Raw genomic sequence first — 133,765 nt, 5'->3', positions numbered from 1 at the left:
CCTGTGCCGTCTCTTTGTCCAGGTGGTGATCCAGGCAGGCACCGATGTACAGAGTATCTCCTCCTGGATGTTGGGAGGTGGAGCCAGGAGAAAACCTTTTAAACCGATATTCCGAATTTTCTGTGGACTGTATGTTGCATGACCCTGTCGTAACTGCAAACCGTGGCTCACTGTGACTAAAAGTGAACTAAAATACACAAAATAAATTAAAAAGTGGCATCTACATGGGGAGCTCCGGGCAGCTGCATCTGCGAACGTCGCCATGATAGTGTGTGTGCGTTTGTCCCCCCTTGAAGGTCAAGTAAATTTTATTTAAATTTATTTTCTATATAGCGCTAGATTACAGCAGAAGTTATTTAAGGCTACCTTTCCTATAGAACAGGTCTATACATTGTCCTTTTATTAAACAAACTAAATAGCCTTATGTTATTTATCTGATTTGCACAACATTTTTGTCTCTACACGGTCACGTTTACAATTCTCCTCTGCTCTCTGTATCACGCATGGCGGAGTTCCGCCCTGATGCACACACACAGACACGTGTGCGCACACACACACAGGTGAACAGAGAGCGCGTGTTGGAAAATATGTCACATCAACCACTTTATAAGCAGACTAAAATATATGTTTTTTTTTTATTATTAATTTGCAGCTCAAGACAAACATCCACAATAGGCTCCAAGGAGACCATCTTGCAGCCTGCATGCGGATCTCAGTAAATGGGCCAGACGTTAAGAGGCTTTAGAAATGTTCTTCCAGAAGCCCAGAAAGATGCACTGCAGTGACAAAAGCTGCACACTTTGTGGGTAACTGTCATAAAAAGAAATGTTGATGATGTTTAGTTCAGCCTCTTGTTATATTGACTGTTGTCATTGAAAGACTGTTGTCATTAAAAGAACACCATGAATTCTGTTGGTGTCCATCTGCCCCCCCCCCCCCCCCCCCAAACTCTGTATGTTATTTTAGTTTGACTTGTACAGATGACACACTTTCTGTGACACAAAAAAGTGTGACAAAACACAAAAATGTAACTATCTATCTATATATTATGTATATTAATACATATGAAAACAATAATAATAAAATGAATCAGCAGTCCTCCTGACCTTTTCAGCTAGTTTTTTATACATACTCTGTATGTAGCAGTAGACATTCCTCCTCCCCCACTAACATGTCAGGACCAGTTCGTACCAACCCTGATGTCACCAGCCATTCAAGATTCTACGGCTGTTACGCACTGAGTACTACTTCAGTACAAAAGACAAATAGCCAATTGGTACAAACCAGTTAGCTCACATAATAACATAAGAAATTATGTATTAACATTTTTACCTCATGGAAACTGCAAGTAAAATATGTAAATGCAAAGTAAGTGTGTCCATGTAAATATTCAATCATTTATTTAAGGCTAATGCAGAAGTCTTGTGGAGCCCATACCTTGATGAGTCACACCTGCTTGGGAGGCACAATATTACACAATATTAGCCAAAAGGTTTTAACCCTTTGAAGCCTGTCCATTTTGAGTGTTTTTATCCCTTTGATTTCAGGCATATTACATGGCATGTATATGAGTTACCCACATATGCTGTATATGTTTGTTTTCTGGACATTCTGGGCTGCTCAGATCTCTCAGTTTATTAAGGCACAAGTACATTTACTGGTTTGCACAGGGAAGCTTGGCCATATTTTTAGATGACTTTTTCGCATTTTTTGCTGCTACCAGTGTCCACTCCATTGTTGCCATCAGTGCATGCAGTTCAGCATCATGCCTCCTAAAGTCCTCTAATGTGTCCTCATCAATGTCCAACAGGAATCCGTCACACATGGCAATGTTATGCAACATACAACATGCCACAAATAATGCCACGACCTTCTGCTGGCTGTATTGTAATGGTCCACCTCACTTAACTAAATATGTGAAAAGCATATTCAGCAATCCAAATGTCCTTTCAATTACAGTATGTGCTTAATTGTGGTAATGATTGATTTTTTTATTATATGGTTTGTTACTTAATATATGAATATTTTTCTTTAGATGCTTCATTAAACAGTATGAAAGAAACAGTTGTATTCTATAATAAATTGCATATAAATGAAATAAAAGAACAAAATACCATTAGTGCACTTCCAGCACGTATCTGTGTCAATTACAAGCATCATGCTCCCGCACATTTATAAAACGCGCCGCCTAAATACCGTGTAACAATATGCCACTGACTTTGGACGTGATTTCTGTTGCCTCAAGTCTCCCCCATGGTTGGATGAGTGTGGAGTCTGCATGTTCTCCCCATGTCATCGTAGGGTTTCCTCCAAGTACTCCGGTTTCCCCCCCACAGTCCAAAAACACGATGAGGTTAATTGGAGTTACCATATTGTGGTGTGTTGGTGTGCTTGCGTGTGTGTGAATGGTGTGTGAGAATCAATTAATTCATAGTTTAGGTTATAGAAAGTTAGGTCGAGCTGTTATATGATTGTGCCTTACTGAATGAATGTAGGTCTATATCATAAGAACATTACATAGCAGTAAAATATTATGGGTATGAAGCATGTAATTTAAGATTATTTGTAATCATATATAAGGATAAAAATGAAAGGAATGCTTGATATTAACCATTACAAGCTAACATGAAATATACGTAGTTTGATATCCAAATTCAGCTTTGTAGTGTTTCTGTGGGGGGTGGCACGGTGGGTAACACTGTCAGCTCATACTGTGGGGACCCGGGTTCAAGTCTCCCCCAGGATTCCCTGTGTGTGGAGTCTGCATGCCCTCCCTGTGTCGTCATGGGCTTTCCTCTGGGTATTCCAGTCTCCCCGCACAATCATGCAGTGGTGAACTGGAGTCACCAAACTGTGCATTGTTGTAAATGGTGTATGAATGTGCCCCCTTATCCTTGTACAGGAGAAGCAGGAACAGACAATGGATAGAAAGTAGATGGTGCCTCATTTTATTTGAGTATAAGCCATTGGATCCTTTTTCAGTGCACATTCAGTTTGGTTAGTTCTGTTTAATACAAACAAGAAGATAAATGTTACTCAAGACCATGTGGATTCCAGCTGTGATTCCATTGTTGGAAGATATGAGAGCAACGTGACAATGGTGAAGTGGCCTGCATCTTTGAAGGCAGCAAACGGGAGTGGGAGCTTGTCAGTGGTGAAACAGAAACCCTGATATCTGTCCAGCATCGAGTGACACTGTCAGGCTACGAATGGGAGACCTTGGATTATATTGTTATGCTGAAACAGAGCAACGTGACAATGGGGAAGTGGCCTGCATCTTTGAAGGCAGCAAACGGGAGTGGGAGCTTGTCAGTGGTGAAACAGAAACCCTGATATCTGTCCAGCATCGAGTGACACTGTCAGGTTACGAATGGGAGACCTTGGATTATATTGTTATGCTGAAACAGAGCAACGTGACAATGGGGAAGTGGCCTGCATCTTTGAAGGCAGCAAACGGGAGTGGGAGCTTGTCAGTGGTGAAACAGAAACCCTGATATCTGTCCAGCATCGAGTGACACTGTCAGGCTACGAATGGGAGACCTTGGATTATATTGTTATGCTGAAACAGAGCAACGAGTCCGACAGTCACTCGAGTTTTACTGAAACAGAAACTGAATACAAAAAATAAGCAAAACAAAGACAATGATAAGGTGCAGCACTAAAGACTAAAGCTATTTTCAAGTAAACAAATTTGGATACTAGTGCCATAATGAAGATCCTTTATCTGAGATGTAGGTGCAGTAGATAATATACCATCTAATGTACCCACATCATTCTCGTTTGGCTCTCAACGGAGGCGGTCGCACTTCTTACCCTCTCCCTCCCCTTATCTTCCCTGCTTCGCTCCTCTCGTCTCGTCTAGTCTACTGTCTTATACTGTGTCTGTGAAGAGACTCTCTCAGCCCTGCTCTCCAAACCACGAAAAATTATGGATTTGATCAGCTGGTCTCTCAACGCAATTGACACCATCTTCTCGACGAGAAGCCTAGGGTCGGGGGAACCTGACTGTCCTGCAGGAACGTACGCAGCTGGCTACACGATGGACGGATGGGAGCGGTGGAGGGTCGTGTGCCTGGCAGCTCTTTCCGTGGAGGACATTGAAGACATCTACTTATTCGGAACCATGATTACAGGTATTATGCTGATTGGCTTAGGCATTGCCCTGGTTTATCAAAGATTGAAGAAGACGGTGACAGCCGCTCAAAGCCCCACTAGGCTGGCCGGAATGATTGATGGAGTGGGCAGAGCTGTTAGCACTCAGACTTTGCAGACTAAATGGATCGCAAACTGGATAACATCATGGAGAAGCTAACAGCTTTGCAAAAATTATTGGATGGCGGAGATCAGCGTGGACATTAGAGGAGCTGGAAATTTCAGCTCCTCGCATGGAAACCCAAACAACCTTATTCTATCAAGTATTTGGCTCCCCCATATCAGCACTGGCCTTGGCCAAGGCTGCTGCTGGAACTAACAACTCCCCCAGAAGAACAAGGCAGTGAGACTCTCTTGCATTCCTCTCCCCCAATCCCAAGGACTTACCCTCCCCCCATCCCACGCCTTCGCCGCTTCATACCCCCAGCGTGAACAGGCGGGTCTGTGACCAGCGCCGTCTCTATGGCAGCAGGACCGGATGGCTGTCTGTCTCTGCTGGGTCACCTCCACACCCCCTTTCCCCTACCCGTTGCAAGTCGTGTCATTTTTATGTAAGGTGTAGTGCCCATGTGCTTATGTTGCTGAGGTGTTTTTTTTCGGTTCCCACAATGTACTCCCTACTGGAGTGCAATCTGGGGGGTGTTTTTTTATTCTCCTCCTCTCCCACCATGTTATCTTGTTTCTATTCTTCTCACTTCCCCTGTCTCCCGGCCGGTCTTCCCCCTACTGTGATGTCTGTGTATATGTAAGGTCGGTTGATGGCCTGCTCTTCACCGGTACTTGTGACTGGTGCCATGGTATATTGCATCAGCAATAAAGGGCTTTTCCATTCCATTCCATTCCATTCCATATATGGCATTGGTGGAGAGGTTGCGTCAGGTTTACATCTGGAGTTTCACTGCGGTACACAAAAAGAAGTCGTTCATATTGTGTTTTTTATTATTGTCTTCCTACATTCATACATATATTCCATTTTCATCCATCCATCCATATAATCGAATAAAACTGGATGCTGTAATACTTGTATGGATTTTTCCTATGATTAATCAAAGATCAACAGTGTCTTACTAAAGAAACCAACCTCCATAGAAGATTATTGTATTTGATCAAAATAAACATTTATGTACTGAGTTTTAAAGAACAATGCATTCCCTAAACTGTTAAAAAGAAGGAAGTGACCGAGAATAAATATGAGTAATACAATTATATTAACAATTCCAAAATGACATTGAAGATTATAAAGAACTATACTGGGATTATAGATAAAACTTCAATCCTGCTGGGATCCCAAACACAATCTTCCTCCAAACCACTGGGAACCATTCCGCAGTTGGGGGGCACCCAGGCTGTGTCATACCCATGCTGATGCCAGGATTTTTGGAGGGGGTGTCCCTGCCGGTCGATCTTCTTTACTTTTCCTACGCGAACCCTCAGCTTGAGTACAGCTCACCTCTCGTTGTAGGGTAGATTTTTTGGGTAGACTCTGGCCTTCTGAAAGCTCCGACTGACATAGACTCCAGGTCCAAGCATGCCGCCACTGGACCGCTGAAATCCGTGATTTTGAATATTATATGCAGCTGTCAGGGTGGTACCATGGTACATGATGTACCTCCTCCTACCTCTCCTTATGTCACGCTCCAAATGGGATTCAAATGGTGCACCAAAGTCATCATTAAAGTTTGCCATACTTTCTTCTGCCAACTAGTCCCTTTGCTTCTGGAGTAATACACTGATGTTTTCTGTACCAGACCTACAAAATAGTTACAATTAACAGTGCTGGTACATGACATGATAATAAATATAATTATATGATCTTGCTATACATTTATTTAAATGATTTTTTTGTCATACTGATGCTCACCTTATGGTGTATTATAATCAAATAAAGAGAGAATTATATTTTGGGGTTTCACACTTACCTCTTCGACTGAAAATCCACTTAAGTCAGTTCCTTCAGAGCGATGAATTAAGTGTTCCCTGTACTTTAATTTTCATTAAAAGATAAATGTAGATACACTGGTATTGTCACGCCCATATTGTGTTACAGTAAAGAATTTCTTCCTCCTCAACACAAACCAATACACTAAAAATAAAATATAAAACCAGTTTGCCTTCATAACAATATATTTTTGTGTTCATTATTCTGAAGCAAGCTAGAAACTCGGATTTGATTTTGTGCGCTCTTGCTAAAAGTAAGGCATACATACATAATGTAAATCATTAAAATCTGCAAAGTAAGTTTTGCATGGAGTTTCGCTTTTCATGTTACAGAGAACATGAGTCACAGAAAAACTGTAAAAGAAAAAGATAAAAATATAACCACATGAGAGGGGTGCTGTTATGAACCACGGGTGAAGACGGGCAGGTAGGCAGGCGGGAGGGAGGAGTGAGGAGCGGTGGTCGGACTGTCCGGGACCTCCTCGGGGACTAGGGCAGGAAAGACTGGAGCTGGGTCAGGGACAGGAGTGGGGCCAGGAACAAGAGCCCCTTGAGGGTCACTTGAGGCGGAGGGAGCACCTTGGGTGTGGGCGCGGGAGCTGAGGCAGAGGGAGTGCCTGCTCGGGAGCTGAGGCAGAAGGAGCGCCTCCTTGGGCTGCGCTGGCGACAGCGGAGGCGGCGGCTCGGACTGCGCTGGAGCCATGGGCAAAGGAGCTGGAGCTGCGCTGGAGCCGCAGCAGCGGACGGAGGCAGAGGGAACGCCTCGAGCGTGGCTCCTTTACGAGTCCGAGGAACATGTGGAATATTGTCCAACACAGCCCTGGCCCCTTTAAGGGCCAGGCGCGTTCCCCAGAAGGGGAAAGCTGCATGCGCAGGCAGCTTAGCGGCGGTGGTGGCAACATCCAGGGTGATCGGGGATCTTCCCCGGTTACCGTTAGCGAGCGAAGTCGGGGAGAGGGAAGCAGCTCCCAGGACGCGCGTCGGGACTGGCGCCGGCTTTCTCTTCTTCCTCCTCTTGCTCGCGGTCGCTGCAGGAGGCTGCTCCAGGTCTGACGGCGGGGAAACAGCCTCTGGGGCGTGCGGCATGGCCAGCACGAACCTCCGCTCTGTTATGCACTGGGTCAGCCGCCGGAGATTTTCGGGATGTCCCGAAAAGGATTTCCCGGCTCTGGCTTGCCAGGTTCCACGCCTGGGGATCTTCTCGGACGTCGGGCTGGGTGATCCAGTACAGCACCTCTTCGACGAGACCGAGGTAACATTCCTCGGTCACGGGGGATGCTTTCGTTGTCAGGTCAGTCATTCTGTTATGAACCGCAGGTGAAGACGGGCAGGTAGGCAGGCTGGAGGTAGGGAAGGACGACGCAGGCAGGCAAAAGACGGGGAAAACCGGGGATTTATTGGGGAAACAACAAGGGAACATGGTAACAGGAACACAACGTCAATGACCGACCAGAAACCAGGGTAAGACACAGACTGAAATAGACAAGACTGGGCGAAAATAATAGGACACAGCTGGGCAAGATCGGGAAAGCACACGTGGATAATCAGGGGGCGTGGCACACACGAGGATCAGACGAGCCGGGCGTGACAGGTGCAGTGATTAGCACTGTTGCCTCACACCTCTGGGACCAGGTTTTGAGTTTCTAATAGGATTCCATGTGGGTGGAGTTTGTATCTCCTACCTGTGTTGTTCTGGGGTTTCCTCTAGGTACTCCAGTTTCCTCCCCCAGTCCAAAAACATGGTGAGGCTAACCAAATTGCCCGTAGGAGGAAGTGTGCCCTGCAATGGTTGGCCCCATCCTGGGTTGTTCCCTGCGTTGCACCTGCAGCCTCCACAATAGGCTCTGGCCCCCCCTGCAACCCTGACTAGGACAAGGAGTTTCAGGAAATGTATGGATAGACAGATAACCATAAGAGAGAACAGAGTCAAGGCTGGTTTACTATGGACACAAAAGGGCACAAAAACCATCACATCTGTCTTCAGTATTTTGCAGGATCATCCTTCTCACGGTTGTTTGGTACAAACCCTCAACCCTGACGGTGTGAGGTGACAGAATGCACCCCCCCCAAGAGTTATGGTACAAACAGATTCTTGAAAATCATTCAAATTAATCAAACAATTCAATCTGAATTCATTTAGTAGGTACTTTTATCTAAATTGAGTTGCATGTTTGATAAAACAGGGTCAGACATTCCCTGGAATGATTAGGAGGGTAAGTGTATGGCCCAGGAGCCCAACAGGGATAGATTTGAACCGGTGACTTTCCACAGAGACACATCATTCTAACCCATTTATCCACACTTCACAGCTCCAATTCAAACTAGAGATAGGGTAATAAAAATGAAATCTTTACTGATACCTGTGGAGAAGAATTTCTATTGTACTGTACTGTACCACAGATGCGGGACATGAAGCTGGCAAGGAAATGAGGGTGACAATCCACTGAACGTTCCCAGACAAATGGGATTTATTAACATAACTGAATACAACCAGGAATAACTACAAAATAAAGAGACCACGAGGGGTGAGAACAAACAGAAAAAATAAAGGACAAAGTAAAACCATTAGGGAAACCAGACAATACAGGGAGCAGGACTAGGAAACAAGGCAAACTATGACATACAGTAATAAAAATTCAATGACTCACTGAGGAACTGAACACAGGCACTTAAATATGGAGAAACACCGGGGCAAACAGGGAAGAGGTGCAAAGTATAATCAAAGTAACAAATCAAAAAGGACTCGGGACAACAAGGAACAGGTGGGGCAGATTACAGTGAAACAAGCATGAAACTAACAAAGCTTAACATAAACCAAAACCATAAACTAGGAGGCATAACACCGAGTGCTGAGTGCACTAGACAAAAGCCAAACTGAAACAGGGCACATGCACTGCAAACCAAACAGGGAAGAGGTGCAAAGTATAATCAAAGTAACAAATCAAAAAGGACTCGGGACAACAAGGAACAGGTGGGGCAGATTACACTGAAACAAGCATGAAACTAACAAAGCTTAACATAAACCAAAACCATAAACTAGGAGGCATAACACCGAGTGCTGAGTGCACTAGACAAAAGCCAAACTGAAACAGGGCACATGCACGGCAAACCAAACAGGGAAGGACAATAACGGCAACAAACACTTTTACAACAAAAGCTAATATTTAAACAAAACAGGTGAGGCTGCTTCCAGAGAAATGCTTGTTAGAGAATTATGTACTTTTTTATTGTCATTTTGCTAGATGCCATTTCTTAGAAATAACACCCTGCAGCAGCATGATCTTAATTTAGCAATAACACGTCTTAAGAACTGTCGCTTGAATATCTCCACCCCATACATGGTGATAAACAATGTTGAATGTTATTTGCATATCCTGTTTGTGTACCTCAATAAAAGACACTGCGAGGGGAGTTCCTCCTTCGAAGTTGGCTGTGTCAGGCTGAGAGGCTGACACCTCAAGGTCAGGACCGGGCTTCCGTTGCAGCAAGTAAAAAGTCATCACAGCTGTCTGTGTTGTTCTGTGTTCAGAGACTGGTTGGTTTCCAGCGTATCTTCAGAAGAAGAAAACCCTAACAATGGTGGAGAAGAGGATGGCCAGCAGGTGGATGACGTGCAACACCTGCTAGCCAAGTAGGGAGGAGACACAAAGGGCAGCGCAGGACGGGCCTTGACACTTACATACGCTATTACAGCTATATGGCTGCTTTTGAGAATTTGTAAATTTGGCTTGTGCCTCCAGACTAACTAGTTAATTATTTTTCTATGCTTTTCTGTATTTCTCATTGTTTTTGACCGTATATAGGCCTGTCACTATTTTATGAATGTTAGGAATTCAGTTTATCAGGCCCTGATGCAACCCATGTACTATGCTCTGTAGGGTATAGGGCTTAGAAGTCAAGAGCGCTACGATATGAAATAGAAATGATAAAGATGCATTAATCTTCTATTTGAACATACATGTCTCATTTTAAAGAAGAAAAAAATAAGCTATTTCCTCTTACCCGCTGTCTTGCATTGTGCTAGGGATGATGGATGCATCTTAATTCTTTGCCACCTTTACTCTCAGGGGCCTTAATCCTCTTTGTGGACAGATAGCCCGTCGTTATTTATCGACCAAAGGACGATGCAGTCTGGGACAACAGTAATAATGTTTAATTATACATATAAAGCACAGTGTGTGTGTATTTGTGAATTAGTGCAGTTAATGTGTAATTTAGAAATCACTGCAAATGTGGAAAAAAATACAACTTCCTTTGTGTTTTGTTTAGTAATTATGTAATGAAGGCATGCATTAAGAAATGCTGTAATGTACTCTGTTGACAAACCAACATGTTTTTAGGTTTACACTGTTCAAGGAAATGCATGTACAAACTGCAATTTCCTAAGTGTTAATTTAATGCCTTACTTTGTTCATAAGTAAGCAGATTAATATTCATTTTAAAATTAGCACCGCATTGAATTTTAACAACATCACTAGTAGTATCAGACGGATAGTATAATTTACCGCAGCCACTAGCTGTACCTTTAGCCACTTCCACCTTCAACTGGCCATCAGGGCACAAGTCCCTTCCAAGACTCTGGTCAGCACACCGCCACTGTACATTCCTCTCTGAAAACCCACGTCTCGTCCCAAAATGAGTGTATAACACCAATGCAATTTCAGCACATGATCCTTCATTTCTGATTTTGTCCAGAATAAAAAATTGAACTTGTGCAAAAACAGGTTGTTCGGCTCCCCATTAGACTGCTAACTTCTGCGCCATTGGTCTGTGAAGCAAAACTGGAGTACCTGGTGGAAACCCCACAACAAAGTTGGGAGATCATGCAAACTCCACACACATGGGACACTGGTGGAAACTCAAACCCGGATCCTAGCGGTAGGTTATGATAAGTGATAACCATTGCACCACTATGCCGCCCCTTTACTATCGTACTACTGTAAGATTTTCACAATCTTATCATCAAATCAAAAAACAGGTTGTTTCCCGATTCTGGTTTTTCTACTATAAAATAAAATTCCATTGGCCATCATATACACAGACCAACGGTTATGGCCAAAAGTTTTGGCAGTGACACAAATGATGTGTTTTGCAAACTCTTGCGTCCAGTTGCACGAGCAGGAAGCGGGGAAGCAGATTCAGGAGACGAGGATTACAAAAGCGGGGTTTGTTGACAAAGCGGGGAGCAGCACAGGACAAACGTTAATGACTGATCTGGGGAAACAGACTAGCACACAGCCTAAATACACAAAGCTGAGGGAGGGAAAAGCAGAACAACTGAAAAGGATCAGCAATTCACACGAGGTTGCTGAGGGGCGTGGCACACAGGAGGTTGCTGAGGGGCGTGGCACACAGGAGGGTGCTGAGGGGCGTGGCACACAGGAGGGTGCTGAGGGGCGTGGCACACAGGAGGGTGCTGAGGGGCGTGGCACACAGGAGGTTGCTGAGGGGCGTGGCACACAGGAGGTTGCTGAGGGGGCGTGGCAGACAGGAGGGTGCTGAGGGGCGTGGCACACAGGAGCACCGTACCAGCAGGTCATGACACGAACTTTGCTGCTTCCGCATTTTTAGTTTTTTTTGTAACACTGCTGTGCTCTTTGCTGCACAGCACTATCAGTCTCAAATGTCTCTCTTTGTACTCTTCTTCTACTCTTCTGCATACCTGTCATTAATGCATTCTTGCTACCTACTTGTTAATGAATAGAACACAAGATTTTCCCTTCACATAATCAGAGTATCAATTATAAGAATGCGGTGGACAACAGGACAGCAGTTCTATAGAACCGATCATTAGAAATACTGCATAACTTTAGCATACACTCGAAAGATCAACAGTAGTATGCACCATATCCTTTGTTACTAGAAATGTACATGGAATAGCAAATAGAGCATTTTATACTCAACAGTATCACAAGTAAAATAAGAATTGAAATGCAAGAGTAAAAGCTCAACCATCTGAAATATCAGTAACCAATCAACAATGAACATTTCACAGGCTAACACTCTTTAAGTATGTGTAATGGGTATAAACACCTGTAGTCCTTTATTAAAATCTGTTATTAATCTTTGGGCTCAGTGGATTTTGTTGTCATGTATAGCCAATGAGTAGCCTTGGTGGGCGGGTCTTAGTTTGGGAGACGTTACGTTGACATCAGAGCGGCGCCTAAAGAAGATGGTTGGATAATGGCAGACGGGTGAAATGGTTGTAGGGAGCCGCCCACTGGCCCAATGCCGCAGCCGAAGGCTGTGAATGCGTGTTGGTCCTTCCGAGCCTCCTGGGAATTACTTACCCTTTTTAATATACAAAATATTCTTTTAGACACATATCTGACTCCATTTTATTAATGATCTTATTTCAGTATATTGTAGTCATGACGTCTATGTTGTTCAGATTACTTCGAGACTCTCCTTTAGATTACCAACTCTAGTTTACCCCTGACGAAGGAGTCCGCCAGATTCGCCTCGGCTGATAGGACGATCCGCGGGCTTGTTCCACAGGGTTTGTCTTAGAGGCACGGAAATCGCCACCATTTAAGACAATGTCAGCCTCTGGTTATTCGGGTCCCTCCACCTATATAATTCCCCAAAGGCTCAGTGTCTGCCAATTACTGAGCATGTGGGTGCCTCGGAGATTAAGCCGATGTTTACCCAAACCTCACGTACGTCCACCTCAGAGGCTCAGCCGGGGGCAGCCCATATCATAACATGTGTCAACCTCAGCGGCTGTGACGGCGCACCTTTTGTTGCGGTAGTTTGTACGAGGCTTACTTTGGGCTCGTCTCAGGGACTCCGCCGATGCCGCCCATTGTCTTACCATGTGAGCGTCTCAGGGACTATGCCCGGTGCCTAGGAACATAGTGTGTACGCCCCTCAGAGGGTAGACCGGTACCTTTCATCAGCGTGTGTTGACCTCAGAGGTTAAGTCGGCCCGTAACTGAGCGTGTGCGAACTCCAGAGGTGTAGTTTTGGTATCCACCTAACTTAACTTGGGCAGTCGAGTTTGGGACCCGGATAAAGGGGATTTAACCCAGAGGCTGCAAGATAGTATTTACCACTTTAGTCCTAATCAGGATCGAAGCCCAATCTGGAAAGTTTATAAAAGGTTAGCAAATCAGACAGTCATGAAGTAATCAAGACAACATTTATTAAACATATTACAATATACAATTATTGACATGTGGCCACATACTTGTAAATACATTTGGACAAATACAATATTAAACAATCACATTCCTCAGCTGAGAGTGCACAAGTATCTGACTACAGATGGACTTTCGCACAGTTCTCTGTGGGAGCTCTGATTACAGAGTGACTCCCCTACTTCTTCTGAGGCCCTTCCTTAAGTATCCAACCCAGGTGATAGCATGTCTCTGAAGACTGACCAATTTCGGTCAATGGTTAATTTTAGGGGCATTGTTGGCCTTGGTTCTCAGGTCCCCAGCCAATCAGATCACTTTAGGAGGTGGTCAAAGTTCTCTTGTTCTACCATGTGAGAGGCACTCTCAGTTTGGTAGGTTTAGCCAAAGTTTCTATATTTCTCTTAGGGAAAGTTATACTGCCTTAAATCTGAGAGTGTAATACTCGCCGTCTCATGCCTATTCAAACAAGACCAAACACGCGTGTATTTGTCCCTAACATCTATGTGTGGTGAGTTATCCTGTTTATAGTGGAAAATGTGTCAGTGTATGGAGACTGACAGCTGTTGTTCTGTGGATTGACTGTGGAACTCCGGCCACTCCAGGGGTGAAAGGTCTTGCTTTTCCTGTGTTTCTCCAGTTATTCCTATCCAGTGACAGCCGCTCAAAGCCCCACTAGGCTGGCCAGAATGATTGATGGAGTGGGCAGAGCTGTTAGCACTCAGACTGTGAAACTGGATAACATCATGGAGAAGCTCACAGCTTTGCAAAAATTATTGGATGGCGGAGACCAGCGTGGACATTAGTGGAGCTGGAAATTACAGCTTTTCGCACGGAAACCCAAACAACCCTATTCTATCAGGTTTTGGCTCCCCCCAATCAGCACTGGCCTCGGCCAAGGCCGCTGCTGCACTAACAACCCCCCCAGGAGAACAAGGCAGTGAGACTCTCTTGCATTCCTCTCCCCCAATCCCAAGGACTGCCCGCACCCTCCTCCCATCCCACGCCTTCGCCGCTTCATACCCCCAGCGTGAACAGGCGGGTCTGTGACCAGCGCCTCCATGGCTGCAGGACCGGATGGCTGTTTTTCTCTGCTGGACTACCTCCACCACCCCTTTCCCCCACCCGTTGGAAGTCGTGTCATTTTTATATTGTAAGGCGTAGTGACCATGTGCTTATGTTGCTGAGGTGTTTTTTTCGGTTCCCACAATGTCCTCCCCACTGGAGTACAGTCTGGGGGCTGTTTTTTTATTCTCCTCCTCTCTCCTCATGTTACTCTGTTTCTTTTCTTCTCTCCTCCCCTGTCTCCCGACCAGTCTACCCCCTACTGTGATGTTTGTGTATATGTATGGTCGGTTGATGGCCTGTTTTTCGCTGGTACTCGTGACTAGTGACATGGTATATTGCAACAGCAATAAAGGGTTTTCATCATCATCATCATACTGGCCTCTGCCTGGAAGTGTTTACATTACAGCATTTAAGGCCTTTGCTCCATGAATTGTGGGCCATGCATCAAAAGAAATCACATCAGTTTTATATGGAATACAGAAATGAACATAATAAAATGTATATAATAAAACATTTCAGTACAATGGTATATTGCGTCTAAGGATAAACATTTTTGTTCATTAGTAGAATTATAAGCTACAGAGACGGACACATAATTCAGAATTGTGTTTCTCAGAGTTTGCGTTTCTCTGTCTCTCTCTCTTTTTTTTAATAAAGTACACACAAACTATTACTGAAAATGCCCAGATATGTACTTTCCTCAAAGTGGTAACAAGTCAATCCAATTATTATTAATCGAAAGCCAAATGAAGTTCTGAAGGTAAGTCTCGGTAAATGAGTCAGGCGCCATCACGTCATTGCATTCGGCTGCGCAGCATTTAAGGTGGACCGGAAAATATATTTTTTTAAGCCGGTAGCCATGGAGAGGTCCCATATTCTCCGGTTGGTTGGTAATGAAACTGACTACTCGCTCAGGCTCACTATAATTTCTCCGACGGTATAACAGCACATTTCTGATCCTCCTTCTCAAATGACGAACACTAAGGCCACTTAAAGAAAAAATTGGTTCTTGTCCCCGCCTGACCCACCGAAATGCCTCCGACCCGAATTTTTTTAAATTTTTAATTTAGTAAAAATCGCATGGAAAATGCCCAAGAATGATGAAATTTGAATTTCCTGCGCATTCCACATCGACGATTGATCCACATTGTGTAATCCTAGTCTTGGAATGGTTTCATGAACCTAAATTTGTCTCTACCTGAGATGGGCTGGTGCAAAGATTTAAATCTGGGGAAGTGATGTGGTACATGTTCTTAAGTACTTGTTTGTAGAGTTGCATTTCCTTGTTCAACCATTTAGGTTCCTGTATTTTGTAAATTCCTCGTGTTTTAACATGTTTAAATACACTTTCTTTCTAGATATATATTTTAAAATCTTGGTTGTTCATTTAGAATGGGAATAACAAACAGAATATTAGTTTCAAATAGTATCATTTTTATATTCACGAATGAAACATCAGCATAAAGTATCCAAATCTATAGTTGGGAAGGCATTTATGAGATACACATGGATCAAGGAATTTACATTATTGTATTTTCTTACATTTAATATATTTGAAATGCAACAAACGAAGAACTGAGGAGGCGTACTAAGTAGGTCTGCTCTCTTCGGTATGTATTTTCAAATATGTATTTTCTTACATATTTGAAAGTCCAAACAGTCAATCAAAATTTGTAAAAAAATAAAAAATAATTTTAAAAAAATCCCGCCCGCCCGACCCACCCCCTCCAAAAAAAAGGACGAGAACCAAGGACAAGGTTGTGGTCAAGCAAACCTATATTTTGTGCATGATAATTAACTACCTGTACATACTACTGAGCCAATATCTGTATAATAATGCATAATCAATCCATACCATCCATCCATTTTCCAACCCGCTTATCCTACTGGGTCGTGGGGGGGGGTCCGGAGCCTATCCTGGAAGCAATGGGCACGAAGCAGGGAACAACCCAGGATGGGGGGCCAGCCCGTCGCAGATAATGCATAATATGTCTCCCATTTCATCTTTGTCTTATTCTACTAGACCTGCCACATGTACACATAACGTTTCAGACAATTCTGTAGCAGAAATGAGGCGGGAAATACACTATTGTCATTCCAACAGCGTCTAGGTCTATGTAAAAGTGTTGATTATTAGATATTGTATTTTTATGTGTTTATTTACCTTTCATGTTTACAGAGACCTCGGCAAGAATCATCTGCTCTGGATCAGCAACAAAATGGAGGAACCTCCTTCGGAAATGAGCCCCTCTATGGAGCGTAAAACAAAGGGGACTGAGAGGTAGCAGTGTTACAGCCCATTAGCATGCATGGCTCTGTGGGTCTATAGTCAGGCCATAGTTTCCCTTTCCTCCAACATCAGCCAGTTCTTCTATTCTAGAGGCAACCATCACATCATCCCTCCTGCCCAAAACAACCACATATTGTAAGGTGGTAGAGAACAAATAGCGCGTCAACGCGAATTCATTATAACGTGACTAACTTTTTTGATGCCATTAACGCGTGTTGAGTCAGATGGCAGCTCGGGAAAAATAATGAAGAGAGAAAAAGGTATTTTGAATGGCAGGTTCAGCTTCAAAACTATGTCAGATGGGTCCATCGACAAGACCAAAGTTATTTGCAGTCACTGTAGATGTGAAATGAGTTACCACCAAAGTACATCTGGTCTTAAATACCATACCAGGTTGCGACTCTTCTCAGAATGATAGACACATTCGCATTTTCATGTCTTACCATATTATGATAATACTTTCATAAATATAAATAATTTATTCATGGGTTAATGTTATTTTTTATTTAGGTATTTATTTAGCTATATATGAGTGAGGCACTCTGTCGCGCGCTTCTGTGACGTCTTAACTGCCTAATTCATCTTCCTCAAAGTCATTCTCCACGAGAGTATGTCTCTGGTCAAATGATGTGGTTTCCGGAGTTTTCCTCAGTGTCCAAGAGTGGATGTAGGCTTATTAAGTTTATTGGGATTCCTAATTCTTCCTAATAATATACTTTTTGTAGTAAATCGCATTCGGAGTGCTGAGGACATTTTGCATTGTTCAGTCAGCACAGTTATAAGTAGGGAAGTGGAGAGTGAAAGGCAGACAACTGCAGAGCCAAACCAACTTGGCTGAGGGTTAATCTTTGGTCAGACATTTAGGATAAAATCGCTTTTCGCTTTAAAAAGCTTGCTATCTCTGATCTATACTTAGTTATATGACTAAGTAATATGTAATATTTACTAGGTCAATGTGCCGATCTGTTGTTGGGTTTTTCTTAAGTGATGAAGTGTCTCTGATGACCTTTGGCCAATTTTGTTGTTGCTTATTGTTGGTAATTGATTTCCAATAATACATGTATACATTTGCATAACGCAATCATGCCTTACCAACTATAATATTGATAAGAATATTAACACCTGAAAAAATCCCTTTACGGTAAATGTTAAATAAATTCATGATTTAATTTGTGATTAATTTGTGATTAATTTGTGATTATCTATGGACAGTTGTGCAATTAATCACGATTAAATATTGTAATCTATTGATAGCCCTAAAATATACAAACAAAAAAACTGGAAAAAAGCAACAGCAGCCAAGTCTAGTAACAGAGGCTGTAATTGTCACATCTGTGTTCTGGGCGAGTGAGCAAGGAGTCAGGATTAGGCAGCAGAGGTGCAGGAAACGGGGTTTATTCAGGACAAACAGGCAGACAAAATAAAACATGGTGAAGACTTCAATGACGGAACTGGGGATACAGACTCTGACGTGAACTTATACACAGGACAAGTCGAAATAACAGGAGACAACTGATAACAATTAGGAATTCACACGAGGTTAATGAGGGGGCGTGGCACATGAGAGGATCGAACGAGCAGGTCATGACAGAACCCCCCCCAAGTGACGGACGAGACGGGGTCAGGGATACGGGACCTGGAAAACAAAAGCAAAACTATCAACGAGACACTGGAAACAGGACGGACACAAAGAACAGACACAACGGCAGAAGTCAGGATAATACCTGACACAAGCGCACGATAAAAGGACACACCAGGGAAACACTGACCAGAGGAACCCAGGGACCAAGGGGGAACACCGGAGACACAAGAGGATGAGGAACAGACACAGGAGGCACAAAACAAGGAGGCAGGACGGCAGAGGATGGCGGAAAATGGGGAGTCCAAGGGAACAGCAGCGGGCGAGGGTTTGTAGCCGAAGGGGCCGCAGGCGACCATAAGGCCGGAGCCGAAGGGGACCCTGCAAGGGGAGAGGAGATAGGCGAAGGGACAGGCGGAAAGGTGAGGAGGAAGTCAGAGTGGGGCACCAGGGGAGGCGAGGAGGGAGATAGAGGGGACCACGGGGCAGGCAAGGAGGCGAAGGCGCCATCCACCAACGAGCTGGAGTGGTGGGAACCACAGGCGACCGAGGAGTCGATGCAGGGGAACCCACCGGCGACCAACAAGGTTCGAAGGCGGAACCAAAGGCTGCCGACAAGTCTTTGGAGGGAGACCCGCAGGCGACCGCTAAACAGGAACCAGAGCACCCGTTGACGCCGCCTGAGCCCCAGACAAGACGAGTGAGGGCGAGTCAGGGGCAGGGTGGGCGTGTCCTCTTCCCTTTCGGGACACTGAAAGATGGAGAACTGGCCGGGATCCACCGCGCTGGGGTGATGGTGAAGGAGTCGTTCCCCTGGAGGGGTTCATTGGGGCCATCAAGAAAATCCCCAAGCGGTTCCATTCGAGCTCCTCCTCTCCCGCCATCAAGGAAGAAGGAGCGATGGTCAGGCAGCCTGGGACCTCTTTGGGGACAGGGACTGGAGTCCTAGGAGCTGGTGGTGCCGGAGCTGGGTCAGGAACTGGGGAGACTGGAGCAGGAGGTACAATGGGTGGATCAGGCACGAGTGGAGCAAGGACGTCAGCTACTGGGGCCGGAGCCTCTATGGGAGGCGTGTCAGCAGGCGGGCCGGAGCCTCTGTGGGAGGCGTGTCAGTAGGCGGGGCCGGAGCCTCTGTGGGAGGCGTGTCAGCTACCGGGGCCGGAGCCTCTGTGGGAGGCGTGTCAGCTACTGGGGCCGGAGCCTCTATGGGAGGCGTGTCAGCTACTGGGGCCGGAGCCTCTGTGGCAGGCGTGTCAGCAGGCGGGGCCGGAGCCTCTGTGGGAGGCGTGTCAGCCGCCGGGGCCGGAGCCTCTGTGGGAGGCGTGTCAGCCGGCGGGGCCGGAGCCTCTGTGGGAGGCGTGTCAGCAGGCGGGGCCGGAGCCTCTGTGGGCGGCGTGTCAGCCGGAGGGGCCGGAGCCTCTGTGGGAGGCGTGTCAGCAGGCGGGGCCGGAGCCTCTGTGGGAGGCGTGTCAGTAGGCGGGGCCGGAGCCTCTGTGGGAGGCGTATCAGCTGCCGGGGCCGGAGCTTCGGTGGGAGGCGTGTCAGCCAGCGAGGCCGGAGCCTCTGTGGGCGGGGCATCAGCTGCTGGGACTGGAGCCTCTGTGGGCAGGTCAGGCAGGCTAGGAACCGCGGGGGGCAGAAAGTTGGCCACCAGGACTGGAACTCCGTCGGATGGCGCAGCATGGGCCTCTGAGAGTACCGTTGCAGCAGCTGTGACTGGAACTCCGTTGGGGCGGCGCTTAAGCTGCCGGGGTTGAAGCCTCACTGGGTGGTGTGTTAGCCGCCAGGCCTAGCAGGTCAGGAACTTTAGAAACTGGTAGGACAGGCAGGTCAGGAACGGATTGAACAGGCAAGTCACACAGAAAATTTGCCAGTGTTAAATTGACACTCTATGGTGTCAATTGAACACTATAAGAGCTAATAAAACTTAACACTATACAACAACACTCATTCCACTCTGTAAAATGTTAAATATAACACTGATTTGGTGAGAATGATATAAACACCATGCAGTGTTAATTTAACACTGGAAAACTTGTTGTGCTGGGACATCAACTATTGCCTCCAGAGTTGGCGCCGTAAGAGTAGGTGCTGCCCCTTTTAGAGCCATCGGGACATGCAGGATAGTGTCCCATACTGCCCCGGCCCCCTAATTAGCCAGGCCTGCCTCCCGGAAGTGGTAAGCTGCTAGCGGCGGCAGCTCTGTGAGGGCGATGCGGGCTTTGGGCACCTGCAGGATAGTATCCCATACTGCCCCAGCCCCCTAATTAGCCAGGCCTGCCTCCCGGAAGTGGTAAGCTGCTAGCGGCGGCAGCTCTGTGAGGGCGATGCAGGCTTTGGGCACCTGCAGGATAGTATCCCATACTGCCCTGGCCCCCTAATTAGCCAGGCCTGCCTCCCGGAAGTGGTAAGCTGCTAGCGGCGGCAGCTCTGTGAGGGCGATGTGGGCTTTGGGCACCTGCAGGATAGTATCCCATACTGCCCCAGCCCTCTAATTAGCCAGACGTACCTCCCGGAAGTGGTAAGCTGCTAGCGGCGGCAGGTCTGTGAGGGCGATGCAGGCTTTGGGCACCTGCAGGATAGTATCCCATACTGCCCTGGCCCCCTAATTAACCAGGCCTGCCTCCCGGAAGTGTTAAGCTGCTAGCGGCGGCAGCTCTGTGAGGGCGATGCAGGCTTTGGGCACCTGCAGGATAGTATCCCATACTGCCCCGGCCCCCTAATTAGCCAGGCCTGCCTCCCGGAAGTGGTAAGCTGCTAGCGGCGGCAGCTCTGTGAGGGCGATGCAGGCTTTGGGCACCTGCAGGATAGTATCCCATACTGCCCTGGCCCCCTAATTAGCCAGGTCTGCCTCCCGGAAGTGGTAAGCTGCTAGCGGCAGCAGTTCTGAGGGCGATGCAGGCTTTGGGCACCTGCAGGAGCGCAGCGACGGTGATGTCCGGGGTGAACCCAGCCGGGTTCCGGATTGGGAGGGGTACCTTCTGATATCCGGCGGGGAGAGAAGCTGCGGAGACAGAGGCAGCTCCCAGGAAGATGATCGGTTCTTCCGCCAGTCTCTTCTCCTTTGGCTTCTTTTTCTTCTTCCTCCGGTGGCTGTCGGCAGGGGTTGGACCGTCTCCAGGAGGACGGACAGCGTCTCGGCAGCTTCTGCCTTGTGTAGCGTGATAATCAAACCTTTCATACAGGAATCTTAATTTTATGTCGCACAGTTTATTTCACAAGAAATCTAACTGTAAACAAGCCTGTTTGCATGAAGAGCTTCATGGCAGGTTAAGTAGAAGACTGATCAACTGAAGGTTTAATGTGATGCTGCTCACAGTATATGAATTATATTTATATAATGAAGGTTTGTTTCCTCTCGCTGTCCACAGTGTCCTGATGAAGAGAGCAGACTCCCCTGTACCCAGCTGTCTTTCCATGAAGAGTGACAGGTCAATGGAGCCCCCACTCGACTTCAGAGAGGGACCTTTTGCTCCAGATCAAATGTAAATGTGTGTTTTAACAAACATTGTTTAAAACACCCAGACTCTCACTTAAAAGGCACACAGGCACATTCAAGCTATGATAAAAACAATTTTAACTTTTACAAATCCTATTATCTTTGAGAATTTAAGGTTAGTCTGTATTCTATACAGTATATAAAGTACATCAGAGGTAAAAGGAAGAGGATTACTGTAAAGACTGACTTCCTTTGAGCCAGAATTGAAAATTGGATTAAAAATTTAAATTCTCAGTATAAAGTTTCAAAAATCAGACTGACCTGCACAATGCTGGATGTACATTAAGAAAGACTAGACAATAAATCCTCTTCTTCTGGGGGGGGGGTGTTTTTGTTTTAGTTGTTCAGTTTAGTTGTTTACGTGTGACAGTTACACATGGTCCTGACATATCTGTATAATTAATATTACACTCATTAATCATTGGAGACTGATTTCAGTTGTGCCAGTTGATTTTTATAGTACAGTATTTCCTTCTCATTTAGATGTGATTACTACAGTTAGTCAATATGCTGGGCAAACTCAAACATGCTGTTGTAATCAGTTACCTAAGAGTTTTTAATTGGAATATTTTTACATTGAATCCATAATTTAACTATGGATAGAAGATAAACACTATTGCCTCCTTTCCACCAACGTGGTGCCGGTTCCGGACTTTTTACTGATCCAGAATTTGTTCCGAATTTGGACCCGTAATATCAGTGAAAGTGGGCAGACTATCATGTCCAAACCTGCCTCATTCCCAGAACATTCAGCCCATAACTGGTATAGTTTTGTCTAACATCAGCAGAGCCGGAGTTGTGCACAACAGCAGCAGTGAAACATGCTGTCAGCTTATTAGCAGAACAGCGTTACATCTTTTTTTATTTTGTGAAAAACAAAAGATGGATCTGCTGGCCAGATTTAATAACAAATTATAAACATTTTGCAGGTCTAATACATAAGATATTGTGCTGCTTGACTGGCGAAGAGATAATGACAGTGGCAGTTCTAGACCGGGGGCCAGACTAGTGCCAGTTGTTCTGTTAGGGGGGGCAGATGCATTTGACCATAATGTCCTTCAGGAACTACTTACACTAGATTACCAGCATTTAGAAGCAAAAGACGATCTCAATAACCGAGGTTATTTATGCAGTGCTTTGCAGTCACATTTTACGTTATTTATAAATATGTAACTCGTTTTGATTTCTTAGACTGTCTTGCTTCAATGAACCTGATTATTTTGTCAGTTTTTAACTTTGCTTTTCACCACCTGAAGCGTCTCGCCCCCCCCAGCATACCCACGTTAGGAGGCCATCAAAAAATGCTTACATTTGTGTTATACCTGTTCCCAGCACACAGAGGTTTAACCTACATATTTAAAGGTAAATAATAATAATAATAATAATAATAATAATAATACAGAATAAAACAGAAACTCGTGGAAACACTGGCAGGTTCTCATAAAGCACCAAGCCAGAACCAGCCCTGCACTGGTCTCAGCATCGACTCCCTGTTGGTGGAAACGAGAGCTGTGTACCTCAGTGTCAAAATGTGTTTCTGAAACTGCTGATGTTGAGCTTCCTGTCAAAGACCATCGTAAATTCTTAGGCTGTTTACAGAGTTTGTTAACTATGGATAGTGAATCAAATGCTGTTAGTTAGCTCTGCTAATTAAGCTGAATTCTGTTTCAAAATTAAGTTAATCTGTCTAAATGTCACTTGGTCAAAAGGGCTGAATAGCAAACTGTCTGTCCTGCCTGCTGTGTGTCTCTCCGTGATGGAGCAGGATGTCACTGGTTCTCTTCTGCTGTTAGGAGAAGGTTGATATTCTGAAGCCGCCTTAATGAATAAAGCTTAAAATGGCATCTTACATCTTTACACATTAAAATATACAACTAGGTTATTCTTTGTCGGCAGCAAGAGCACTTTTAATGGGGACCATTACAGACTTTCTGTTATATTTGTGTAGATGATTTGAGGTTTTAGTATTTTTCTGCCTTATTGACAGAGAGCAAATGGATGAATGCAGATCAGATCTACAGGATAAATCGGGTTTATCATCCATATTGAAGGTTTGTATTTATTGCTGATATATATTTTCTTAAGTATCATGTGAATTGGCTTACATTTTATACAGTTGTACAAGAGGAAACTAATTCAAATGAAACTGAAAAGGTTTGGTGTAACGAGCAGTAGTTAACTGTGACTGTGGATTTTAGTCAGTAGAGGAAAATGCTGTGAAGTTCCTGAAGGATGAGCTGAAGAAGATCATGAGGTACCTAGATCAGAATTACCCAGAATTCTCTGGGCCTCAGCTGGAGGAGGACAATGACCTGGACAGTGATGGTCAGATGCAGAAGACCTGTGGTAGAGAGGGAGCTCTGAAGATCACACTGTACATCCTGAGGACCATGAAGCAAAATGATCTCGCTGACATGCTGGACAAGAGTAAGAGCTGTATCTCATTCTGTGTGTGTTTGTTTTGCCACAGAAAAATAGTCTATAATAAAAACATGCAATAAACTTCAGTTTATCATTTAACCTCATTTTATTTAGTTTCGCTTATCTGAGTAAAAAATGTGTTTTTTGAAAACTCTGTGCATTTACGTTACTTTAATTTAATTTCAGGGCATCTTCTGTCGCAATGTCAGCGCAGAATCAAATGCAACTTGACGAAGCAATTTGAGTGTGTATTTGAAGGGAAAGCTAAGGAAGGACAGCCAATACTTCTCAGGGAGATTTACACAGAACTCTACATAACTGAAGGTGGGACTGGAGCAGTCAATGAGGAACATGAAGTGAGACAGATTGAAACAGCATCCAAGAAAAGGCGAACAGAAGATACTACAGTCAAGTGCAATGATATATTTAAACCCTTATGTGGGCGTGAGACACCTATCAGAACTGTACTCACTAAAGGGGTGGCAGGTATCGGGAAAACAGTCTCTGTGCAGAAATTTATTCTCGAATGGGCAGAAGGAAAAGCAAACCAGGATGTTCACTTCATATTTGCTCTTCCTTTCCGGGACCTGAATTTGATTAAGGGTGAATACAGTCTGATTGAACTGCTTCACCACTTTGTCCCAGAACTGAAATTATTTCAATCCACTGAGCTGTTTAGGTACAAAGTCTTGTTCATCTTTGATGGCCTGGATGAGTGTCGCCTTCCTCTGGATTTTCAGAACAATGAGAGCTGGTTTGATGTAACAAAGAAAACATCACTGGATGGGCTGTTGACTAACCTCATCAAGGGGAATCTGCTGCCATCCGCTCTCCTCTGGATAACCTCCCGGCCAGCAGCAGCCAATCAGATACCTGCTAAGTGTGTCCACCAGGTGACAGAGATACGAGGGTTCAGTGATGCCCAGAAGGAGGAGTATTTCAAGAAGAGATTTAATGATCAGAGCCTGGCCAGCAGGATTATCACACATGTGAAATCATCAAGGAGCCTCTTCACCATGTGCCACATACCTGTGTTCTGCTGGATTTCAGCCACTGTGCTTAAGAGGCTTTTTACTGAGAATGACAGGGGAGAAATTCCAAGGACTCTGACTGAAATGTACACACACTTCCTGATCTTTCAGACAAGTTTAAAAAATGACAAGAATATGAAAAAACATGAAACTAAGCTTAAGCAAAACAGCAAGCAATTCCTTTTAAAACTTGGTAAACTTGCTTTTGACAACCTTGAGAAAGGCCATCTCATATTTTATGAGCAAGATCTGACAGAGAATGACATTGATGTCGCTGAAACTTCAGTTTACTCTGGAGTCTGCACAGAAGTCTTTAAAGAGGAGTATGGGTTGTACCAGGAGAAGGTGTACTGCTTTGTGCATCTGAGCATCCAGGAGTATCTCGCTGCTTTATATGTGTTTCTGTCAAACTCATCAACTGACCTGCTGAAGACTGCAGTAGATCAGGCATTAGAGAGCAAGAATGGACACTTGGACCTCTACCTCCGCTTCCTCCTGGGCCTCTCAACAGACTCCAGTAAGACTCTGTTACAAAAACTACTGGGGCCGACAGAAACCAGCTCACATACCATTATGGAAACAGTCCAATACATCCATCCATCCATTTGCCAAACCGCTTATCCGTCAGGGTTGCGGGGAGTCTGGAGCCTATTCCGGAAGCAATGGGCACAAGGCAGGGAACAACCCAGGACGGGAGGCCAGTCCATCATAGTAGCCCAATACATCAAGGAGAAAATACAGGAGAATTTATCTCCAGAAAGGACCATCAACCTGTTCCACTGTCTGACTGAACTGGGTGACAATTCTCTAGTAGAGGAAGTACAAAGATACCTGAATTCAGGAAACATTTCAGCAGATGACCTCTCACCTGCACAGTACTCAGCTCTGGCCTTTGTGATGCTGATGTCAGATGAGGAGCTGGATGTGTTTGACCTGAAGAAATACATCAGACGAGATAAACAGCACTGCAGGCTGCTGCCTGTGGTCAAGAACTCCAGGACGGCTCTGTAAGTGACGTGGGGATGGGAAATCATGTCTGGTCTGGCAGTAATACATGAATATTGTTTGAAATGTGTAATATATATTATATATTTCTCCTCATGGATTAATAGGTGGGTTTTATTTTGATAATCACAGCTATAGCTGTTTGTATAGCAGTAGCTAATCTTGACCACAGACTTTATAATGACTGAAGGTAGTGATGTCACTTTTTGTTTGTTACTACGTTTCCATTCCCATCCAGTCTGCCTTCTGATCACAGGCACAGCATCCTAACCTGCTATAGAAACAGTGAGGGCTCTTTATCCACAGGGTGTATCAGTGGTATGTGAGTGTTATTGTCAGCAGGCGTGTTCATGTGATGGAGCCCAGAGCTGGGAGCTTCTGTATGACTGCTGTCTCTGGCTGCTCACTGGCGCCCTCTGCTGGCCTCAGTTGCACCTGGCTGAGGATGTGACGACACATCTAGTCCAGCAGAAATAAATATACATTGTTTAAAATATAAAATGAATATGTATATATGTAGGGGCAGCATGATGGTGCAGTGGTTAGCTCTGTTGCCTCACACCTCTGGGACCCTGGTTCGAGTCTCCACCTGGGTCACATGTGTGCGGAGTTTGCATGTTCTCCCCCTGTCATCGTGGGGTTTCCTCCGGGTACTCCAGTTTCCCCCCACAGTCCAAAAACATGCTGAGGCTAATTGGAGCTACTAAATTGCCCGTAGGTGTGTGAGTGAATGGTGTGTGAGTGTGCCCTGCGATGGACTGGCCCCCCATCCTGGGTTGTTCCCTGCCTCGTACCTATTGCTTCTGGGATAGGCTCCGGACCCCCCGCGACCCAGTAGGATAAGCGGTTTGGAAAATGGATGAATGAATGTATATATGTAATTTATTTCCCCTCTTTTATCAACAAGGTTCCATTTTAATCTAGTTTATATTAACTGAAGGTAGTGATGTAGTAAAAACAAAAAAGACAAGATTTCCACGACCTTCCTTTGTGTAACAAATAACCAAAGATACAGCATCATACAGAATGGTCCAGTTTTCATTAATAGTGGGAAAACCACTCATATTTGTTTCAGTTCTGGATGCTGTAGGAAGCATTTCTGTAAATACTGGGTCTGGTACATGACTCTTTGCGTTCAGACTCTGTGTCCATGAGCTGGCTCAGATCTCCTGGCCGGCAGAGTGATGTCATCGCTAAGCTCTTGAGGTGCAGGGGTGCTGGATGCTGACTGATCCTGCGCTGCGACCCCCAAACTTCCTCTCACCTGTATATGTGTCGCGTGTCTCTTGGAGAGCAAGATGGGAGGGGCAAAAAGATAATTTCCCCATGGGGATGAATCATTATTCATAAATCATTCAAACAAACAATTTTCCTAAAACCCTATTTCACAGGACTGATAGCTCTCCGATTAGTGTATTGTTGATTAGGGCTGGGTGATAAGTAAAAAAAATGTGTATGTGTCATTTAGTTTAAAAAATATCTAAATTAATAATCATTTTGAGCACCCCCCCCCCCCAAAACACTGAATGCAATTTCAGTTCAGTTCAGTTTTATTTGTATAGTGTGTTTTCACAACATTACATCATCTCAAAGCACTTTACAGCATCCCTGCCCAAAGCCCCCAGTGAGCAAGTCAGAGGGGACAGTGGCAAGGAAAAACTCCCTAGACGGAAGAATCCTTGGGAGGAATCATAGTCAAAGGGGGAGCCCATCCTCCAGGGGGCAGCAGAGGAAGCCCTAACCCTAACCAGACTGAAAGGGGGAGCCCATCCTCCAGGTGGCAGCAGAGGAAGCCCTAACCCTAACCAGACTCAAAGGGGATCCCATCCTCCAGGGGGCAGCAGCAGGCCAGAAGGATGTCACAGGTAGTGGAGACGTCGCAGGCAGCAGGGTAGGCAGGACATCTTGAAAATTTGGGGTCTCCAGGCAGCACAGCCCAGGGGGAGTAGGGGAAATAAAATGTGCAGTTAGCCAAAGTAGGGGAGACTAGAGGCAGTGCAAACAGTTAGGTGAGTGCAGTATGTAAGCTCCGGCAGATATGACTATGGCAGCATAAGTAGGAGGGAGAGGCAGGTGGGAACGCAGACATGGGGAGTCCCTGAATGTCAGCACTCCAATTCCACAAGGGGGTGTGAAGCTAAAGTGACAGACTGACAGTTCAGTTTATCCAAAGCCAATGGCACCGATCCCCACCCAGCTCTACACCTCACACTATAGGTCTGACTGGGAGTGAGCAGTTAGCTAGAGCTAGAACTAGAGTCCCTATAAGCTAAACTAAACAGGTGTGTTCTTAGTCTAGATTTGAATATTGAGAGTCAGCCTGAATCCCGCTCATCCACTGGAAAACCATTCCCCAGCTGAAGAGCTCTATAAGAGAAAGCTCTGCAGCCTGCCGTAGCTCTTTCTACCCTGGGTACTAACAGATATCCTGCTCCTTGAGATCGAAGAAAGTGAGGAAGGTTGTCTAAGGCCAGCAGGTTACTAAGGTATTCTGGTGCAAAGCCATTCAGTGTTTTGATAAGTCAATAGCAGTATTTTATAGTTAATCCGAGACTTAACTGGAAGCCAATGAAGGGAGCATAGAACAGGGCTAATATAATCACATTTATTAGTGTTTGTAAGAACTCTGGCTGCTGCATTTTTTTTCAGCTGAAGTTTATGTGAGGATCCAGATTTGCACCCAGAAAGGAAGGCATTACAGTATCCAGCCTGGAAGTTATAAAGGTGTTAGTGTTTCCGCTTCATGAAAGGAGAGCATCTTCCGAAGCTTGGCGAGGTTCCGTACATGATAGAACACAGCTTTAGTGATGCTTTTTATATGAGCATCGAAACAGAAATCTGAATCAACCAGAAGACCAAGATCTCTGACCACTGTGTTAGGTTGGGTAGGAAGACCACCAAGGTTGAGGTTGTCAAACTTATTTCGAGTCGCCTTCGGACCAGTTAACAGTACTTCTGTTTTTCTGTGTTTAACACAAAGAAATTATTTGCCATCCAGCACCGGATATCTAGTCGACAGTCTTCTAACCGAGAGCTGTGATGCATCATCCAGCTTAACAGATATATATATATATAACTGTGTATCATCAGTAAAACAATGAAACCCAATACCATGATTTCTGATAATGTGACCAATATATACAGTGTACAGTAGCGGGCCAGCACTGATCCCTGTGGGACACCATTGTAGGAATATTTAGCTCAGGTAAATTTTAATATCTCCACTAATATGTTTTGAAATTAATTACCATTTTAATTAATTATTATTTAATTATGTTTATTACCTAATTGTTATGCCGAATGGTTGGTTCCTCCAAACTCAATTGCGAATCCCCATGAGTCGGTTAATGTGAGACTTGTTAGACAGATGTACCCGCTTGAATTTTCCCCTCCCAGCCGGCTGCCTGCCGGTTGCCTGCCAAAAGCCAGCCAAAGGGACTGACCCCCCTCCTTCTGGGGGTGAGCCTAAATTCTTGTCTAAACCCGCCCATTTATTCACTTGCAGGGTGTTACCATGAGATGGCGCTTTCTTTACAAAAACACATTTTAGTTGTGGTCACAAGTTTACATACAACAGGTATCAACCAGAATCTTTTGGTAGCCATTAGCAAGCCTCTGGCATAATTCTGGCTGAATATTTGACCACTCTTCTTTGCAGAATTTCTAGTTCATTTAAACTAGTTGGGTTCCAGGCAAAGACCTGGCTTTTCAGCATAACCCACAACTGTTTTGAAGCTTGGCATCCTGATCAGGAGTGACAATTTATATAAAAACATAAGAAGATAAGAAATTTATAAACGAGAGGAGGCCATTCAGCCCATCAAGCTCATTTGAGGAGAATTGTAATAGCTCAGCAACTAATAGCTAACTAATTTGTTGTTCTAATATTCATTTATTGTATTGTATTATTCCTGTAATATAATGTGATTGCACATTTTATACTTCAACGTTTAATCTGTTGCATGTTATAAACTGTGAAAAGGCTAGTATTGTGTGTTTTCTTACAGTTTTTTTTAATTGCTAAGACAGTAGCATAGATTCTACTCTGTCTCTACTCTGATCCATCCTTGGCACTGCCCTGGAGAAATATCTTGGCATACAGCATTCATTGTTTGATCATGTGTCAATTAACATAATTTGTTTATTTTATGTGTTTTTTACCATCTATTTTAGAAAGGGTCTTGATAGTAATTTAGTAAAATGATATATTTCATTTTGACTGTCTTACTGGCAGTTTTAGGGTCAGTATGTACTTATGTGCAAAATGGCCTCTGATAAATTAATTGAAGAATAAATTTTGAAGAATTTAGTTATTGATTGCATTTTGTATGAAAGCAAAGCAAAATGCTTAACAGTTTAGCTCACATGAGCTAATGTTGTGGTGACTGTATGAAAAGTTTTGAGAAAGCAACTTCAGTATTGCAGTATCTGTCTTAGCAATTGAAAAAAACTGTAAAATTCACACTGCCTTTCCAAACTGATTGGTGTGAGGAGCAGTGACAGACATTCCAGACTGATGGGCCATTGACAGTATGCAAAGGTCTGGTGACTCCAAAGTCAGTTCAAAGTTGTAAGACTTTAGTAATCAAACCTCATACAATTCTTTGAATGTCTCATTCACCTTTGTGTAACCAGCCCCTATGTCTATAAGCTTCAGAGCTCAAACGTCTTGGCTAGAAATGTTTATAATGTGATTTTTTTTTTACAATTTCTCAGCACCACTGAAAATAGGTTTTTGAAAAGTTTATGTTGAACTAGAACCAAGGCTGCACAAATTTGCACAGGCCTTCAGCTCCATTGTCCTCCTGCCTCTGTTGGTGCAAACACACTGTGAACCCTGGCACATTTGCATTTACTCAGACTGTTAGCTCAAATCCAAGGCAGCCGAAACCTATGTTTGTGACATGGAAACCTTCACAAAAGCCTGCCATATACAGTACTGTGCAAAAGTTTTAGACAGGCAAAGAAAATGATGTTTAGATTATCCTCCTGTTGGTGTAAAACTATGATATGATGCCTGTCAAAGTGTGTCAGCTTCGCCATTTCAGAACCTCTGCTAAAATCATCCTGGTATTTGCAGCAACCGTCTAGTGCAGCCATGTATTTTTTGACTTGGCCACTAGCAGACCTCATACAGCTAGTCAGTCTGTCACTGACTTTTTAAACCAATATATTTAATTGTTTAATTGAGCTGTTGGTGAAATTTAACAAAATCATGGAACGGCTGAGGTGCCACTGAGGAGAAATTATCTTATCTAATAATGTTCTTGCATGTAGGCATATTGTCTTCCTTTAGAAAATCTTACCAAATATAACTATCTTATTGCACTGGCAGATTATTTTACTAGTTTTAAGCCATCTTTGGGATTTTGTCTAAATATAAGAAAATTATTCTTGCTTAGATTTTCATTTTGTGCAGTGGAGTTACAATACCTGATTTCAGGTATCTCACCTGATTTCACCAGGTAAATAGGAGCTGAATTTCGACGTCAAGGTACAAATGGGTCACAAAGAGGATTCTTTCTTTCCGTGAATCTGGCTTGGCAGTTGCACAACATTTTACTGTAATACGCCTCTCATTTGTTTATTTTTTGGCTTTGTTCTTTACAGTAACTTTTCTGGAGTACTGAATACGGCAAACATGACTGATAACTAATAAGTAACAACTGAAGGCAGCTAGGCCCTGTGCTAAACTTTTTCAGCCTGAGAAATGGGAACAAACTAGAACATAGGCAGGAAATAGAGGGGGGGGGGGGCGCTGGGCCGCCTCATAATGCCAGTAAATTTCGAAAAGCCGAAGGTACACGGATAGGGTCAGGGTGACATTAAGCTGATGCTGCGGAATTCCAGCATAACAAGATAAGAGAAAAGGAAGGGAGTGGGGACTAACGGCAGAATTCTCAAAACAATAGTTGTATGTTATGTCAACTGGAACGGTACCAACAAGGAGGGCAGATGCCCTGTTTGGGTTATAAAAACAGACACTGACCATAGAGAGAGAGCTTCCCTTGGTGTGTACTTTTGTGCATCTGAGAGTGGCTCCCGGATCGATCTGTACAACAAATAAAGAGAGCTGACGTGCAACTATCCTTCGCCTCCAGAGTGCATCTTTTTCTCATCAACGGACTCGGTGGAGTCCAACTCCAACACAACTGTACAGTATATAAATGTTTTTGGTAGACGACCATACTTTTTTTTTATTATAGTCTTACAGTTTCTACTTTGCATGCCAACAACTATTTTGAGTGGTAGTGTTTTCATTTCTTTGTGAGTTTAGCTAAAATTTTAGGGTTTGTGCTTAGTGGATTGATTAAAGGACAGGAGATTTTAGGAAATGTTTTAGCAATTCAGAAAAACTGTAAAACGTTAAGGCATGTCAGACTACTTTGAAAGTAGGTGAGAGGCCTCAGACTCCAAATTGTTACAGTAAATATTTATTATGCTATGTTTCTTTTATGTTCCTCTTTTTGTGTCTGGTACTATGACCAAAATCCCAATCTATCTATCCAGTGCTACTTTATCATTCCATCCTCTTTGTGCAATGTAGTGATGTAAAGTGCTGTCAGCAAAACAGCATGATACTACTGTTCCACCACCCTGCTTGACCATTGGTTCAGTGTTCTTAGGTTAAGAAAGCAACCTCACCTTGATCCCCTGCAAACATATCTCTTTTCATTGTGGCCAAGCAGAGAAGTTAATGACACATTCACACGTCATTGTGACTGCCCCCCACCCCCACCCCGTGAATATGCAGCCATCAGCAGCCTTTGCGACTGTTAGCCAGACAGAACACACTAAGGAATGTGTCTGTTTTATTCAAGCACAGTACAGAACCATATGTTTTTTCATTTTTCATTTTCCACTCTGTCCACCTTTATTCTCCACAATCAACCATATTACTTTGTTTATCCCTGTAATTAGTCTGTTACACACATCTTGGGTCACTCTCCTCTCCCAAAATAACTCTATTGCTTGGACACGCTGCTGCTTTGTATCTGGCTTGGCCTCCTTGCAGATGACGTATTTCATCATGTGCCAAACAAGCTCAATGGGCTTCAAATCTGATTAATTTTCATATACCACACTGTCCCTCATTGCTTGACAATATCAATCTTATTACTTTGTTTAGGTCTGTAATTATTATACTGCACACATCATGGGTCCACCTCATCTCCAAAAGGTGAAATAAAATACAAAATTCTAATTTCATCAGTAAACTGACTAAAAAAACATATTGCTAGTTTTAGGCCATCTTTGCCTCACAACAGAAACAATTTCTTAAATCTCACAGGCCATTAATTGCAGTGTAGTCAGTTTATTAATGAAATTGGAATTTTATCTAAATATAAGAAAATTAAACTTGCTTAGATTTTCATTTTTTTGTAATGAAGGTAAGATACCTGAAATCAGGTGTTCTACCTGATTTCAGGTAAGTCACTTCAGCTTTCATAATCACTGCTCCCCCTGGTGGATGGATAAATCATTGCAAGTACTTTACACACAGAGTGGTAAGGGGCGGATCATGCCGGCCCACTTGTTCATTACATCATTGTGGGGAATCTCATTACAGCCAAGGACCAGCCAAGGTCCCATCATGGAAACTGGGTAAAATTCAAGCGGCTACATCTGTATATGGGATTCACTAGTTACCAGTATCGCTTAATAACCTGGGTTAGAAGGCTCGTCCAGCGAGCTGCATCACCAGGTAATGTAAACGATCGGTAGCGAAGCTCCCCTCACGGCCAATGAGAGAGAGTCTCGTGATATTTCAGGCGAGTTTGACATTACACTTAACATAAACAACAAACACAAAATAACGGAATAGAACCAAACAGAATGTAACATGAAAATGCAGTGACCAGATTTTAAATGGGTTACCTTAAAAGGGAAATACTGTTCTGTAAAGCAAGCACAGTTTGTGGAAACACGACCCTAAAGTCATAAAGCAGGCTAACAGAACTGCTTAGGTTGTTAGAATGAAAGGAAGCTGGTTTACTTGTTAGCAGAGTGGAGGGGGTCTTGGCAGTAGGTCGCAGAGGTGATGAGCTGAGGGAATGGTAGCACCCAAGAAGGCGCGGCGTTTGGAGCGGTTGTTGGAGTGGAGCCCCTTGGATTCTCTCTCCTTGTGAAGCTTTAAGGTGAAAGGCTCTGTCTTGGTTGCAGTTCTCTGTTGGGTAGCAGGCCTTCACCAGCAGGCTTCAGGAGGGCTTCTCACGGGCTGCTCTTCTCCCGGGGCTTCTCTTCTCCTCCCTCTGCGGGGCTGATGTTCTCCTCTGCTCCTCTCTCTTCTTCCCCCTGCTTTGTTCTGAGGTGCCATGTTTTATGGTCTAATGTTCATGAATAGGGATGACCAGGAATTCGACACCTGAAGCAATGGCTGATCATCTAGTTGACAGGTTTTCAGTCCTTTTGGTATTTATGACTAGACTGGTATCACTTTACCGATGATTTTCATTAAACTGCTGTAACTTTTGATACATACAGTTTCATAGTAACCACTGAGCGTATTTGGAATCAGGAGTGATTTTCCATCAGATTAACACCAAACATGCCATAACAGCCTGGCGGGTCACACCTCATACCATCTGTATTAATTGATTAACTATTTCTGATATTATGCATGTTAATAAATCCCATCCAAATACATCAACAGAGGTTGCTACTTTGGATCATTTGTACAGACATTACATTACATATTCACATTTAAATAGCACATCTTACCCTTAGATAGGCGTGACCATTAGTTTGTGGTAATACCAATTTAAATTGCACATGTGGGAACAACATATTTTGGTCGGTGTGGCTTATCCTAATTATCTGCTCTCCAGAATTGATAATATACACATTAATTCAGTCTTTTACTGCAGAATAGTAGAGGACAAAGAAGTGCTAACGGACCACAAAGATCAGATAAGGGCCACAGAGGAATGTGGAAAAGGGGGGGTTGTTAAACAAAGAAAGAAAGAACCTCTGATAGTTAGGAGCCACACTAAGATACCTGGTTACATTATTTAAGTTTCAAGATTCCTCTGGGATAATCATGAGAGCATGTATGCAGGGGTAGCTAAACACTAAGACTGTCTAAGGACTCACACAAACAAAACCTATCTGGATATCGAGACTAGTAGCCATGAGTAAATCAATATATAGGGAATACAAAGGCTGAACCTTCAATAGAAACTTTCTTTAGGGTGTTGGGTGAATCTGTGGTATGTAAGGCAGGATGTATGGGGAGGGGGTTGCGTGCCAAGTCGAGGGGCCCCTGTCCTTGAGGTCCACTCTGCTGTCTGTAGGTCCCTAAATCTTTGGGCAATAAAAGATGGAATGCTGGCCTCCCTTGTAATCTCTGTGTATCTGTGTGTGTGTGTATCTGTGTGCGTGTGTGGGGTCACTGACCCCCCTTTTGTGCCTAGGCCAGCGAGTACCTCTCATACCAAACTAGGCCTTGTCTCAGGCAGCCTGGAATCTCAGCCCTGTCGTATGTGCGTCTGTGATACTACACCATATTTGACTTTAGTGATCTTGGAAGATTCATTGTTAATGTGGACAAACTGATAATGATCAGTTAAATAGGAGCCAAACCAAGAGAGGGCTGTCTCCTTAATGCCAACCACAGATTCTAGCCGCTCCAAGAGGATATTATGGTCCACAGTATCGAATGCTGCAGTTAAGTCTAGTAATACCAACACAGATATACAGCCACTGTCAGAAGCCATAAGTAAATCATTCACTACTTTGACTGAAGCTGTTTCTGTGCTGTGGTTTGGTCTAAAGCCAGACTAATATAATTCATCAGCATTATTTTTCTGTAGGAAAGAAGACAGCTGGCGAGCAACAGCTTTTCCAGGATCTTTGGAATGAATGGAGATTGGCCTATAATTTCCTAAATCACTAGGTTCAAGATTTTAAAGGTTTCTTTACAACTGGTCTAATGGCTAATTTAAAAGGTTTTGGATCATATCCAAGCCTAAGAGACGAGTCTAACACATTTAACAGGATGGTGCTAATCAGTGGTCGAATTTCCTTCAGGAATTTTGTAGGAATTGGGTCTACGAGGCTAGTAGAGGATTTGCAGGAGGAAACTAATAGCAAAATCAGTAATCATTTCATTTATTAGTAGCACCTTAGGAGCCAGTGATCTTACATTCAAAGGTCCAAGTTTTAGCCTTCCATTACACCTATTATCTAATAATGGATTTGGTTTAAATATTATTAAGTTATTATGACATCCACTACGGTGGAATTGAGCTCCTTGATTAAAAGTGCGGGGAACAGACACAGTCCCAGTAACATGAACCCTAGGTGACGACTCTAAGCGACTAGCAGGCGGTCGGTTATGCCGGTTTGCCTGCCGCCTGGACTTGGCTCTGGCTAGTCAGCGATTTGCCTGTAGACTATGAGCTATGCTTTTGGACAGGAGATCGGCACCAGCCCACGAGGGGTGAATACCGTCCCTCTTCAAAAGCCCAGGCCTACCCCCAAACATTTGCCAATTGTCTGTATAACCCACAGCATTTTTTGGGCACCATTACGACAGCCAGCGATGCAGCGACGATAATCTGCTGTATATTTCATCAGCACGTCTAGCAGGGATGGGGCCAGAGCGCGTTACTGACACACACATCTTCTTCACAAGGCTGCACACCTCTATGAAATTTGTTTATGTAACTACTGACTATGAATTGCAGAATCATGCACAGACAATAGTTATAGCTCTACATTCATTTTATCATTATTTTCTTTTTTTAAGATGTGAACAGAATGCGCAACTGTGTTGGGGTGTAACGTCGGTTCCCTGACTATGAAACTTGATAGGGGGGGTGACCTATAATATATTTTGCCGAGCTCAGGGGTAGGAACGGACAACGGACAAGCTTTTAAAACTAATTAATAGTCAGGCGGAGTTCATTTAAAAGCTATTAATGATTCTTTACATTTTATCTCAAGTTTTGATCGTAATGGAAGGATCTGCAAAGAAGGGATTCATAGCTGGGTTATCAAGGCTCTCTGCAATTTTCTTACTTTGTACAGAAATTAAAATTCGTAAGTGCTTGTCTTGCTCGTCCCTCCAGATGAGTTATGGGGTCTTCTGTCATATGCTGGCTGGGGAAAAGTAATACCTGCTTTTGTTTCGAGTAGAATAGATTACTGTAATGCCCTCTTGTCTGGTCGGCCTAAGAAATCTATTTCACATCTACAACAGACTCAGAATGACGCTGGTGGAGTGTTAGCTTGCAACAGTAACAGGGATCACGTCTACAACGGACCCAGAATGCCGCTGGCAGAGTGTTAACACGCACCAGTCACAGGGATCACATCTACAACGGGCCCAGAATGCCGCTGGAGGAGTGTTAACACGCACCAGGCACAGGGATCACATCTACAACGGGCCCAGAATGCCGCTGGCGGAGTGTTAACACGCTCCAATCAGAGGGATCACATCTACAACGGACCCAGAATGCCGCTGGAGGAGTGTTAACACGCACCAGGCACAGGGATCACATCTACAACGGGCCCAGAATGCCGCTGGCGGAGTGTTAACACGCTCCAATCAGAGGGATCACATCTACAACGGGCCCAGAATGCCGCTGGCGGATTGTTAACATGCTCCAATCACAGGGATCACATCTACAACGGGCCCAGAATGCCGCCTGGCGGAGTGTTAACACGCACCAGTCACAGGGATCACATCTACAACGGGCCCAAAATGCCTCTGGCGGAGTGTTAACACGCACCAGTCACAGGGACCACATCTACAACGGGCCCAGAATGCCGCTGGCGGAGTGTTAACACGCACCAGTCACAGGGATCACATCTACAACGGGCCCAGAATGCCGCTGGCGGAGTGTTAACACGCACCAGGCACAGGGATCACATCTACAACGGTCCCAGAATGCCGCTGGCGGAGTGTTAACACGCACCAGTCACAGGGATCACATCTACAACGGGCCCAGAATGCCTCTGGCGGAGTGTTAACACGCACCAGTCACAGGGATCACATCTACGACGGGCCCAGAATGCCGCTGGCGGAGTGTTAACACGCACCAGTCACAGGGATCACATCTACAACGGGCCCAGAATGCCGCTGGCGGAGTGTTAACACGCACCAGTCACAGGGATCAGATCTACAACGGGCCCAGAATGCCGCTGGCGGAGTGTTAACACGCACCAGTCACAGGGATCACATCTACAACGGGCCCAGAATGCCGCTGGCGGAGTGTTAACACGCACCAGGCACAGGGATCACATCTACAACGGGCCCAGAATGCCGCTGGCGGAGTGTTAACACGCACCAGTCACAGGGATCACATCTACAACGGGCCCAGAATGCCGCTGGCGGAGTGTTAGCTTGCAACAGTAACAGGGATCACATCTACAACGGACCCAGAATGCCGCTGGCGGAATGTTAACACGCACCAGGCACAGGGATCACATCTACAACGGGCCCAGAATGCCGCTGGCGGAATGTTAACACGCACCAGGCACAGGGATCACATCTACAACGGGCCTAGAATGCCGCTGGCGGAGTGTTAACACGCACCAGTCACAGGGATCACATCTACAACGGGCCTAGAATGCCGCTGGCGGAGTGTTAACACGCACCAGTCACAGGGATCACATCTACAACGGGCCCAGAATGGCGCTGGTGGAGTGTTAACACGCACCAGTCACAGGGATCACATCTACAACGGGCCCAGAATGCCTCTGGCGGAGTGTTAACACGCACCAGGCACAGGGATCACATCTACAACGGGCCCAGAATGCCGCTGGCGGAGTGTTAACACGCACCAGGCACAGGGATCACATCTACAACGGTCCCAGAATGCCGCTGGCGGAGTGTTAACACGCACCAGTCACAGGGATCACATCTACGACGGGCCCAGAATGCCTCTGGCGGAGTGTTAACACGCACCAGTCACAGGGATCACATCTACGACGGGCCCAGAATGCCGCTGGCGGAGTGTTAACACGCACCAGTCACAGGGATCACATCTACGACGGGCCCAGAATGCCGCTGGCGGAGTGTTAACACGCACCAGTCACAGGGATCAGATCTACAACGGGCCCAGAATGCCGCTGGCGGAGTGTTAACACGCACCAGTCACAGGGATCACATCTACAACGGGCCCAGAATGCCGCTGGCGGAGTGTTAACACGCACCAGTCACAGGGATCAGATCTACAACGGGCCCAGAATGCCGCTGGCGGAGTGTTAGCTTGCAACAGTAACAGGGATCACATCTACAACGGACCCAGAATGCCGCTGGCGGAATGTTAACACGCACCAGGCACAGGGATCACATCTACAACGGGCCCAGAATGCCGCTGGCGGAATGTTAACACGCACCAGGCACAGGGATCACATCTACAACGGGCCTAGAATGCCGCTGGCGGAGTGTTAACACGCACCAGTCACAGGGATCACATCTACAACGGGCCTAGAATGCCGCTGGCGGAGTGTTAACACGCACCAGGCACAGGGATCACATCTACAACGGGCCTAGAATGCCGCTGGCGGAGTGTTAACACGCACCAGTCACAGGGATCAGATCTACAACGGGCCCAGAATGCCGCTGGCGGAGTGTTAGCTTGCAACAGTAACAGGGATCACATCTACAACGGACCCAGAATGCCGCTGGCGGAATGTTAACACGCACCAGGCACAGGGATCACATCTACAACGGGCCCAGAATGCCGCTGGCGGAGTGATAGCTTGCAACAGTAACAGGGATCACATCTACAACGGACCCAGAATGCCGCTGGCGGAATGTTAACACGCACCAGTCACAGGGATCACATCTACAACGGGCCCAGAATGCCACTGGCGGAGTGTTAACACGCACCAGTCACAGGGATCACATCTACAACGGGCCCAGAATGCCGCTGGCGGAGTGTTAACACGCACCAGGCACAGGGATCACATCTACAACGGGCCCAGAATGCCGCTGGCGGAGTGTTAACACGCACCAGTCACAGGGATCACATCTACGACGGGCCCATAATGCCGCTGGCGGAGTGTTAACACGCACCAGTCACAGGGATCACATCTACAACGGGCCCAGAATGCCGCTGGCGGAGTGTTAACACGCACCAGTCACAGGGATCAGATCTACAACGGGCCCAGAATGCCGCTGGCGGAGTGTTAGCTTGCAACAGTAACAGGGATCACATCTACAACGGGCCTAGAATGCCGCTGGCGGAGTGTTAACACGCACCAGGCACAGGGATCACATCTACAACGGGCCCAGAATGCCTCTGGCGGATTGTTAACATGCTCCAATCACAGGGATCACATCTACAACGGGCCTAGAATGCCGCTGGCGGAGTGTTAACACGCACCAGGCACAGGGATCACATCTACAACGGTCCCAGAATGCCGCTGGCGGAGTGTTAACACGCACCAGTCACAGGGATCACATCTACAACGGGCCCAGAATGCCACTGGCGGAGTGTTAACACGCACCAGTCACAGGGATCACATCTACAACGGGCCCAGAATGCCGCTGGCGGAGTGTTAACACGCACCAGGCACAGGGATCACATCTACAACGGGCCCAGAATGCCGCTGGCGGAGTGTTAACACGCACCAGTCACAGGGATCACATCTACGACGGGCCCATAATGCCGCTGGCGGAGTGTTAACACGCACCAGTCACAGGGATCACATCTACAACGGGCCCAGAATGCCGCTGGCGGAGTGTTAACACGCACCAGTCACAGGGATCAGATCTACAACGGGCCCAGAATGCCGCTGGCGGAGTGTTAGCTTGCAACAGTAACAGGGATCACATCTACAACGGGCCTAGAATGCCGCTGGCGGAGTGTTAACACGCACCAGGCACAGGGATCACATCTACAACGGGCCCAGAATGCCTCTGGCGGATTGTTAACATGCTCCAATCACAGGGATCACATCTACAACGGGCCTAGAATGCCGCTGGCGGAGTGTTAACACGCACCAGTCACAGGGATCACATGTACAACGGACCCAGAATGCCGCTGGCGGAGTGTTAACACGCACCAGTCACAGGGATCACATGTACAACGGACCCAGAATGCCGCTGGCGGAGTGTTAACACGCTCCAATCACAGGGATCACATCTACAACGGGCCTAGAATGCCGCTGGCGGAGTGTTAACACGCACCAGGCACAGGGATCACATCTACAACGGGCCTAGAATGCCGCTGGCGGAGTGTTAACACGCTCCAATCAGAGGGATCACATCTACAACGGACCCAGAATGCCGCTGGAGGAGTGTTAACAAGCACCAGGCACAGGGATCACATCTACAACGGGCCCAGAATGCCGCTAGCGGAGTGTTAACACGCACCAGGCACAGGGATCACATGTACAACGGACCCAGAATGCCGCTGGCGGAGTGTTAACACGCTCCAATCACAGGGATCACATCTACAACGGGCCCAGAATGCCGCTGGCGGAGTGTTAACACGCACCAGTCACAGGGATCACATCTACAACGGGCCCAGAATGCCGCTGGCGGAGTGTTAGCTTGCAACAGTCACAGGGATCAGATCTACAACGGGCCTAGAATGCCGCTGGCGGAGTGTTAACACGCACCAGTCACAGGGATCACATCTACAACGGGCCCAGAATGCCGCTGGCGGAGTGTTAACACGCACCAGGCACAGGGATCACATCTACAACGGGCCTAGAATGCCGCTGGCGGAGTGTTAACACGCCCCAGTCACAGGGATCACATCTACAACGGGCCTAGAATGCCGCTGGCGGAGTGTTAACACGCACCAGTCACAGGGATCACATCTACAACGGGCCTAGAATGCCGCTGGCGGAGTGTTAACACGCACCAGGCACAGGGATCACATCTACAACGGGACCAGAATGCCGCTGGCGGAATGTTAACACGCACCAGGCACAGGGATCACTTCTACAACGGGCCCAGAATGCCGCTGGCGGAGTGTTAGCTTGCAACAGTAACAGGGATCACATCTACAACGGACCCAGAATGCCGCTGGCGGAATGTTAACACGCACCAGGCACAGGGATCACATCTACAACGGGCCCAGAATGCCACTGGCGGAGTGTTAACACGCACCAGTCAGAGGGATCACATCTACAACGGACCCAGAATGCCGCTGGCGGAGTGTTAACACGCACCAGGCACAGGGATCACATCTACAACGGGCCCAGAATGCCACTAGCGGAGTGTTAGCTTGCAACAGTCACAGGGATCACATCTACAACGGGCCTAGAATGCCGCTGGCGGAGTGTTAACACGCACCAGTCACAGGGATCACATCTACAACGGGCCCAGAATACCGCTGGCGGAGTGTTAACACGCACCAGTCACAGGGATCTCATCTACAACGGGCCCAGAATGCCGCTGGCGGAGTGTTAACACGCACCAGGCACAGGGATCACATCTACAACGGGCCCAGAATGCCGCTGGCGGAGTGTTAGCTTGCAACAGTCACAGGGATCACATCTACAACGGGCCCAGAATGCCACTGGCGGAGTGTTAGCTTGCAACAGTCACAGGGATCACATCTACAACGGGCCTAGAATGCCGCTGGCGGAGTGTTAACACGCACCAGGCACAGGGATCACATCTACAACGGGCCTAGAATGCCGCTGGCGGAGTGTTAACACGCACCAGTCACAGGGATCACATCTACAACGGGCCTAGAATGCCGCTGGCGGAGTGTTAACATGCACCAGTCACAGGGATCACATCTACAACGGGCCCAGAATACCGCTGGCGGAGTGTTAACACGCACCAGTCACAGGGATCACATCTACAACGGGCCCAGAATGCCGCTGGCGGAGTGTTAACACGCACCAGGCACAGGGATCACATCTACAACGGGCCTAGAATGCCGCTGGCGGAGTGTTAACACGCACCGGTCACAGGGATCACATCTACAACGGGCCCAGAATGGCGCTGGTGGAGTGTTAACACGCACCAGTCACAGGAATCACATCTACAACGGGCCCAGAATGCCGCTGGCGGAGTGTTAACACGCACCAGTCACAGGGATCACATCTACAACGGGCCCAGAATGGCGCTGGTGGAGTGTTAACACGCACCAGTCACAGGGATCACATCTACAACGGACCCAGAATGCCGCTGGCAGAGTGTTAACACGCACCAGTTACAGGGATCACATCTACAACGGACCCAGAATGCCGCTGGCAGAGTGTTAACACGCACCAGTCACAGGGATCACATCTACAACGGGCCCAGAATGCCGCTGGTGGAGTGTTAACACGCACCAGTCACAGGGATCACATCTACAACGGGTCCAGAATGCCGCTGTCGGAGTGTTAACACGCACCGGTCACAGGGATCACATCTACAACGGCCCCAGAATGCCACCGGCGGAGTGTTAACACGCACCAGTCACAGGGATCACATCTACAACGGCCCCAGAATGCCGCCGGCGGAGTGTTAACACGCACCAGTCACAGGGATCACATCTACAACGGGCCTAGAATGCCGCTGGCGGAGTGTTAACACGCACCAGTCACAGGGATCACATCTACAACGGGCCTAGAATGCCGCTGGCGGAGTGTTAACACGCACCAGGCACAGGGATCACATCTACAACGGGCCTAGAATGCCGCTGGCGGAGTGTTAACACGCACCAGTCACAGGGATCAGATCTACAACGGGCCCAGAATGCCGCTGGCGGAGTGTTAGCTTGCAACAGTAACAGGGATCACATCTACAACGGACCCAGAATGCCGCTGGCGGAATGTTAACACGCACCAGGCACAGGGATCACATCTACAACGGGCCCAGAATGCCGCTGGCGGAGTGATAGCTTGCAACAGTAACAGGGATCACATCTACAACGGACCCAGAATGCCGCTGGCGGAATGTTAACACGCACCAGTCACAGGGATCACATCTACAACGGGCCCAGAATGCCACTGGCGGAGTGTTAACACGCACCAGTCACAGGGATCACATCTACAACGGGCCCAGAATGCCGCTGGCGGAGTGTTAACACGCACCAGGCACAGGGATCACATCTACAACGGGCCCAGAATGCCGCTGGCGGAGTGTTAACACGCACCAGTCACAGGGATCACATCTACGACGGGCCCATAATGCCGCTGGCGGAGTGTTAACACGCACCAGTCACAGGGATCACATCTACAACGGGCCCAGAATGCCGCTGGCGGAGTGTTAACACGCACCAGTCACAGGGATCAGATCTACAACGGGCCCAGAATGCCGCTGGCGGAGTGTTAGCTTGCAACAGTAACAGGGATCACATCTACAACGGGCCTAGAATGCCGCTGGCGGAGTGTTAACACGCACCAGGCACAGGGATCACATCTACAACGGGCCCAGAATGCCGCTGGCGGAGTGTTAACACGCACCAGGCACAGGGATCACATCTACAACGGGCCCAGAATGCCTCTGGCGGAGTGTTAACACGCACCAGTCACAGGGATCACATGTACAACGGACCCAGAATGCCGCTGGCGGAGTGTTAACACGCACCAGTCACAGGGATCACATGTACAACGGACCCAGAATGCCGCTGGCGGAGTGTTAACACGCTCCAATCACAGGGATCACATCTACAACGGGCCTAGAATGCCGCTGGCGGAGTGTTAACACGCACCAGGCACAGGGATCACATCTACAACGGGCCTAGAATGCCGCTGGCGGAGTGTTAACACGCTCCAATCAGAGGGATCACATCTACAACGGACCCAGAATGCCGCTGGAGGAGTGTTAACAAGCACCAGGCACAGGGATCACATCTACAACGGGCCCAGAATGCCGCTAGCGGAGTGTTAACACGCACCAGGCACAGGGATCACATGTACAACGGACCCAGAATGCCGCTGGCGGAGTGTTAACACGCTCCAATCACAGGGATCACATCTACAACGGGCCCAGAATGCCGCTGGCGGAGTGTTAACACGCACCAGTCACAGGGATCACATCTACAACGGGCCCAGAATGCCGCTGGCGGAGTGTTAGCTTGCAACAGTCACAGGGATCAGATCTACAACGGGCCTAGAATGCCGCTGGCGGAGTGTTAACACGCACCAGTCACAGGGATCACATCTACAACGGGCCCAGAATGCCGCTGGCGGAGTGTTAACACGCACCAGGCACAGGGATCACATCTACAACGGGCCTAGAATGCCGCTGGCGGAGTGTTAACACGCCCCAGTCACAGGGATCACATCTACAACGGGCCTAGAATGCCGCTGGCGGAGTGTTAACACGCACCAGTCACAGGGATCACATCTACAACGGGCCTAGAATGCCGCTGGCGGAGTGTTAACACGCACCAGGCACAGGGATCACATCTACAACGGGACCAGAATGCCGCTGGCGGAATGTTAACACGCACCAGGCACAGGGATCACTTCTACAACGGGCCCAGAATGCCGCTGGCGGAGTGTTAGCTTGCAACAGTAACAGGGATCACATCTACAACGGACCCAGAATGCCGCTGGCGGAATGTTAACACGCACCAGGCACAGGGATCACATCTACAACGGGCCCAGAATGCCACTGGCGGAGTGTTAACACGCACCAGTCAGAGGGATCACATCTACAACGGACCCAGAATGCCGCTGGCGGAGTGTTAACACGCACCAGGCACAGGGATCACATCTACAACGGGCCCAGAATGCCACTGGCGGAGTGTTAGCTTGCAACAGTCACAGGGATCACATCTACAACGGGCCTAGAATGCCGCTGGCGGAGTGTTAACACGCACCAGTCACAGGGATCACATCTACAACGGGCCCAGAATACCGCTGGCGGAGTGTTAACACGCACCAGTCACAGGGATCTCATCTACAACGGGCCCAGAATGCCGCTGGCGGAGTGTTAACACGCACCAGGCACAGGGATCACATCTACAACGGGCCCAGAATGCCGCTGGCGGAGTGTTAGCTTGCAACAGTCACAGGGATCACATCTACAACGGGCCCAGAATGCCACTGGCGGAGTGTTAGCTTGCAACAGTCACAGGGATCACATCTACAACGGGCCTAGAATGCCGCTGGCGGAGTGTTAACACGCACCAGGCACAGGGATCACATCTACAACGGGCCTAGAATGCCGCTGGCGGAGTGTTAACACGCACCAGTCGCAGGGATCACATCTACAACGGGCCTAGAATGCCGCTGGCGGAGTGTTAACACGCACCAGTCACAGGGATCACATCTACAACGGGCCCAGAATACCGCTGGCGGAGTGTTAACACGCACCAGTCACAGGGATCACATCTACAACGGGCCCAGAATGCCGCTGGCGGAGTGTTAACACGCACCAGGCACAGGGATCACATCTACAACGGGCCTAGAATGCCGCTGGCGGAGTGTTAACACGCACCGGTCACAGGGATCACATCTACAACGGGCCCAGAATGGCGCTGGTGGAGTGTTAACACGCACCAGTCACAGGAATCACATCTACAACGGGCCCAGAATGCCGCTGGCGGAGTGTTAACACGCACCAGTCACAGGGATCACATCTACAACGGTCCCAGAATGGCGCTGGTGGAGTGTTAACACGCACCAGTCACAGGGATCACATCTACAACGGACCCAGAATGCCGCTGGCAGAGTGTTAACACGCACCAGTTACAGGGATCACATCTACAACGGACCCAGAATGCCGCTGGCAGAGTGTTAACACGCACCAATCACAGGGATCACATCTACAACGGGCCCAGAATGCCGCTGGTGGAGTGTTAACACGCACCAGTCACAGGGATCACATCTACAACGGGTCCAGAATGCCGCTGTCGGAGTGTTAACACGCACCGGTCACAGGGATCACATCTACAACGGCCCCAGAATGCCACCGGCGGAGTGTTAACACGCACCAGTCACAGGGATCACATCTACAACGGCCCCAGAATGCCGCCGGCGGAGTGTTAACACGCACCAGTCACAGGGATCACATCTACAACGGGCCCAGAATGCCGCTGGCGGAGTGTTAACACGCACCAGTCACAGGGATGCCGCTGTCGGAGTGTTAACACGCAAAATGTTTGAAAAACATTTTATAAACGCTTTGGTTAAAACACGCTTTATAAATAATGATGGATTGATTGATTGATTCAGGGGGCGGCTTGATGGTGCAGTGGTTAGCACTGTTACCTCATACCTCTGGGACCTGGGTTCGAGTCACATGTGTCTGGAGTTTGCATGTTCTCCTCATGTCGTCGTGGGGTTTCCTCTGGGTACTCCAGTTTCCCCCAACAGCCCAAAGACATGCTGAGACTAATTGGAGTTACTAAATTGCCCGTACAGTAGGAGTGAATGCGTGAGTGACTGGCGTGTGAGTGTGCCCTGCGATGGGCTGGCCCCCCATCCTGGGTTGTTCCCTGCCTCATGCCCATTGCTTCCGGGGTAGGCTCCGGACCCCCCATGACCCAGTAGAATAAGCGGTTTGGAAAATAGATAGATGGATGGATGATTGATTCAGATAGATAGGTAAGATTGAGAGAGAGAGAGAGAGAGAGAGAGAGAGAGAGTTGAGAAGCTCAAAATTCCCACCAGAAAGCTATACTTGAATGGCTGACATTCTGGCTGGTGACTCAAAGAGTTGGTGATGTGACAATACTGAACTTACAAGAATGGCAAACGCATGGTTACTGCAAGGAACAATGCTTGTGAAATTCTGTGCAATGTTTCTTTTTAACTGCTTCAGAATCTTAGGCTAGAAAGCTGAACTGAAAGCAAATCATGAATCCTTTGTATGTAGCCTAAGCGCGTTTCCCCAGCAGAGACGATAATCGCCGGTTAGTCACTGTCAGATATCGGCACCGGGATACTTGTCTGATTACGCTCATTACCGATAATATCGTCATATCACCCAGATGTAATTGGTGATTTGACATGTTCCCAGGTATAACAATACAGGGAGAAAAAGGATTTTACTCATGGGATCAGGAATCCAAGTGCCAGTTGCTGCTGCATTAGCTGCTGGGAATGTTCACATCTCCTCCTTTCAGTGATACGTGTCGAGTGTAGGGACACCTGGCAGAAAGATGGCTAAGGACTGCACTGGAAGCACTGGCCTGACTGTTATGGGAGGTTCACGTCCATCATGCTGTTGATGTGTTCCTATATATTCCTGTATATTCTGTGATTTTTGACTGTAGCTTGTACTTAATGTTTTTACCTGTAGCTTTGAGCAAAGATGCACTGACTCACAATTAATGATCATATGACTGCAGCAGATTGTCAGGACGCACAGAACACTCTGCAGACTATAATTCATTTTGAAGTGTAAGCTGTGCTGCTAATTATACTGAAAACAAATGCTTATTGTAATGCTTTGTATTTTACTAATGTGTAGGATGTGTATATGTCTGTGTCTTAAAGTGTTTTCTGTTTCAGGCTGAACAGCTGTGATCTCATAGATAAACACTGTGAAGTGCTGACTTCAGCTCTAAGATCAAACTCTTCCCCCCTGAGAGAGCTGGACCTGAGTGACAATAACCTGGAGGATTCAGGAGTGAAGCTGCTCTCTGCTGCACTGGAGGATTTACACTGCATACTGGAGATACTGAGGTCAGTATTACTGGGTATTCCACACTGTAAACTAGGGCTAATGTGGTCAGTATTACTGGGTATTCCACACTGTAAACTGGGGGTAATGTGGTCAGTATTACTGGCTATTCCACACTGTAAACTAGGGGTAATGCAGTAAGTATTGCTGGGTATTCCACACTGTAAACTGGGATACTGTGGTAGGTATTACTGGGCATTCCACACTGTAAACTGGGGGTAATGAGGTCAGTATTGCTGGGTATTCCACACTGTAAACTAGGGGTACTGAGGGCAGTATTACTGGGTATTCCACACTGTAAACTGGGGGTACTGAGGTCAGTATTACTGGGTATTCCACACTGTAAACTGGGGATACTGAGGCCAGTATTGCTGGGTATTCCACACCGAAAACTGGGGGTACTGAGGTCAGTATTACTGGGTATTCCACACTGTAAACTGGAGATACTGAGGTCAGTATTACTGTGTATTCCACACTATAAAGAGGAGATAGTGAGAAATTAGCTAAGGGAAAGGAAGGAGGCGAGCTTGCCTTGTCTTAGACACTAAACTGTAATTCTTGAATTATTTATTAGAGCATCACGTTTATTTAATAATTATAATGGTGAGGTGATATTATTTATTGGGGAGTTTCTGTCTTTCTCTGCAGGCTGTCAGGCTGTAGAGTCACAGAAGAAGGCTGTTCTTCCCTGGCTTCAGCTCTGAGGTCAAACCCCTCACACCTGAGAGAGCTGGACCTGAGCTACAATCACCCAGGAGACTCAGGAGTGAAGCTACTCTCTGCTCTACTGGTGGATCCCAGCTGTAAACTGGAGAAGTTGCAGTGAGTACAGAATATGCATTTTACAGAAAAGTAACTGGACACCAAGAAAACCCACAATGCCTTTCAGCAGTTACATAATAAACAAACACAAACATCTTCTGTTTTCTTCTCCTACTTCCTTATATCCCACAATCTTATCTGCCCTCGATCCATGATAGAAATAATTAAGCAGTGAAGCAGGAAACATCCATTCAACCATATACTGTAATCCATGCAAAACATTTGTGTTGGTTAGCAAAGTTAAGAGCACTGTTACAGTTAAACATGCCGACATAACGTGTTATGAACAAAAAAATAATGGACACCAAGCAGAATTGGGATGATTGTTCAATGATTTTTAGTAATTTCATTGTTTTCTGAAAATCCATTATATCATGGTCCCTAATCTCCTCATTTGAATACAGTGCTGCAGTGTAAAAAGTGGATTTAAAAGTGTTTAATTTTCTTAAGGGTGTGCTGGTGTGAACTCACAGAGAAATGCTGTGAGGCACTGGCTTCAGCTCTCAGATCAAACTCCTCACCCCTGAGAGAGCTGGACCTGAGTGACAATGACCTGCAGGACTCAGGAGTGAAGCTGCTCTCTGCTGGACTGGGGGACTTACACTGTAAACTGGAGATACTGAGGTCAGTCTGACTGGGTATTCCACACTGTAAACTGTGTGTAGTGGAGTATTGCTGGGTATTTAACACTGTATGCTGGAGATACTAAGGTAGAAAATAACTAATGATTTCAAAATAAAGCAGGAGTATCTAAGTCTACAGGTTGACTTAAAAAATAACATTTGACTCACTAAGTGGAATGTCGAAAGGAAGATTGCATTGGAGGCTAAAGATGACATTAAAAGTTTCTTCCAATATTTTAACTCCAAAAGAGCTCTAAAAGCTGAAATCACTCATCTGCAGGATAGTAAGGGCCTTATAATCGAAAATGAAAATTGATATAGTAAATGAGCTTAATGATTATTTTACACGGGTGTTCACAGTAGAGGACATGATTAACTTACCACCATTTAGTACAAATACAGCGTCGTATATAAACAATATACAGTCCCTCCACAATTATTGGCCCCCCTTGTAAAGATTTGTAAAAAGGGTTAGAAAAAAATCCACCTTTTGGCGAAGCAGCTTCATCTCACACTGAAAAAGTGAGAAAAATCCAATCTTTCATTGAAATAAATTTATTCAAAGAAAAACAAATCCTTCATCAAGAAATAATTATTTTCAAGAAAAACACATGTGCCACGATTATTGGCAGCCCTGCTTTTAATACTCTGTACAGCCTCCCTTTGCCAGTATAACAGCACTGAGTCTCCTATAACATTTTATAAGGTTGGAGAATACAGAGCAGGGCATCTGAGACCATTCCTCTTTACAGAATCTCTCCAGGTCACCCAGGGTCCTCGGCCCTCTCTTGTGCACCTTCCTCTTCAGCTCCGCCCACAGGTTTTCAGTGGGATTCAGGTCAGGGGACTGAGATGGCCATGGCAGAAGCTTGATTCTGCGGTCAGATGACATTTTAATGTTGATGTGGACATGTGCTTAGGATCACCGTCCTGCTGGAAGATCCAATGAAGCCCCAGTTTTTGTTTCCTGGCAGCAGCAGCCAAATTTTGATATAAAATGTCCTGGTATTTCATGGACCCCATAGTGCCATGTACCCTAACGAGGTTTCCAGGGTTTTTGGAGGAAAAACAGCTCCACAACATCACAGAACCTCCACCATATCTTACAGTTGGGATAAGGTTCATTTCATTATAGCCATCCTTCTTTTTACGCCAAACCCACCTTGAATGTTTATTGCCAAAAAGCATTTTTGTTTCATCAGATCATTGAATTTGATTCCAGTCAAAGTTGTATAATGTTTTGCAAACTCCTGGCACTAACATTTTAAGTAACTGACAGAAAAAGCTTCTTCCTGTCATACCTTTCAAAAAATCTGTTAGCATGAAGTCTGATGGTTTTTCGGAGACGTGGTAACCCCAAGGTTTTACTTTGTCTGGTAATTAACTAACAGTCATCCTTGGGGATGTTTTGCCTCTCTTACGATCCTCCTAACTGTATGTGGGGACAAAATAAACTTGGCTCCTCTTTCAGGCAAGTTTCTAACAGTTCCAGTTGATTTCCACTTCTTAATTATTGCCGTAACAATAGAAATGGGCATTTTAAGGCGAGTAGCTATTTTTTAATCCCCATTCCCTGACTTATGAAGGTAAGCACACTTCTCCCTCATTTGGTCTGTGTGTCTCTTATCTTTCCCATGTTGATGGATGACTAAGGGAATTTGCCCTCTGTGTCTCCTCATGTTTGTACCCCAGTTACTCAGGAAGTCATGGATTACAGCTTGAAGGTTCCTATTCACTCCAATCAACTCAAAGTTGTATAATTTACATGGGAAACATACTTCAGTTACATTGTGTTCACTATAATTTGCAGGGCTGCCAATAATCCTGGCTCATGTGTTTTTGTTAAAAATAATTATTTCCTGATGAAGGATTTGATTTTTCTTCAAATAAATTGATTTCAGTTAAAAGTTGGATTTTTCAATTTTTTTCCGTGTGAGATGAAGCACCTTCACCAGAAGGTGGATTTTTTCTTGCCCCTTGTACAAAGGGGAGCCAATAATTGCGGAGGGAATGTATGTATAACTGAGGCTGATGTGGTACAAAGCCTAGCTAAGCTCAAAATAAATAAATCACAGGGTCCTGGTGGCATCTTACCTATAGTTTTAAAAGAGATGAGGGATATTATTAGCCAACCTTTAACTTTACTGTTTCCGAAATCCTTATTTGCACGTATGGTACCTTCTGATTGGAAGTATGCTAATATAACACCCATATTCAAAAAAGGGGATAGATGTAATCCAGCAAACTATAGGCCAATTACTTTAACTTGCATAACTGGAAAAGTTATGGATACAAATAACCTGGATACAAATAACATTCTGAGGGGTAGCCAACCTGGATTTAGGAGAAGTAGATCCTGTTTAACTAATCTACTTGAGTTCTTTGAGGAGGCAAAAATAGAAATTGGTCACAAATGTACTTAGATTTGCAGAAGGCCTTTGATATTGTCCCCCTCAAACGGCTCTTGCTTAAGCTCAAAGCTGCAGGGATTTTAGGAACTGTAGCAACTTGGATTGAGAACTGGTTAACAGACAGGAAGTAGCGAGTAGTTATTAGAGGCACAAAGTGGGCCTGCGTTCATAGTGGGGTACTGCAGGGTTCAATTTTAGGACCACTGTTGTTCCTATTTTACATTAATGATATTGACACCAATACCTACAGTAAACTAGTTAAATTTGCAGATGACACCAAGGTGAATGATGTAGCAAATACTGATCTAGCAGCGTAGAGGCTACAATGGGATTTTGATTTAATTAGCGACTGGACTGATACCTGACAGATTAAATTTAACGTAGATAAATCCATGTAATCCATGCAGAGAGCAGAAATATAAAGTACAGATATTTTATGGGTTCCTCTGAAATAAAGGTAGCTGATTATGAGAAAGACCTCGGTGTGAATGTTGATGCTTCCATGTCCCACTCTCACCAGTGTGGGGAAGCAATTAAAAAGGCCAGTAGGATGTTGGGTTACATCTCTAGGTGCGTGGACTTTAAGTTAAATAAGGTGATGCTACGATTATACAATTCCTTGGTAAGACCCCAACTAGAATATTGTTTTAATGTGAGAGGGGGATATAGGGCTGTTGAAGGAACAAACAGGTTCGCTTTGGTCCGCTCAGAAATATTTATTAAATTATACACAAAATGATGATATATTTCATAAGCATTCATAGGTAATCCCATTAATTAATAAAATGAAAAAGTAGCCATAAGCCATCTACACTCGGACGTACTATAATCACCCACCTTCACACACGGACCGGGGAGCCCCTTTCAGTCCTGGCAGGAGACCAACACGTGATTCCTGAGAAGTGCCGGGTGATGCGCGTTCCGTCCCACGGCTGATCTCCGGTCAGTGCTGAGCTCTCCCCCTTAATACTAAATCTGGAGCAGTACACGTGCGGGCAGGGGGCGAGCTGGCCAGGCTCACCCCTCCCTCAGGGAATGTGCTCTTTATTCTCCAATTCCTGTCCAGGTGAGGCTGTTTGCGCTTGTGGTTGCGAAGCATTTTAGGCAAGGCTTTCCCTTTTCCCCTGGGAGAGAAACGATAAGCCTCCCTTTCCGCTGGGAAAGGCAAGATAGGTGTTCTAGCTCTTTCTGTGAGAAACAAGTTATATAAGTGATCAGTGAAAAAACATGTTTGTGCAGTTCACCTGTGGCACAACAGTAATGTGGGTGAGTCACGGTGGACGATGTAATTGAATCCCGGAGTGTTTAGTCCAAGCACAATCAGAATCAATCCATACCTCAATCCCCTCATAGGTATGTCTGCTAGGTGGAGTTGGAGGTGCAGTATAATCCCGTTATAATGGACTCGCTTATAACGGAATATCGTCTATAACAGACGAGGTCCGCTGGCCGTGCGTCTTAAAGAACATTCAGAAAAAGCATTGGATATAGCGGACTCACATATAATGGAATTTCGCTTATAACGGACAAACAGTTTGGTCCCGTTTGTCGCTTGCCGTGTGTCTGCGGCAGGATATGTGTGTGTAAGAGTGTCTGGCAGGGTACGCGTGTGTGAGAGTGTCTGTGGCAGGGTACGCATGTGTGAGAGTGTCTGTGGCAGGGTACGCGTGTGTGAGAGTGTCTGCGGCAGGGTACACGTGTGTGAGAGTGTCTGCGGCAGGGTACGTGTGTGTGAGAGTGTCTGCGACAGTGTACGTGTGTGTGAGAGTGTCTGCGACAGTGTACTCGTGTGTGAGAGTGTCTGCAGCAGGGTACGCGTATGTGAGAGTGTCTGCGGCAGGGTACGCGTGTGTGAGTGTCTGCGACAGGATACGCGTGTGTGAGAGTGTCTGTGGCAGGGTACGCGTGTGTGAGAGTATCTGCGGCAGGGTACGCGTGTGTGAGTGTCTGCAACAGGATACACGTGTGTGAGAGTGTCTGCGGCAGGGTACGCATGTGTGAGTGTCTGCGACAGGATACGCGTGTGTGAGAGTGTCTGTAGCAGGGTACGCGTGTGTGAGAGTATCTGCGGCAGGGTTCGCGTGTGTGAGTGTCTGCAACAGGATACGTGTGTGTGAGAGTGTCTGCGGCAGGGTACGCGTGTGTGAGTGTCTGCAACAGGATACGCGTGTGTGAGAGTGTCTGCGGCAGGGTATGCGTGTGTGAGAGTGTCTGCGGCAGGGTACGTGTGTGAGAGTGTCTGCGGCAGGGTACGTGTGTGAGAGTGTCTGCGGCAGGGTGCGTGTGTGAGAGTGTCTGCGGCAGGGTACGCATGTGTGAGAGTGTCTGCGGCAGGGTACGCGTGTGTGAGAGTGTCTGCGGCAGGGTACGTGTGTGTGAGAGTGTCTGCGACAGGGTACGTGTGTGTGAGAGTGTCTGCGACAGGGTACGTGTGTGTGAGAGTGTCTGCGGCAGGGTACGCGTGTGTGAGTGTCTGCGACAGGGTACGCGTGTGTGAGAGTGTCTGCGACAGGGTACGTGAGTGTGAGAGTGTCTGCGGCAGGGTACGCGTGTGTGAGTGTCTGCGACAGGATACGCGTGTGTGAGAGTGTCTGCGGCAGGGTACGCGTGTAAGAGTGTCTGCGGCAGGGTACGCGTGTGTGAGAGTGTCTGCGGCAGGGTGCGTGTGTGAGAGTGTCTGCGGCAGGGTACGCGTGTGTGAGAGTGTCTGCGGCAGGGTACGCGTGTGTGAGAGTGTCTGCGGCAGGGTGCGTGTGTGAGAGTGTCTGCGGCAGGGTACGCGTGTGTGAGAGTGTCTGCGGCAGGGTGCGTGTGTGAGACTGTCTGCGACAGGGTACGCGTGTGTGAGTGTCTGCGACAGTGTACGCGTGTGTGAGAGTGTCTGCGGCAGTGTACGCGTGTGTGAGAGTGTCTGCGGCAGGGTACGCGTGTGTGAGAGTGTCTGCGGCAGGGTGCGTGTGTGAGAGTGTCTGCGGCAGGGTACGCGTGTGTGAGAGTGTCTGCGGCAGGGTGCGTGTGTGAGAGTGTCTGCGGCAGGGTACGCGTGTGTGAGAGTGTCTGCGGCAGGGTACGCGTGTGTGAGAGTGTCTGCGGCAGGGTATGCGTGTGTGAGAGTGTCTGCGGCAGGGTGCGTGTCTGATAGTGTATGTGTTTGTGAGAGTGTCTGCGGCAGGGTACGCGTGTGTGAGAGTATCTGCGGCAGGGTACGTGTCTGTGAGAGTGTCTGCGGCAGAGTACGCGTGTGTGAGAGTGTCTGCGGCAGGGTACGCGTGTGTGAGAGTGTCTGCGGCAGGGTACGCGTGTGTGAGAGTGTCTGCGGCAGGGTGCGTGTGTGAGAGTGTCTGCGGCAGGGTGCGTGTGTGTGAGACTGTCTGCGACAGGGTAGGCGTGTGTGAGAGTGTCTGCGGCAGGGTACGCGTGTGTGAGAGTGTCTGCGGCAGGGTGCGTGTGTGAGAGACTGTCTGCGACAGGGTACGCGTGTGTGAGAGTGTCTGCGACAGTGTACGCGTGTGTGAGAGTGTCTGCGGCAGGGTGCGTGTGTGAGAGTGTCTGCGGCAGGGTACGCGTGTGTGAGAGTGTCTGCGGCAGGGTGCGTGTGTGAGAGTGTCTGCGGCAGGGTACGCGTGTGTGAGAGTGTCTGCGGCAGGGTACGCGTGTGTGAGAGTGTCTGCGGCAGGGTATGCGTGTGTGAGAGTGTCTGCGGCAGGGTGCGTGTCTGATAGTGTATGTGTTTGTGAGAGTGTCTGCGGCAGGGTACGCGTGTGTGAGAGTATCTGCGGCAGGGTACGTGTCTGTGAGAGTGTCTGCGGCAGAGTACGCGTGTGTGAGAGTGTCTGCGGCAGGGTACGCGTGTGTGAGAGTGTCTGCGGCAGGGTACGCGTGTGTGAGAGTGTCTGCGGCAGGGTGCGTGTGTGAGAGTGTCTGCGGCAGGGTGCGTGTGTGTGAGACTGTCTGCGACAGGGTAGGCGTGTGTGAGAGTGTCTGCGGCAGGGTACGCGTGTGTGAGAGTGTCTGCGGCAGGGTATGCGTGTGTGAGAGTGTCTGCGGCAGGGTGCGTGTCTGATAGTGTATGTGTTTGTGAGAGTGTCTGCGGCAGGGTACGCGTGTGTGAGAGTATCTGCGGCAGGGTACGTGTCTGTGAGAGTGTCTGCGGCAGAGTACGCGTGTGTGAGAGTGTCTGCGGCAGGGTACGCGTGTGTGAGAGTGTCTGCGGCAGGGTACGCGTGTGTGAGAGTGTCTGCGGCAGGGTGCGTGTGTGAGAGTGTCTGCGGCAGGGTGCGTGTGTGTGAGACTGTCTGCGACAGGGTAGGCGTGTGTGAGAGTGTCTGCGGCAGGGTACGCGTGTGTGAGAGTGTCTGCGGCAGGGTGCGTGTGTGAGAGACTGTCTGCGACAGGGTACGCGTGTGTGAGAGTGTCTGCGACAGTGTACGCGTGTGTGAGAGTGTCTGCGGCAGGGTGCGTGTGTGAGAGTGTCTGCGGCAGGGTACGCGTGTGTGAGAGTGTCTGCGGCAGGGTGCGTGTGTGAGAGTGTCTGCGGCAGGGTACGCGTGTGTGAGAGTGTCTGCGGCAGGGTACGCGTGTGTGAGAGTGTCTGCGGCAGGGTATGCGTGTGTGAGAGTGTCTGCGGCAGGGTGCGTGTCTGATAGTGTATGTGTTTGTGAGAGTGTCTGCGGCAGGGTACGCGTGTGTGAGAGTATCTGCGGCAGGGTACGTGTCTGTGAGAGTGTCTGCGGCAGAGTACGCGTGTGTGAGAGTGTCTGCGGCAGGGTACGCGTGTGTGAGAGTGTCTGCGGCAGGGTACGCGTGTGTGAGAGTGTCTGCGGCAGGGTGCGTGTGTGAGAGTGTCTGCGGCAGGGTGCGTGTGTGTGAGACTGTCTGCGACAGGGTAGGCGTGTGTGAGAGTGTCTGCGGCAGGGTACGCGTGTGTGAGAGTGTCTGCGGCAGGGTGCGTGTGTGAGAGACTGTCTGCGACAGGGTACGCGTGTGTGAGAGTGTCTGCGACAGTGTACGCGTGTGTGAGAGTGTCTGCGGCAGGGTACTCGTGTGTGAGAGTGTCTGCGGCAGTGTACGCGTGTGTGAGAGTGTCTGCGGCAGGGTACGCGTGTGTGAGAGTGTCTGCGGCAGGGTACGCGTGTGTGAGAGTGTCTGCGGCAGGGTACGCGTGTGTGAGAGTGTCTGCGGCAGTGTACGCGTGTGTGAGAGTGTCTGCGGCAGGGTACGCGTGTGTGAGAGTGTCTGCGGCAGGGTACGCGTGTAAGAGTGTCTGCGGCAGGGTACGCGTGTGTGAGAGTGTCTGCGGCAGGGTGCGTGTGTGAGAGTGTCTGCGGCAGGGTGCGTGTGTGAGAGTGTCTGCGGCAGGGTGCGTGTGTGTGAGACTGTCTGCGACAGGGTAGGCGTGTGTGAGAGTGTCTGCGGCAGGGTACGCGTGTGTGAGAGTGTCTGCGGCAGGGTATGCGTGTGTGAGAGTGTCTGCGGCAGGGTGCGTGTCTGATAGTGTATGTGTTTGTGAGAGTGTCTGCGGCAGGGTACGCGTGTGTGAGAGTATCTGCGGCAGGGTACGTGTCTGTGAGAGTGTCTGCGGCAGAGTACGCGTGTGTGAGAGTGTCTGCGGCAGGGTACGCGTGTGTGAGAGTGTCTGCGGCAGGGTACGCGTGTGTGAGAGTGTCTGCGGCAGGGTGCGTGTGTGAGAGTGTCTGCGGCAGGGTGCGTGTGTGTGAGACTGTCTGCGACAGGGTAGGCGTGTGTGAGAGTGTCTGCGGCAGGGTACGCGTGTGTGAGAGTGTCTGCGGCAGGGTGCGTGTGTGAGAGACTGTCTGCGACAGGGTACGCGTGTGTGAGAGTGTCTGCGACAGTGTACGCGTGTGTGAGAGTGTCTGCGGCAGGGTGCGTGTGTGAGAGTGTCTGCGGCAGGGTACGCGTGTGTGAGAGTGTCTGCGGCAGGGTGCGTGTGTGAGAGTGTCTGCGGCAGGGTACGCGTGTGTGAGAGTGTCTGCGGCAGGGTACGCGTGTGTGAGAGTGTCTGCGGCAGGGTATGCGTGTGTGAGAGTGTCTGCGGCAGGGTGCGTGCCTGATAGTGTATGTGTTTGTGAGAGTGTCTGCGGCAGGGTACGCGTGTGTGAGAGTATCTGCGGCAGGGTACGTGTCTGTGAGAGTGTCTGCGGCAGAGTACGCGTGTGTGAGAGTGTCTGCGGCAGGGTACGCGTGTGTGAGAGTGTCTGCGGCAGGGTACGCGTGTGTGAGAGTGTCTGCGGCAGGGTGCGTGTGTGAGAGTGTCTGCGGCAGGGTGCGTGTGTGTGAGACTGTCTGCGACAGGGTAGGCGTGTGTGAGAGTGTCTGCGGCAGGGTACGCGTGTGTGAGAGTGTCTGCGGCAGGGTGCGTGTGTGAGAGACTGTCTGCGACAGGGTACGCGTGTGTGAGAGTGTCTGCGACAGTGTACGCGTGTGTGAGAGTGTCTGCGGCAGGGTACTCGTGTGTGAGAGTGTCTGCGGCAGTGTACGCGTGTGTGAGAGTGTCTGCGGCAGGGTACGCGTGTGTGAGAGTGTCTGCGGCAGGGTACGCGTGTGTGAGAGTGTCTGCGGCAGGGTACGCGTGTGTGAGAGTGTCTGCGGCAGGGTACGCGTGTGTGAGAGTGTCTGCGGCAGTGTACGCGTGTGTGAGAGTGTCTGCGGCAGGGTACGCGTGTGTGAGAGTGTCTGCGGCAGGGTACGCGTGTAAGAGTGTCTGCGGCAGGGTACGCGTGTGTGAGAGTGTCTGCGGCAGGGTGCGTGTGTGAGAGTGTCTGCGGCAGGGTACGCGTGTGTGAGAGTGTCTGCGGCAGGGTACGCGTGTGTGAGAGTGTCTGCGGCAGGGTGCGTGTGTGAGAGTGTCTGCGGCAGGGTACGCGTGTGTGAGAGTGTCTGCGGCAGGGTGCGTGTGTGAGACTGTCTGCGACAGGGTACGCGTGTGTGAGAGTGTCTGCGACAGTGTACGCGTGTGTGAGAGTGTCTGCGGCAGTGTACGCGTGTGTGAGAGTGTCTGCGGCAGGGTACGCGTGTGTGAGAGTGTCTGCGGCAGGGTGCGTGTGTGAGAGTGTCTGCGGCAGGGTACGCGTGTGTGAGAGTGTCTGCGGCAGGGTGCGTGTGTGAGAGTGTCTGCGGCAGGGTACGCGTGTGTGAGAGTGTCTGCGGCAGGGTACGCGTGTGTGAGAGTGTCTGCGGCAGGGTATGCGTGTGTGAGAGTGTCTGCGGCAGGGTGCGTGTCTGATAGTGTATGTGTTTGTGAGAGTGTCTGCGGCAGGGTACCCGTGTGTGAGAGTATCTGCGGCAGGGTACGTGTCTGTGAGAGTGTCTGCGGCAGAGTACGCGTGTGTGAGAGTGTCTGCGGCAGGGTACGCGTGTGTGAGAGTGTCTGCGGCAGGGTACGCGTGTGTGAGAGTGTCTGCGGCAGGGTGCGTGTGTGAGAGTGTCTGCGGCAGGGTGCGTGTGTGTGAGACTGTCTGCGACAGGGTAGGCGTGTGTGAGAGTGTCTGCGGCAGGGTACGCGTGTGTGAGAGTGTCTGCGGCAGGGTGCGTGTGTGAGAGACTGTCTGCGACAGGGTACGCGTGTGTGAGAGTGTCTGCGACAGTGTACGCGTGTGTGAGAGTGTCTGCGGCAGGGTGCGTGTGTGAGAGTGTCTGCGGCAGGGTACGCGTGTGTGAGAGTGTCTGCGGCAGGGTGCGTGTGTGAGAGTGTCTGCGGCAGGGTACGCGTGTGTGAGAGTGTCTGCGGCAGGGTACGCGTGTGTGAGAGTGTCTGCGGCAGGGTATGCGTGTGTGAGAGTGTCTGCGGCAGGGTGCGTGTCTGATAGTGTATGTGTTTGTGAGAGTGTCTGCGGCAGGGTACGCGTGTGTGAGAGTATCTGCGGCAGGGTACGTGTCTGTGAGAGTGTCTGCGGCAGAGTACGCGTGTGTGAGAGTGTCTGCGGCAGGGTACGCGTGTGTGAGAGTGTCTGCGGCAGGGTACGCGTGTGTGAGAGTGTCTGCGGCAGGGTGCGTGTGTGAGAGTGTCTGCGGCAGGGTGCGTGTGTGTGAGACTGTCTGCGTCAGGGTAGGCGTGTGTGAGAGTGTCTGCGGCAGGGTACGCGTGTGTGAGAGTGTCTGCGGCAGGGTATGCGTGTGTGAGAGTGTCTGCGGCAGGGTGCGTGTCTGATAGTGTATGTGTTTGTGAGAGTGTCTGCGGCAGGGTACGCGTGTGTGAGAGTATCTGCGGCAGGGTACGTGTCTGTGAGAGTGTCTGCGGCAGAGTACGCGTGTGTGAGAGTGTCTGCGGCAGGGTACGCGTGTGTGAGAGTGTCTGCGGCAGGGTACGCGTGTGTGAGAGTGTCTGCGGCAGGGTGCGTGTGTGAGAGTGTCTGCGGCAGGGTGCGTGTGTGTGAGACTGTCTGCGACAGGGTAGGCGTGTGTGAGAGTGTCTGCGGCAGGGTACGCGTGTGTGAGAGTGTCTGCGGCAGGGTGCGTGTGTGAGAGACTGTCTGCGACAGGGTACGCGTGTGTGAGAGTGTCTGCGACAGTGTACGCGTGTGTGAGAGTGTCTGCGGCAGGGTGCGTGTGTGAGAGTGTCTGCGGCAGGGTACGCGTGTGTGAGAGTGTCTGCGGCAGGGTGCGTGTGTGAGAGTGTCTGCGGCAGGGTACGCGTGTGTGAGAGTGTCTGCGGCAGGGTACGCGTGTGTGAGAGTGTCTGCGGCAGGGTATGCGTGTGTGAGAGTGTCTGCGGCAGGGTGCGTGTCTGATAGTGTATGTGTTTGTGAGAGTGTCTGCGGCAGGGTACGCGTGTGTGAGAGTATCTGCGGCAGGGTACGTGTCTGTGAGAGTGTCTGCGGCAGAGTACGCGTGTGTGAGAGTGTCTGCGGCAGGGTACGCGTGTGTGAGAGTGTCTGCGGCAGGGTACGCGTGTGTGAGAGTGTCTGCGGCAGGGTGCGTGTGTGAGAGTGTCTGCGGCAGGGTACGCGTGTGTGAGAGTGTCTGCGGCAGGGTGCGTGTGTGAGAGACTGTCTGCGACAGGGTACGCGTGTGTGAGAGTGTCTGCGACAGTGTACGCGTGTGTGAGAGTGTCTGCGGCAGGGTACGCGTGTGTGAGAGTGTCTGCGGCAGGGTGCGTGTGTGAGAGACTGTCTGCGACAGGGTACGCGTGTGTGAGAGTGTCTGCGACAGTGTACGCGTGTGTGAGAGTGTCTGCGGCAGGGTACGCGTGTGTGAGAGTGTCTGCGGCAGGGTACGCGTGTGTGAGAGTGTCTGCGGCAGGGTACGCGTGTGTGAGAGTGTCTGCGGCAGGGTACGCGTGTAAGAGTGTCTGCGGCAGGGTACGCGTGTGTGAGAGTGTCTGCGGCAGGGTGCGTGTGTGAGAGTGTCTGCGGCAGGGTGCGTGTGTGAGAGTGTCTGCGGCAGGGTGCGTGTGTGTGAGACTGTCTGCGACAGGGTAGGCGTGTGTGAGAGTGTCTGCGGCAGGGTACGCGTGTGTGAGAGTGTCTGCGGCAGGGTATGCGTGTGTGAGAGTGTCTGCGGCAGGGTGCGTGTCTGATAGTGTATGTGTTTGTGAGAGTGTCTGCGGCAGGGTACGCGTGTGTGAGAGTATCTGCGGCAGGGTACGTGTCTGTGAGAGTGTCTGCGGCAGAGTACGCGTGTGTGAGAGTGTCTGCGGCAGGGTACGCGTGTGTGAGAGTGTCTGCGGCAGGGTACGCGTGTGTGAGAGTGTCTGCGGCAGGGTGCGTGTGTGAGAGTGTCTGCGGCAGGGTGCGTGTGTGTGAGACTGTCTGCGACAGGGTAGGCGTGTGTGAGAGTGTCTGCGGCAGGGTACGCGTGTGTGAGAGTGTCTGCGGCAGGGTGCGTGTGTGAGAGACTGTCTGCGACAGGGTACGCGTGTGTGAGAGTGTCTGCGACAGTGTACGCGTGTGTGAGAGTGTCTGCGGCAGGGTGCGTGTGTGAGAGTGTCTGCGGCAGGGTACGCGTGTGTGAGAGTGTCTGCGGCAGGGTGCGTGTGTGAGAGTGTCTGCGGCAGGGTACGCGTGTGTGAGAGTGTCTGCGGCAGGGTACGCGTGTGTGAGAGTGTCTGCGGCAGGGTATGCGTGTGTGAGAGTGTCTGCGGCAGGGTGCGTGCCTGATAGTGTATGTGTTTGTGAGAGTGTCTGCGGCAGGGTACGCGTGTGTGAGAGTATCTGCGGCAGGGTACGTGTCTGTGAGAGTGTCTGCGGCAGAGTACGCGTGTGTGAGAGTGTCTGCGGCAGGGTACGCGTGTGTGAGAGTGTCTGCGGCAGGGTACGCGTGTGTGAGAGTGTCTGCGGCAGGGTGCGTGTGTGAGAGTGTCTGCGGCAGGGTGCGTGTGTGTGAGACTGTCTGCGACAGGGTAGGCGTGTGTGAGAGTGTCTGCGGCAGGGTACGCGTGTGTGAGAGTGTCTGCGGCAGGGTGCGTGTGTGAGAGACTGTCTGCGACAGGGTACGCGTGTGTGAGAGTGTCTGCGACAGTGTACGCGTGTGTGAGAGTGTCTGCGGCAGGGTACTCGTGTGTGAGAGTGTCTGCGGCAGTGTACGCGTGTGTGAGAGTGTCTGCGGCAGGGTACGCGTGTGTGAGAGTGTCTGCGGCAGGGTACGCGTGTGTGAGAGTGTCTGCGGCAGGGTACGCGTGTGTGAGAGTGTCTGCGGCAGGGTACGCGTGTGTGAGAGTGTCTGCGGCAGTGTACGCGTGTGTGAGAGTGTCTGCGGCAGGGTACGCGTGTGTGAGAGTGTCTGCGGCAGGGTACGCGTGTAAGAGTGTCTGCGGCAGGGTACGCGTGTGTGAGAGTGTCTGCGGCAGGGTGCGTGTGTGAGAGTGTCTGCGGCAGGGTACGCGTGTGTGAGAGTGTCTGCGGCAGGGTACGCGTGTGTGAGAGTGTCTGCGGCAGGGTGCGTGTGTGAGAGTGTCTGCGGCAGGGTACGCGTGTGTGAGAGTGTCTGCGGCAGGGTGCGTGTGTGAGACTGTCTGCGGCAGGGTACGCGTGTGTGAGAGTGTCTGCGACAGTGTACGCGTGTGTGAGAGTGTCTGCGGCAGTGTACGCGTGTGTGAGAGTGTCTGCGGCAGGGTACGCGTGTGTGAGAGTGTCTGCGGCAGGGTGCGTGTGTGAGAGTGTCTGCGGCAGGGTACGCGTGTGTGAGAGTGTCTGCGGCAGGGTGCGTGTGTGAGAGTGTCTGCGGCAGGGTACGCGTGTGTGAGAGTGTCTGCGGCAGGGTACGCGTGTGTGAGAGTGTCTGCGGCAGGGTATGCGTGTGTGAGAGTGTCTGCGGCAGGGTGCGTGTCTGATAGTGTATGTGTTTGTGAGAGTGTCTGCGGCAGGGTACCCGTGTGTGAGAGTATCTGCGGCAGGGTACGTGTCTGTGAGAGTGTCTGCGGCAGAGTACGCGTGTGTGAGAGTGTCTGCGGCAGGGTACGCGTGTGTGAGAGTGTCTGCGGCAGGGTACGCGTGTGTGAGAGTGTCTGCGGCAGGGTGCGTGTGTGAGAGTGTCTGCGGCAGGGTGCGTGTGTGTGAGACTGTCTGCGACAGGGTAGGCGTGTGTGAGAGTGTCTGCGGCAGGGTACGCGTGTGTGAGAGTGTCTGCGGCAGGGTGCGTGTGTGAGAGACTGTCTGCGACAGGGTACGCGTGTGTGAGAGTGTCTGCGACAGTGTACGCGTGTGTGAGAGTGTCTGCGGCAGGGTGCGTGTGTGAGAGTGTCTGCGGCAGGGTACGCGTGTGTGAGAGTGTCTGCGGCAGGGTGCGTGTGTGAGAGTGTCTGCGGCAGGGTACGCGTGTGTGAGAGTGTCTGCGGCAGGGTACGCGTGTGTGAGAGTGTCTGCGGCAGGGTATGCGTGTGTGAGAGTGTCTGCGGCAGGGTGCGTGTCTGATAGTGTATGTGTTTGTGAGAGTGTCTGCGGCAGGGTACGCGTGTGTGAGAGTATCTGCGGCAGGGTACGTGTCTGTGAGAGTGTCTGCGGCAGAGTACGCGTGTGTGAGAGTGTCTGCGGCAGGGTACGCGTGTGTGAGAGTGTCTGCGGCAGGGTACGCGTGTGTGAGAGTGTCTGCGGCAGGGTGCGTGTGTGAGAGTGTCTGCGGCAGGGTGCGTGTGTGTGAGACTGTCTGCGTCAGGGTAGGCGTGTGTGAGAGTGTCTGCGGCAGGGTACGCGTGTGTGAGAGTGTCTGCGGCAGGGTATGCGTGTGTGAGAGTGTCTGCGGCAGGGTGCGTGTCTGATAGTGTATGTGTTTGTGAGAGTGTCTGCGGCAGGGTACGCGTGTGTGAGAGTATCTGCGGCAGGGTACGTGTCTGTGAGAGTGTCTGCGGCAGAGTACGCGTGTGTGAGAGTGTCTGCGGCAGGGTACGCGTGTGTGAGAGTGTCTGCGGCAGGGTACGCGTGTGTGAGAGTGTCTGCGGCAGGGTGCGTGTGTGAGAGTGTCTGCGGCAGGGTGCGTGTGTGTGAGACTGTCTGCGACAGGGTAGGCGTGTGTGAGAGTGTCTGCGGCAGGGTACGCGTGTGTGAGAGTGTCTGCGGCAGGGTGCGTGTGTGAGAGACTGTCTGCGACAGGGTACGCGTGTGTGAGAGTGTCTGCGACAGTGTACGCGTGTGTGAGAGTGTCTGCGGCAGGGTGCGTGTGTGAGAGTGTCTGCGGCAGGGTACGCGTGTGTGAGAGTGTCTGCGGCAGGGTGCGTGTGTGAGAGTGTCTGCGGCAGGGTACGCGTGTGTGAGAGTGTCTGCGGCAGGGTACGCGTGTGTGAGAGTGTCTGCGGCAGGGTATGCGTGTGTGAGAGTGTCTGCGGCAGGGTGCGTGTCTGATAGTGTATGTGTTTGTGAGAGTGTCTGCGGCAGGGTACGCGTGTGTGAGAGTATCTGCGGCAGGGTACGTGTCTGTGAGAGTGTCTGCGGCAGAGTACGCGTGTGTGAGAGTGTCTGCGGCAGGGTACGCGTGTGTGAGAGTGTCTGCGGCAGGGTACGCGTGTGTGAGAGTGTCTGCGGCAGGGTGCGTGTGTGAGAGTGTCTGCGGCAGGGTGCGTGTGTGTGAGACTGTCTGCGACAGGGTAGGCGTGTGTGAGAGTGTCTGCGGCAGGGTACGCGTGTGTGAGAGTGTCTGCGGCAGGGTGCGTGTGTGAGAGACTGTCTGCGACAGGGTACGCGTGTGTGAGAGTGTCTGCGACAGTGTACGCGTGTGTGAGAGTGTCTGCGGCAGGGTACTCGTGTGTGAGAGTGTCTGCGGCAGTGTACGCGTGTGTGAGAGTGTCTGCGGCAGGGTACGCGTGTGTGAGAGTGTCTGCGGCAGGGTACGCGTGTGTGAGAGTGTCTGCGGCAGGGTACGCGTGTGTGAGAGTGTCTGCGGCAGGGTACGCGTGTGTGAGAGTGTCTGCGGCAGTGTACGCGTGTGTGAGAGTGTCTGCGGCAGGGTACGCGTGTGTGAGAGTGTCTGCGGCAGGGTACGCGTGTGTGAGAGTGTCTGCGGCAGGGTACGCGTGTGTGAGAGTGTCTGCGGCAGGGTACGCGTGTGTGAGAGTGTCTGCGGCAGGGTACGCGTCTGTGAGAGTGTCTGCGGCAGGGTACGCGTGTGTGAGAGTGTCTGCGGCAGGGTACGCGTGTGTGAGAGTGTCAGCGGCAGGGTACGCGTGTGTGAGAGTGTCTGCGGCAGGGTGCGTGTGTGAGAGTGTCTGCGGCAGGGTGCGTGTGTGTGAGACTGTCTGCGACAGGGTAGGCGTGTGTGAGAGTGTCAGCGGCAGGGTACGCGTGTGTGAGAGACTGTCTGCGACAGGGTACGCGTGTGTGAGAGTGTCTGCGACAGGGTACGCGTGTGTGAGAGTGTCTGCGAGTGTACGCGTGTGTGAGAGTGTCTGCGGCAGGGTACTCGTGTGTGAGAGTGTCTGCGGCAGTGTACGCGTGTGTGAGAGTGTCTGCGGCAGTGTACGCGTGTGTGAGAGTGTCTGCGGCAGGGTACGCGTGTGTGAGAGTGTCTGCGGCAGGGTACGCGTGTGTGAGAGTGTCTGCGGCAGGGTGCGTGTGTGAGAGTGTCTGCGGCAGGGTGCGTGTGTGTGAGACTGTCTGCGACAGGGTAGGCGTGTGTGAGAGTGTCTGCGGCAGGGTGCGTGTGTGAGAGACTGTCTGCGACAGGGTACGCGTGTGTGAGAGTGTCTGCGACAGGGTACGCGTGTGTGAGAGTGTCTGCGAGTGTACGCGTGTGTGAGAGTGTCTGCGGCAGGGTACTCGTGTGTGAGAGTGTCTGCGGCAGTGTACGCGTGTGTGAGAGTGTCTGCGGCAGGGTACGCGTGTGTGAGAGTGTCTGCGGCAGGGTACGCGTGTGTGAGAGTGTCTGCGGCAGGGTACGCGTGTGTGAGAGTGTCTGCGGCAGGGTACGCGTGTGTGAGAGTGTCTGCGGCAGTGTACGCGTGTGTGAGAGTGTCTGCGGCAGGGTACGCGTGTGTGAGAGTGTCTGCGGCAGGGTACGCGTGTGTGAGAGTGTCTGCGGCAGGGTTCGTGTCTAATAGTGTATGTGTTTGTGAGAGTGTCTGTGGCAGGATACGTGTCTGTGAGAGTGTCTGCGGCAGGGTACGCGTGTGTGAGAGTGTCTGCGGCAGGGTTCGTGTCTAATAGTGTATGTGTTTGTGAGAGTGTCTGTGGCAGGATACGTGTCTGTGAGAGTGTCTGCGGCAGGGTACGTGTGTGTGAGAGTGTCTGTGGCAGGGTACGTGTGTGTGAGAGTGTCTGCGGCAGGGTACGCGTGTGTGAGAGTGTCTGTGGCAGGGTACGCGTGTGTGTGAGAGTGTCTGCGGCAGGGTACGCCTGTGTGAGAGTGTCTGCGGCAGGGTACGCGTGTGTGAGAGTGTCTGCGGCAGGGTACGCGTGTGTGAGAGTGTCTGCGGCAGGGTACGCGTGTGTGTGAGAGTGTCTGCGGCAGGGTGCGTGTGTGAGAGACTGTCTGCGACAGGGTACGCGTGTGTGAGAGTGTCTGCGACAGGGTACGCGTGTGTGAGAGTGTCTGCGAGTGTACGCGTGTGTGAGAGTGTCTGCGGCAGGGTACTCGTGTGTGAGAGTGTCTGCGGCAGTGTACGCGTGTGTGAGAGTGTCTGCGGCAGTGTACGCGTGTGTGAGAGTGTCTGCGGCAGGGTACGCGTGTGTGAGAGTGTCTGCGGCAGGGTACGCGTGTGTGAGAGTGTCTGCGGCAGGGTACGCGTGTGTGAGAGTGTCTGCGGCAGGGTACGCGTGTGTGAGAGTGTCTGCGGCAGTGTACGCGTGTGTGAGAGTGTCTGCGGCAGGGTACGCGTGTGTGAGAGTGTCTGCGGCAGGGTACGCGTGTGTGAGAGTGTCTGCGGCAGGGTACGCGTGTGTGAGAGTGTCTGCGGCAGGGTTCGTGTCTAATAGTGTATGTGTTTGTGAGAGTGTCTGTGGCAGGATACGTGTCTGTGAGAGTGTCTGCGGCAGGGTACGCGTGTGTGAGAGTGTCTGCGGCAGGGTTCGTGTCTAATAGTGTATGTGTTTGTGAGAGTGTCTGTGGCAGGATACGTGTCTGTGAGAGTGTCTGCGGCAGGGTACGTGTGTGTGAGAGTGTCTGTGGCAGGGTACGTGTGTGTGAGAGTGTCTGCGGCAGGGTACGCGTGTGTGAGAGTGTCTGTGGCAGGGTACGCGTGTGTGTGAGAGTGTCTGCGGCAGGGTACGCCTGTGTGAGAGTGTCTGCGGCAGGGTACGCGTGTGTGAGAGTGTCTGCGGCAGGGTACGCGTGTGTGAGAGTGTCTGCGGCAGGGTACGCGTGTGTGTGAGAGTGTCTGCGGCAGGGTACGCGTGTGTGAGAGTGTCTGCGGCAGGGTACGCGTGTGTGAGAGTGTCTGTGGCAGGGTTCGTGTCTGATAGTGTATGTGTTTGTGAGAGTGTCTGTGGCAGGGTACGCGTGTGTGAGATTTTCTGTGACAGGGTACGTGTGTGTGAGACTGTCTGCGACAGGGTACGCGTGTGTGAGAGTGTCTGCGGCAGGGTACGCGTGTGTGAGAGTGTCTGCGGCAGGGTGCGTGTGTGAGAGTGTCTGCGGCAGGGTACGCGTGTGTGAGAGTGTCTGCGGCAGGGTACGCGTGTGTGAGTGTCTGCGACAGGGTACGCGTGTGTGAGAGTGTCTGCGACAGGGTACGCGTGTGTGAGAGTGTCTGCGGCAGGGTACGCGTGTGTGAGTGTCTGCGACAGGGTACGCGTGTGTGAGAGTGTCTGCGGCAGGGTGCGTGTGTGAGAGTGTCTGCGACAGGGTACGCGTGTGTGAGAGTGTCTGCGACAGGGTACGCGTGTGTGAGAGTGTCTGCGACAGGGTACGTGAGTGTGAGAGTGTCTGCGGCAGGGTACGCGTGTGTGAGTGTCTGCGACTGGATACGCGTGTGTGACAGTGTCTGCGGCAGGATACGCGTGAGTGAGAGTGTCTGCGACAGGGTACGTGTGTGTGAGAGTGTCTGCGACAGGGTACGTGTGTGTGAGAGTGTCTGCGACAGGGTACGCGTGTGTGAGAGTGTCTGCGGCAGGGTACGCGTGTGTGAGTGTCTGCGACAGGGTACGCGTGTGTGAGAGTGTCTGCGGCAGGGTGCGTGTGTGAGAGTGTCTGCGGCAGGATACGCGTGTGTGAGAGTGTCTGCGACAGGGTACGTGTGTGTGAGAGTGTCTGCGACAGGGTACGTGTGTGTGAGAGTGTCTGCGACAGGGTACGTGAGTGTGAGAGTGTCTGCGGCAGGGTACGCGTGTGTGAGTGTCTGCGACTGGGTACGCGTGTGTGAGAGTGTCTGCGGCAGGGTACACGTGTGAGAGTGTCTGCGGCAGGGTACGCGTGTGTGAGAGTGTCTGCGGCAGCGTGCGTGTGTGAGAGTGTCTGCGGCAGGGTACGCGTTTGTGAGACTGTCTGCGACAGGGTACGCGTGTGTGAGAGTGTCTGCGGCAGGGTACGCGTGTGTGAGAGTGTCTGCGGCAGGGTGCGTGTGTGAGAGTGTCTGCGGCAGGGTACGTGTGTGTGAGTCTGTCTGCGACAGGGTACGCGTGTGTGAGTGTCTGCGACAGTGTACGCGTGTGTGAGAGTGTCTGCGGCAGGGTACGCGTGTGTGAGAGTGTCTGCGGCAGGGTGCGTGTGTGAGAGTGTCTGCGGCAGGGTACGCGTGTGTGAGAGTGTCTGCGGCAGGGTACGCGTGTGTGAGTGTCTGCGACAGGGTACGCGTGTGTGAGAGTGTCTGCGACAGGGTACGCGTGTGTGAGAGTGTCTGCGGCAGGGTACGCGTGTGTGAGTGTCTGCGACAGGGTACGCGTGTGTGAGAGTGTCTGCGGCAGGGTGCGTGTGTGAGAGTGTCTGCGACAGGGTACGCGTGTGTGAGAGTGTCTGCGACAGGGTACGCGTGTGTGAAAGTGTCTGCGACAGGGTACGTGAGTGTGAGAGTGTCTGCGGCAGGGTACGCGTGTGTGAGTGTCTGCGACTGGATACGCGTGTGTGAGAGTGTCTGCGGCAGGATACGCGTGAGTGAGAGTGTCTGCGACAGGGTACGTGTGTGTGAGAGTGTCTGCGACAGGGTACGTGTGTGTGAGAGTGTCTGCGACAGGGTACGTGTGTGTGAGAGTGTCTGCGGCAGGGTACGCGTGTGTGAGTGTCTGCGACAGGGTACGCGTGTGTGAGAGTGTCTGCGGCAGGGTGCGTGTGTGAGAGTGTCTGCGGCAGGATACGCGTGTGTGAGAGTGTCTGCGACAGGGTACGTGTGTGTGAGAGTGTCTGCGACAGGGTACGTGTGTGTGAGAGTGTCTGCGACAGGGTACGTGAGTGTGAGAGTGTCTGCGGCAGGGTACGCGTGTGTGAGTGTCTGCGACTGGGTACGCGTGTGTGAGAGTGTCTGCGGCAGGGTACACGTGTGAGAGTGTCTGCGGCAGGGTACGCGTGTGTGAGAGTGTCTGCGGCAGCGTGCGTGTGTGAGAGTGTCTGCGGCAGGGTACGCGTTTGTGAGACTGTCTGCGACAGGGTACGCGTGTGTGAGAGTGTCTGCGGCAGGGTACGCGTGTGTGAGAGTGTCTGCGGCAGGGTGCGTGTGTGAGAGTGTCTGCGGCAGGGTACGTGTGTGTGAGTCTGTCTGCGACAGGGTACGCGTGTGTGAGTGTCTGCGACAGTGTACGCGTGTGTGAGAGTGTCTGCGGCAGGGTACGCGTGTGTGAGAGTGTCTGCGGCAGGGTTCGTGTCTGATAGTGTATGTGTTTGTGAGAGTGTCTGTGGCAGGGTACGCGTGTGTGAGAGTGTCTGCGGCAGGGTACGCATGTGTGAGAGTGTCTGCGGCAGGGTACGCATGTGTGAGAGTGTCTGCGGCAGGGTACGTGTGTGTGAGAGTGTCTGTGGCAGAGTATGTGTGTGAGAGAGTCTGCGGCAGGGTACGTGTCTGTGAGAGTGTCTGCGGCAGGGTTCGTGTCTGATAGTGTATGTGTTTGTGAGAGTGTCTGTGGCAGGGTACGTGTCTGTGAGAGTGTCTGCGGCAGTGTACGCATGTGTGAGAGTGTCTGCGGCAGGGTACGCGTGTGTGAGAGTGTCTGCGGCAGGGTACGTGTGTGTGAGAGTGTCTGCGGCAGGGTTCGTGTCTGATAGTGTATGTGTTTGTGAGAGTGTCTGTGGCAGGGTACGCGTGTGTGAGAGTGTCTGCGGCAGGGTTCGTGTCTGATAGTGTATGTGTTTGTGAGAGTGTCTGTGGCAGGGTACGCATGTGTGAGAGTGTCTGCGGCAGGGTACGTGTGTGTGAGAGTGTCTGCGGCAGGGTTCGTGTCTAATAGTGTATGTGTTTGTGAGAGTGTCTGTGGCAGGATACGTGTCTGTGAGAGTGTCTGCGGCAGGGTACGTGTGTGTGAGAGTGTCTGTGGCAGGGTACGTGTGTGTGAGAGTGTCTGCGGCAGGGTACGCGTGTGTGAGAGTGTCTGCGGCAGGGTACGCGTGTGTGTGAGAGTGTCTGCGGCAGGGTACGCGTGTGTGAGAGTGTCTGCGGCAGGGTACGCGTGTGTGAGAGTGTCTGCGGCAGGGTACGCGTGTGTGAGAGTGTCTGCGGCAGGGTACGCGTGTGTGTGAGAGTGTCTGCGGCAGGGTACGCGTGTGTGAGAGTGTCTGCGGCAGGGTACGCGTGTGTGAGAGTGTCTGTGGCAGGGTTCGTGTCTGATAGTGTATGTGTTTGTGAGAGTGTCTGTGGCAGGGTACGCGTGTGTGAGATTTTCTGTGACAGGGTACGTGTGTGTGAGACTGTCTGCGACAGGGTACGCGTGTGTGAGAGTGTCTGCGGCAGGGTACGCGTGTGTGAGAGTGTCTGCGGCAGGGTGCGTGTGTGAGAGTGTCTGCGGCAGGGTACGCGTGTGTGAGAGTGTCTGCGGCAGGGTACGCGTGTGTGAGTGTCTGCGACAGGGTACGCGTGTGTGAGAGTGTCTGCGACAGGGTACGCGTGTGTGAGAGTGTCTGCGGCAGGGTACGCGTGTGTGAGTGTCTGCGACAGGGTACGCGTGTGTGAGAGTGTCTGCGGCAGGGTGCGTGTGTGAGAGTGTCTGCGACAGGGTACGCGTGTGTGAGAGTGTCTGCGACAGGGTACGCGTGTGTGAAAGTGTCTGCGACAGGGTACGTGAGTGTGAGAGTGTCTGCGGCAGGGTACGCGTGTGTGAGTGTCTGCGACTGGATACGCGTGTGTGAGAGTGTCTGCGGCAGGATACGCGTGAGTGAGAGTGTCTGCGACAGGGTACGTGTGTGTGAGAGTGTCTGCGACAGGGTACGTGTGTGTGAGAGTGTCTGCGACAGGGTACGTGTGTGTGAGAGTGTCTGCGGCAGGGTACGCGTGTGTGAGTGTCTGCGACAGGGTACGCGTGTGTGAGAGTGTCTGCGGCAGGGTGCGTGTGTGAGAGTGTCTGCGGCAGGATACGCGTGTGTGAGAGTGTCTGCGACAGGGTACGTGTGTGTGAGAGTGTCTGCGACAGGGTACGTGTGTGTGAGAGTGTCTGCGACAGGGTACGTGAGTGTGAGAGTGTCTGCGGCAGGGTACGCGTGTGTGAGTGTCTGCGACTGGGTACGCGTGTGTGAGAGTGTCTGCGGCAGGGTACACGTGTGAGAGTGTCTGCGGCAGGGTACGCGTGTGTGAGAGTGTCTGCGGCAGCGTGCGTGTGTGAGAGTGTCTGCGGCAGGGTACGCGTTTGTGAGACTGTCTGCGACAGGGTACGCGTGTGTGAGAGTGTCTGCGGCAGGGTACGCGTGTGTGAGAGTGTCTGCGGCAGGGTGCGTGTGTGAGAGTGTCTGCGGCAGGGTACGTGTGTGTGAGTCTGTCTGCGACAGGGTACGCGTGTGTGAGTGTCTGCGACAGTGTACGCGTGTGTGAGAGTGTCTGCGGCAGGGTACGCGTGTGTGAGAGTGTCTGCGGCAGGGTTCGTGTCTGATAGTGTATGTGTTTGTGAGAGTGTCTGTGGCAGGGTACGCGTGTGTGAGAGTGTCTGCGGCAGGGTACGCATGTGTGAGAGTGTCTGCGGCAGGGTACGCATGTGTGAGAGTGTCTGCGGCAGGGTACGTGTGTGTGAGAGTGTCTGTGGCAGAGTATGTGTGTGAGAGAGTCTGCGGCAGGGTACGTGTCTGTGAGAGTGTCTGCGGCAGGGTTCGTGTCTGATAGTGTATGTGTTTGTGAGAGTGTCTGTGGCAGGGTACGTGTCTGTGAGAGTGTCTGCGGCAGTGTACGCATGTGTGAGAGTGTCTGCGGCAGGGTACGCGTGTGTGAGAGTGTCTGCGGCAGGGTACGTGTGTGTGAGAGTGTCTGCGGCAGGGTTCGTGTCTGATAGTGTATGTGTTTGTGAGAGTGTCTGTGGCAGGGTACGCGTGTGTGAGAGTGTCTGCGGCAGGGTTCGTGTCTGATAGTGTATGTGTTTGTGAGAGTGTCTGTGGCAGGGTACGCATGTGTGAGAGTGTCTGCGGCAGGGTACGTGTCTGTGAGAGTGTCTGTGGCAGGGTACGCGTGTGTGTGAGAGTGTCTGCGGCAGGGTACGCGTGTGTGAGAGTGTCTGCGGCAGGGTACGTGTGTGTGAGAGTGTCTGTGGTAGGGTACGCGTGTGTGAGAGTGTCTGCGGCAGGGTACGCGTGTGTGAGAGTGTCTGCGGCAGGGTACGTGTGTGTGAGAGTGTCTGTGGTCGGGTACGCGTGTGTGAGAGTGTCTGCGGCAGGGTACGCGTGTGTGAGAGTGTCTGTGGTCGGGTACGCGTGTGTGAGAGTGTCTGCGGCAGGGTACGCGTGTGGGAGAGTGTCTGCGGCAGGGTACGCGTGTGTGAGACTGTCTGCGGCAGGGTACGCGTGTGTGAGAGTGTCTGCGGCAGGGTTCGTGTCTGTGATAGTGTATGTGTGTGTGAGAGTGTCTGTGGCAGGGTACGTGTCTGTGAGAGTGTCTGCGGCAGGGTACGCGTGTGTGAGAGTGTCTGCGGCAGGGTACGTGTCTGTGAGAGTGTCTGCGGCAGGGTACGCGTGTGTGAGAGTGTCTGCGGCAGGGTACGTGTGTGTGAGAGTGTCTGTGGTATGATTCGCGTGTGTAAGACTGTCTGCGGCAGGGTACGCGTGTGTGAGAGTGTCTGCGGCAGGGTTCGTGTCTGTGATAGTGTATGTGTGTGTGAGAGTGTCTGTGGCAGGGTACGTATGTGTGAGAGTGTCTGCGGCAGAGCACGCGTGTGTGAGAGTGTCTGCGGCAGGGTACGCGTGTGTGAGACTGTCTGCGGCAGGGTTTATGTCTGTGAGAGTGTCTGTGATAGTGTATGTGTGTGTGAGAGTGTCTGTGGCAGGGTACGCGAGTGTGAGAGTGTCTGCGACAGGGTACGTGTGTCTGAGAGTGTCTGCGGCAGGGTACGTGTCTGTGAGACTGTCTGTGATAGTGTACGTGTGTGTGAGAGTGTCTGTGACACCCCACCCCCAGTGCATTAGGTGACCTGCCCCACCCAGAGGTACAGGGGAAAAGAACCACTCCCCCAAACTAGAGGCTTGTGGACGTGGAAGGACTGGGGGGCGAGTGAAGTCAGTATTTAATGTGAGTCGTAGAGGGGAGAGGAAAAGAAAAGGAGAAAAACGCAAAGAACAACCTGAATTCCAGAAAAGTTCTTTAAATTTGAATGAAATAACAAATAAAACGCTTTCAAATCACATGAGCCTATATTTTATTCACAACAGAACATAGATAATATAACAAATGTTCAAACTGGGAAATTGTACACCTTTATCCATTAAATGAGCTCATTTCAAATTTGATGCCTGCTACATGTCCCAAAAAAGTCGGTACAGGGACAACAAATGGCTGAAAAAGCAAGAAAGTTTAAAAAGATTCAGCTGGGAGAACATCTAGCAACTAATTAAGTTAATTGATATCAGGTCTGTAACCTGATTAGCATTAAAAGGGATGTCAGAGAGGCAGAATCTCTCAGAAGTAAAGATGGGCAGAGGCTCTTCAATCTGTGTAAGAGTGAATAAAAAGATTGTGGGATACTTTAAAAACAATGTTCCTCAACGTGAAATTACAAAGGATTTGCAAATATCATCATGTACAGTGCACAACATCATCAAAAGATTGAGAGAAACTGGAGATATCTCTGTGCGTAAGGGACAAGGCCGAAGACCTGTATTGGATGCCCGTGGTCTTCGTGCCCTCAGACGACTCTGCATCACTCATCGGCATGATTGTGTCAATGACATTACTAAATGGGCCCAGGAATACTTCCAGAAAGCAGTCGGTAAACACAATCCGCCGTGCCATCTGCAGATGCCAGCTAAAGCTCTATCATGCAAAAAGGAAGCCATATCTGAACATGGTCCAGAAGCGCCGTCGTGTCCTGTGGGCCAAGACTCATGTGAAATGGACTGTTTCAAAGTGGGAAAATGTTCTGTGGTCAGACGAGTCCAAATGTGACATTCTTGTTGGTAATGAAGGGCGCCGTGTCCTCCGGGCTAAAGAGGAGGGAGACCTTCCAGCGTGTTATCAGCATTCAGTTCAAAAGCCAGCATCTCTGATGGTATGGGGGTGCATAAGTGCATACGGTATGGGCAGCTTGCATGTTTTGGAAGGAACTATGAATGCTGAAAGGTATATAAAGGTTTTAGAGCAACACATGCTCCCCTCCAGAGGACGTCTGTTTCAGGGAAGGCCTTGTGTATTTCAGCAGGACAATGCAAAACCACATACTGCAGCTATTACAACCACATGGCTTCGTCGGAGAAGAGCCCGGGTGCTGAATTGGCCTGTCTGCAGTCCAGATCTTTCACCTATAGAGAACATACAGTAATTACCTGTGACACCCATGGTGCACTGTGAGCAGGTATACAGGCCCACAGAGCATGCAGATAATTATCTGTGACACCCATTGTACACTGTGAGCAGGTATACAGGCCAACAGAGCATGCAGATAATTATCTGTGACACCCATGGTGCACTGTGAGCAGGTATACAGGCCGACAGAGCATGCAGATAATTATCTGTGACACCCATGGTGCACTGTGAGCAGGTATACAGGCCGACAGAGCATGCAGATAATTATCTGTGACACCCATTGTACACTGTGAGCAGGTATACAGGCCAACAGAGCATGCAGATAATTATCTGTGACACCCATGGTGCACTGTGAGCAGGTATACAGGCCCACAGAGCATGCAGATAATTATCTGTGACACCCATGGTGCACTGTGAGCAGGTATACAGGCTAACAGAGCATGCAGATAATTATCTGTGACACCCATTGTACATTGTGAGCAGGTATCAGTACTGACTATTTTTTATATTGAGTCACATGTTTTATGTGAATTACTTTGTACTGAACTGAAGGCCAGTATTTGTCACTGTGAATATGTTGTTGCAGACGTCCATCCAGAAATCAGAGCTGGGGGAAAAGATAAGGTCCTTATTCCAATTAATTTTTGGTACAAATATCAATGTGTCTGTTGCAGATGGAGGATTATATATTTTAGAGGTTAGTTTTTATTTCTAAGTTGCAGAATGTTGTCTCATCTGAGGAGGATTCAGTGTATTATGTGTGAGGTCCATTTTGGTTTTGATGCTGGATTCAGTTAGTAAATATTAGAAAAATTGCATATTCTTCAGTTAGTAAATATTACAAAAATTGCATATTCTCAACTCGTATTTATGGATTAAGTCTTCGAATGTCATGAAATGACTGTTACTGAAAAGGAGGTGGAGATGTGTAATCCCTTTCTGTTCCTGTGAGTGATAGTGAATAGTGATATTGTGAAGTAGGAAGTCCAGATTATTCCAGATTGGCGTGTATTTACAGGGTCAGAGAGTACAGTTAGTGATTTTAATGGCTTTCCACTGGGCTGTCAGTGCTGTGGAAATGGCAGCACTGTGTTGTTAAAGCAGTTTTGTTTCTTTAATGACATTTTGAGTAAGTCTGCATGTCTGAGATTTTTACAGTACAGCTGCTCCTGCTGTAAGCATGAGCTGCTGTTACTGCTGTAGTGTGACCATTTAGTTAAGTCTTGCAGTTGATTTTCTAAGTAATAATTAAGAAATATGAGCTTGTAATCCACCTTGAGATTTACTTTTCTGTAATGTGGAATGTTTGATTTTGTGTGTTTTGTTTTTCCAGCAAAAATGTGACATTAATGAGTTAAGAATTTGAAAGAATTTTTCTGAAATTATTCTGGACGAGTAATTTTATTTTTATTGATTTAAGTGGGAGACTCATCTATTGTTTTGAATAAGGGGGTGTAGTTAGGGGTAACCAAGTCAGACAGCCTGTGGGAGATGTAGATACTCAAGTACCAGATATTTCCAGTGTGAAATGGACCATCCTGATCAGCTGAATCCTAGGCATCTTCAGACAGTGAAAATATTATGGGTTTTTTTCCAGTTTATTGTGTAGTTTGATAGATTTGAAAAGGTATTAATGAAATTTAAATTTCATATGTTGAGGGTTTCATAAAAACACTGTAATGGCCGGTAACTGGAGGGTTGTGTTTGGTCTTTATCAGGTGTCAATAACACTGTAATGGCCGGTAACTGGAGGGCTGTGTTTGGTCTTTATCAGGTTTCAATAACACTATAATGGCCGGTAACTGGAGGGTTGTGTTTGGTCTTTATCAGGTTTCAATAACACTGTAATGGCCGGTAACTGGAGGGCTGTGTTTGGTCTTTATCAGGTTTCAATAACACTATAATGGCCGGTAACTAGAGGGCTGTGTTTGGTCTTTATCAGGTCTCAATAACACTGTAATGGCCGGTAACTGGAGGGTTGTGTTGGGTCTTTATCAGGTTTCAATAACACTGTAATGGCCTATAGATTTCTGCAGGGTAACCATCCGGTCTGGCGATTGGTTGTTAGGCATTTGGTTGAGGACCTTATGGAGTTCTTCTGATGTTAATGGTGCATCAAGCAGAGGTGGAGAGTTCAGGTGTAAGGAGTACAAATCCAGACCAAGATTTTGTTTCAACAAACCAGTTGAGTCTCTGACTGTGGTACTTTATATTCAACTGGTTGGTTGAAACAAAATCTTGATCTGGATTTGTACTCTCTGGACCTGAAATCTCCACCTCTGGCATCAAGGGCATCTGCTGTTTCATTGGTTAATATGGGTAAGTCTAGATTATTTTTAAATGATTCTATATCAACTGGATCTGGTTTTTCTTCTGAGAAGTGTAGGTTCTTATAAAATGTTCAAAAGATGTTAATTTTGCGTGATTATTGAAATATTTATTAGAGGAGTCACTTTTGCTTAAAAGTAATGCTTGTAATGGTCAGGTGATCTTATTTATTGTGGATTTTTTCCCCATCTTTCTGCAGACTGTCAGGCTGTAGAGTCACAGAAGAAGGCTGTTCTTCCCTGGCTTCAGCCCTGAGGTCAAACCCCTCATACCTGAGAGAGCTGGATCTGAGCTACAATCACCCAGGAGACTCAGGAGTGAAGCTGCTCTCTGCTGTACTGAAGGATCCCAGCTGTAAACTGGAGAAGCTGCAGTGAGTACAGAGTGTGTGTCTGACACGCTACAGATACTTATGCATGTATGTGAAGAAGAGGCACCAATTAATAAATGGATACAGCAGTATTATGTCATTCTGCTTCTCCTATAGTGTGGATCACGGTGGAAAGTGCAGGACCAGACCAGGCTTACAGAAATGTAAGTGTCTTTGCATGTTTTTATTAATAATACCATGAATACTATGTTATGGTTGTATTCACACAGTTGTTGTGATGAGTCTGGCTTTTTGCACTGTGTGTAGATGGATTTCCATGTTTGTGTTTAGGTGAGTTTCATGTCATTTTAGACAAACATCCAAACGAGAAACAAAATATCAGAATCATCACCAAAAACACTATCAATTCATTTAATCGTTTTTAAAAACATTTTTTACAAATGCTTTATAGCTGCTTGTATTATCTTCGTGTTTGTGTGGGAGTGTAGGGTGGTTAAATATATTCTGAATTAATTATACATCTTTAATTTCACAAAAAAAGAATCCTTTGCATTTGTTCTTTTTGCGGATGCCGTGCGTGTTTTCTGTGTGAAATTCGTTAGTATTGTCCTAAGGAGGCACCTGTAGGCAGTGAGACCGGACTCTCTCCTCAAGTGCAAAATGTGAATTTGTATTTTTACAGGGTGGTTCTGGAACATCCTTAATATTCATGAGAGAATATTACTGATTGGTCACTGAATCCCTTAAACCAGGGGAGCCCAAATCCAGTCCTGGAGGGCCAGAGTCCTGCACATTTTTGGGTTTCCCCTCATTTAACACACCTGATTCATCTCCTTGTGCTAATAACCACACAGCTCTTGAGCTGAATCATTTATGGTGGATCAGGGAAAGAACTTTGCTACACAGGCTCCGGCCCCCCAGGACTGGATTTGGACACCCCTACCTTAGGCAGAAGAAACAGGCAGCACAAGTCGATGTTAACTGGCCAATGAGGTAGTGCCCCTCTCATAAATATTAATCAGCCAGCCAATCGTGTAGGGCTTCACTCATGAATATTAAAAGGAAAAGCAGGTAAGGGATTGGTCCGTGGCAACCCCATTTGCACATGCGCAGCTCATTCACATCCATGTCAGCTGCCGTGCGTTACGGGAATATGCTGCTCCTTTCAGCCGGAGCTAGCGCTCACTGATCAGAGCAGACACAGGGAGATGAGTAACTGTACCGGGAAAGCAAGACCTCGCGCTTACAGGACAGTGCTGGCGACATTTGGAAAGTTGCTAAGGTTTGTCCAAAAGTCGCTAGATTTGTCGCTAGGCGCTTTTTGGAAGAAAAGTCGTCAAGGGGGTCTGAAAAGTCGCTAAATCTAGCGACAAAGTCGCTAAGTTGGCAACACTGGCTTTGTAATTTTATTTACCCGTAATTAAGCTGTTAGTTTAGCTCGCGCCCCATTTTGGCGGCTCTTCCCGCCACCGTCGCGCGCCCACTTCATGTTTCATAAACTTCAGTTCCCGCTTCGTTAGGGGAAGCTGTGCTGTTTTTATATCGTACAGAAACATAAAGTACAGGCGGCCTGATGGGATTAATAATTCTTCCTCCTGCCTACAGACTCCTGCCACCTGACGCTGGACCCCAACACAGCAAACAGATTCCTGTCTCTGTCAGGGGGGAACAGGAAGGTGACACGGGGGGCAGAGCAGCCATATCCTGATCATCCAGAGAGATTTGATGACTGGTGCCCTCAAGTTCTGTGCAGAGAGAGTCTGACTGGCCGCTGTTACTGGGAGACTGAGTGGGATGGAGATGAAGGCTGGATAGGAGTGACTTATAAAGGGATCGGGAGGAAAGGAGGGAGTTATGACTGTCAGCTTGGAGACAGTGACAAGTCATGGTGTCTGTACTGTGATACTGTCAGTTATTCTGTCTGGCACAATAATAAAGAGACTCTCATATCCATAGAGCCCTCAGGCTCCCGCAGAGTAGGAGTGTATCTGGACTGGGGGGCTGGTGCTCTGTCCTTCTACAGAGTCTCCTCTGATGGACTGACCCCCCTGCACAGATTCACCTCCTCATTCACTGAGTCCCTCTATCCAGGGTTTGGGGTTTATAGAAACTCCTCAGTGTCACTGTGATGTGTTGCTGGTTCTCCTGGCAAAAAGGTAAAATCTCTGCTTTTTAACCTTTATTATCCTTTTTACTCTGAAATGTACAGAACTGTGCAAAAGTCTTAGGCAGGCAAAGAAAATGATGTTTAGATTATCCTCCTGTTGGTGTAAAACTATGATATGATGCCTGTCAAAGTGTGTCAGCTTCGCCATTTCAGAACCTCTGCTAAAATCATCAGTATTTGCAGCGACCGTCCAGTGCAGCCATGTATTTTTTGACTTGGCCACTAGCAGACCTCATACAGCTAGTCAATCTCTCACTGACTTTTTAAACCAATATATTTAATTATTTAATTGAGCTGTTGGTGAAATTTTAACAAAATCATGGAACGGCTGAGGTGCCCCTGAGGAGAAGTTTGGGAACTGAAGCGGTGTTCATCTAGCCATCCAACTAGATATCAGTAACTTTTTAGAAAACAGAAGAAATTATTACTAGTTTTTTATTGTGTTACTCTTAATTTGCACACGTTCTAATGTTAAGTTGTGTTTTTTGTTCTTAGCCAAAGTACACTTGCTACCCAGATAAACAGCTTTAAACATTTCTTTGGACTGCCTAAGACTTTTGCACAGTACTGTATATTTGACAAAAGATAAATGATTGTGTTCAGTGAGCTGAATAACATGAAAAATATAGTTTTATAAGTTTTCTTTCTGAGTAAAATGTAACTAAATGTAATCCTGATTGAGGGGGGGCTTTCCCTCTCCCCTGTATATGTACATTTTATATATTTATGTCCATTTACTGTATTCCCTCCCTGTACAGTGACAATAAAGGCTTTCTGTTCTGTCCTATTAATGTCCTGCTTCAGCGTCACCCAAAGCATAACTGAGTAACATAATGAAACCACAGTCTGCTGGATTAAGTTAAATTCACTGTATTACTGCAGCTGAACAAAAGTAACACAATGACACTGAATCACACAAAAAACACTGGAAAATATAATTATATCCTGTTACTATCCTGGTTCAGTGGATAAAAGTAAATAAAATTATTAATGTATTTGAATAAATGAGTTTTGTTATTGTTAAATAATTTTTTGTTAAATAATTTGACTCCCCCTCCACCCTACTGTAAAAGGTCTGTTTTCTCCCCCTGTTGGACAGAACGGGCAGGTACCCAGACAGCCCTGCCACCCCCACTCCACTGTAAAAAGTCTGGTTATGCCCCCCGTCGGACAGAACGGGCAGCTGCCCAGGCAGCCTTGCCACAGCCAGACGACTGTACAGATATAGCCACACTGAAAAAAAAAATTAGTTAAAAAACAGAGAAATTCAGCAGCAGGGGCGCCAGAAAAAAAATTTAACAAAACATTGAATTGCTGTAAATTTAATAACAGTAAAGTACTGATAAAGTATCCAGTACTGAGAATACAAATAATTCCTGTAAAATAACATTAAAACTGTATTTTTTGAAAAAAATTCTCTTTGTACCACAAAAAATTATTAATATTCAGATTTAAGCTCGTAAAAAAACAGATCATCACTGGAAGAATACTAAAAAGTATTTGGGATTTAAGAAATGGTCTTCTGGTCTCCTCGCCAGAGGAAAAATAGGGGTCCACATAGAGTATATATGGGGAGTGAGAATATGTGTACAGCGTTCATTTCTGTGTGTCTCTATGTTGGGTGAATGTGTAAATATTTGTTTATGTGTGCATGAGGGTGGGAACGTATGCTTGTATATGTGTGTGCCTGTTTGTCTATACACACGTGTCAGGTTGGGTCCTAGACTCCACCTGAAATAACATCTCGGGCTCTATTCCCCCCCGCCACACTCCCTGCCAGTGGATGGGGCCCCCGGCCGCTGGTGCGTTGGTGGTTCTCAATGTCCGGGGCTGGGTGCTCGGGTGGGTGCTGGCTCACCCTCGGCGGCTTCCTGGCGGGATCTGGCCCTCCTGGCTCTGTCGGGCCCTTGCTGGGGGGGTTGGGGGGGCCCTTGGATCTCTGGGCCCAGGGCCTGGTCTACCCTGGTGGGGCCGGCCGCCGGCGGAGCCTGCGGGCTCGCCGCCACGTCCCCCTAGGGCTCCTGCACTGTGGCTGCCGGATGGCCTCCCTCCGGAGCTCTCCTCTGCCCTTTTCTGGGTGAGGGGCTGCTATTCTCCCTGCGGTGGTCCTCCGGGGGCTTCCATGCCCTTGGGGGGCCTCTGTATGTCTGGGGTCCGTGCCTCCTCCGTGTCTGCTTCGTGTCCTTGGGGATGGGGCTGTGGCTCCCCACACACACTACTAGACATTTACATGGAGAAACCTTTTGAACACCAGCGCACTCACACACACAGGTGTGCACACAGGGGTACAAACAGGTTCTCACAGACACATACAGGGGTACAAACAGGTTCTCAGACACACACAGGTGTACACACAGGTTCTCACAGACACGCACAGGTGTACACACAGGTTCTCACAGACACACACAGGTGTACAAACAGGAGTACAAACAGGTTCTCACAGACACACACAGGTGTACAAACAGGTTCTCACAGACACACACAGGAGTACAAACAGGAGTACAAACAGGTTCTCACAGACACACACAGGAGTACAAACAGGAGTACAAACAGGTTCTCACAGACACACACAGGAGTACAAACAGGTTCTCACAGACACACACAGGTGTACAAACAGGTTCTCACAGACACATACAGGTGTACAAACAGGTTCTCACAGACACAAACAGGTGTACACACAGGTACTCACAGACACATACAGGTGTACACACAGGTTCTCACAGACATACACAGGTGTACACACAGGTACTCACAGACACACACAGGTGTACACACAGGTTCTCACAGACATACACAGGTGTACACACAGGTACTCACAGACACACACAGGTGTACACACAGGTTCTCACAGACACACACAGGTGTACACACAGGTTCTCACAGACACACACAGGTGTACAAACAGGTTCTCACAGACACATACAGGTGTACAAACAGGTTCTCACAGACACATACAGGTGTACAAACAGGTTCTCACAGACACATACAGGTGTACACACAGGTACTCACAGACACATACAGGTGTACACACAGGTACTCACAGACACATACAGGTGTACACACAGGTACTCACAGTCACATACAGGTGTACACACAGGTACTCACAGACACATACAGGTGTACAAACAGGTACTCACAGACACACACAGGTATACAAACAGGTTCTCACAGACACATACAGGTGTACACACAGGTACTCACAGACACATACAGGTGTACACACAGGTACTCACAGTCACATACAGGTGTACACACAGGTACTCACAGACACATACAGGTGTACACACAGGTTCTCACAGACACATACAGGTGTACACACAGGTACTCACAGACACAAACAGGAGTACAAACAGGTTCTCACAGACACATACAGGTGTACAAACAGGTTCTCACAGACACATACAGGTGTACACACAGGTACTCACAGTCACATACAGGTGTACACACAGGTACTCACAGACACATACAGGTGTACACACAGGTTCTCACAGACACATACAGGTGTACAAACAGGTTCTCACAGACACACACAGGTGTACACACAGGTACTCACAGACACATACAGGTGTACACACAGGTACTCACAGACACATACAGGTGTACACACAGGTTCTCACAGACACATACAGGTGTACACTCAGGTACTCACAGTCACATACAGGTGTACACACAGGTACTCACAGACACATACAGGTGTACACACAGGTTCTCACAGACACATACAGGTGTACAAACAGGTTCTCACAGACACATACAGGTGTACACACAGGTTCTCACAGACACACACTGACTTGATCGGCTGTTGCTCCTTAACATGCTCATTGTGACTCGTACAGATGTTGGTTGTTGTTTTCTCTCATCAGCAGGTATTGAAGCAGATTATCTGTGGTTTTCTTTCTTTTTTTTCTCTTTTCTCTCGCTCTCTCTATTTCCCTTCTTCTCCGTTTTCGTTGTTCTGTCCCCCTCTCTCCCTCTCTTGAGGAAATAAATAAAAATGAATAAATAAATAGAAATAAAGTAGTCCTCCGCAGAAGGGGGCTGGTGGTGTGAATATATATAAAAAAATAACAAATTCCACAATAAAAATACCAATTAAAGCGTGTAAATTAACAGAATGTAACTGCTGTATCACAAAAAAATGCAGCAGTTTTAATATAGATCACTGTAATATCATGATTATGAAACGCTTTTTAATATCAAATATACGGACAAAGGGGTGGCATGGTGGTGCAGTGGTTAGCACTGTTACCTCACACCTCTGGGACCTGGGTTCGAGTCTCTGCCTGGGTCACATGTGTGTGGAGTTTGCATGTTCTCCCCATGTCGTCGTGGGGTTTCCTCCAGGTACTCCGGTTTCCTCCCACAGTCCAAATACATGCTGAGCCTAATTGGACTTGCTAAATTGCCCGTAGGTGTGCGTGTGAGCGTGAATGGTGTGTGAGTGTGCCCTGCTATGGGCTGGCCCCCCATCCTGGGTTGTTCCCTGCCTCGTGCCCATTGCTTCCAGGATAGGCCCCGGACCCCCCGCGACCCAGTGGGATAAGCGGTATAGAAAATGAATGGATGGATAGTCTTAGTACCCAGCCTCATAAGTGAAACCTGAGGGACTTTTGACTTGCAAAGCGATTTGTCCATCACATTCAAATGATTTTGATGGTGATGCCGCCAATCACTGTGTGTTAACATATCTTAGCAATTCTTTGGTCGTTTGACGCCAAACTTGGTATTTTTACTTGGGGCCACACCTTTGGGGAGTGCATCAAATTCTGTGTCATTTAACCACTGGGGTGGGACACGTTTCACTGACCTACAATATTTTTTCTAATACATTTTGATGTATTGGCCTTTCAAAAGTGGTTGTTATGACTGGGGATTGTCAGGATTTGTCAGTGTTTTTTGTAGCCTTTTGATCACCTTCATATCTATTCATAGACATCGTTTTTAAATGTGCAACAACATGGATTATTTGTGACTGTGAAAGTCATGACAGCCAGCTGATCGGCAGATTTATTTGCAAAGCCTTCACTACATAATGTTCATACCTCAATTCTTTTCATCTTTCCCAGCTAATGGCCTCCAGATTCTACCAGTAGTACAGAAGTACAGAGCAGCACTTTGTCACACTTTAAAGTGCAGTTCAGTCTTTAAAAAATCAACTATCTAAAGTGTGATTTTGATGATGTTACCACATGTTATATAGTAGTTAAGAAATTGAAGTCATTTTGGATAAAAGCGTCTGTTAAATGCTGCACATGTAAACCGAATGAATGTGAACCTAAATTAAATAATAAGACAGTGCCCTAAATTAAAAACTAACAGATGGAGGAGTGTAACTGCTGTTAGGATCAGTTATGCTGCTTTACATTTATTTAATTAATTTAAATATAAGAATGATTTAAACATAACTGAATCCGCAGCATTATTTGATTTAAATGAAGAATTTAGTAATTAACATAATTATAATTAAAGGCATACGTTTGTAAGGAGCTTTCTAGTATTTCTATAGAGGAACTAATCTGGCGTTTGAGTTGCGGTCTGGTCAGTTCTGCTGGTGACATTTTCGTTCCGATCAGGTAAGCGCGGGACTTGTTATGAGGCTGAGAAAGTGTTTTAATTTATAAGTGTCAATATTCATGGGGATTGGAGTTATTGTATAAGCTGCAGTCATAAGTTTTATTTCTTTAACTCCTCTTGAATTATCACGGCCAATGAGGTATGAGATTTTATGTCCAATTTGCAAGTTAATGGCGTGAGCGAGCTGTATTCTTGTTTGTCTTTGGTTATTTTTAGGAGAATGCCTGTGTTTTTGCTGATTAATTTTATGATTTATGTGCTTTTTTATCTAGTTCTCACGGCATGCCTGACCGAATAAATGCCCGTGATCAGAGATCAACTTGTGTTCGTTATTGAGGGGAGTTACAAGTGGAGGGGGCGCCGCGGTGGCCTCATAGGAAAGTTACGTATCATCATCATCATCGTCATCATCATCATCCATCCATCCATCCATTTTCCAAACCGCTTATCCTACTGGGTCACGGGCGTCTGGAGCCTATCCCAGAAGCAATGGGCACGAGGCAGGGAACAACCCAGGATGGAGGGTCAGCCCATTGCAGGGCACACTCACACACCATTCACTCACACATGCACACCTACGGGCAGTTTAGCAACTTCAATTAGCCTCAGCATGTTTTTGGACTGTGGGGGGGAAAACCGGAGTACCCGGAGGAAACCCCATGATGACATGGGGAGAACATGCAAACTCCACACACATGTGACCCAGGCGGAGACTCGAACCCGGGTCCCAGAGGTGTGAGGCAACAGTGCTGACCACTGCACCACCATGCCACCCACCAGAAAACCATACATGTTCTTAATCTCAAAATCAGTTCATCGTTTTCCCAGAAGGTGGCAGCACATCAACACTGCAACCTTGGACAAGGATCGCCGCACCTTTTCCTGCATTTGGAGCTGTTTAATTCCCTAATTTTGCGACTTAACAGACTTTAGGCCGCCCTTTCTTTCTGTATGGGACTGCTGCAGAGTGACGGCCTGTATTCTGTTACTCATTGTTTGAACTCTTCATAGATTTCAACACTCAGATTCTTGGTTAGATTGGGGTATTTTCTTTTTGTTTTCCGTTTATTTGTATACCAGTGGCTGCCTCTATTGATCTGGCTGACTAAGATTTGATTGGTCTGGGGTGGTGGTGTTCACACTTTCACCGTGTGCAGTATAGTTGTGTGGGGATCAGTGTGGTGGAGCACAGGTGTGTGTGTGTGTGTTTGTTTAGGGGACTCCATTCCCCTTTTTGATCAACTTCACCGGACACCTGTTTCTTGCTTGGGTTTTGTCAGCCAGTGGCCAAAGGCTGATTGCTGGTTAATTTTTTAAGGTCGTTGATGCTAAAGCGCTTGTCTTGTTTCTTGGTTTTATATTTTCAACAAACTGTCAATAGTACAAACACGTCCAGCTCCATTCGGTAAATGAACTTGTGTGCTCTTAATTTAGAGTAATTTTTCCTGTGGTGAAATTCCCCAGGTGGCATAGTCGTGTCCTTGTACTACTGACCGCTCTCTGCCACAAACACTTTACCCTAAACCTAAGCCTAATCCTAACCCTAACCATAGCCCCAAACGTCATGTCCTGCCACCTCCCTGACGTGGCTCTAATAAGCCATGCCTGCTGCTCGTTGGTCTCGCGTCTCGTTCCATCCCTCATGTTAAACACTCCCAGCTACTTCCAGTCTGTTCCCTTGTTATTCCTGTATAAGTGCTTCCTGGCCCTGTGTTCCCCATTGATGTGGTGCCCTCCGTGTTGCTCGTTCCCTAGCCTCCCATCTTCATCCCAGTAAATCCCAGTTTATTGTCTGACAACACCTGCTCCCAGAGTCGTTCATCCTGGCACCCAACAGACTGACGGAACTCGACAAGCCCCAGTAGATTCCCCAGGTCCCTACAGCCGATCACTGCTGCTTGTGTCAAGCATACCTAATGTCGCTGGTTCAGGCCGCAGTACATCTTTCCCCAGAGAGAATGGCCCATCTCTGACGGAGGGCATAGCCGCCCTCTCCCCGGACTCCCAGGTGGAGGGTGTGACAGCTAAAGCGGAGATCCTCAGGGCCCTCTGGAATGGAGTGAGTGTGCTGAACCCCGCAGAGGTGGGGTGCTCTGGAGAAAAGGAGCCCGCCGACTCCACGTCACTCGCCGTGGGGCGACCTGCCTCCTCATTGTCAGTTGAAGTCTGACAACATGATGCATCTCCGGGATTTACTGTGGTCCCCCTGTTCGCGAAAACATGCTCCCCAAAGCTCTCCAGCACAGAAGAACAGGCTTTACTCCTAGTTGTATAGTTGACAGAGTGCTGGACCACAGTAGAGGTCGGACTTTGCTTCAACGTGGTTTTATTGGAAGTCTGCACACAATACAGATGTTTCCTACTGTCCTTCGTTCCAATTAAATGTGGAAACGTTGTGTCAGCTGGCTGGACAAGACCCTACTGCCTCTTTTAATAGTACACATAGTAGTGAGCAGTGGTGACGTAATGGTTAGGGAAGCGCACTCGTGATTGAAAGACACTGCATCTACAGCATCTGGCCCAGGAGAGCCAGCCGTTGCAGTCGTTACATCCGCACTTAAGGCTCCCGGCCCAGAGGGCCGCTCAGGCCGCACCCACAGTGTCCAACACAGGTGAGGCCTTGGTTGCCTCTAGGCTTCTCATAGAATCTGACACGGTTCCCTGTTCCCGGTACCAGCCGACACCTGCCACACTGCTCCATAATGTCAGGCCAGCGTCCACCTCTCTGTCCCCTGATGCCTGGCCAGCACCCACCTCAATGTCCCAAGACGTCCAGCCGGCGCCCACCTCATCTCCTGACGGCCTGCTGGTGCCCACTTTCTATCCTGACGTCCCACCGGCACATGCCTGCAGGCTGCCACCAGCCCAGAGAAGATGGATCCAGAGGATGTCCTGCTAGAGTGCCCTGGGTCCTGCTACGTGGGTCCCTCCTTCATCCCAGACTCCGGTTACTCTGGTCCCAGTTTCTGGTCACCAGAATCAACAGGAGCCCAAGAAAGCGGCAGGCAGAATGTCTGTCTCCCAGAGAGGGTTTGCCAGTCTCTGCTCTTGCCCTGTATGTCCCTTGTCATCTTCCTGTTCCTCTCCTGTTGTCTCCTTGCTGCCCTACTGCTCTGCGGTTCTCTCATCGCCCGCCAACTCCTCACGTCCTCCGGCCCTGCTGGCCCTCCCAGACCCTCTGGTCCTGTGATTCGGCAGAGTTCAGCCTCACCTGGAAAGGGGCCTAGGAGGGTCCCCAGCCCCGAATCTTCGCCTGGCTTCCCTGGATGCCCCATGTTATTCCTTTTTGTGCCTCAGTGTTTGTCTTGTTGCTCTGTCCCGCCTGTATCTCTCCTTGTCTTGTGCATCCTGTGCCCCTGTTCTTGTTGACCCTCCACCTGTCCGTCCTGTTTTGGGGTCTGACAGGACTGCTGTACCTGTGGTTCCTAGTTTTTCCTTTATCCGCTCCATGTCCTTAGTGATGTCCTGCAACTGCTCTTATGTCTGGTGTTGCTGTCTGTCTAGTGTTCTGTCTAGTCTTGTCTGGTCTTGTCCTGTCTACCATCTGTTCTGTCGTCCCCTGTCTAGTCCAGAGTCCAGTCTGGTTCCATCCCTGTTGTCTAACCCCTTTGGACTTCATGGCCGGAGCACATGCTTCTGGTGGGTTGGGGTGGGGGGGGGGGGGGGGGGTACTGTCACATTAAGCAATGCCATTCTTATCCACTATGCTTGTCCATTTATGGGTCAACGCATGTTCTGACCATCCATGCTCTCTGCATCCCCACATTTCCAGGTGCTGCCCAGGGGGGGGGGCACCATCTCAGCTGGAGTCCTGGTTCTGTCCCATGGAGGGGTGACACTGCGAATTGGACCTGCTAACTGTGTCATCCTGGGTGCAGCCTTGAGTGTCACCCTACACAGGCCAGCGTGGAGAACAGGCTTATTGACAGACTTTAATCACACCTCACACCTGGCCTTTAGCAAGCAGCTCCACTCTTTTCTGTTCTCAGTAATATTAGTCTGCCGGGGGGGTTGGGCAGCCAGTTGTCCATGGACCTCCAGAGGTCCTTTTTTCTCCTTACTTGGGGTTTTTTGGTTCCTCTCCTCCGTTGTCATCTGGCTTTCTTTATTTAATATCTTTCTTTCCTTTTTCCCGTTGTGTATTACTGTCTTTAATGATGTTGTAATGTATGACTACACATCTATGTAAAGTGCCTTGGGACGACTCTGTGAGGCACTATATAAAAATGAAATTAAATGTCCCGCCTCCTCCCTGACGTGGCTCTAACAGGCCATGTTTGCTGCTTGTTGGTCTCACGTCTCGTTCCAGCCCTCGTGTTAAACACTCCCAGCTGTCTCCAGTCTCTTCCATCATTAGTCCTCCATTTAAGTGCTTCCTGGTCTGGTGTTCCCCAGTTCGATCACTGATGTTGTGCCTTACGTGTTGCCGGTTCCATAGCCTCCCATCCTGATCCCAGTAAGTCCCTGTTTGTTGTCTGAGAAACACCTGCTGCACGAGTCTATCATCCCGGTGACCACGACACCAACCACCAGTGATGTCTGTGGAGCCCAGAAATACCAGCCTAGCTGCACTAGTGCCCAGGCAGCACCTTGACAGCGGCATGTTTGCATTGTTACATTTGCCTCACTTGTTCACCACTTTCAGCAACAGTATCTGCTATGTACTAGAACTGTAATCATATGTGAGTGAGTCTGTCTGCTTTGAAGGAGCAGAGATCCCAGCTCCTTACTGTAGGTACAGGGCACAGAAACGGGTAAATCCTGTAAGGTAACATTATTAAAGTCAGCATAGATTCCAACATGGATCCAGAGGATGTCCTGCTAGACTGCCCTGGGTCCTGCTACGTGGGTCCCTCCTTCATCCCAGACTCCGGTTACTCTGGTCCCAGTTTCTGGTCACCAGTATCAACAGGAGTCCAAGAAAGCGGCAGGCTTTCTGTTCTGGAATATGAAGTTCATAGTCATAGTCATAGTCAGTCATAATTTTGTTGAAGTTCATAGTCAGTCATAATTTTGTAGCATTAAAATGTAACTTTTAAACAAATCCTAACAGTATGTGTGATTGTGGGGGGGTGTGGGGTCTCGGGGTGTAACCTCTGTCTCTTGGCTTGTTTCCTGTCCCTCCTGCTGTATGTGTGAAGTCTGCATGTTCTTCCAATGTGGGCTTTCTCCTCCTACTTTGGAGAACATGAAACTGTGATCAGCCGATTGGGATCTCTAAGCTGCCCTTAGTGTGAGTCTGTATGTGTGAGTTTGTGCTCTGCTATAAACTAGTATCCTGTCCATTGTGTCCCCTGCCCTGTGCCACCTGGGACAGGCTCCAGGCTCCCCACCCCCCTGTACAGGATAAGCAGTAATGCAGGACGGCTCCACACTGTTCCAAAGAAATGGCGCTCCAGCTCCCTTCAGGACTTCAGACCAGCTGCTCTCACTTCACACCTCCAGGCTTGTGGGTGTGGTTCCCACTCCTGGTTCTGCATGTACAGCTTGCATGTTCTCCCCGTGTTCCTGTGGGTTTCCTCAGGTTTCCTCATGCTGTCGAAGATCATGCAGTTTGGTGAATTAGTGTCTCTTGATTGTCCTCAGCATGTGAGTGAGTGTTTGCCCTGTGATGGACTGGCATCCCATCCAGGGCGTCTCTGCCTTGTGCCCTGTGCTTCCTGTGATGTGTGTGTCCCATAACCCTGTACTGTGGTTATTGGAATTTGTTGGATACTTTTTTGATATATGATCTTTCTGTTCCTGGGGATGGCTGAAGCTGGTCCATTAACTTTTGGCTTAAATATAAGAGTAGTGTTCAATGAATATCTAGAATAAATTTTCATTATTAGAGTATGGAATTATTTTGGATGATTAAAATGATCACTCTGAACTTGACTGTCCTTCCTAACATAAATACACTCCCTGCACAAACACACAGAAAGAAAAGGAAGAGATGACATATATTTTCTTGAATATTGTATATAGAATAATGTAAAAAAACAAATCTGTGCATTGACAGTACTTGTCAAAGCTTGTTCTGTCTAATCCTGACACAGTCTGTCTATAACTGCACATCCCTGCATGTTTCACCTGAAACCACATGATCCCAAACGTGATTCTAAACCGACACAGAAATTCATTCTCAGTAGATCTGCTCTCTTATACCTTTATACATAATTTCTATCTACTGTACAAAATCAAAGAGTAGGATTATAGTTTGTTTACAGAAAAACAATGTCAGTAACTGTTATTCTCATAAAAGATAAATAAATGTTCACTTTGGGTACAGTTTGTATAATGTACTATTTTGTTCATAAACTGCAGCTCCACTGTTTGCCCAGTCTGCTCTTCTCAGTCTGGTCTCAGTCCAAAACCACACCTGCTGCAGTCTGAGAAGCAGGAAGTTCCTCCCACTGTCACACACAGACGACTGTGAGAGAAAATGAGACTGAATCCTATCAGTGTTCGTGGTAAAATGGCAGAAGCCAGAGTTGCAGTGGATGTAAACGAGTTCAGCTGTGCAATATGTCTGGATCTACTAAAGGATCCAGTGGCTATTCCCTGTGGACACAGTTACTGTATGAGCTGCATTAAGAGCTGCTGGGATCAGGAAGATCATGTTGGAGTTTACAGCTGCCCCCAGTGCAGACAGACCTTCATACCCAGACCTGTTCTGGGCAGAAACACCATGCTGGCTGAAGTGGTGGAGAAACTGAAGAAGACTGGACTACAAGCAGCTACTCCTGCTGACCAGTATGCTGGACCTGGAGATGTGGAGTGTGACGTCTGTACTGGGAGAAAACACAAAGCTGTCAAGTCCTGCCTGGTGTGTCTGGCCTCTTACTGTGAAACTGACCTGCAGCTTCACAATAAACTCCACCATGCAAAACAGCACAAGCTCACTGCAGCCACCGGATAAAACTCACACTGTTCCATTGGGACTGGTGTGGTGCTGAGGTGTCACCCACTGCACGGCTGCACTCAGGTTCTCATCCCTGAGGTGGTTCGTCGTGTGGTGGGTGCAGTAAGGCACTGTACTCAGTGTGTGCTCCTTACCTCCGTACCTTACCTTACCTTACCTTACCTTACCTTACCTTACCTTACCTACATCAACACAGTACAAATGTACATGTTATAAAAGGTCTTTCGGTACTAAGATGTACGTAGATTAATACTTTTCTATTCAAGGTTAAAGGGTTCAGCCTTTAATGCATTGTGTTGGTTGCCATAGGATAATATTTTGGCTTTCAATGATAACCAGTGAAGCTCAAAATTTATGAAAATATTAACAAAGAGGTTCATTGTTTTGTCTGATATGCTGAATTATGTCTGACTTGGAACAAATGAAGTAAAAGTAGTCAGGGCTGGAGTGGGACTGAATATCTAACCAGGAATTCAAGCCCCCGGACAGCCCAATATAAAACTATATAAACAATTACACTGTTATTATATGTTTCTATTCACACATCCATTTTCTTGGCTACTGAACACACATTCTTACCTACATGCTTTAATTTTACCTTCATGTCATTTTTACCGGCACATTTCACTAATATTAATAACGTGTGGAGCAGCTTTGACATAAATAATGAAGCTTCGTCTCAGTGCCTGTCCTTGTGTCTCTTCCCCGTGTGGCCAGCAGCCATCGCTGTCCATCCCCTTTGTCCTCTCATCGTCTTTGGCCCTAGTGTGTTCTTCCTTTTCCCCAATGGCTGCATTTGGCTCATTGGGATGAGTGTGTGACATAGAGGCTGGGACCAGCTGGTTATGGGTTTGAGGCAGGTCAGGAACCAACCTCACCTCTTTCATTTAATTATTGCTTTTCTATTCTTCCCAGTGTTTGTTAGTTCTCTGTTCTGCTTGTGAAGCTTGTGCCTTGTTTTATTATGTTCCACATGTTTCTGTACTTTCTAAGTATTGAATTCCTTGTGTGTGTTTCTTACTTTCAGTGTTTGTGGGAGTTTTCCTAGTCTTGTGTTCATTAATATAAGTTACTGCACTTGTTGCCTGTTTTCCCTGCACTGTTGTTATTGGTTAATTGTCTCACATCTGTCTTTGTTAGTTCGCTACAGCAGCTTGAGCATTAGATTGGCTACAGAAACCTGCAATGCAGGTTGTGTGTCTGACACAGACAATCACATTTTGTGCAGCGTCAGTGTGAGCCATCGGACTTTATTCTGTATTCCCCACTCCTCCATCAGGCTGCATCGACTGCAGCCATGTTTTCTGCAGAATGAGACTTTGGGAATTTTCCTGCTCCCAATAATAAGGTCGACAGCTCAGTCTTATCATTTATAAAATGGCATTTGACTGCTAAATAAGCTTCCATATGTATGAATGTCCACATGTCAGATGTTAGTCTTACTGCTTTGGCCTTTCTCACCTCTTCCTTTGCTTTCTCTTTTTCTATCTTAAATGTTTCTGTCACCAAACCCTTTCATGTTTGCCTGGATGGGAGAATGTAGGTTGGATCCAGGATCCCCACAACCTCCCTAAATCCTGCGTTATCCACTATGGTGAAGGGTTGTGCATATTGACCAAAGCTTCATCAATCATTTGTTTCTTGGTCTCTATACTGGGAAAATTATACAGATTATTGGGTAATACCCTGACCCAAATCTGATATTATGTATTCATACAATTATTATTATTAAATTAATTATTGAAAATGAATTATTATTAAATTATTATGATGATTAAAACTTACGCTGCGCTGTGTGTGTACGCCGAAATATGTGCTGTACAACAGGTTTGAAACCGGTAATGAGGATTGTGCCACATTTTCAGTTTCCAAAGCAGTCACATGGTTGAGTGCAGAATGAAGCTTCAGATGACCATGGTCACGTGTTCAGGGTGGAACGAAGGAAACTGAAGCTGTGCTTCAGAATGTAGTGAATCGCTTTTTTATTGTCAAGCTTAACATCACTAGCTGCCCCATTCCCTCTGTTAGTCTACGTGTCATTTTCTTAGCTACTTTTTCCCTGGTGAGTTTTGACCCCTTATTGTTCCTTTATTGTGTGTCTTTCCAGTTTGGTTCAGTCTCCTTAAATCCCTTTGTCTTGGAGCTTTTAAGTGGATCCTCACCTTGTTTCCCTGCCTGCACCAGGCTGCGCCCCAACATGCACATTAAATATATGATATGTTCAAATTCTGAAGAATCTTTAATGAATCCCATTTTACACATTTTCCTTTCTGAATTTGCGTGGAACATCAGTGATGCAGACTTTGACACAGTTTCCATATGAATGGGTCAAACAGTCCAATATTAAACCAACTTCCCAGCGGATTCAGAGTTTTTAGGGTCGCAGGAGAAAAGATGCATTATTGTTGTTCACAGTGCAGTTTATACACAGTGGCCCATTATCAACTGACATGCGATCTGACATCAATCTAATAGGACGTCAGTTGAGTAGCCGGTCCTGCAGTGCAGCCCAGGACACATTCGCCTTCACATTGCTATAAGAATGTGGCCATATGCAGCCCAGACCACCTCCCAATGTGGTTTGAGTGATTGGATCTCAATGCATCTTCAATGCGTCCTGGGTAATTAGCGCTGTCCACTTGTGATTGGATCACCCAGGACGCATGTTAATACCAGGTGGAAACAGGACCAAAGGGTCTATGTCCATTGAATCCTACCTACAGTCAATAAATCATTAATGAATATCCATCTATCCATCCATCTCCTATCCGGTAATCCAGGTCAGGGTCAGGGGGAGTGCCTGGAGCTTTTCCCAGGCAGCATAGGGCCCAAGGCTGGGGTCCACCCTGGACAGGATGATAAATTAATGTAATCTCAGCTAATGAAACAAACTTGTTTTGTCATCTTGTTTCCTATCTGTAGAAACAAATGGGTGAAATACAGAGGGAATTTCAGCAGAGAATTCAGATGAGAGAGAAGGAGCTGCAGGAGCTGAGAGAGGCTGTGGCCTCAATCACTGTGAGTATGAACCTGAGGAGAAGATAACAGCTGGCTTGTGATCATAATGAATCTTCTCTCAGATTCAACAGATTGTAGATTTACAGACTTGCGCGGATTAATCAAATTAATGCTGCTGTGGTTTATTCTGGGTCAGTGGGATAAAGTTGCTGGATTACAGAGTTTAACCAAGTGTTGCAGCAGTAGTAGTTTATTTATTTAAAAAAATACCATAAAAGGCCTATTTGAGAAAAATGAAACTTTTCATAACCCAGCATAATGCAAATAAACACTAAAAAAGTCACCTATTAAACTGAGACCTAATGGTGACAACCAACCTGCCCCATACAGCCACCAGTCTCTGCCAAATCCCTGCAGCTGACAGTGTATGAGCTTAATGAGGGATCATTTCCAATCAGTGCTGGCTGGGTTTCAGCACCTGAGGCGTCCAGCATGGTGACGCTCCAAACCTCAGCCCTGTGCTGTTTTTATACCTCCTGTCAGCTCACATCTCTTTTGTACAATGAGGCTCTCTGGAGTCTCAAAAGGGGCCAACTGTAATTTACCGTCCTCTGCTCCCTGTGTCATCAACAGAGCTCAGCACAGTCAGCAGTGGAGGACAGCGAGAGGATCTTCACTGAGATGATCCGCTGCATTGAGAGTAGACGCTCTGAGGTGACAAAGCTGATCAGAGATCAGGAGAAGGCTGCAGTGAGTCAGGCTGAAGGAGACATGGACAGACTGAAGCAGGAGATCGATGAACTGAAGAGGAGACACTCTGAGCTGGAGCAGCTTTCACACACAGAAGATCACATCCATTTCCTCCAGGTAACAGAACAGCTACTTTGGCAATAAGAAAACCAGAGTATTCAAATGGATGCATGTTCTCATTTGTATTTCAACTAGTCTGTCATTGGTCAGATGTTAAAGGTTCTGTTAATTAGATTGCAATACACATTTGTGTTGATGAAGCTGTTTAATCAGACTGTGTGTCTGTAGAGGCGCCAGGCTCTTCCTGTCACTCCTGAAGCTGGATTTGGACCCAGAATCTCTGTCAGTCCCAGATCTGATTTTGGGAATTTGAGGAAGGCAGTTTCTGAGCTGAAAGATCAACTGGAGAATGTTTGCAGAATGAAAATGGCAGAGATCCATCACCAGGTTAATACATTTTCTAGTCTGTTCATGTTAATATAGACCAGGGCTGGCCAATCTTACCCAGAAAGGGCTGCTTTTGCTGGATTACTAATTAGAGGACTGATTGGCTGAAGGGTCTCACACCTGGGGTTGAACAGCTGCAGAGAGAGTATGCAGTACAGTCAGCCTCACATTTGTGTGACCAAGTCAGTTTGTTTACAATAAGTTTAAATCTTTGTGATAACTGGTGAAAGAGCTTCACATTCTACTGGCTGCAAAACCCAGATCACATGAAACATGTTTCTTCTACATTACAGAAACCAAAAATCTGTATTATGTGTCACTTAGCATGATTTGCCGTTTGTTAAAATGCCTGTTATTGTCCCTCATAATGATAATACCCCACTGCTGTTATCTCCACAGTGAATGAAGTCCATCTCCCACAAGTAAATTCCTTTTACTCACATCCCTGTTTCTCTCTGTCTCCTTCTAGTTACCAAAGACACCGTCCTACTGGTATTAGTGCCCAGGACCAGAGCAGAATTCTTACACTGTGAGTCTGTTCACACACTCGCTTCTCTCTCCCTGTATGAGGTGGAGTGTGTTTTATTGTGTTTCATTTTCTACTGCTAGTGGAGCTTCTCTTTCTCTCTCCCGCTGCCTCCTGGTCTTTCACATTTACATGAGCTTTTTATTTCGGTGGACTTTGAATCCCATTGCTAAGTAAGGCAAGTTTATTCAGGGTGCTTTTCCACTGCACCAGGTTCGGTACTTTTGCTTCTTTCCCTTTTCCATTAACTTCCAGTCGAGTACCAGTACCAGAAGTTCCAGTACCAAAAAGCACCACTGCAACTGTGATACTTTTTCGGTACTTCAGAACTTTGGTGTGGGACTTACAAACACGTTCATTGTTGTCTTGCCCGGCTCGTCCACTTCTCGTGTGTGCCACGCCCCCTGATTACCCACTTGTGCTTCCCTGATCGTCTCCAGCTTTGTCCACTTACTTTGATTAGTCCCGTCCTATTTAAGTCCTGGTCTTACCTGTTTCCCTTGTCAGTCATAGATGTTAGTCGGCGTCAGATGTTTTCAGTCCTGAGTCTCCCCATTAAACCCCCGTATACCCTGAATCCTGCCTGCTTTCCGCTTGCTCGCCCACCTGTGCGATTACCCGCGTCCAGCGAGATCGTGACAATTGTCAATTTAAAAGACAATTTTAAAAAGTCTAAAAGCCCAAAAAACAAACAGTTAACTTAAAAGAAGTGACATTGTACAGGCAGCGTATGACTCAACTCCTGCTGATTTAATTTATTGAGAACCTGCAGCAAACAGTAACGTTTTAAGCCCTGATTATAATGAGCCGACAGTGTTAGCAGACCTCAGGTCTTCAGGAAGCTTGTTCCAAAGACAGGGAGCATAGAGACTAAAAGCTGCTTCAGCCTGTTTGGTCTTCATTCTGGGACACTGAGTAAAGTTTCAGGGGTCTGGATGCTTCAAAGGTTCAAGGAAGTTAGTGCCATTTAGTGCCTTGTAGACAACGAATAATATATTTAAAAATCAACCCAGGAAGCCAGTGCAGTGATTAAGGAGCTGTGTGATATGCTCCACTTCCTTGGTGTTAGTGAGGACTCTGGTGGCAGCATCCTGGATGAGCTGCAGCTGTCTGACTGATTTATTACCAAGACCTGCAAAGACACCATTTCAATAGTCTAGCCTGCTGGAAATAAACACATGAACAAGCTTTTCCGTATCTGGTTTAGAGAGAAATCCTTCTCTCTCTCTTATTGTGCTAGTTTCAGCTTCTGTTGGGTGGATCTTAAGCAGACCTTGGGCTGGACCTGGGAACACTGTACTGATGCCTCATTTCCACCAACATGGAGCCGGTGCTGGGCTGGTTGTCACTTGATGCCTTTTCAGAACCTGCCTGCATTTCCACCAGTTTAAAAAATGATCATAGGTGACAGTGAGAGTAAAGGTTCATATGTATTCCGTTTTGTTGGATTTGTTCTTATCTGTTCCAGAGTAAGTTTTTATAAGCTGCCAACTGTCCTCTTACCGATCGCGCTATTAAAGATGCCAATAACTGAACTTTGCAATCTGCCTCATGATCTCTTCGTCACTCAAGTGCCACTATTTTATTTATTAGACCTGGTTTTCATTTATAATGCAAAGTTACTCCGATAATAAGCTGGCTAGTTGTTTTACTGCTGGCACCGGAAATATTAGACAAAACTATATTGGTTATTGACTGAATTATCCAGGTATGCGGACGGTTTGGACACGATGGCCCCTCCCACTTGCACTGATGTTATGAGAACTTTTTTTTTTTTTTGTGGTGGCCTATAGCCTTCTACCTTTGACCGAATCACAGCCATGATATACCGGAGTATCTTCTTATATGTTATTGCTTAATTATACTGCACTCATAAAGCATTATAAACACAGCTATAAATATTTATAAAAAAGCATAACACATTATATCCACCATTATAACGCTTTATGAATGCTTTATGACACACTCAGCTATAAGGCACTATAGATACCTTCATAATGCAATACAAAGCATCCTTAATGCTTATACCGATCATTATAATGCATTATGAAGGTATTTATAGGGCACTAAAGATGAAAGCTTCATACATCATTCATTATGCATAATAAGCATGCCTATAATGTGTTATGCCTTTTGATAAATATTTAAAGCCATGATTATAATGCATAAGAATGGATTATTATTTGTTGTGATTTTTTTTTTAATTACTAACAACATGGCCTTAAGTGTTCCAGAGATTTTATAGTGTTCCGTAATCTGAGCAAATGGAAGCATGTAGATGTTGAACAAAGAGGCTCAGTGAGGATTATAATTCTAATTGGTGATCAGTGTTGACACACCACAGCACACAGTGCACAACACCGAAATGTGTCCTCTGCTTTTAACCCATATGTGACATCGTGACATAGCAAGGGGCAGCTAATTCAGCGCCCTGAGAGCAGTGCTTTGCTTAGGGTCCCTCAGCGGTGCCTTGCTGGTCGGGAATTCAATCCAACAATCTCTCAATTACTAGTGCGCATCCCTAACCATTAAGCCACCACTGCCCACTGCCAATAACGGACCCTTGAGGAACTCCATATGTAATTTCTGTTCATTCAGATTCATAATTACCCTTCTGACAGAAAGTAGTGCCTGACTTGTAAAAATAATTCAAACCCATTAAATAAGGCGGCGGCTCCACCTCCTTCCCTAAGTGCTCTAGTCTCACTGATAAAGGGCAGGTAAGAGTAGCTGGTTTGATCAGGGCTGCTGCATAGTTTTCATTTGACCCCATTTCAGTTTAACGCATAAAAATCAAGGTTTATCTTGATATTAAAATCAGTCATTAATAAAGATTTTCCAGCCACAGACCTGATATTCAGTAAAGATCAGTTTAATGTATTAAACACATTGTCTGACCCAGTGTGTAGGTGACACACAACTGGAGTCAGATGAGAGAGAGAGTAGCTGTGGGCTTTGATGCACTTTGTTCCCCCTGAAGTCAGTCAGAGCAGGAATGGCTGACACTGGGGCTGCTCCTCACTGCCTAGTGTGGGCTGTAGCTACAGCAGGGGATCCAAACCAAGTAAGCGGCAGGCGGTGGGGTAAGGGCCCCCTGTCCTAGATGTCATCATGCACTGTAATGCTGAAAGCTGGGAAACTGCCCTCGCTTTGTTTGGGTAGCAGGAACGTTTGGTATCACTCAGTAACAGCTCATCAAAACCTTTTATCTGCATCCTTATCTTGTGTGAGCTACGGTGTCTATGAGCAGTGAGGTTCGGGGGGGGGGGGGGGGGGGGGGGGCTTCCTTCCCTCACATTTGTCCTTTTTGTGCATTCGCTGACTGTACTTTTTTTCAGATTCATTAATATTGTCCTAAGACGGCACCTGCAGTCTTACCCAAACTGGCTGTGACACTGAACATCTCCTAAGTCTGTGCTTTAGGGCCATGACTTCACACGACACGACTACACTTGCGTGCGTAGTTTACATCTATCTGGAGGACTGAAGGTCATGTCCACCGGGGGGCAGTGCGAGAAAACCATCTTGGTCGGTTCCTTCGTTTCCAGTCTCACTTGTTAGTATGAGGTTGTGGCATTAAATGTTGTACAAGGACGAAGGAGTCAAGATGGCGCTCTGAAGAACACGCTTTGATTAGAGCTGCAAGCCGACTTGTTTTGTTTACCATGTACTGTGAACTATATGCAGTTTTACTACTGTCTGGTTTTATTTAATCATCCAGTGACTGCAATAACTATACATAGTCATGATTAGCTTGATGATAGGCTTGCTGACTTTCTAGCCTAAAGAAATAGGCTGAGTTCTGCTCACCTTGTTCAAGCCATTTTTGCCACAATCTAACAAAGGCTCCTTCTGCCTTATGTTTATATATAATCATACAATTTATTCTGTAAGTCACCTCCTACAATTTTTTCTGTATCAGTAAGACGAATGACTGGTTTGCAGGTTAAAGCAGTAAATCTCATTTATAATTTTGTTTTCTTCATCTCTTCTGATTCGAGCCAAGTCACTACTAAACCTTCTGACAAATTTTGCTACATGATGTTATTATTGCAATACTTTTTTCTGTATTGGGTCTGTTCCAGTGTAAGTCAGTTAATTATTCTATATTTAAAATAGCTACTTTATTTCTCAAGATTGATCTGTTTATTATCCAGTTTGAAGATATTTTATATCCAGTAGACGATGACAAAGATTGCATGTTCTCCCCATGTCGTTGTGGGGTTTCCTCTGGGTACTCCGGTTTCCCCCCACAGTCCAAAGACACGCTGAGGCTAGTTGGAGTTACTAAATTGCCCATAGGTGTGCATGTGTGAGTGACTGGTGTGTGAGTGTGCCCTGCGATGGGCTGGCCCCCCATCCTGGGTTGTTCCCTGCCTCGTGCCCATTGCTTCCGGGATAGGCTCCGGACCCCCCGCGACCCAGTAGGATAAGCGGTTTGGAAAATGGATGGATATATATATAATATATATAACCGCACACACACACACACACACAAATAGATTATATGTTATATATTAGATAAGTGTCAGAAAAATCGATGGATGGATGGAACTGTATGAAAAATAATGCTGCTCATGAAAGTAGGCAAGTAAGAATTTCAGGTTAGAATTTCATTGTACCTTGTACGCATGACACTGCTTTCTTAGAAACTTATACTGCCATTAAATTTTGAAGACGCTGTACAAAGAAGGACACAATAGTGTTCGGAATATTTCTTTTCTTGTCTGTGAAAATATACAGCTCTTCTGGACACTCATTCTTAAAAAAATCAGATGCTACTTTAATACGATCTGTACCGTTAGTAAAGACAATGTTATGTGACAAAACGTGACCATACTGCCACCCCAATTTCTGGTGGCACTGCACGTCGCGCATGCGTCTTGTTATCCTCATGTAAGTGCACAGACGAAGCCGGAATCAACACAGAAAACGTGGCGGCCAGACTGGTACCTCTCCGCGCACGTATAAGCGGACGTGTTTGTATAGACTTTTATGATGCATTTTACTCCTCCGCGGACGACCGCCTGCCGCACTACAAATTTGTCTTTAAACGCCAACATAGATGATTTTGATGAGGATTGGGGTAGTTTGCAAACCCTACAGCCAATTTGCACGGTAATAAAACTGTTACATACATATAAATGCGTATGCATATGTGTGCAGACTTGTTGACCAAATTGAAAATCTCACACCAGCCAGTTGATCAAAGCTGGCAGCCCCGTGAACTGCCGCTCTGAATTTGTAAAACGTAGGGAAACATACACAGACCTCGCGGCTGTGGTACGTGTGCAGGGAATATCAGAATTACTACTAATACTTAAATAGGACACGTGCGCATGTGCAAAGTACACAGCTTGACCAGAGAAATATGAACGTTTCCATGTACGCATACGCGGTGTAATACGCGAGTGCTGCGCTTTGCGGAGAACCAGCCTAGATGCGTCCGCGTTGGGAGCGTCGAGTCGGCGCGCTGCTGGAGAGAGGTGTGTGTCCAAAGTGGATTAAAAGACGTTCATATTGTGACCTAAAGACAAACTCACTTTTAGTGGTAATCTTTGTTGTGTAATTTTATGGTTAATATGTTTGATGAATGCTGTTTGTAATTTTATTTACCTGTAATTAAGCCTATTAGTTTAACATGCGCGTCATTTCGGCGCGTCTTCCCACCGGCGTCGCGCGGGCGACCAACATTTCCTGAGGTAATTCACATATTTGACTTTTTATATTTTATGTATCGTACAGAATAATAGAGCGAAGGCTAAAGTGCAGTTCGGCCCCAGCGAGTCTCTCAGCGCGGCGTGTCTCACAGCGCAGGGGGCAGCCGGAGCGCCGCAGACTCGGGCGGCTATATGAGTATATTGGGAATAAAATGTGTGTATTGGAGCGAGTTCTGTGTTAGTGAGTGTGTGAGGTGTGACAGTGATAATGATGGAGATGCTGGGCTTTGTCATGGCATCAATGGCTCTTCCTCCTGCCTACAGACTCCTGCCAGCTGACGCTGGACCCCAACACAGCAAACAGCCGCCTGTCTCTGTCAGGGGGGAACAGGAAGGTGACATGGGGGGCAGAGCAGCCATATCCTGATCATCCAGAGAGATTTGACAGATGGAGCCAAGTTCTGTGGAGAGAGAGTCTGACTGGTCGCTGTTACTGGGAGGCTGAGTGGAGTGGAAATGGAGCCTGGATAGCAGTGACTTATAAAGAGATCAGGAGGAAAGGAGAGAGTGACTGTGGGCTTGGATTCAATGACAAGTCATGGAGTCTGTACTGTAATACTAACAGTTACTCTGTCCTGCACAATAATAAACAGACTCTCATACCCATACGGCCCTCAGGCTCCCACAGAGTAGGAGTGTATCTGGACTGGGGGGCTGGTGCTCTGTCCTTCTACAGAGTCTCCTCTGATGGACTGACCCCCCTGTACAGCTTCACCTCCTCATTCACTGAACCCCTCAATCCAGAGTTTTGGGTTTATCCAAACTCCCCCGTGTCGCTGTGCATGCTGGGATAGCTCACTGTGTGCTGGAGGAATCATTTTTACCTTATCAGAGTCTCACATGTCGCTGCTTCTCCGTGGCAAAAAGGTAAAATCTCTGCTTTATAACCAGTATAACCCTTTTTACTCTGTCTGAAGTGTGACGTATGTTAATAATTGGGTTCTGTAAGCTGAACAAACATACAAAATGACTGTTTTTCTCTGACTTATGTTCTATGTTGTCTGTAAATGCACCAAAACTGCCAAAACAAATTCATAGTACATGCAGTTGTACCAATAGAGTGAATTCTGATTCTGAAAAAAATAAAATGTAATGAAATCTAAGCCTGATGAGTGGGGGGAGCTTTTCCCCTCCCCTCTATATGTATATTTTATGTTTCTGTCTATATATTGTATTTGCTACCTGTACACTGACAATAAAGGCTTCCTATTCTATCCCATTAATGTCCCGGTTCCGCGCTGCCCAGAACGTAACTGAGTAACAGACTTAATCCGCGCTCTCTGCTCACTGAGCGCAGCAGCCTGATATCGCAGCGGCGACGCTTTGGCCAGCAGGGGGCGGCAGATGGCAGACCGTTTATTAACTCAAAACCTACAGTGGTCCTGAGGTAACTTAGTAAAGATAATAACATAATCAAATTAATCATATATTAACTAAGTAAACATAAATAACATAAAATCTTAATAAGGCACGTTAGTACAACAACAGAAAAGCACCTGATCATCATCAAGTAGTGTAGGTGATTACCAATTACCAGAAAAAAATCACATAAATCCTGTTTCATTAGGAATCCTGAGATATATACAGTACTGTGCAAAAGTCTTAGGGAGTCATAGGAGTCATCAGCTGGGTCCAATAAATCTGACCGCCGTAGTCACAGTTAGCATTAGCACAACTTCTCTATCCATGGCCTTCTCACTTCATAAGTCAAAGTCAACTTTACTGTCATTGTGTATGAGCACAACGAAATGGGGTAGTAGGGCCAATAAAGGTAGTAGAATAGAATAAATAACACTAAAGGTAGCGCGACAATTAGCGTCCTGAATATATATACATATATATATGAAATTGCTAATGGCCACATTCGGATTCAGATATAAAGTCAAAGTAATTAAAAATCTGGGGCCGAGTGCCTGAAAGACTACAAGTCCTGCTACAGGTTGTCCTGTAACTAATAGTTGTCCTATGGACAGATTCCCCCACCTGAGCTGTAGATCTCTGCAGCTCGTCCAGAGTCACCATGGGCCTCTTGGCTGCATTTCTGATCAGCGCTCTCCTTGTTCGGCCTGTGAGTTCAGGTGGACGGCCTTGTCTTGGTAGGTTTACAGTTGTGCCATACTCCTTCCATTTCTGAATGATCGCTTGAACAGTGCTCCGTGGGATGTTCAAGGCTTTGGAAATCTTTTTGTAGCCTAAGCCTGCTTTAAATTTCTCAATAACTTTATCCCTGACCTGTCTGGTGTGTTCTTTGGAATTCATGGTGTTTTTGCTCCCAATATTCTCTTAGACAACCTCTGAGGCCGTCACAGAGCAGCTGTATTTGTACTGACATTAGATTACACACAGTTGCACTCTATTTAGTCATTAGCACTCATCAGGCAATGTCTATGGGCAACTGACTGCACTCAGACCAAAGGGGTCTGAATAATTACGCACACCCCACTTTGCAGTTATTTATTTGTAAAAAATGTTTGGAATCATATATGATTTTCGTTCCACTTCTCACGTGTACACCACTTTGTATTGGTCTTTCACGTGGAATTCCAATGAAATTGATTCATGTTTGTGGCTGTAATGTGACAAAATGTGGAAAAGTTCAAGGGGGCCGAATACTTTTGCAAGCCACTGTAAACCACAGGCATCCCCCTAACGGTAAGAAGTGTGATCCGCTTACGACTGACACGCAGTAGAGACAGGATCCCATCCAACACGGGATCCACTATAGGCTCACACAGAAATAAAGGAGAAAAACACCAGCTGCCTTTTCCAAGCTGTTTACATTCCTGCGCTTCCTCATGGTGACAGTAACAGCCCGTGTCACATGACCACTGTCATGTCCTACCCATCACACCTGCCTGACCCTCCTGTCTCCTCATTAGCGTGACCCTGATGATTCATGCCTGTTGCTTGTTGCCCCTCGTTAGTCTTTGCATTTAAGTATCTATTTGTCTCGTCAGCCCCAGTCCGGTCATTGATGTTAAACCTTCCTGCTGCCTGTGACCTTCCCGGTTGCCAGTCCTCCCATTTGTGATCCCTCACGATCCTCTTTGTTTCCAGTCTCAGCCCATCTAGTTCAGCAAACCCCCTTTTTGTTTCGCTACCAAGGATACAGAGATGAGAGTCTTTTACCAAGCGTACGGTGTCCAGAGTGGATGAGCATGACCACAGTGAGAAGAGGATCTGATTGATGGAGGACCTAAGTACCATAATCTTAGTAACGCATGAGCAGAATTGGACCATAAGAGGAACTGGCCGGCTCCATCTCACACATGGTACGTGGGTGTAGAAGTTACTCAAAACCATATGGCTGAAATCCTCCACATGTGCATTTTGAATGTATTGGGCATGTTGTCCTGTTTTAACCATGAGAATCCAGTGAGGGGCGACTCAGTGGGTAACAGGGCTGCCTTGCAGCTGCAGTGTTGAATGTTTCCATCCTTCTCCTACACTGTCTGTGTGGCGTTTGTTTGCTCTCTTTATCCCACATGGGTATCTTCCTGCAGCGACTCAGACAGGCATCTGTAAATTGTCCGGACTCCATAACTGTGAGTGTGCCTTGTGATTAAATGGCATTCTATCCATGGTGGACCCCAGCTTTGTGCCCTGCGTTTCCTGTAATTGGCTCTGGGATACCCTTGTGATAAGTGTTTGGAAGATGGATGCATCACATCTTAGTACTTGTGACGATCTATCCCGTCTCCTCCCAATTGAGCCAGCAGAGGTCACTAAATGCCCTCCGTAACTCTCCTAACCCTCCCCAGCTGTATCCCATTATTGACGTTCTCCACCCTGATCTGTTAGCCTCCTACACCTCTCTCCCGTCGGTGATTACTGTGTATAAATGTTCCTGCTCTCATGGTTCCTCAGCTCCGTCATCGTTGTTCCAAGTGTTGTTTGCTGTATTCCCTTAATAAAGCCTGTGTCTTTCCCAGAGCTACTGCATCTGAGTCGTCCTTAACCCAGATTATATTACTCATCACATAGAATATCCATTTACATTTAACCCCATGGACACTAAGCTTTTCTCCCAGGGGTCTAAGGTAAGAGAGATCAATTGGACCAATTCGTCCAGATAAATACATTTGTAAAAGAAGTAGTGAATACGTTTCCAATCAATTCCTATTACACATTGATGTTATAATCAGAAGCCACATTATGAAATGGAATATATCCAAACAGCATTTTAATCTGACCAGTAGGGCATGCTGTTGTATCACTTGTAGAAACACTTTTGCATTTACCAGACTTGTTTACCCAAAGTGACTTACAGCAGTGGGAAGGGTAATGTTTTATGTATATTCTTGGGGGATTTGAACCCATGACCAATGCATCATAAATGCAACACTCTACTTGTTCAGCTAGAGAATCTCTATGAAAAAAGTCCTAATGACTTGAAGTAATCAGCTCCTAATGCCAGGTAGCTGAAAACACAATGAGGTTCTTCCTCAATGTGATGCTGCCCAACCCAGCAGACGGGAATCTGATGAATCAGACACGCCTGCCAGTGTCCAGTTTAACCTTTGGGGTCCGTAGACTCGACGGCCAATCAGAGATGGCAGACAGCTGTCCGCATGGCCCCGATTGAGCGGTACGTTTGCGTAACCTGCTGGCTGTAAAAGGAGACCATGTGTTTGAATGCTGCATCGCAGGCCTGACACATGAGAAAGACCAGATGCCAGCCACCTCAGACATGTGGATTTTATCTGTGTTCCACAGGCACTTCCATATAAGTGATTTACAGGAACAGCCAGTCTAGTGCAGGGCAGCGCAAACACCCTCATGCATATACTGGTTTTAGCACAGCTTCATTGTAAAGCATATCAGATGGCCTCAGAATCCTGCTCCCTGCTTAATACAAGGTGAATAGGGAGTAGGAACTGGGGGACTAAGGAGTAGTGGACTGTGGGATTAGGGGCCACAGGACTAGGAGACTATGGGACTAAGGGAATAGGGAACCAGGGGAAAAGGGGCTACAGTGTTAGGGACCATGGGACTAAGAAACAAGGAGACTAGGGACTTGTGGATCATGGAAGTGGGGCAAAGGGGAATTGGGCACTATGGACTATGAGACTAAGGTATAGAGGCACCACAAAATTTGAGCACTTAAGACTAGAGGACTGTGGGACTGCAATGCATCATCTCCGGAAACCTGTTTACTCCTGCTGGGCAGCTTTCATGTGGCACCCCCTGCTGGACAGTGGAGACACTACAGAGGCTGTGTATTGTGTTCAGTCACCTTTTACTGTAAATCACACATGGGTTCACGCTCACTTGTGTCTGCTCTGAATCCCCATGGGCCGAGGTGAAAACTCCATCCACTTTAGGTAATTCAGGGGCCTCTTGCCAAGTTATGTGAGCTTCGTGTCTGATTCTTTGGGCTTCCGTACTGGAAGCAGTCCAGGGTAATTCTGGGAAAGTATGGAGCTTAGACAAACCAAACTACAGCGTAACATGCTGCCAAGGGGGATTTTAAGATTTTGGTATATTGTGTGGGCATCTTTCTGTTCTTGATATTGATTGATGTATGTAATTATGTAGTATTTTTAATATACGGATAGCGCACTATTGTATACAAAGCGACAAGCCAAGCTTGCAGTTTTGCAGTGATCATGTGCTGCCACCTTCTGGGAAAACGAAGAACGGATTTTCAGATTAAGATCTAAAAAACTACACATTTACATTTTAGCCCATGTTACACTGGGCTTTTCTCCCAGGGCAGTAAGGTCAGAGAGACCTACCAGAGAGAAATCTACCATAGTTACTGTTGTATATACATTTATACTGACTTACATTTTAGTTATTTATCAGAAGCTTTTATCAAAACGACATACAAATGAGGAAGCAGATTGACACTGTACGGTGCTGGGCGTCGCCCCGGTATGCAAAGTGCTTGGAAAGATTAAAAGCGACAAAACATTGTATCAAAGATCGAGTGCAAGTGCATCAATTATTAAAAATAATACTTAAGAATATCAGTAACAGAGCTCAGCACCAGCATGTATGGGTCCGCAGGACCTGGGATGATGAGCCCAAAAACACCAACGCAAATCCCCAAACTGCACAATATTGTGTTTGGAGTGAAACCTCAATGAGTCTTTAGGTCCATGATACTGTAACAATTTCGAGGAACTTTGGCGCTACATGCAATTCCCAAAGCGCACCACTAGATGGCGGCTTCCTACCGTGAGCTGAAACAGCCGCCGTAGGGGCGATACGCGGCAAGTTTCCCCAGCCGCCAACCGGCGTGCACCGGGGCTGCGTCTGGGTCAGGCTTTTGCCTGCTGTTTTCCTCCAGCTTATTTTCTTGTGTAACTTGGTGCTGGGCTCCTCGCCATATAAACAAACTCAGGCTAGCAAACATTAAGAAATCTGGATGCTATGAAAGGATCGTCTACCATACTCCCATATTCCACTCTGCTTTCATCCAATTGTCTTTGGTTTGTGCTGCTGGGAACCATTATCGCTGTCCTTTTATTTTGCTGCAAACGTAATCGTATGATCACATTATATCGCGACGTCCCTTGTCCTCACCAACGTTTTGTTGAAACTGCATGAAGGTCAGACTCACTTTTGTACCGTTTAAAACACATGTTGATCATTTTTTCTCCTGCAAAAAAGAGCATTTACTTTTATTTTAGAGATATTTTTTTGCAAAGCGACTTACAATTGAGAAAGCGGCGAGTTGAGCAGCAAACTTAAGGCGGTGTGACTAAGCAGGTTTGGACCCACGAAGCTCAAATTCCACAGTCAGACAATTTAAAATTTTTTCTTTGAGAAGGCAGACGCAGGCAGTCACTGGTGCGTTTGGGGTTAAGGGCCTTAGTCACACGAGCATAGTGATATAAGCCACTGAGCCAAACGCCAACCCACAGCACTGACCTCTGGCAGAATTCACCTTTACAAGCATGTTTGGCAAATGCCACTAAGTACAAAACTGATGCACTTTTACATAAATAATTGTACTTATCATCAGGGTTCAAATGTCAGAAGTGCTTCTGCTACTCTTTAGTAAGGTTGCAAATTCCATCTGTCCATCCATCCATCTTCTGTAGCCAGGTATACACAGGCGCACACATGCACGCTAACACGCACACACACACACAGACGCACACACACAGAGGCGCACACATGCACGCTAACACGTGCACACACACACAGACGCACACATGCACGCTAACGCGCGCACACACACACAGACGCACACATACACACAGACGCAGACGCACACACGCACGCTAACGCGCGCACACACACAGACGCACACACACACAGACGCACACATGCACGCTAACGCGCACACACACAAACACACATGCGCACACAGACACGCACGCACACGCGCACACACACAGAGGTTTGTAATTATATCTTTGTGGGGACTCTCCATTTGTTTCGATCGTGAAAACTCTAATCCCAACAATGACAGTCTACCCAGCCCCAACCTTAACCAAAAGTAAGCAAACAAAATACAAGATTTTAGGTATTTTCAGTTTTGTGATTCTATTCACAGATTTTTTTATGAAATTGAGGTTATGTTTGTGGGGTGTGGGGAGTGAAAATGTCCTTATATAGCAAAAAAAACCTTATATGGTTTTTATCACATCGTGGGGGACGTTTGGTTCCCCCAATGTAATACACTGTCTTCACAATTATTAGGCGAGTTGTGTTTTTGGGATTAATTTTTATAATAAACAAATATAGTGTCATCAGTCAGTCCAAAATGTTAATGAACCTGAAGCCTGAATGTTATGCAAAGGAAATGTGAGTGTGAACATTATCAGGGGAAAACACGTGTGTGCACAATTATTAGACAACTATTGGTGTGCACAATTATTACACAACTATTAGTGTGCAGAATTATTACACAACTATTAGTGTGCACAATTATTACACAACTATTAGTGTGCACAATTATTACACAACTATTAGTGTGCACAATTATTATGCAACTAAATGGAAAACCTACATTTTCCCATCTCCCTTGTTTATTATCATCTTTCAAAGTGCGATTAATAAACAAACATCACATAATTTCCAAATAAACAATTCTGACATGAAATATCAATTAGTGAGCAATATAGCCACCTCCTTACGGATGTAGTGGGAAGTGTGAGTGTCCTGCAGGCTGGAGAGAGAGCTGCTGATGACGCGCTCAGCGGTCCAGACCCTTCAGAAGACTTTGCAGACCGCTGAGTGCATCATCGGCAGCTCCCTCCCCAGCCTGCAGGACACTTACACTTCCCGCTGCATCCGTAAGGCCACCAGCATTGTGACTGACCGGTACCATCCCACCCACCAACTGTCTACTACCCCTCTTCCATCCGGAAGAAGATTCTGCAGCATCAGGAGCAGATCTGCACGACTGTGCAATAGCTTCTTACCCCAAGCAGTCCGGCTCCTGAACAGCAATAAGTCTTCCATTCATGGAATCTGGTATTTTCTTGATCTGTTGACAATAAACTTTTTGTGCAGCAGCAACCACAGCCTCCCAGATACTGTTCAGAGAGCTGTACTGCTTTCCTTCACTGTAAATCTCCCGTTTAAGCAGGGCCCACAAGTTCTCAATAGGGATTATGTCAGGTGATTATGTCATTATTCTGTCATCCTTAAGGCCTTTACTGGCTAGCCATGCAGTGGAGTACTTCGATGCATGCGATGGAGCATTGTCCTGCATAAAAATCATGGTCCTGCTGAAAGATGCTGACTGTTTCCTGTACCACTGCTTGAAGAAAGTGTCTTCTAAAAACTGACAGTAGGTTTCGGAGTTGAATTTGAATCCATCTTGGTATTTTCTGGGAAAGTAGAGTGTACCCTTGGGGAGGTGGGCTCCGGCTGGGCTTAAGATACGGTTTCATTAATGAGACTCACATGGTCAGAAGGATTGAGGTAAACGAGTCTCACTGGCTGTTTCTGAAGGTGGGACCCCCCACCAATAAAAATCTCACATCTTCCCATTAAAATAATAATTGTAACTCTCCACTATGATTATTCATGTTACAAGGTCCAACTGACAGCACTACTTTGAGGAGAGTTCTTCATCTTCTACCTGTGTGTTGGTAGAATAGTGATTCAGAACTTGGGCCTGTGATCTGAAGCAGGCGGGTGTTTGCCGTTGTACCTTTGAGGGAGGTTCCTCACTGAATTAATCTTGTTTGTATAACCCTTCAGCAGCGAGAGTAGTAACTATTGTAGTAAGATGGAGCTGGAGGGTGCGATCTCTTCAGGTATCGTGATTTTGTTAAATTGATTGATTAATTGTTGTGGCCAGCGTACGTATATAAGATCCAGTTGTAGTTGTCTGTTGGACCACCCTGTAACCAGTGACGCGACTCTCCATGTGCCAGTATCTCCTTTTTCAAAGTTGTGGGTATCTCCATCGCTGCAGTTTGCGAGGGCTTGGTAATCTAGCCACTTGCAGTTGTTTCCCGTTTTAAGGTTCCCTTTTAATACCGCTTGTGATCAGTCAGTGGATGGCGATTTGGTGGAGTGTTCCCGGACCGGCGTGAGCCAGGCAGCCGGCGGGATACTGAGCCACTGCAATTGCTGCTGTTTTGTCCTGCTGTGTTTTCTGCTTTTGTTTCGTTTATTTTGTTTTCGGGTTTCCTGTTTAATTAGTATTAAGTATTTATGTGTTTTGTTTAGTTTGTTGTACGTAAACCGTGGGGCGCCGTTGGGGAGGCTTGGTGTTGGGTGGTGAGGATCTGGTTTGGGGGGGGGGGGTAGGTCGTGGCGATATAGCGCTGCGTGGTCGCTCTGCCTTCTTAGCCCACCCCCCTGGTGTGTGTATCTACGCCATGTGATGTGGTGACCCTGTGGAGTACCTTCTGACAGTGTGTCCCCCCACCCCAAGGTAATAGCTGCTGGGTTTGGGTTTCTTTGTGTAATTGGAGTGTTATTCTAACATGATTTGATTTGTACCATTTGTGGGTAGTAATTTGTTTGCTGTTTGGTTTTTCCTTTGGAGTGTTAACTGGAAGCAGAATAATAAAGGCAGTGTTCATGGTCTTCACGTCCCCCAGGCGGTGATTACGAATCTGTGTCCTTTTATATCGGAGTGGGTTGCAAACTCCTGTACTTAATTCTCTGGGTGAATTTCCCAGAGTGGCGCAGTCGGGTCTCCATTTCTGTGTCCCTCTCTGCTTCCTCCCTAACCGCTACAGATTTGACGCAGTCGGCAGGATTTCACCAGTATATGGTGGAGATGTGACTCCCTGATCGCTCCCTGGGAAGGTTAGGTGAGATTTTTTTGTTTTTTTATTTTTTGGTGTTTAATGTGTATTAGTGGAAAGGCAAAGTAAAACAGCAGCATTTGTTTCTCAGGAGTCGGTACTATTTTGAGTAAATTTTGTTTGCTGGGCTTTGTGTATCCTGTCTAGTTTTATCCTCTGTTGTCATTATGGACAATAATGTTGTCACAAAGCTAAACATTGGGTGATCATCTAAGACAGAATTCCATGGCACAACATAGGCCTTCATTGTGGATCGTAGCCTGAGGTAGAAGAAAAATGAGAAGCCAGGCAGACTGTATTCTTTTTGAATGTCCTGGAATGTGCGCACAACATTCGCATCAAACGTATTAGAAAATGTGAAAACCCCCTTGGATGACCAGGGGGGACAAACAAAAGCTTTATAGTCTGACAGAAAGTGGAAATTGTTCCATAAAGGAGATTGTTGACCTATTACTTTTTCGGCGTTGTACCATGCAGCTAAGGTGGATGAAAAGATACAACCAAGTTTGTGTCGTGATTTACGAAGACCTACCCCTGGGAAAGGTAAGTCCTGGAGTCTGTGGGGATGCACTATAGCCGATTCAATACCTCTCCACGACACTACACTGCCTGCGTCTGTCCAAGTGCGCATAGCCCTAATTTGAAATGCCCAATGCTAGAGCTTAAAATCAGGGAGGGCGAGGCCACCGTCTGATTTGGTGCGCTGTAAAACTGAGAAGCGTTTCCTGGGTTGTCTGCCGTTCCAAATTAATTTGGATACAATGAAATTCAAATCTTCAAAATAATTTGGAGGTGGTACACATAGAATCATAAAAGACCAAAAGATAAGTGAGTAAAATATTCATTTTGATTGAACGGCATCTTCAGCTAGAGATAGACGTGGAGACAAAAGGCTGGAGGAGATAAAGACAGTGCAGAAAGAAGACGACGTATGCAGACAAGTGACAAACCACTGTTTCACAGAATGGCCAGAGAGATGTAAGTTAGATCCAGACATTAAACCATACTGGCAGCACAGAATGGATTTTCACCTTGCTCACGACCTTCTCATGAAGGGAGAAGGACTTGTGATACCTCCCCCCTTGAGAGCGGATGTTCTTCAGCGTCTGCATGAAGGCTATCAGGGAATTACAAAATGCCGAGCCAGAGCTACACTGTCAGTATGGTGGCCCGGTATCACAGCACAGATTAGCCAGATGGTGGACAGCTGGGTCCTAAATGGCCAGATCTGCAAGTTTTTCGCAAGCAGGATGAGGAGAGAAGGCGTCAGCAGGCAAAACACTACAACCGCAGACTCCGCTCCAGACCTCTCGCAGAACTGACATCTGGTCAGACAGTTTGGATTAGCACAGAAGGGACTGCTGGGAGTCGTCAGACCTGCAGATACTCCTAGACCATATGTTGTAGAGACTGTAAAGGTCATCTTTGGCCTACAGGGACTGTTACTAAGTCAAGTTGACTGGAAAACCACCTGACAGAATGGACTTGTGAACAAAGAGGGAAGTTCAGTAGAAGAGAGAGAGAGAGAGAGAGAGAGAGAGAGAAGGAGGTTGTTGATAGCAGTAACAGAAATTAATGTCAAAAGGTACACAGCACATTTGACTTAAGCTAAAAGGAGGAGGTGTAATAATAGGACTACTGTTCCCATAATGCTCTATTCCCCACAGTGCTTTTGTGCCTTGTATGCGGTATTCCAGTTGTTGTATTAAACACAATCTAACCATGTAGAGACAGTCCTATCTGCTCATTATACAGTTTAGTCAGGGTGATGACTGACTGATGACTGATAACTGACGGGGACAGTAAAGTTACTTTGGTTAGTCTTTATTTATTTACTATTTTTTTATTTTTGGTTATTTCTGTATGTTTTTCCCTTTTTTTAAATATTCTTTAATTACATTTGGTTGTTTGGAGCCTATTGACACTTGATAGAGGGATTTAATGGACAATAAAGAATGTGCATCCTATCCTATCCTGTAAGGCATTCAAGTTTGTCCATCAGCCCACAGGCCAGCAAGCAAAGGCAGTTTAAAGTTTATAAAAGTTTAGATGAATGCAAGTATTTTCTGGCTGATCATGTACACGGGACTGATTACTTCCTAATTGTATAGTTTTTATTGTTTATCATTTTATATGTTTTATCCTGGGGTGGCATGGTGGTGCAGTGGTTAGCACTGTTGCCTCACACCTCTGGGACCCAGGTTCGAATCTCCGCCGGGGTCACATGTGTGTGGAGTTTGCATGTTCTCCCCATGTCATTGTGGGGTTTTCTCCGGGTACTCCGGTTTCCCCCCACAGTCCAAAAACATGCTGAAGCTAATTGGAGTTACTAAATTGCCCATAGGTGTGCATGTGTGAGTGAATGGTGTGTGAGTGTGCCCTGTGATGGGCTGGCCCCCCATCCTGGGTTGTTCCCTGCCTCGTGCCCATTGCCTCCGGGAAAGGACCCCCCGCAACCCAGTAGGATAAGCGATTTGGAAAATGGATGGATGGATGGATATATATGATATTTGATGTATACACAGGCCTATAGAGGACTCGGACGTCAGCCCCTCACACGGGCCTATAGTGGACTCGGACGTCAGCCCCTCACACAGGCCTGTAGAAGACTCGGACGTCAGGACTAGCCCCTATAGAGGACTCGGAGGTCAGCCCCTCGCACAGGCTTATAGAGGACTCAGACGCCCCTCGCACAGGCCTATAGAGGACTCGGACGTCAGCCCCTCGCACAGGCCTATAGAGGACTCGGACGTCAGCCCCTCGCACAGGCCTATAGAGGACTCAGACGCCCCTCACACAGGCCTATAGAGGACTCGGACGTCAGCCCCTCGCACAGGCCTATAGTGGACTCGGACGTCAGCCCCTCGCACAGGCCTATAGAGGACTTGGACGTCAGCCCCTCGCACAGGCCTATAGAGGACTCAGACGCCCCTCACACAGGCCTATAGAGGACTCGGACGTCAGCCCCTCGCACAGGCCTATAGAGGACTCGGACGTCAGCCCCTCACACAGGCCTATAGTGGACTCGGACGTCAGCCCCTCGCACAGGCCTATAGAGGACTCAGACGCCCCTCACACAGGCCTATAGAGGACTCGGACGTCAGCCCCTCGCACAGGCCTATAGAGGACTCAGACGCCCCTCACACAGGCCTATAGAGGACTCGGACGTCAGCCCCTCGCACAGGCCTATAGAGGACTCGGACGTCAGCCCCTCACACAGGCCTATAGTGGTCTCAGACGCCCCTCGCACAGGCCTATAGAGGACTCGGACGCCGGCCCCTCGCACAGGCCAATAGAGGACTCGGACGTCTGCCCCTCGCACAGGACTATAGAGGACTCGGACGTCGGCCCCCCGCACAGGCCTATAGAGGACTCGGACGTCGGCCCCCCGCACAGGCCTATAGAGGACTCGGACGTCGGCCCCCCGCACAGGCCTATAGAGGACTCGGACGTCGGCCCCTCGCACAGGCCTATAGAGGACTCAGACGTCGGCCCCCCACACAGGCTTATAGAGGACTCAGACTCTCACACAGACCTATAGAGGAATCACTGAAAGTATCCTTACCAGTGGCAGTGAGAGGAAATCTCTTCAAGGAGTTGTTGTAAAAACTGCATAAAGGATCATTGGCTCTGACCTCCCCTCTTTGGACACATTAAATACACAATGCTGTCGGAGGAAAACTCAGAACATACTCAGTGATCAACATCACCCAGCATTATGCCTGTTTAGGAGGAAGAACTTTATGATACAACCTAAGACACCGCAGGCCAGAGAGCATGACCGCCTACAAAACACGATTCTACAACAGCTTTATCCCAGCCACAGTTAGACTGGTGGCTAAGCACATTAAAGTGGGTATGAAATACAGCCCCCCCCCCCGTGGACATTACCTGGACAGTTACCGCTGCAAAGAGGCAATCAGACACATCAGAGCACTACAGCCTCACTTTCATTCTTTCCCTTAGGTAGTCAAATAACTCTTTCAGTGCAATAGTCTAACAAACATGTGCAATATTCCACTTTTCTGTACATTATACTGTCTTGATATTATTTCTGTGAAATAATTCACTCACACACCCAGGCCATGCACTCTGTATCCTGTATCTGCATCTGTACACAGTGTGTAACCACTTACTGTATTACGTTCTGGAATTAGTGTGTTGGCTGCTTTTATTATTTACATTTTTTATATTATGTTATTTAATGTTTTAAAAAACTGTCTCTTCTCCTCTGTCTCTCTATTTTTTAAAAATGACTCTGGGAGATACGCACAAGAATTCCAATGTACTTCTACTGACCTGTTCCTGTGCAAATGGCAATAAAGATATCTACTACTACTCTACCAATGATATACCAGGCCCTTCAGGTCTGGGTGTGCAGCAGGACCACAAGACAGGAGAGTTCAGGACAACTGACTTCACTGACTCGACCTGGTCCACTGATGCTGAATAACCTCTCAGGTGACAATGAGCGAAAGCGGAGAGATGTAGGTGGGAGCTATGGAAGTGAGAAGAGTGAGCAAACTGTAGGATATACCCAAGATGACGTAAACCAGGATGGGTTACCAAAACATAATAGTGGAAATTGGTGGTATAAAGGGACTGATACACCGCTGCTTCATTAGGGAGGAGGATTGTGTGGTGTGTGCGAGTGCAGAGCCTCCAGCTCAGGGAGTCCCGTTCCCGTACACTAATAACCAGTGTGGAGACTGGGGAATGGAGAGAGTTAGAAGAGTCTGGAAGGGTCTGTGTCAGGATGGTTTGATTCCCCTGATAAAGTATGCAAACTTAAATCTAGTCCGCATGCAGTACTGTCCATATTGGTGCCTGATATACCAGGGAAATATTAAATATGCTTATAGGGTGGACAGTTTAGGCCTTGGGAAGGTGGACAGCGATATATTATGGGGCAGAAATTGAGTTTTTTTCAAGGGACTTCCTTGTGAGTGTTTTAAGAATAATGGGACAGAGGAGGTGGGCATCTCCGGGGGAAACTGTCGAACTGTTTGGGATGTGAAAGGCGACCAAGTGCAGAATGGAGAAGTATGGAGCATTCCGCTGGATGCATTAGAGAACCAGAGCGTACCTCTGGCAGATACGTGGTGGCTGTGTGGTCAGGAGGGAGGATTGAGGCCTCCTCTCCCCAATAATTATGGAGGCCTCTGCACTAGGGGGATGTTAGCTAGCCAGGTGGATATTTACTCTGACAAACAGCCCTCTAGGTTCCACAGGTTTGTTACGAGCTGCGAAGATGATCCCAGTGTGTATATAGATGCCATATGCCAGCCGAGGGGCATTCCAGACAAATATAAGGTGAGAAGTGAGATAGCTGCAGGGTTTGAATCATTATTAATTTGGCCTACTGTTAACAAAAATGTGGAATGGATAAATTATTTGTACTATAATCAGCAGAGGTTTACCAACTATACTCAGGAGGCACTCGCATCTCTGGGGGAGCAGCTTCAGGCCACCAGTCTGATGGCATGACAGAACAGGATGGCCCTGGATTGGCTCCTGGCAGAGAAAGGGGGAGTGTGTGTGCTGTTCGGGGATCAGTGCTGTACATTTATTCCCAATAATACAGCCCTGGATGTTTCATTTACTGAGGGTATGAGAAAGTTGCAGGGGTTACAGGATGAGATGGCGAGAAATTCGGGACAACATGACGGGTTGTTTGACTGGTGCTATAATATGTGGGGTAGTTGGCAGTAAGCCCTTATGAAAGCACTCTGTGTGCGTGCTGTGTTCATTCTTGCTTTGCTACTAATCTTTTGTTGTGTAGTTCCTCTTGTTCGCTCCCTAGTGGGAAAAGCGCTGTCTCAGCAGGCGACTATAGCTGCAGTGTTTAGAGTGGTGGGAGGACCGTTTGGAGCGGCAACCTCCTGGACCAACACGGAAACGGATGGCGACATAGACACCTTGGATACGCTCCTGCCCATAGCTGAAGTTCGGCCGTACCGCCTGTGAATACTCCATGTTGGAAACGCTGCAGCCTGCCTGCCGCCCACGACACCTGGGACTTTCCTGCTCATGACAGAGTGCCTGTTATAGTAATCTACAGTGTTATCAGTTAACCTTTCAGTTATCTTTGTATTAGCCGTATATGTTTATGTAATGAGCTTGTGGTAGGTGATGTACTCCTGGTAGATTATGTATTCCTGATAATATACGCAATGTATCCTGGGGAGTTCATTGCTGTTGGTTGATTCTGAGTGTTGATAGTTTGTGAGCCATGTCAGCCATGGACCCCGAAGGGGGGCCGCGCCTGTGGTGGGCTGGGAGTGGAATTTCCCTAGATCTTAGGGTTTTAGCCCTCCCTCCTAGGCTGGATGGACAGAATTGTGTGTGGGACTCTTTAGAATCCCAAAGGGGGGAAATATATGGGATATTATTTAGCACTATACAATGTAGAATATAATCATTACGGTATTATTAAAAAGCATGCCAAATACCCGTGATGTAATCATTACAATGTAATCATTATAATGTAATCAACACAATGTAATCAATTGAGTATGTATTTGCACCTTGTATTAGCCTCAAACTTTCTGTTAGCTACTTTATGTTAGCCCTGAATGCATGAATATCCACCTTTATTAGTGTTATGCCTTATCATTATGTTGAATGACAAATATATTATCAACCCTCTAATTAGACAATGTGCAACAGGTTGAAGCTGCCAAGGTTTGCTACTGAAGGAAGGTATTCGCCCGAGTTCCCCAAAAGTTCACGACTGAGCATTTTTAAAAAACCAATTGGAGATGGTCGCACCACCATTATGTTCGGCTGAGGGACCAAACAGTAAAAGAAATGATGGACAAACTTATCACCTAGGGGTGTGGATTGATGTAAAAAACAATGATTGTGAATGGTTGAAGGAATGATGATGCTTAAGTGACGAGATATTGTTAAATGATAAGAACTTGTATAAAAATAGGTATAAAACAGTACTGGACACACTTTAAGTGTCCGGCCTTGGTTGTAACTTAATTGTTGCAATAAAGACTGAATTTGGATCTACACCAGCGGCTTCTGACTTCTGATTTAGCAGGGAATGAAAAACCACAAAACTAACATTTTGCCTTTTTCCCCATCTGTAACTGTTATTATGTTATTACCATTTAGAACTGAATATCCATACTCCCTTTTAATCTCATGCATCTTTTTTATCATTCCCCAGACTTTACTAATGTCAGTTTCCCATCCCACTGAATTACAGAAGGACCTCCAAAACTCCCTCTTTGCTCATTTAACTACCCTCCTTACGTTAGCCTGCAACTTTTTGTACTCAATCAAATTCTGAAAGTTGTGAGTACTATTTAACATTGTAAAAGCTTTGTTTTGAGACTTAACTGCAGTATCACATTCCTTTGTTTACTATGAGATCTTTGGTTAGTCTGCTTTGCTGCCTCTAGAATTACTGCATCATGGTTAGATTTCTTTTGTCCGACATAAAGCCGGCCCTGCAAAACGTCACCTAACGTCACCAAGTCACATGGTACAAAAACCTACAAGACGATCGTGACAGATCGTGCAGCACGTGCAGAGAGCAAGTAAGATCGTGCAGCACCTTTCAGCCGGCATAACTGTAAATGTCGCTACTATGTGCCCCTGGCTTATTTTGTAAATGTCTCGTAAATGTTCTTGTTTGTTTTGTTAATCTTAATGGTCACTGGTCAGCTATTACTTCTGTTGTAATTTAAAGCTTCAATAACAAAAATAATAAAAAAAACCTCTCAGCCGGCTGCACAAACTGGAACTGCCTCCGTGACACAACTTTGCCCTTATTGGCTGAACAATTTTAGCATGACGTTTGTATCTCTGGAAGTTCCGATGCGTTATCTGCTATTTCTCCCGAAAAGCCTGTAAAGAAGTAAAGTTTCAATAAATGCTCTAATAGTACACATAAGTTAATCGTTTATTTATTGTTAGTTACTGTAATCTTGCGCTGCTTTATGTGTTTAATCGACTAGTCTGTGAAGAAGGCATTCAAGTAAGAATTGCATTGTATTCTGTGCATGACAATAAAAACTTTGAATCCTTGAAATAAATGTATTTCATCTTTTTCCTGGCAGCTATCTTTTCACTGCTAGCAGTTTGGATCAGGAGTTGGTTATTGTAGAAGAAGTAATGTGCATGCAGGTGATATTTGTATAGATGTATCTACACCCTTCTGGCAGTGCGGCCATCTCAGTCAGGTCTCGCACTACGAGGAGTAGAAGTTGTCTAGTTTGGCTGCTGTCAGTTTATATTACAAGTTTATATTACAGTTTATATTACAGTTTATATTATTATATTACACTCCTGCAGCCGCCGGCAGATGGCGCTCCCCCTCACGTCAGCTGGAGTCAGACCGAAGTGAAGTCGAACGCACCCAATGGCTCCTCCCCATTCCCAATTATCAAAAAACCCACTAATTGAATGGGTCGCGTAATTATCGCTATGAATTCTGGGAGTCTGTGCAACTTCAAGACCGCAGCTCTCGTGTTACTTATAACAAGGAAGGAATATTATTCTATATTTTTAATGGCGACCGAATGATTGATTGATATAATGTAGTGTTTCATTCTATATCCTGTTTTGATAAGATATCGACATTTCGTAAACATTCGATATACAGTTAAACCATAATTGGTCCGTCTTGTTTCTTTGTCACCCAGAAACTTCACAACTGTGTTGTGAGCGGATTTTCAGCGCTTATATGTTTTTAAACTTGTCTTAAAAATTTGTGGTACTTCTACGTTTCTGCGCTTTTGTAAATGTAGATCGTATGTTTCGTCATTTGATTAAAGCGTTTGAAGACTTTGCAGCGCTCTGACACCAATCGGCCACCGTAGCTTAGCAACCGAATCATAACAATTCTTTTCCGTTTAGAGTTTTCATTTGAACATTTAAAGCAGCTCAGACTTGCAGTTTATCAGCAAGAGAGAAGACGCGAAAGATGTCCATCGTGAAAACCACCGTGAATCTCCAGAGGATTGACTGGCTGCTGCCGAAAGGTGCAGTCAGTGTGCGGATCGCCCCGGAATACATCCCCGGTCCAGTTGGCCGAGGTAAGGATGGCAAAATGATGCCCAGACTAACTCAGCACTTAAAGGGTTAAAGTCAGAATATGCTTGACTAGTCTTCTTGAATCTTCTGTTCTATTATCTTGTTTTAGAAGTACATGTCTAAATAATAAAGTAGTTCACCTTTAGCTTTAATATACGGGAGTCTTTTTACATGTCTACTGCATTATATTATATTTAAACATCAGAGAAAATCATCATGAAGTGGTAAAGTAACAGCTGAATATGTCCTAATATACGGTGTTTCCCCGAAAATAAGACAGGGTCTTATATTAATTTTTGCTCCAAATGACGCGTTACGGCTTATATTAAGGTAGTATTTTCCCAAGTATAACATGCTACAGTATATTTACCGGTATTCATGAAAAAAATCCACATTTATTCAAACACAGACATCATGTCATCTTCTAACAGTATCTTTCCATGTAAACAATTTGACGGTGAATTTATTCATGAACAAAATTCTGCTGTATACTGCATATGTTTATTCAAATATAGTCGTAATGTCATGTTCTTCTGGAACATCATCGTAAATCTCCAAGTTCCAAATTCCGTCCTGAATATCTCGCAACTCAATTTCCTGTAGAACCAGTGTCCCCAATCTCTCATGTTTAGCAATAACTCTGTCCTTAAATGAGCGCCTCTTGTCCATGTAGCCTTCTCGTAGTATAACCGCATCTCATTCTAGTTACCGTACAATCCATGGGACAATAACTAGGGCTTATATTACGGGCTTCTTGAAAAATCATGTTAGGGCTTATTTGCTGGGAAACGCGGTAGAAATCAGAAAAAGCATAAATCTTAGTTTGGTACCTTGAGAGTGAATAAATAATGCAACTTATGGAAAGTGTAAGATATGTAAAGGATTTGACTTAATAGTCAGTTATTGATGCCAGCATTTGGATTGAGTGGGCTGCTATATTTGATGCACATGAACCTTTCCAGTGTTGTTTTTCGCTGTTGTTCTGCGTATCAGGGAATCTGTGCACAAACTGGCTTGTTTTTATAGGTCAGGTTCCCCTGCTGAAACGCAGACGGCCCAAGTCAAGACCAGCGCATAAGTTTCCCAAGCGTGTGTTTCCTGTATCCAATAAAGACGGCAGAATTTTTCTTAGTGTGCAATACCGACTGCCAAGTGTGATATCTGTGATGGTTGTGATGTAGTGTTGTTGTACAGTGACATAATGTTTCATTTAAATTAAATATGCTGTCCCCTGTCTTTATAATCCCAAAGGACAAACCAGTTCCAGTGATGCTGGCCGTCGGAAGAAGTGCTGCACCAGGCCGCCGGCAGCCAGCTCCCTGACCACGTCTGCCTCTCCTGGACCTGCTGCCATCCCGGTGGCAACCAGCAGGGGTCAGCAGGGCACAGGCCGCCGTAGAAATACGGCGGGAGGCCGGTCAGGGCGAAGAAGGAGGTATGACCAACAGAAGGGGTTAGAGCCTAAGCCCAGCTCACCAACCTTCTCCTCCTCTTCATTTTTATTTCCGTCTTCAGCCCCCTCCTCTTTTGTTTCATCCCCATTTCTTTTTATGGGCTCCTCTGTTTTATCCCCACACTTAGTCACACCTGTAAGCCCAGCTCCACATCCATATTCAGCTCCAGGCATGGTTCATCTGACCCCTCTGCTTCAGGCTCCAGCACAGGCTGTAGCCGCCTCATCTCACCTAGAAAAATTCTATTGGTTGTATAACTATTATGTAACCAAGTACTCTAAAATGACCTATGACGCCAAGTGCTTTACTGAGTACTGGTGTCAGGAGTTTTGGAACAGACATTTAAATGAAATTAACTTAGCGAAACAGGGGAAGAATGAGGATAATGAGGGTACTCATTCATCCAAGAGGCGTAGGATTGATGAAGATGAGTTCATCTTTCCTATTGATGCACTGGAGCAGCTAAGTACCATGCCCAGGGCTCAGGAGATGGGTGTGGAGATGGGCTATCAGTCAGATGCACATAGCTACATTTCCCTGTAGATTCAGCACATAATTACACGAGAGTTGTCATACATACTTAGGATAAGATAAAATTAGGTTATGTTACCATATAGTTCTATAGCATAAGGTACTATAGGATAAGCTTAAGATAGGATAAGGTTAAGATAGTCTTAACTTGTATGCCATTTTATGTTTTACAAAGACATGATAAATTACCATAAGTTTAGGATAAGATTATATGAGATAGGATTGCATAGCATAAGATAAGAAAGATAGGATAAGATAACATAGAATAAAATTAAGATAGGATAGGTTACGGTAAGCTTAAGATTGTATAACATAGGATTAGATTAATTATAAATAAAGCAGTCCTCCTTAGAGGGGGGGTGGTGGAGGGAATATTTAAGAAATAAAAATAGGATCAGTTAACATAAGGTAAAGATAAGATTGTATAACATAGGATTAGATTAATTATAAATAAAGTAGTCCTCCTTAGAGGGGGGGGTGGTGGAGGGAATATTTAAGAAATAAAAATAGGATCAGTTAACATAAGGTTAAGATAAGATTGTATAACATAGGATTAGATTAATTGTAAATAAAGCAGTCCTCCTTAGAGGGGGGGTGGTGGAGGGAATATTTAAGAAATAAAAATAGGATTAGTTAACATAAGGTTAAGATAAGATTGTATAACATAGGATTAGATTAATTATAAATAAAGCAGTCCTCCTTAGAGAGGGGGTGGTGGAGGGAATATTTAAGAAATAAAAATAGGATCAGTTAACATAAGGTAAAGATAAGATTGTATAACATAGGATTAGATTAATTATAAATAAAGCAGTCCTCCTCAGAGGGGGGGTGGTGGAGGGAATATTTAAGAAATAAAAATAGGATCAGTTAACATAAGGTTAAGATTAGATTGTATAACATAGGGCTACAGTGAAGAAATCAAAAATTTCAAGGCAGCATGAAGGTAACGCACAATCAGGGATGTGCAATTTCTGAGGCATGTATTCAAAAAAAGTATTTTAATTGTGTTTTATGATTCATATTTGAGTTCATGAAATAAAATGTTTTTTTCTACAGACTTTGATCAGTGTTTTTGTATTTTGTAAAATACGAGAAATACTGTATGCATGGTAATGTCAGGTGTGCAAAATGTTTGTGCTAACAAAGGACACAGAGCCCCTAGAAGGGCACAGAGCCCCAGGGAACTTCCAAGCAGCAGAGCAGATTCCAACAACCGAGGATCAAAGGAAAGAAAAGATACTGGCAGGAAGAAGATGATCTTGTGGCCAAAGGTTAAAAATGTAGAAGTTTGGAGAACAAATGTGTTACAAATGAAATATTATTTGAAATGTGCTACAGCTTAATCATTCTATCATACATCCATCCATCCATTTTCCAAACCGCTAATCCTACTGGGTCGCGGGGGGTCCGGAGCCTACCCCGGAAGCAATGGGCACAAGGCAGGGAGCAACCCAGGATGGGGGGCCAGCCCATCGCAGGGCACACTCACACACCATTCACACCTACAGGCAATTTTTTAGCAACTCCAATTAGCCTCAGCATGTTTTTGGACTGTGGGGGGAAACCAGCGTACCCGGAGGAAACCCCACGACGACATGGGGAGAACATGCAAACTCCACACACATGTAACCCAGGCGGAGACTCAAACCTGGGTCCCAGAGGTGTGAGGCAACAGTGCTAACCACTGCACCACCATGCCGGCCCACAAATTTAAACAAATTCATTTTAAATAACTTTAATCTCAGAGCCAATTGCCATGTGCCCACAAATATTTCAATTATTATTGTTTATGATTATAAATGCCGAATACATTACTGGAGCCTTCGATTTAGCATACACAGTGCCCTCTACAGGATTCTATCGAAACAGCATCTCTCAACCTCGTTCACAAGATTTGTCTTTTTCACAAAACGTTTTTCTTTGTAAATCCCAAAATCTTCCTATAAATGTATGTATGAATGCTTCTCGTCTTTTTCAGTCACACGAAGCCTTTATAAATGAGCTCCCCGATTAATCTGTTTACATGAAAACATCTTAATTGCGCTAAGGCATGTAAACGTAGCCACCTAACGAAAGGTAACCACGTGACTTAGCAGACTGCATGTTCCTCATCTCCTCTGTATGGACCATAGAGCTGTGTATCGGAGAGTCTGACAACACGCTACGTTTCAAGATACAGGCATTACAATTCAATGCGCTGCTCTATTTTGCCATTCTTTTTTTAAAAAATCTTCTTTTAGAAAAACATGGCACATTATAGAGAGCACACCACCAAATGGATGAAATCTGAGTAAAAACATTTGATTTTTAACGCAATCAGAATAAAGGGGTCTGCATTTATCACTGTCCCTGTAACAATCCAGCATCGTAGCACTACAGCTATTTCGGATTCAGCCAACGAATAACGTTGCTAGTCAGCAGCCTTGTGCAAGCTACTGAAAATTACTAATTACCAATTACTGCATATAAAAGTAATTATAATAAGGGTGGGATTCGACCGTGTGTCTGCCTGGGGGGTCGCCGGCCAGGATCGCCAGCAGTTTGGACGTGTGGTTGGTCATTAATGTGCTGCATCAGCGTCTGCTCCCTCTGCCTGACCTGCCCTGTATAATTACATAATCAAGGAAAATAACAGTGGGCTAAAGGTTGCATAGTGATCACAGTAACATCGCGTCGATGTTGAAATACATGGTGCAAACAAAAGTAGTGGAATTACACTGACGAGTTACTACCAACACTGCTAGGCAGCTAGGTTTGCTAATGCTAACGTTAGCAGCGCACCCATATGCTACTTCCTCTCGCAAGATAAGGCAGCGTTACTGTCACTGTGTAAATACAATGAGATCTCTTTGGAGCAAGCCTGTCGATACCATGTTAAGTGTAAAACCACAAGTAAAATACCTAGAAAAATAATAGAAATATAGATGGTGCTGAACCATGGTGAACAGTGGAGTCATAACAGAGGCTGTGCGTTGTGTTCAGTCACCTTTCACTGTAAATCACACATGGGTTCACAATCTTTTGTGTCTGCTCTGAATCCCTCAGGGCTGGAGTGAAAACTCCATTCACACTAACATGGTGCCAAGGGGTATTGGGTAGACATGATTCTATCCTTTTTGGAAGTAATTTGTTTTACTGATTTAAATAAGTTTAAAAAAATTTCAAAATATAAGGATAGCTCATTGTATCCAAAGGGATGTGCCAAGCTTGCAGTGTTGATGTGCTGCCACCTTCTGGGAAAATGATGAACTGATTTTCAGATTAAGAACATGTATGGTTTTCTGGTATCAGGTGAGAACCGTTCATGCTGCGAACCTATGCTTATGGGTTAGGGTTAAGCTTGGGTCTAGAGCTCAGGGTACTTCCAGGCTTGGAGGCCAAGGGTAAGGTCTCTCTTTCCCCATGTAAGCATTTAATGATGATCCAGCACCAGGGCTTGGGTAAGTCACCACGAGTTGGGAGCCTCATTCCCCAGGTAAAGGATGAACGATGTCCATCCAGCCCGGGGATTCTGGTGAACCTCTCCTTACGCTGGAAGCCTCCTCCCTCAGGTAAGGGTTTAAGAATCTCGCGGTACTTCCATTGAGCCTTGGGGTTCTGGAGAAAAATCCCAGGGCCATCCAACTGTAGCAGTGTGGAATTTTGCAGGTAGGACTTGTTGATTATTTCCGGTAAGTGTGTGTGGGGACCCCTAGTGTGTGGAGGCGTCATTGGCGTTTCCCGGTCCGGTAACTCCCCTTCCGCACCGCAGTGGTCTGCCGTGGTACGCTGGCATGCTGGCTGAGGTTCACACTTATTCTGTGTCTTGGTGGGAGGTTTTGCTGTTTTAATTAGCGTTAATCCTCTGCTTGATTTAAATGGCTAATGGTAATATTTTATATTGCAGTGTTTCTCTGGTGTCTGTGTTGCAGCTCCAGTGGTTGCAAGTTATTCTGGTGACTAGGCCTATAGCTACTTGTCAGTTGCTTTACTTGATGTGTTTTAATTGTAGTTACGGTTGTTGCCAGGATTACAGTTTCAGTTGCTCGTCAGCTTTAGTTTATGCCTCCTCCAGCAGATTTGTCAGACAATAATAGTTTGAACCTGCACTGTGGCTGCTGTGTTTCCTACGTCAGTTTTTCTTTTCCGTCTGTCTTGTCTTGTCCTCAGCCGGTCCGATGTCGCCCAACAACTGCTGCTTGAAGCTCCTGATCCTCGGTGGGACATCGGCGATGTGCTGGGAGCCTTGGAACGCGCTAAGGATCGTCGCACCTTTTCCTGCATTTGGAGCTGTTTCATTCCCTAGTTCTGCGACTTAACAGACTTTAGGCCGCCCTTTCTTTCTGTATGGGACTGATACAGAGGGACAGCCTGTATTCTGCTACTCATTGTTTGCACTCTTCATAGTTTTCAACACTCAGATTCTTGGTTAGATTGGGGTATTTTCTGGGAGACTGTGAGCAGTGGCTGCCTCGATTGATCTGGCTGACTAAGATTTGATTGGTCTGGGGTGGTGGTGTTCACACTTTCACCTTGAGCAGTATATTTGTGTGGGGATCAGTGTGGTGGAGCACAGGTGTGTGTGTGCGTGTGTGTGTGTGTGTGTGTGTGTGCGTGTGTGTGTGTGTGTGTGTGTGTGTGTGTGTGTGTGTGTGTTAGTTTAAGGGACTCTATTCCCCCTTTTTGATCAACTTCCCCGGACACCTGTCTCTTGCTTGGGTTTAGTCAGCCAGTGGCCAAAGGCTGGTTGCTGGTTTATTTTTTAAGGTTGTTGATGCTAAAGCGCTTGTCTTGTTTCTTTGTTTTATATTTTCAACAACCTGTTAATAGTACAAACACATCTCCAGCTCCATTCGGTAAATGAACTTGTGTGCTCTTAATTTAGAGTAATTTTTCCTGTGGTGAAATTCCCCAGGTGGCATAGTCGTGTCCTTGTACTACTGACCGCTCTCTGCCACAAACACTTTACTCTAAACCTAAGCCTAATCCTAACCCTAACCATAGCCCCAAACGTCATGTCCTGCCACCTCCCTGACGTGGCTCTAATAAGCCATGCCTGCTGCTCGTTGGTCTCGCGTCTCGTTCCATCCCTCATGTTAAACACTCCCAGCTACTTCCAGTCTGTTCCCTTGTTATTCCTGTATAAGTGCTTCCTGGCCCTGTGTTCCCCATTGATGTGGTGCCCTCCATGTTGCTTGTTCCCTAGCCTCCCATCTTGATCCCAGTAAATCCCAGTTTATTGTCTGACAACACCTGCTCCCAGAGTCGTTCATCCTGGCACCCAACAGACTGACGGAACTCGACAAGCCCCAGTAGGTTCCCCAGGTCCCTACAGCCGATCACTGCTGCTTGTGTCAAGCATACCTAATGTCGCTGGTTCAGGCCGCAGTACATCTTTCCCCAGAGAGAATGACCCATCTCTGACGGATGGCATAGCCGCCCTCTCCCCGGACTCCCAAGTGGAGGGTGTGACAGCTATAGCGGAGATCCTCAGGGCCCTCTGGAATGGAGTGAGTGTGCTGAACCCCGCAGAGGTGGGGTGCTCTGGAGAAAAGGAGCCCGCCGTCTCCATGTCGTTTGCCGTAGGGCGACCTGCCTCCTCATTGTCACTTGAAGTCTGACAACATGATGCTTCTCTGGGATTTACTGTGATCCCCTGTTCGCCAAAACATGCTCCCCAAAGCTCTCCAGCACAAAAGAACAGGCTTCACTCCTAGTTCTATGGTTGTCAGAGTGCTGGACCACAATAGAGGTCGGACTTTGCTTCAACATGGTTTTACTGGAAGTCTGCACACAATACAGATGTTTCCTACCATCCTTCGTTCTAATTAAATGTGGAAACGTTTTGTCAGCTGGCTGGACAAGACCCTACTGCCTCTTTTAATAGTACACATAGTAGTGAGCAGTGGTGACGTAATGGTTAGGGAAGCGCACTCGTGATTGAAAGACACTGCATCTACAGCATCTGGCCCAGGAGAGCCAGCCGTTGCAGTCGTTACATCCGCACTCAAGGCTCCCGGCCCAGAGAGGGAGGCTCAGGCCGCACCCACAGTGTCCAACACAGGTGAGGCCTTGGTTGCCTCTAGGCTTCTCATAGAATCTGACACGGTTCCCTGGTAACCAGCCGACACCTGCCACACTGCTCCATAATGTCAGGCCAGCGTCCACCTCTCTGTCCCCTGATGCCTGGCCAGCACCCACCTCAATGTCCCCAGACGTCCAGCCGGTGCCCACCTCATCTCCTGACGGCCTGCTGGTGCCCACTTTCTATCCTGATGTCCCACCGGCACATGCCTGCAGGCTGCCACCAGCCCAGAGAAGATGGATCCAGAGGATGTCCTGCTAGAGTGCCCTGGGTCCTGATACGTGGGTCCCTCCTTCATCCCAGACTCCGGTTACTCTGGTCCCAGTTTCTGGTCACCAGTATCAACAGGAGCCCAAGAAAGCGGCAGGCAGAATGTCTGTCTCCCAGAGAGGGTTTGCCAGTCTCTGCTCTTGCCCTGTATGTCCCTTGTCATCTTCCTGTTCCTGTCCTGTTGTCTCCATGCTGCTCTACTGTTCTGCGGTTCTCTCATCGCCCGCCAACCCCTCACGTCCTCGGGCCTCCTGGCCCTCCCAGACCCTCTGGTCCTGTGATTCGGCAGAGTTCAGCCTCACCTGGAAAGGGGCCTAGGAGGGTCCCCAGCCCCGAATCTTCACCTGGCTTCCCTGGATGCCCCATGTTATTCCTTTTTGTGCCTCAGTGTTTGTCTTGTTGCTCTGTCCCACCTGTATCTCTCCTTGTCTTCTGCATCCTGTGCCCCTGTTCTTGTTGACCCTCCACCTGTCCGTCCTGTTTTGGGGTCTGACAGGACTGCTGTACCTGTGGTTCCTAGCTTTTCCTTTATCCGCTCCATGTCCTTAGTGATGTCCTGCAACTGCTCTTATGTCTGGTGTTGCTGTCTGTCTAGTGTTCTGTCTAGTCTTGTCTGGTCTTGTCCTGTCCACCATCTGTTCTGTCGTCCCCTGTCTAGTCTAGAGTCCAGTCTGGTTCCATCCCTGTTGTCTAACCCCCTTGGACTTCATGGCCGGAGCACATGCTTTTGGTGGGTTGGGGGGGGGGGGAGGGTACTGTCACATTAAGCAATGCCATTTTTATCCACTATGCTTGTCCATTTATGTGTCGATGCATGTTCTGACCATCCATGCTCTCTGCCTCCCCACATTTCCAGGTGCTGCCCAGGGGGGGGGGGGGCACCATCTGAGCTGGAGTCCTGGTTCAGTCCCATGGAGGGGTGACACTGCGAATTGGACCTGCTAACTGTGTCATCCTGGGTGCAGCCTTGAGTGTCACCCTACACAGGCCAGCGTGGAGAACAGGCTTATTGACAGACTTTAATCACACCTCACACCTGGCCTTTAGCAAGCAGCTCCACTCTTTTCTGTTCTCAGTAATATTAGTCTGCCGGGGGGGTTGGGCAGCCAGTTGTCCATAGACCCCCAGAGGTCTTTTTTTCTCCTTACTAGGGGTTTTTTGGTTCCTCTCCTCCGTTGTCATCTGGCTTTCTTTATTTAATATCTTTCTTTCCTTTTTCCCGTTGTGTATTACTGTCTTTAATGATGTTGTAATGTATGACTACACATCTATGTAAAGTGCCTTGGGACGACTCTGTGAGGCACTATATAAAAATGAAATTAAATGTCCCGCCTCCTCCCTGACGTGGCTCTAACAGGCCATGTTTGCTGCTTGTTGGTCTCACGTCTCGTTCCAGCCCTCGTGTTAAACACTCCCAGCTGTCTCCAGTCTCTTCCATCATTAGTCCTCCATTTAAGTGCTTCCTGGTCCTGTGTTCCCCAGTTTGATCACTGATGTTGTGCCTTATGTGTTGCCGGTTCCATAGCCTCCCATCCTGATCCCAGTAAGTCCCTGTTTGTTGTCTGAGAAACACCTGCTGCACGAGTCTTTCATCCCGGTGACCACGATACCAACCACCAGTGATGTCTGTGGAGCCCAGAAATACCAGCCTAGCTGCACTAGTGCCCAGGCAGCACCTTGACAGCGGCATGTTTGCATTGTTATATTTGCCTCACTTGTTCACCACTTTCAGCAACAGTATCTGCTATGTACTAGAACTGTAATCATATGTGAGTGAGTCTGTCTGCTTTGAAGGAGCAGAGATCCCAGCTCCTTACTGTAGGTACAGGGCACAGAAACGGGTAAATCCTGTAAGGTAACATTCTTACAGTCAGCATAGATTCCAGCACAGTTCTGGAATATGAAGTTCATAGTCAGTCATCATTTTGTAGCATTAAAATGTAACTTTTAAATAAATCCTAACAGTATGTGTGATTGTGGGGGGGTGTGGGGTCTCGGGGTGTAACCTCTGTCTCTTGGCTTGTTTCCTGTCCCTCCTGCTGTATGTGTGAAGTCTGCATGTTCTTCCAATGTGGGCTTTCTCCTCCTACTTTGGAGAACATGAAACTGCGATCAGCCGATTGGAATCTCTAAGCTGCCCTTAGTGTGAGTCTGTATGTGTGAGTTTGTGCTCTGCTATAAACTAGTATCCTGTCCATTGTGTCCCCCGCCCTGTGCCACCTGGGACAGGCTCCAGGCTCCCCACCCCCCCGTACAGGATAAGCAGTAATGCAGGACGGCTCCACACTGTTCCAAAGAAATGGCGCTCCAGCTCCCTTCAGGACTTCAGACCAGCTGCTCTCACTTCACACCTCCAGGCTTGTGGGTGTGGTTCCCAGTCCTGGTTCTGCATGTACAGCTTGCATGTTCTCCCCGTGTTCCTCTGGGTTTCCTCAGGTTTCCTCATGCTGTCCAAGATCATGCAGTTTGGTGAATTAGTGTCTCTTGATTGTCCTCAGCATGTGAGTGAGTGTTTGCCCTGTGATGGACTGGCATCCCATCCAGGGTGTCTCTGCCTTGTGCCCTGTGCTTCCTGTGATGTGTGTGTCCCATAACCCTGTACTGCAGTTATTGGAATTTGTTGGATACTTTTTTGATATATGATCTTTCTGTTCCTGGGGATGGCTGAAGCTGGTCCATTAACTTTTGGCTTAAATATAAGAGTAGTGTTCAA

The 133,765-nt window shown here is 47.6% G+C and overlaps 2 protein-coding genes and 1 long non-coding RNA gene across 8 annotated transcripts; all 3 read left to right on the top strand.

The window, feature by feature from the left end:
* The first annotated feature begins 16,483 nt into the window (after window positions 1-16,483).
* Window positions 16,484-81,361, top strand: LOC125721983 (NACHT, LRR and PYD domains-containing protein 3-like). Of its 4 annotated transcripts, none has more exons than XM_048998212.1 (11): window positions 16,484-16,575; window positions 21,535-21,648; window positions 23,650-23,713; window positions 23,861-24,089; window positions 24,270-26,121; window positions 48,491-48,664; window positions 49,311-49,484; window positions 49,935-50,108; window positions 78,276-78,449; window positions 78,564-78,610; window positions 80,013-81,361. In XM_048998212.1, the coding sequence occupies exons 1-11, from the start codon at window positions 16,514-16,516 to the stop codon at window positions 80,534-80,536; spliced, it is 3,588 nt and encodes a 1,195-aa protein (XP_048854169.1). In that variant the 5' UTR covers window positions 16,484-16,513; the 3' UTR covers window positions 80,537-81,361. The 4 variants fall into 4 exon arrangements, with proteins under 4 accessions (XP_048854169.1, XP_048854168.1, XP_048854171.1 ...); XM_048998211.1 differs by lacking the exon at window positions 16,484-16,575 and adding an exon at window positions 16,586-16,719; XM_048998213.1 differs by lacking the exon at window positions 16,484-16,575 and having other exon boundaries at window positions 21,533-21,654.
* Window positions 81,362-82,918: 1,557 nt separating this feature from the next.
* On the top strand, window positions 82,919-84,456 carry LOC125721929 (uncharacterized). Of its 2 annotated transcripts, XR_007386007.1 has the most exons (5): window positions 82,919-82,983; window positions 83,308-83,575; window positions 83,864-83,895; window positions 84,088-84,203; window positions 84,268-84,456. It is a non-coding gene; the product is annotated as an uncharacterized LOC125721929 (long non-coding RNA). The 2 variants fall into 2 exon arrangements; XR_007386008.1 differs by lacking the exons at window positions 83,864-83,895; window positions 84,088-84,203; window positions 84,268-84,456 and adding an exon at window positions 83,736-83,784.
* Window positions 84,457-97,683: 13,227 nt separating this feature from the next.
* Window positions 97,684-104,555, top strand: LOC125721958 (stonustoxin subunit beta-like). 2 transcript variants are annotated; one of them, XR_007386010.1, is made up of 2 exons: window positions 97,684-97,736; window positions 103,718-104,555. XR_007386010.1 is itself a non-coding variant. In XM_048998197.1 (2 exons), the coding sequence occupies exons 1-2, from the start codon at window positions 103,586-103,588 to the stop codon at window positions 104,245-104,247; spliced, it is 552 nt and encodes a 183-aa protein (XP_048854154.1). In that variant the 5' UTR covers window positions 103,478-103,585; the 3' UTR covers window positions 104,248-104,555. The 2 variants fall into 2 exon arrangements, 1 of the variants encoding a protein (XP_048854154.1); XM_048998197.1 differs by lacking the exon at window positions 97,684-97,736 and adding an exon at window positions 103,478-103,607.
* Window positions 104,556-133,765: the final 29,210 nt, after the last annotated feature.

This window comes from Brienomyrus brachyistius, unplaced genomic scaffold (genome assembly GCF_023856365.1).
Source record: "Brienomyrus brachyistius isolate T26 unplaced genomic scaffold, BBRACH_0.4 scaffold36, whole genome shotgun sequence".
Lineage (NCBI taxonomy): Eukaryota > Metazoa > Chordata > Actinopteri > Osteoglossiformes > Mormyridae > Brienomyrus > Brienomyrus brachyistius.
The sequence above is the reverse complement of the archived record's forward strand: the minus strand, read 5'-3'. Positions and strand labels throughout refer to the sequence as shown.

Coding starts and splice junctions, on each gene's coding strand:
- LOC125721983 (XM_048998211.1), top strand. CDS start 16,604: ATGGCTCTGTGGGTCTATAGTCAGGCCATAGTTTCCCTTTCCTCCAAC. Junction 23,714..23,860: donor GTTTATCATCCATATTGAAG/GTTTGTATTTAT, acceptor TGTGGATTTTAG/TCAGTAGAGGAAAATGCTGT. Junction 78,611..80,012: donor CAGACCAGGCTTACAGAAAT/GTAAGTGTCTTT, acceptor TCCTGCCTACAG/ACTCCTGCCACCTGACGCTG.
- LOC125721958 (XM_048998197.1), top strand. CDS start 103,586: ATGAGTATATTGGGAATAAAAT. Junction 103,608..103,717: donor GAGTATATTGGGAATAAAAT/GTGTGTATTGGA, acceptor TCCTGCCTACAG/ACTCCTGCCAGCTGACGCTG.